Source organism: Pristiophorus japonicus, unplaced genomic scaffold (assembly GCF_044704955.1).
Source record: "Pristiophorus japonicus isolate sPriJap1 unplaced genomic scaffold, sPriJap1.hap1 HAP1_SCAFFOLD_263, whole genome shotgun sequence".
NCBI classification, from domain to species: domain Eukaryota; kingdom Metazoa; phylum Chordata; class Chondrichthyes; family Pristiophoridae; genus Pristiophorus; species Pristiophorus japonicus.
This window is the reverse complement of record NW_027252373.1, coordinates 39511-183689: the sequence shown is the minus strand read 5'-3', so window position 1 is coordinate 183689 and position 144179 is coordinate 39511.

The following is a 144179-nucleotide window of genomic DNA, read 5'->3' as shown; positions in this document are numbered from 1 at the left end:
ATTCCACAGGCGGTCGGTGAGAGGTGGGAGCAGTGGGGTGAGATCTATAAAGGCCCAGGTGGTGTTCCACAGTCGGTGAGAGGCGGGAGCAGTGGGGTGAGGCCTATAAAGGCCCAGCCGGTGTTCCACAGTCGGTGAGAGGCGGGAGCAGCGTGGTAAGGCCTACAAAGGCCCAGCTGGTGTTCCACAGACGGTGAGAGGCGGGAGCATAGTGGTGAGGCCTATAAAGGCGGGGCTAGTGCAGCTCCAGCTGGGAGAAAAAGCAGAAAAGAAGTAGAAAGGAAATAAAAGTTGACATCACAGCCAAAGTGGTAAGTGATTGACTGGTGATTGGTGAGTAGTTTTTCTTTTTCTTTTTTATATCACTAAGTAAGCTGTTAACATTGTTGTCACCAATTTATGGGTACCTAAGGGTTAAGTCATGGCCGGAGAGCTCCGTCACGTGATATGCTCCTCCTGTACCATGTGGGAACTCAGGGACACTTCCGGTGTCCCTGACGACTACATGTGTGCGAAGTGTGTCCGCCTCCAGCTCCTGAAGGACCGCGTTGCAGATTTGGAGCTGAGGGTGGATTCACTCTGGAGCATCCACGATGCTGAGAATGACGTGAGTATCATGTGTAGTGAGTTGGTCTTACCGCAGGGAAAGGGTCCACAGCCAGATAGGGAATGGAAGACCAGCAGGAAGAGTAGTGCAAGGAAGGTAGTGCAGGGTTCCCCTGCGGTCAGCCCCCTGCAAAACAGATACACTGCTTTGAGTACTGTTGAGGGGAATGACTCATCAGGGGACGGCAGCAGCAGCCAAGTTCATGGCACCATGGCTGGCTCTGATGCACAGGAGGGAAGGAAAAAGTGTGGGCGAGCGATAGTGATAGGGGATTCAATTGTGAGGGGAATAGATAGGCGTTTCTGCGGCCGCAACCGAGACTCCAGGATGGTATGTTGCCTCCATGGTGCAAGTGTCAAGGATGTCTCGGAGTGGGTGCAGGACATTTTGAAAAGGGAGGGTGAACAGCCAGTTGTCGTGGTGCACATTGGTACCAACGACATAGGTAAAAATTGGATGAGGTCCTACGAAACGAATTTAAGAAGCTAGGAGCTAAATTAAAAAGTAGGACCTCAAAAGTAGTAATCTCGGGATTGCTTCCAGTGCCACATGCTAGTCAGAGTAGGAATCGCAGGATAGCGCAGATGAATACGTGGCTTGAGCAGTGGTGCAGCATGGAGGGATTCAAATTCCTGGGGCATTGGAACCGGTTCTGGGGGAGGTGGGACCAGTACAAACCGGACGGACTACACCTGGGCAGGAACAGAAACAATGTCCTAGCGGGAGTGTTTGCTCGTGCTGTTGGGGAGGTGTTAAACTAATATGGCAGGGGGATGGGAACCAATACAAGGAGACATAGGGAAACAAAAAGGAGACAAAAGCAAAAGACAGAAAGGAGATGAGGAAAAGTGGAGGGCAGAGAAACACAAGGCAAAGAACAAAAAGGGCCACTGCACAGCAAAATTCTAAAAGGACAAAGGGTGTTAAAAAAACAAGCCTGAAGGCTTTGTGTCTTAATGCAAGGAGTATCCGTAATAAGGCGGATGAATTAACTTTGCAAATAGATCTTAACAAATATGATGTGATTGGGATTACGGAGACGTGGCTCCAGGATGATCAGGGCTGGGAACTCCACATCAAGGGGTATTCAACATTCAGGAAGAATAAAATAAAAGGAAAATAAGGTGGGGTAGCATTGCTGGTTAAATAGGAGATTAATGCAATAGTTAGGAAGGACATTAGCTTGGATGATGTGGAATCTATATGGTAGAGCTGCAGAACACCAAAGGGCAAAAAACGTTCGTGAGAGTTGTGTACAGACCTCCAAACAGTAGTAGTGAGGTTGTGGAGGGCATCAAACAGGAAATTAGAGGTGCATGCTATAAAGGTGCAGCAGTTATAATGGGTGACTTTAATATGCACACAGATTGGGCTAAGCAAACTGGAAGAAACATGATGGAGGAGGATTTGTTGGACTGCATAACGGATCGTTTTCTATCCCAATATGTCGAGGAACCAACTCGGGGGGAGGCCATCTTAGACTGGGTGTTGTATAATGAGAGAGGATGCATTAGCAATCTCGTTGTGCGAGGCTCCTTGGGGAAGAATGACCATAATATGGTGCAATTCTGCATTAGGATGGAGAATGAAACAGTTAATTCAGAGACTATGGTCCAGAACTTAAAGAAGGGTGACTTTAAAGGTATGAGGCTTGAATTGGCTAGGATTGATTGGCGAATGATACTTAAGGGGTTGACTGTGGATGGGCAATGGCAGACATTTAGAGACCGCAATGATAAACTACAACAATTGTGCATTCCTGTCTGGCGTAAAAATAAAAAGGGGAAGGTGGCTCAACCGTGGCTATCAAGGGAAATCAGGGATAGTATTAAAGCCAAGGAAGTGGCAAACATATTGAGCAGAAATAGCAGCGAACACGGGGACTGGGAGAAATTTAGAACTCTGAAGAGGAGGACAAAGGGTTTGATGAGGGCAGGGAAAATGTAGTACGAGAAGAAGCTTGCAGGGAACATTAAGACGGATTGCAAAAATTTCGATAGATATGTAAAGACAAAATGGTTAGTAAAGACAAACGTAGGTCCCCTGCAGTCAGAATCAGGGGAAGTCATAACGGGGAACAAAGAAATGGCAGACCAATTGAACAAGTACTTTGCTTCGGTATTCACTAAGGAGTACACAAACAAACTTCAGGATATAAAATGGGTCAAAGGGTCTAGTAAGGAGGAGGAACTGAAGGAAATCCTTATTCGTCGGGAAATTGTGTTGGGGAAATTGATGGGATTGAAGGCCGATAAATCCTTAGGGCCTGCTGGACTGCATCCCAAAGTACTTCAGGAGGTGGTCTTGGAAATAGCGGATGCATTGACAGTCATTTTCCAACATTCCATTGACTCTGGATCAGTTCCTATCGAGTGGAGGGTAGCCAATGTAACCCCATTTTAAAAAAAAAAGAGAGAGAAAACAGGGAATTGTAGACCGGTCAGCCTGACCTCAGTAGTGGGTAAAATGATGGAATCAATTATTAAGGATGTCATAGCAGCTCATTTGGAAAGAGGTGACATGATAGGTCCAAGTCAGCATGGATTTGTGAAAGAGAAATCATGCTTGACAAGTCTTCTGGAATATTTGGAGGATGTTTCCAGTAGAGTGAACAAGGGAGAACCAGTTGATGTGGTATATTTCGACTTCAGAAGGCTTTCGACAAGGTCCCACACAAGAGATTAAAGTGCAATGTTAAAGCGCATGGGATTGTGGGTAGTGTGCTGACATGGATTGAGAACTGGTTGACAGACAAGAAGCAAAGTGTAGGAGTAAATAGGTACTTTTCAGAATGGCAGGCAGTGACTAATCGGGTACCGCAAGGTTCATTGCTGGGGCCCCAGCTGTTTACACTGTACATTAATAATTTAGACGAGGGGATTAAATGTAGTATCTCCAAATTTGCGGATGACACTAAGTTGGGTGGCAGTGTGAGCTGCGAGGAGGATGCTATGAGGCTGCAGAGTGACTCGGATAGGTTAGGTGAGTGGGCAAATGCATGGCAGATGTAGTGTAATGTGGATAAATGTGAGGTTATCCACTTTGGTGGTAAAAACAGAGAGACAGACTATTATCTGAATGGTGACAGATTAGGAAAAGGGGAGGTGCAACGAGACCTGGGTGTCATGGTACATCAGTCATTGAAGGTTGGCATGCAGGGACAGCAGGCGGTTAAGAAAGCAAACGGCATGTTGGCCTTCATAGCGAGGGAATTTGAGTACAGGGCCAGGGAGGTGTTGCTATAGTTGTACAGGGCCTTGGTGAGGCCACACCTGGAGTATTGTGGACAGTTTTGGTCTCCTAACTTGAGGAAGTATATTGTTGCTATTGGGGGAGTGCAGCGAAGGTTTACCAGACTGATACCCGGGATGGCGGGACTGACATATCAAGAAAGATTGGATCAACTGGGCTTGTATTCACTGATGTTCAGAAGAATGAGAGGTGACCTCATAGAAACGTTTAAAATTCTGATTGGTTCACACAGGTTAGATGCAGGAAGAATGTTCCCAATGTTGGTGAAGTTCAGAACCAGGGGTCACAATCTAAGGATAAGGGGTAAGCCATTTCGGACCGAGATGAGGAGAAACTTCTTCACCCAGAGAGTGGTGAACCTGTGGAATTCTCTACCACAGAAAGTTGTTGAGGCCAATTCACTAAATATATTCAAAAAGGAGTTAGATGTAGTCCTTACTACTCGGGGGATCAAGGGGTATGGCGAGAAAGCACGAATGGGACACTGAAGTTGCATGTTCAGCCATGAACTCATTGAATGGTGGTACAGGCTAGAAGGGCCGAATGGCCTAGTCCTGCACATATTATCTATGTTTCTATGTTTCTATGTAACACACTGTCTGATCTCACTGGGCCCTCGGGTTACACACTGTCTGATCTCACTGGGCCCACCCCCGGGTTAGACACTGTCTGATCTCACTGGGCCCACCCCCGGGTTAGACGCTGGCTGATCTCACTGGACCCATCCTCCCTTGGTTACACACTGTCTGATCTCACTGGCCCCCGAGTTACACACTGTTCGATCTCGCTGGGCCCTCGGATTACAAACTGTCTGATCTTACTGGTCACCTGGGTTACACACTGCCTGATCTCACTGGGCCCCCGGTTTACACACCCTTTGATCTCACTGGATTCCCGGGTTATACACTCTCTGATCTCACTGGGCCCCCTGGTTACACACTGTCTGATCTCACTGGGCCACCGGGTTACACACTATTTGATCTCACTCGGCCCCCGTGTTACACACAGTCTGATCTCAATGTGCCCCCGTTTTCCATTCTGTCTGATCTCACTGGCCCCTGGGTTACACACTGTCTGATCTCACTGGGCCCCCGTGTTACACACTGTCTGATCTCACTGGACGCACCGACGGGTTACACACTGTCTGATCTCTCTGTGCCTCCGGGTTACACATTCTCTGGTCTCACTGGGCACCCGCGTTACATATTGTCTGATCTCCTTGGGCCCCGGGGTTACACACGGTCTGTCCTCACTGGGTCCCCGGGTTACACACCTTCTGATCTCACTGGGCCCCCGGGTTACACACTGTCTGATCTCACTAGGCCCCCGGGTTACACAATGTCTGATCTTACCGGACTCGCGGGTTACAAACTGTGTGATCTCACTGGATCCCGCGTTACAAACTGTCTGATCTCACTGGGCCCACGGGTTATCGCTGTCTGATCTCACTGGGCACCCAGGTTACACACCGTCTGATCTCACTGGGCCCTAGGTTTACACACTGTCTGATCTCACTGGGCTCCCTGGTAAACACTGTCTGATCCCTCTGGGCCCCGGGGTTACACACTGTCTGATCCCTCTGGGCCCCGGTGTTACACACTGTCTGATCTCTCTGGGCCCCGGGGTTACAGACTGTCTGATCTTTCTGCGTTCAAGGGTTACACACAGTCTGTCCTGACTGGACCCCCGGGTTACACACTCTCTGATCTCACTGGGCCCCCGGGTTACACACTGTCTGATCTCACAGGGCCCATCCAATCTGGGGAACACACTGTCTGATCCCACTGAGCCCCCGGATTACACTCTGTCTGATCCCACTGAGCCCCCGGGTTTCACACTGTCTGATCTCACTGGGCCACGGGTTACACACTGTTTGATCTTGCTGCGCCCACGGCTTACACTCTGTCTGATCTCACAGTGCCCATCCCATCTGGTTTACACATTGTCTGATCTCAGCGGACCCCAGGGTTACACACTGACTGATCTCAATTGACCAACGGTTTACAAACTCGTTGATCTCACTGGGCCCCTGGGTTGCACACTGTCTGATATCACTGGCCCCCGTATTACACACTGTCTGATCTCACTGTGCCCCCGGGTAACACACTGTTCGATCTCACTGGGCCCCCGGGTTACATAATTTTTGATCTCACTCGGCTCACCGGGTTACACACTGTCTGATCTCAATGAGCCTCCGGGTTACACACTGTCTGATCTTAATGTGCTTACTGGTTACACACTGTCTGGTCTCGGTGCGTCCCCTGGTTACACTCAGTCTGATCTCACTGGGCACCCGTGTTACACACTGTCAGATCTCACTGGCACCCGGCTTACACTGTGTCTGATCTCACTTGTCCCCCGGGTTAAACAGTGTCTGATCTCACTGGGCACTCGGGTTACACAGTGTCTGATCTCACTGGCCCCCGCTTTACACCCAAATGACCTCACTGGCCCGCAGGTTACACACTGTCTGATCTCACTGGGCCCCCGGTTACACACTGTCTGATCTCACTGGGCCCAGCCCCGGGTTACACACTGTCTGATCTCACTGGGCACCCGGGTTACACAGTGTCTGATCTCACTGGCCCCCGCTTTACACCCTGTCTGACCTCACTGGCCCGCGGGTTACACACTGTCTGATCTCACTGGTCCCCCGGGTTACACACTGTCTGATCTCACTGGGCCCCTGGGTTGCACAATGTCTGTTCTCACTGGGCCCATCCCGGGTTACACACTGTCTGATCTCACTGGACTCCCAGGTAACACACTGTCTGATCTCAATGGTTCCCCCGGGTAACACACTGTCGGATCTCACTGGGCCCCCGAATTTCATACTGTCAAATCTTACTGGGCCCCTGGGGTACACACTGTCAAATCTCACTGGGCCCCCGAGTTACACACTTTCTGATCGCGCTGGACCCATATGCCCGGGTTACACACTGTCCGTTCTCAGTGGGCCCCCGGGTTACAAACTGTCTGATCTCATTGGGCCTCCGGGTTACACACTGTCTGATCTCACTGTGCACCCGGTTTACACACATTCTGATCTCACTGGACCCCCGGGTTACACACTGTCTGATCTCACTGGGTCTCCCGGTTCCGCACTCTCTGATCTCACTGGGCTCCCGGAGTACACACTGTCTGATCTCACTGGGCCACTGGCTTACATACGGTCTCAACTCACTGGGCCCCCGGGTTACACACAATCTGATCTCACTGGGCCCCTGGGTTACACACTGTCTGTTCTCACTGGGCCCCCGGTTTACACACTGTCTGATCTCACTGGGCCCCCGGGTTACACACTGTCTGTTCTAACTGGGCCCCCGGTTCCGCACTGTCTGATCTCACTGGGCTCCCGGGTTACACAGTGTCCGATCTCACTGGGCCACTGGCTTATATACGGTCTCAAATCACTGGGCCCCCGGGTTACACACAGTCTGATCTCACTGGGCCCCCGGGTTACACACTGTCTGATTTCATTGGGCCCCCGGTTTACACACATTCCGATCTCACTGGACCCCCGGGTTACACACTGTCTGATCTCACTGTGCCCCCGGGTTACACACTGTCTGATCTCACATGGCCCCCGAGTTTCATACTGTATGATCTTACTGGGCCCCTGGGATACACACTGTCAAATCTCACTTGGCCACCGTGTTACACACTTTCTGATCGCGCTGGACCCATATGCGCGGGTTACGCACTGTCCGTTCTCAGTGGGCCCCCGGGTTACAAACTGTCTGATCTCATTGGGCCCCCGGGTTACACACTGTCTGATCTCACTGTGCACCCGGTTTACACACTGTCTGATCTCACTGGGCCTCCCGGTTCCGCACTGTCTGATCTCACTGGGCTCCCGGGTATCACACTGTCTGATCTCACTGGGCCACTGGCTTACATACGGTCTCAACTCACTGGGCCCCCGGGTTACACACAATCTGATCTCACTGGGCCCCCGGGTTACACACTGTCTGTTGTCACTGGGCCCCCGGTTTACACACTGTCTGATCTCACTGGGCACCCGGGTTACACGCTGTCTGTTCTCACTGGGCCCCCGGTTCCGCACTGTCTGATCTCACTGGGATCTCGGGTTACACACTGTCTGATCTCACTGGGCCACTGGCTTACATACGGTCTCAACTCACTGGGCCCCCGGGTTACACACAGTCTGATCTCACTGGGCCCCCGGGTTACACACTGTCTGATCTCATTGGGCCCCCGGTTTACACACAGTCCGGTCTCACTGGGCCCCCGGGTTACACACTGTCTGATCTCACTGGGCCCCCGGGTTACACACTGTCTGATCTCACTGGGCCCCCGGGTTACACACTTTCTGATCTCACTGGGCCTGACGTGTTACACACTGTCTGATCTCACTGGGCCCCCAGGTTACACACTTTCAGATCTCACTGGGACCCCGGGTGACACATTGTCTGATCTTACTGGGCCCCTGGGATACACACTGCGAAATCTCACTGGGCCCCCGATTTACACACTTTCTGATTTCACTGTGCCCCCGGGTTACACACTGTCTGATCTCTTTGGGGCTCCGGGTTACACACTGTCTGATCTCACAGGAACCCCGGGTTACACACTGTCTGATCTCTTTGGGGCTCCGGGTTACACACTGTCTGATCTCACCGGACTCCCGGGTTACACACCGCCTGATCCAACTGGTCCGACGGGTTACACACAATCTGATCTGACTGGGCCCCCGGGTTACACATTGTGTGATCTCGCTGGGCCACCGGGTTACACACTGTCTGATCTCACTGGACCCAGGGTTACACACAGTCGGATCTCACTGGGTCGCTGGGTCACACACTGTCTGATCTCCCTGGGCCCCCGGGTTACACACAGTCCGATCTCATTGGGCCCGCGAGTTACACACTGTCTGATCACGCTGGGTCCATCCTGCCCGGGTTACACACTGTCCGATCTCATTGGGCCCCCGGGTTACACACTGTCTGATCTCACTGGGTCCATCCTACCCGGGTTACACACTGTCTGATCACGCTGGGTCCATCCTACCCGGGTCACACACTGTCCGATCTCATTGGGCCCCCGGGTTACACACAGTCCGATCTCATTGGGCCCGCGAGTTACACACTGTCTGATCACGCTGGGTCCATCCTCCCGGTTTACACGCAGTCTGATCTCACTGGGCCCCCGGGTTACACACTGTCTGATCTCACTGGGCCCCTGGGTAACACACTGTCTGATCTCGCTGGGTCCATCCTGCCCGGGTTACACACTGTCTGCTCTCACTGGGCCCCCGGGTTGCACACTGTCTGACCTCACCGGGCCTCCGGGTTGCACACTGTCTGATCTCAGTGAGCTCCCGTGTAACACACTGTCTGATCTCACTGGGCCCCCGGGTTACACACTGTTTGATCTCACTGGGCGCCTGGTTACACACTCTCTGATCTCACTGGGCGCCTGGTTACACACTGTTTGATCTCACTGGGTCCCGGGATACTCACTTTCTGATCTCGATTGCCTCGCGTTTACCCAATGACTGATCTCATTGGGCCAACTGGTTACACACTGTCGGAGCTCACTGGGCCCCCGGGTTACACACTGTCTGATTTCACTGTGTCCACACCCTGGCTACACCATGTCTGATTTCACTGGGCCCACACCCTGGTTACACACTGTCTGATCTCCCTGGGCCAACGGGTTTCACACTGTCTGATCTCACTTTGCCCAGTCCCGGGTTCCACACTGTTTGATCTCGCTGGGCTCCCGGGTGACACACTGTCTGATCTGCATGGGGCCCGGGTTACACACTGTCTGATCTCACTGGGCCCCCGGGTTACACACACTCTGATTTCACTTGGTCCAATTGTTACACAGTGTCTGATCTCACTTGGCCCCCACGTTAATCACTGTTTGATCTCACTTGGACACCGGGTTACACATTCTCGGATCTCACTGGGCCCCCGGGTTACACACTGTCTGATCTCACTGGCCCCCGGGTTACACATCGTCTGATCTCACTGGCCCCCAGCTGACACACTGTCTGATCTCACTGGCCCCCGAGTTACACTCAGCCTGATCGCATTGATCTCCAGGGTTACTCACTCTCTGATATCACTGGGCCCCCGAGTTACACACTGTCTGAACTCACTTGGCACCCGAGTTCAATCAGCCTGATCTCAAAAGGGCCCTCGGGATACACAGTGTCTGATCTCACTGGACCCCCTGGTTAGCCGCTGTCTGATCTCACTGGGCCCCCGTGTTGCACACTGTCTGATCTCACTGGGCCCCCTGGTTACTCACTATCTGACCTCACTGAGCCCCCCTGTTACACACTGTCTTGATCTCAGTGGGCCCCCGGGTTACACACTGTCTGATCTCATTGGGCCCATCAGATTTGGGTTACACACTGTCTTATCGTACTGGGTCTCCGGTTTACACACTGCTGATCTCACTGGGCCCCCGGGTTACACACTGTCTGATCTCACTGGGCCCCCGGATTGCACAATGTCTGATCTCACTGGACCCCGGGTTACACACACTCTGATTTCACTGGGTCCAATGGTTACACACTGTCTGATCTCACTTGGCCCCGCGCGTTAATCACTGTTTGATCTCACTTGGACACCGGGTTACACAGATTCTGATCTCACTGGGCCCCCGGGTTACACACTGTCTGATCTCACTGGGCCCCCGGGTTACACACTGTCTGATCTCACTGGGCCCCCGGGTTACACACTGTCTGATCTCACTGGGCCCCCGGGTTACACACTGTCTGATCTCACTAGGCACCCGAGTTACAAACTGTCTGATGTCTCTGGGCCTGCCCCGGGGTTACGCACTGTCTGATCTCTCTGGATCCCCGGGTAACAAACTGTCTGTCCTCACTGGGCACCCGGTTGATACACTGTCTGATCTCACTGAGCCCCCAGGGTTATAAACTGTCGGATCTCACTGGGTTGCTGGGTTACACACTGTCTGCACTCACTGGGCACCCGGTTGACACACTGTCTGATCTCAATGAGCCCGCAGGGTTACACCCTGTCTGATCTCACTGGGCCCCCACGTTACACACTGTCTGATCTCACTAAGCCCCCGCTTTGCAAACACTCTGATATCACTGGCCCCCGGTTACACACAGTCTGATCTCGCTGGCTCCCGTGTTATACATTGCCTAAACTTAACTGACCTCCGGGTTACACACTGTCTGACCTCCCTAGGCCCCCGGGTTACACTGTCACACATCACTGGACATCGGGTTTCACACAGACTGATCTCAAGGGAACCAAGTTTACACACTGTCGGATCTCACTGGGTCGCTGGGTCACACACTGTCTGATCTCTCTGGGGCCCCGCGTTACACACAGTCCGATCTCATTGGGCCCGCGGGTTACACACTGTCTGATCTCGCTGGGTCCATCCTGCCCGGGTTACACACTGTATGCTCTCACTGGGCCCCCGGGTTACACACTGTCTGATCTCACTGGGCCTCCCGGTTACACACTGTCTGATCTCAGTGAGCTCCCGGGTAACACACTGTCTGATCTCACAGGGCCCGCGGGTTGCACACTGTCTGATCTCACTGGGCGCCTGGTTACACACTGTCTGATCTCACTGGGTCCCGGGATACTCACTTTCTGATCTCGCTTGCCTCGCGGTTACCCAATGACTGATCTCATTGGGCCAACTGGTTATACACTGTCGGAGCTCACTGGGCCCCCGGGTTACACACAGTCTGATTTCACTGGATCCACACCCTGGTTACACCATGTCTGATTTCACTGGGCCCACACCCTGGTTACACACTGTCTGATCTCGCTGGGCCAACGGGTTTGACACGGTCAGATATCACGTGGCCCAGTCCCGGGTTCCACATTGTTTGATCTCGCTTGGCTCCCGGGTTACTCACTGTCTGATCTGCATGGGCCCCGGGTTACACATTCTCTTATCTCATTGTACCCCCGGGTTACACACTCTCTGATCTCACTGGGCCCCCGGGTTACACATTTTCTGATCACACTGGGCAGCCCGGTTACACATTGTCTGATCTCACTTGGCCCCGGGTTACACACTGTCTGATCTCAGTGAGCTCCCGCGTAACACACTGTCTGATCTCACAGGGCCCGCGGGTTACACACTGTCTGATCTCACTGGGCCCCCGGGTTACACACTGTCTGATCTCACTTGCCCCCGGGTTACACACTGTCTGATCTCACTGGGCCTCCCGGTTACACACTGTCTGATCTCAGTGAGCTCCCGGGTAACACACTGGCTGATCTCACTGTGCCCCCGGGTTGCACACTATCTGATCTCACTGGGCGCCTGGTTACACACTGTTTGATCTCACTGATCCCGGGATACACACTTTCTGATCTCGATTGCCTCGCGGTTACCCAATTACTGATCTCATTGGGCCAACTGGTTACACACTGTCGGAGCTCACTGGGCCCCCGGGTTACACACTGTCTGATTTCACTGTGTCCACACCCTGGCTACACCATATCTGATTTCACTGGGCCCACACCCTGGTTACACACTGTCTGATCTCCCTGGGCCAACGGGTTTCTCACTGTCTGATCTCACTTGGCCCAGTCCCGGGTTCCACACTGTTTGATCTCGCTGGGCTCCCGGGTTACACACTGTCTGATCTGCATGGGCCCCGGGTTACACACTGTCTCATCTGCATGGGCCCCGGGTTACACATTCTCTTATCTCATTGTACCCCCGGGTTACGCACTCTCTGATCTCACTGGGCACCCGGGTTACACATTTTCTGATCTCACTGGGCAGCCCGGTTACACACTGTCTGATCTCACTGTGCCCATCCTCCACGGGTTACACCCTGTCTGATCTCGCTGCGCCCATGGGTGACATACTGTCTGATCTCACTGGGCCCCCGGTTTAAACAATGTCTGCTCTCACTGGGCCCCCAGGGTTACACACTGTCTACCCTCACTGGGCACCCGGTTGACACACTGTCTGATCTCACTGAGCCCCCGGGGTTATAAACTGTCGGATCTCACTGGCTTGCTGGGTTACACACTGTCTGATCTCTCTGGGCCCCCGGTTGACACACTGTCTGATCTCACAGAGCCGCCAGGGTTACATACTGTCGGATCTATCAAGAAAGACTCGATCAACTGGGCTTGTATTCACTGGAGTTCAGAAGAATGAGAGGGGACCTCATAGAAACGTTAAAGATTCTGAAGGGGTTAGACAGGTTGGATGCAGGAAGAATGTTCCCAATGTTGGGGAAGTCCAGAACCAGGGGACACAGTCTAAGGATAAGGGGTAAGCCATTTATGACCGAGATGAGGAGGAACTTCTTCACCCAGAGAGTGGTGAACCTGTGGAATTCTCTGCCACAGAAAGTTGTTGAGGCCAATTCACTAAATATATTCAAAAAGGAGTTAGATGTAGTCCTTACTAGTAGGGGGATCAAGGGGTATGGCGAGAAAGCAGGAATGTGGTACTGAAGTTGCATGTTCAGCCATGAACTCATTGAATGGCGGTGCAGGCTAGAAGGGCCGAATGGCCTACTCCTGCACCTATTTCTATGTTTCTATCTATCTCACTGGGTCGCTGGGTCACACACTGTCTGATCTCTCTGGGCCCTCGGATTGCACACAGTCTGATCTCACTGTGCCCCCGGGATACACACTGTCTGATCTCACTGGGACCATCCAATCTGTGATATATACTGTCTGATCTCAATGTCCCCGGGTTACACACTGTCTGATCTCACAGGGCCCATCCAATCTGGGTTCCACACTGTCTGATCTCACTGTGCCCCCGAGTTACACACAGTCTGATCTCACTTGGCTCCCGGGGAACAAATTTTCTGACTCACTGGGCCCCTGCTTTGCACACTGTCTGATCTCACTGGGTCGCTGGGTTACACACTGTCTGCCCTCACTGGGCACCCGGTTGACACACTGTCTGATCTCAATGAGCCCCCAGGGTTACACCCTGTCTGATCTCACTGGGCCCCCACGTTACACACTGTCTGATCTCACTAAGCCCCCGCTTTGCAAACACTCTGATATCACTGGCCCCCGGTTACACACAGTCTGATCTCGCTGGCTCCCGTGTTATACATTGCCTAAACTTAACTGACCTCCGGGTTACACACTGTCTGACCTCCCTAGGCCCCCGGGTTACACTGTCACACATCACTGGACATCGGGTTTCACACAGACTGATCTCACTGGAACCAAGTTTACACACTGTCGGATCTCACTGGGTCGCTGGGTCACACACTGTCTGATCTCTCTGGGCCCCCGGGTTACACACAGTCCGATCTCATTGGGCCCGCGGGTTACACACTGTCTGATCTCGCTGGGTCCATCCTGCCCGGGTTACACACTGTATGCTCTCACTGTGCCCCCGGGTTACACACTGTCTGATCTCACTGGGCCTCCCGGTTACACACTGTCTGATCTCAGTGAGCTCCCGGGTAACACACTGTCTGATCTCACAGGGCCCGCGGGTTGCACACTGTCGGATCTCACTGGGTCGCTGGGTCACACACTGTCTGATCTCTCTGGGCCCCCGCGTTACACACAGTCCGATCTCATTGGGCCCGCGGGTTACACACTGTCTGATCTCGCTGGGTCCATCCTGCCCGGGTTACACACTGTATGCTCTCACTGGGCCCCCGGGTTACACACTGTCTGATCTCACTGGGCCTCCCGGTTACACACTGTCTGATCTCAGTGAGCTCCCGGGTAACACACTGTCTGATCTCACAGGGCCCGCGGGTTGCACACTGTCTGATCTCACTGGGCGCCTGGTTACACACTGTCTGATCTCACTGGGTCCCGGGATACTCACTTTCTGATCTCGCTTGCCTCGCGGTTACCCAATGACTGATCTCATTGGGCCAACTGGTTATACACTGTCGGAGCTCACTGGGCCCCCGGGTTACACACAGTCTGATTTCACTGGATCCACACCCTGGTTACACCATGTCTGATTTCCCTGGGCCCACACCCTGGTTACACACTGTCTGATCTCCCTGGGCCAACGGGTTTGACACTGTCAGATATCACTTGGCCCAGTCCCGGGTTCCACATTGTTTGATCTCGCTTGGCTCCCGGGTTACACACTGTCTGATCTGCATGGGCCCCGGCTTACACACTGTCTCATCTGCATGGGCCCCGGGTTACACATTCTCTTATCTCATTGTACCCCCGGGTTACACACTCTCTGATCTCACTGGGCCCCCGGGTTACACATTTTCTGATCACACTGGGCAGCCCGGTTACACATTGTCTGATGTCACTTGGCCCCGGGTTACACACTGTCTGATCTCACTGGGCCCCCGGGTTACACACTGTCTGATCTCACTGGGCCCATCCTCCACGGGTTACACACTGTCTGATCTCGCTGCGCCCATGGGTGGCATACTGTCTGATCTCACTGGGCCCCCGGTTTAATCAATGTCTGAACTCACTGGGCTCCCGGGTTACACACTGTCTGATCTCACTTGCCCCCGGGTTACACACTGTCTGATCTCACTGGGCCTCCCGGTTACACACTGTCTGATCTCAGTGAGCTCCCGGGTAACACACTGGCTGATCTCACTGTGCCCCCGGGTTGCACACTATCTGATCTCACTGGGCGCCTGGTTACACACTGTTTGATCTCACTGATCCCGGGATACACACTTTCTGATCTCGATTGCCTCGCGGTTACCCAATTACTGATCTCATTGGGCCAACTGGTTACACACTGTCGGAGCTCACTGGGCCCCCGGGTTACACACTGTCTGATTTCACTGTGTCCACACCCTGGCTACACCATATCTGATTTCACTGGGCCCACACCCTGGTTACACACTGTCTGATCTCCCTGGGCCAACGGGTTTCTCACTGTCTGATCTCACTTGGCCCAGTCCCGGGTTCCACACTGTTTGATCTCGCTGGGCTCCCGGGTTACACACTGTCTGATCTGCATGGGCCCCGGGTTACACACTATCTCATCTGCATGGGCCCCGGGTTACACATTATCTTATCTCATTGTACCCCCGGGTTACGCACTCTCTGATCTCACTGGGCACCCGGGTTACACATTTTCTGATCTCACTGGGCAGCCCGGTTACACACTGCCTGATCTCACTGTGCCCATCCTCCACGGGTTACACCCTGTCTGATCTCGCTGCGCCCATGGGTGACATACTGTCTGATCTCACTGGGCCCCCGGTTTAAACAATGTCTGATCTCACTGGGCCCCCAGGGTTACACACTGTCTACCCTCACTGGGCACCCGGTTGACACACTGTCTGATCTCACTGAGCCCCCAGGGTTACACACTGTCTGATCTCACTGGGCCCCCACGTTACACACTGTCTGATCTCACTAAGCCCCCGCTTTGCAAACACTCTGATATCACTGACCCCCGGTTACACACAGTATGATCTCGCTGGCCCCGGGGTTATACACTGCCTAATCTTAACTGACCCCCGGGTTACACACTGTCTGATCACCCTAGGCCCCCGGGTTACACTGTCACACATCACTGGATACATGGTTTCACTCAGTCTGATCTCACTGGGCCCAGGGTTACACACTGTTTGATCTCATTCGGCACCCAGTTTACAAACGGTCTGATCTCACTGTGCCCCCGGGTTACACACAGTCCGATGTCATTGGACCTCCGGGTTACACACTGTCTGATCTCGCTGGGTCCATCCTACCCGGGTTACACGCAGTCTGATCTCGCTGGGTCCATCCTGCCCGGACTACACACTGTCTGATCTCACTGGTCCCCCGGGTTGCACACTATCTGATCTCACTGGGCGCCTGGTTACACACTGTTTGATCTCACTGATCCCGGGATACTCACTTTCTGATCTCGCTTGCCTCGCGGTTACCCAATGACTGATCTCATTGGGCCAACTGGTTACACACTGTCGGAGCTCACTGGGCCCCCGGGTTACACACAGTCTGATTTCACTGGATCCACACCCTGGTTACACCATGTCTGATTTCACTGGGCCCACACCCTGGTTACACACTGTCTAATCTCCCTGGGCCAACGGGTTTCACACTGTCTGATCTCACTTGGCCCAGTCCCGGGCTACACACTGTTTGATCTCGCTGGGCCCCCGGGTTATACACTGTCTGATCTGCATGGGCCCCTTGTTACACACTGTCTGATCTGCATTGGCCCCGGGTTACACATTCTCTTATCTCATTGTACCCCCGGCTTACACACTCTCTGATCTCACTGGGCCCCCGGGTTACACATTTTCTGATCTCACTGGGCAGCCCGGTTACACACTGTCTGATCTCACTGGGCCCATCCTCCACGGGTTACACACTGTCTGATCTCGTTGCGCCCATGGGTGACACACTGTCTGATCTCACTGGGCCCCCGGTTTAAACACTGTCTGATCTCACTGGGCCCCCGAGTTACACACTGTCTGATCTCACTGGGTCCCCGGTTTACACTTTGTCTGATCTCTCTGGACCCTCGGCTTCACACTGTCTGATTTCACGGAGCCCCCGGGTTACACATCGTCTGATCTCACTGGCCCCCGGGTTACACACTGTCTGATCTCACTGGCCCACGAGTTACACTCAGCCTGATCTCATTGATTCCCAGGGTTACTCACTCTCTGATATCACTGGGCCCCCGAGTTACACACTGTCTGAACTCACTTGCCCCCGGGTTACACACTGTCTGATCTCACTGGGCACCCGAGTTACATTCAGCCTGATCTCAAAAGGTCCCCGGGATACACACTATCTAATCTCACTGGGCCCCCGGGATACACACTATATAATCTCACTGGGCTCCCGGGTTGCACACTGTCTGATCTCACTGGGACCCCGGGTTACATACTGTTCGCTTTCACTGAGCCCCCTTGTTGCACACTGTCTGATCTCACCGGTCCCGCGGGTTACACACTGTCTGATGTCACTGGGCCCATCCCATCCGGCTTAAACACCGTCTGATGTCACTTGGCTCCCGGGTTACACAATGTATGATCTCACTTGGCCCTTCCTCCCCGGATTACATACTGTCTGATCTCACTGCGCCCATGTGTTACAGACTGTCTGATCTCACTTGACCGCAGGGTTACACAACATCTGACCTCACTGCGCCAATCCTCCCCGTTTTAAAACTTGTTTGGTCTCACTGGGCACCCGGGTTACAAATTGTCTGATCTTACCTAGCCCCTGGGTTACACACTGTCTGATCTAACCTAGCTCCCGGTTACACAATTGTCTCATCTCTCTGGGCCCCCGTGTTACACACTGTCTGACCTCACTGAGCCCCCGGGTTACACACTGTCTGATCTCACTGGCCCCCGGGTTATACACTGTCTGATCTCACTGGGCCCCCGGATTACACAGTGACTGATCTCACTGGGCCCCCGGTTTACACACTCTCTGATTTCACTGGGTCCAATGTTTACACACTGTTTGATCTCACTTGGCCCCCGCGTTAATCACTGTTTGATCTCACTTGTACCCAGGGTTACACATTCTCGGATTTCACTGGGCCCCCGGGTTACACACTGTCTGATCTCACTGGGCCCCAGGATTACTCTGTGTCTGATCACACAGGGCGCAAGGGTTAATGTCATTGGGCTCCAAGGTTACGCACTGTCTGATATCACTGGGCCCAACCGGGTTTGCACACTGTCTGATCTCTCTGGGACCCCGGGTTACACACTTTCTAATCTCACTGGGCCTCCCGGTTACACATTGTCTGATATCACAGGTCTCCCGGGTTACTCACTTTCTAATCTCACTGGGCGTCCAGGTTACACACTGTTTGAACTCACTGGGCTCCCAGGTTACACACTGTCTGATCTCACTGGGCCCACCGGGGTTACACACTGTCTGATCTCACTGGGCCCCCAGGTTACACATTCTCTGATCTCACTGGGCCCCTGGGTTACACACTGTCTGATCTCACTGAGCCCCCGGGGTACACACTTTATGATCTCACTGGGGCCACGGGTTACACACTGTTTGATCTCGCTGCGTCCCCGGGTTAAACACTGTCTGATCTCATTGGGCCCACATCCGGGTTACATAATGTCTGATCTCAGTGAGCTCCCGGGTTGCACACTGTCTTATCTCACTGGACCCATCCTCCGCGGGTTACAAAATGTCTGATCTCACTGGGCCCCCGGGTTACACACTGTCTGATCGCACTGGGCCCCCGGGTTACACATTGTCTGATCTCATTGGGCCCCCGGGTTACACACTGTCTGATCTTACTGGGCCCCCGGGTTACATAATGTCTGATCTCACTGGGCCTCCAGGTTACACACTGTCTGATCTCACAGGGCCCCCGGGTTACACAGTTTCAGATCTCACGGGCTCTCAGTTTACACACTATTTAATGTCATTGCGCGACCTGGTCTCACACTGTCAGATCTCACTTGGCCTATTCCACGCAGGTTACACACTGTCTGATCTCACTGGACCCCCGGGTTACACACTGTCTTATCTCACTGGGCCCCCGAGTTACACACTGTCTGATCTTACTGGGCACCTGAGTTACAATCAGCCTGATCTCAAAAGGGCCCCCGGGATACACAGTGTCTGTTCTCTCTGCGCCCGCCGGTGTTCCACAGGCCGTCGGTGAGAGGCGGGAGTAGTGGGATGAGACCTATAAAGGCGCTGCGGGTGTTCCACTGTCGGTGAGAGGCTGGAGCAGTGGGGTGAGGCATATTAAGGCCCAGCCGTTGTTCCACAGGCAGTCGGTGAGAGGCGGGAGTAGTGGGGTGAGGCCTATAAAAGCCCAGCCGTTGTTCCACAGGCAGTCGGTGAGAGGCGGGAGCAGTGGGGTGAGGCCTATAAAGGCCCAGTGGGTGTTCCACAGTCGGTGAGAGGCGGGAGCAGTGGGGTGAGGCCTATAAATGCCCGGCCGGTGTTCCACAGTCAATGAGAGGCGGGAGCAGCAGGGTGAGGCCTATAAAGTCCCAGTGGGTGTTCCACTGTCGGTGAGAGGCGGGAGCAGTGGGGTGAGGCCTACAAAGGCCCAGCCAGTGTTTCACAGGCCGTCGGTGAGAGGCGGGAGTAGTGGGATGAGGCCTATAAAGGCGCTGCGGGTGTTCCACTGTCGGTGAGAAGCTGGAGCAGTGGGGTGAGGCCTATTAAGCCCCTGCCGTTGTTCCACAGGCAGTCGGTGAGAGGCGGGAGCAGTGGGGTGAGGCCTATAGAGGCCCAGTGGGTGTTCCACAGTCGGTGAGAGGCGGGAGCAGTGTGGTGAGGCCTATAAAGGCCCAGCCGGTGTTCCACAGTCGGTGAGAGGCGGGAGCGGTGGGATGAGGCCTATAAAGGCCCAGTGGGTGTTCCACAGTCGGTGAGAGGCGGGAGTAGTGGGGTGAGTCCTATAAAGACCCAGCGGGTGTTCCACTGTCGGTGAGAGGCTGGAGCAGTGGGGTGAGGCCTATAAAAGCCCAGCCGTTGTTCCACATGCAGTCGTTGAGATGCGGGAGCAGTGGGGTGAGGCCTATAAAGGCCCAGCGGGTGTTCCACAGTCGGTGAGAGGCGGAAGCAGTGGGGTGATCCTATTAAGGGCCAGCGAAGTTCCACAGTCGTTGAGAGGCGGGCACAGTAGGGTGAGGCCTATAAAAGCACAGCGGGTGTTCCACAGTCGGTGAGATGCGGGAGCAGTGGGGTGAGGCCTATAAAGGCACAGTGGATGCTCCACAGTCGGTGAGAGGCGGGAGCAGTGGGGTTAGGCCTATAAAGGCCCAGTGGGTGTTCCACTGTCGGTGAGAGGCAGGAGAAGTGGGGTGAGGTCTATAAAGGCCCAGCGGGTGTTCCACAGTCGTTGAGAGGCGGGCACAGTGGGGAGAGGCCTATAAAAGCCCAGCCAGTGTTCCACAGTCGGTGAGAGGCGGGAGAAGTGGGGTGAGGCCTATAAAGGCCCAGCGGGTATTCCACAGGCGGTCGGTGAGAGGTGGGAGCAGTGGGGTGAGATCTATAAAGGCCCAGGTGGTGTTCCACAGTCGGTGAGAGGCGGGAGCAGTGGGGTGAGGCCTATAAAGGCCCAGCCGGTGTTCCACAGTCGGTGAGAGGCGGGAGCAGCGTGGTAAGGCCTACAAAGGCCCAGCTGGTGTTCCACAGACGGTGAGAGGCGGGAGCAGAGTGGTGAGGCCTATAAAGGCGGGGCTTGTGCAGCTCCAGCTGGGAGAAAAAGCAGAAAAGAAGTAGAAAGGAAATAAAAGTTGACATCACAGCCAAAGTGGTAAGTGATTGGCTGGTGATTGGTGAGTAGTTTTTCTTTTTCTTTTTTATATCACTAAGGAAGCTGTTAACATTGTTGTCACCAATTTAAGGGTACCTAAGGGTTAAGTCATGGCCAGAGAGCTCCGTCACGTGATATGCTCCTCCTGTACCATGTGGGAACTCAGGGACACTTCCGGTGTCCCTGACGACTACATGTGTGCGAAGTGTGTCCGCCTCCAGCTCCTGAAGGACCGCGTTGCAGAATTGGAGCTGAGGGTGGATTCACTCTGGAGCATCCACGATGCTGAGAATGACGTGAGTATCATGTGTAGTGAGTTGGTCTTACCGCAGGGAAAGGGTCCACAGCCAGATAGGGAATGGAAGACCAGCAGGAAGAGTAGTGCAAGGAAGGTAGTGCAGGGTTCCCCTGCGGTCAGCCCCCTGCAAAACAGATACACTGCTTTGAGTACTGTTGAGGGGAATGACTCATCAGGGGAGGGCAGCAGCAGCCAAGTTCATGGCACCATGGCTGGCTCTGTTGCACAGGAGGGAAGGAAAAAGTGTGGGCGAGCGATAGTGATAGTGGATTCAATTGTGAGGGGAATAGATAGGCGTTTCTGCGGCCGCAACCGAGACTCCAGGATGGTATGTTGCCTCCATGGTGCAAGTGTCAAGGATGTCTCGGAGTGGGTGCAGGACATTTTGAAAAGGGAGGGTGAACAGCCAGTTGTCGTGGTGCACATTGGTACCAACGACATAGGTAAAAATTGGATGAGGCCCTACGAAACGAATTTAAGAAGCTAGGAGCTAAATTAAAAAGTAGGACTTCAAAAGTAGTAATCTCGGGATTGCTTCCAGTGCCACGTGCTAGTCAGAGTAGGAATCGCAGGATAGCGCAGATGAATACGTGGCTTGAGCAGTGGTGCATCATGGAGGGATTCAAATTCCTGGGGCATTGGAACCGGTTCTGGGGGAGGTGGGACCAGTACAAACCGGACGGTCTACACCTGGGCAGGAACAGAAACAATGTCCTAGCGGGAGTGTTTGCTCGTGCTGCTGGGGAGGAGTTAAACTAATATGGCAGGGGGATGGGAACCAATACAAGGAGACATAGGGAAACAAAAAGGAGACAAAAGCAAAAGACAGAAAGGAGATGAGGAAAAGTGGAGGGCAGAGAAACACAAGGCAAAGAACAAAAAGGGCCACTGCACAGCAAAATTCTAAAAGGAGAAAGGGTGTTAAAAAAACAAGCCTGAAGGCTTTGTGTCTTAATGCAAGGAGTATCCGTAATAAGGCGGATGAATTAACTTTGCAAATAGATCTTAACAAATATGATGTGATTGGGATTACGGAGACGTGGCTCCAGGATGATCAGGGCTGGGAACTCCACATCCAGGGGTATTCAACATTCAGGAAGGATAAAATAAAAGGAAAATAAGGTGGGGTAGCATTGCTGGTTAAATAGGAGATTAATGCAATAGTTAGGAAGGACATTAGCTTGGATGATGTGGAATCTATATGGTAGAGCTGCAGAACACCAAAGGGCAAAAAACGTTCGTGAGAGTTGTGTACAGACCTCCAAACAGTAGTAGTGAGGTTGTGGAGGGCATCAAACAGGAAATTAGAGGTGCATGCTATAAAGGTGCAGCAGTTATAATGGGTGACTTTAATATGCACACAGATTGGGCTAAGCAAACTGGAAGCAACATGATGGAGGAGGATTTGTTGGACTGCATAACGGATCGTTTTCTATCCCAATATGTCGAGGAACCAACTCGGGGGGAGGCCATCTTAGACTGGGTGTTGTATAATGAGAGAGGATGCATTAGCAATCTCGTTGTGCGAGGCTCCTTGGAGAAGAATGACCATAATATGGTGGAATTCTGCATTAGGATGGAGAATGAAACAGTTAATTCAGAGACTATGGTCCAGAACTTAAAGAAGGGTGACTTTAAAGGTATGAGGCGTGAATTGGCTAGGATTGATTGGCGAATGATACTTAAGGGGTTGACTGTGGATGGGCAATGGCAGACATTTAGAGACCGCAATGATAAACTACAACAATTGTGCATTCCTGTCTGGCGTAAAAATAAAAAGGGGAAGGTGGCTCAACCGTGGCTATCAAAGGAAATCAGGGATAGTATTAAAGCCAAGGAAGTGGCAAACATATTGAGCAGAAATAGCAGCGAACACGGGGACTGGGAGAAATTTAGAACTCTGCAGAGGAGGACAAAGGGTTTGATGAGGGCAGGGAAAATGTAGTACGAGAAGAAGCTTGCAGGGAACATTAAGACGGATTGCAAAAATTTCGATAGACATGTAAAGACAAAAAGGTTAGTAAAGACAAACGTAGGTCCCCTGCAGTCAGAATCAGGGGAAGTCATAACGGGGAACAAAGAAATGGCAGACCAATTGTACAAGTACTTTGCTTCGGTATTCACTAAGGAGTACACAAACAAACTTCAGGATATAAAATGGGTCAAAGGGTCTAGTAAGGAGGAGGAACTGAAGGAAATCCTTATTCGTCGGGAAATTGTGTTGGGGAAATTGATGGGATTGAAGGCCGATAAATCCTTAGGGCCTGATGGACTGCATCCCAAAGTACTTCAGGAGGTGGTCTTGGAAATAGCGGATGCATTGACAGTCATTTTCCAACATTCCATTGACTCTGGATCAGTTCCTATCGAGTGGAGGGTAGCCAATGTAACACCACTTTTAAAAAAAAAGAGAGAGAAGACAGGGAATTGTAGACCGGTCAGCCTGACCTCAGTAGTGGGTAAAATGATGGAATCAATTATTAAGGATGTCATAGCAGCTCATTTGGAAAGAGGTGACATGATAGGTCCAAGTCAGCATGGATTTGTGAAAGGGAAATCATGCTTGACAAGTCTTCTGGAATATTTGGAGGATGTTTCCAGTAGAGTGAACAAGGGAGAACCAGTTGATGTGGTATATTTCGACTTCAGAAGGCTTTCGACAAGGACCCACACAAGAGATTAAAGTGCAATGTTAAAGCGCATGGGATTGTGGGTAGTGTACTGACATGGATTGAGAACTGGTTGTCAGACAAGAAGCAAAGTGTAGGAGTAAATAGGTACTTTTCAGAATGGCAGGCAGTGACTATTCGGGTACCGCAAGGTTCATTGCTGGGGCCCCAGCTGTTTACACTGTACATTAATGATTTAGACGAGGGGATTAAATGTAGTATCTCCAAATTTGCGGATGACACTAAGTTGGGTGGCAGTGTGAGCTGCGAGGAGGATGCTATGAGGCTGCAGAGTGACTCGGATAGGTTAGGTGAGTGGGCAAATGCATGGCAGATGTAGTGTAATGTGGATAAATGTGAGGTTATCCACTTTGGTGGTAAAAACAGAGAGACAGACTATTATCTGAAAGGTGACAGATTAGGAAAAGGGGAGGTGCAACGAGACCTGGGTGTCATGGTACATCAGTCATTGAAGGTTGGCATGCAGGTACAGCAGGCGGTTAAGAAAGCAAACGGCATATTGGCCTTCATAGCGAGGGAATTTGAGTACAGGGCCAGGGAGGTGTTGCTATAGTTGTACAGGGCCTTGGTGAGGCCACACCTGGAGTATTGTGGACAGTTTTGGTCTCCTAACTTGAGGAAGGATATTGTTGCTATTGGGGGAGTGCAGCGAAGGTTCACCAGACTGATACCCGGGATGGCGGGACTGACATATCAAGAAAGATTGGATCAACTGGGCTTGTATTCACTGGAGTTCAGAAGAATGAGAGGTGACCTCATAGAAACGTTTAAAATTCTGATTGGTTCACACAGGTTAGATGCAGGAAGAATGTTCCCAATGTTGGTGAAGTCCAGAACCAGGGTTCACAATCTAAGGATAAGGGGTAAGCCATTTCGGACCGAGATGAGGAGAAACTTCTTCACCCAGAGAGTGGTGAACCTGTGGAATTCTCTACCACAGAAAGTTGTTGAGGCCAATTCACTAAATATATTCAAAAAGGAGTTAGATGTAGTCCTTACTACTCGGGGGATCAAGGGGTATGGCGAGAAAGCAGGAATGGGACACTGAAGTTGCATGTTCAGCCATGAACTCATTGAATGGTGGTACAGGCTAGAAGGGCCGAATGGCCTAGTCCTGCACATATTATCTATGTTTCTATGTAACACACTGTCTGATCTCACTGGGCCCTCGGGTTACACACTGTCTGATCTCACTGGGCCCACCCCCGGGTTAGACACTGTCTGATCTCACTGGGCCCACCCCCGGGTTAGACGCTGGCTGATCTCACTGGACCCATCCTCCCTTGGTTACACACTGTCTGATCTCACTGGCCCCCGAGTTACACACTGTTCGATCTCGCTGGGCCCTCGGATTACAAACTGTCTGATCTTACTGGTCACCTGGGTTACACACTGCCTGATCTCACTGGGCCCCCGGTTTACACACCCTTTGATCTCACTGGATTCCCGGGTTATACACTCTCTGATCTCACTGGGCCCCCTGGTTACACACTGTCTGATCTCACTGGGCCACCGGGTTACACACTATTTGATCTCACTCGGCCCCCGTGTTACACACAGTCTGATCTTAATGTGCCCCCGTTTTCCATTCTGTCTGATCTCACTGGCCCCTGGGTTACACACTGTCTGATCTCACTGGGCCCCCGTGTTACACACTGTCTGGTCTCACTGGGCCCCCGTGTTACACACTGTCTGACCTCACTGGCCCCCGGGTTACATAATGTCTTATCTCACTGTGCCCCCGGGTTATACACTGTCTGATCTCACTGGACGCACCGACGGGTTACACACTGTCTGATCTCTCTGGGCCTCCGGGTTACACATTCTCTGGTCTCACTGGGCACCCGCGTTACATATTGTCTGATCTCCCTGGGCCCCGGGGTTACACACGGTCTGTCCTCACTGGGTCCCCGGGTTACACACCTTCTGATCTCACTGGGCCCCCGGGTTACACACTGTCTGATCTCACTAGGCCCCCGGGTTACACACTGTCTGATCTTACCGGACTCGCGGGTTACAAACTGTGTGATCTCACTGGATCCCGCGTTACAAACTGTCTGATCTCACTGGGCCCACGGGTTATCGCTGTCTGATCTCACTGGGCACCCAGGTTACACACCGTCTGATCTCACTGGGCCCTAGGTTTACACACTGTCTGATCTCACTGGGCTCCCTGGTAAACACTGTCTGATCCCTCTGGGCCCCGGGGTTACACACTGTCTGATCCCTCTGGGCCCCGGTGTTACACACTGTCTGATCTCTCTGAGCCCCGGGGTTACAGACTGTCTGATCTTTCTGCGTTCAAGGGTTACACACAGTCTGTCCTGACTGGACGCCCGGGTTACACACTCTCTGATCTCACTGGGCCCCCGGGTTACACACTGTCTGATCTCACAGGGCCCATCCAATCTGGGGAACACACTGTCTGATCCCACTGAGCCCCCGGATTACACTCTGTCTGATCCCACTGAGCCCCCGGGTTTCACACTGTCTGATCTCACTGGGCCACGGGTTACACACTGTTTGATCTTGCTGCGCCCACGGCTTACACTCTGTCTGATCTCACAGTGCCCATCACATCTGGTTTACACATTGTCTGATCTCAGCGGACCCCAGGGTTACACACTGACTGATCTCAATTGACCAACGGTTTACAAACTCGTTGATCTCACTGGGCCCCTGGGTTGCACACTGTCTGATCTCACTGTGCCCCCGGGTAACACACTGTTCGATCTCACTGGGCCCCCGGGTTACATAATTTTTGATCTCACTCGGCTCACCGGGTTACACACTGTCTGATCTCAATGAGCCTCCGGGTTACACACTGTCTGATCTTAATGTGCTTACTGGTTACACACTGTCTGATCTCTGTGCATCCCCTGGTTACACTCAGTCTGATCTCACTGGGCCCCCGTGTTACACACTGTCAGATCTCACTGGCACCCGGCTTACACTGTGTCTGATCTCACTTGTCCCCCGGGTTAAACAGTGTCTGATCTCACTGGGCACTCGGGTTACACAGTGTCTGATCTCACTGGCCCCCGCTTTACACCCAAATGACCTCACTGGCCCGCAGGTTACACACTGTCTGATCTCACTGGGCCCCCGGTTACACACTGTCTGATCTCACTGGGCCCAGCCCCGGGTTACACACTGTCTGATCTCACTGGGCACCCGGGTTACACAGTGTCTGATCTCACTGGCCCCCGCTTTACACCCTGTCTGACCTCCCTGGCCCGCGGGTTACACACTGTCTGATCTCACTGGTCCCCCGGGTTACACACTGTCTGATCTCACTGGGCCCCCGGGTTGCACAATGTCTGTTCTCACTGGGCCCATCCCGGGTTACACACTGTCTGATCTCACTGGACTCCCAGGTTACACACTGTCTGATCTCAAAGGTTCCCCCGGGTAACACACTGTCCGATCTCACTGGGCCCCCGAGTTTCATACTGTCTGATCTTACTGGGCCCCTGGGATACACACTGTCAAATCTCACTGGGCCCCCGAGTTACACACTTTCTGATCGCGCTGGACCCATATGCCCGGGTTACACACTGTCCGTTCTCAGTGGGCCCCCGGTTTACAAACTGTCTGATCTCATTGGGCCTCCGGGTTACACACTGTCTGATCTCACTGTGCACCCGGTTTACACACATTCTGATCTCACTGGACCCCCGGGTTACACACTGTCTGATCTCACTGGGCCTCCCGGTTCCGCACTGTCTGATCTCACTGGGCTCCCGGAGTACACACTGTCTGATCTCACTGGGCCACTGGCTTACATACGGTCTCAACTCACTGGGCCCCCGGGTTACACACAATCTGATCTCACTGGGCCCCTGGGTTACACACTGTCTGTTCTCACTGGGCCCCCGGTTTACACACTGTCTGATCTCACTGGGCCCCCGGGTTACACACTGTCTGATCTCACTGTGCCCCCGGGTTACACACTGTCTGATCTCACTGGGCCCTCGAGTTTCATACTGTCTGATCTTACTGGGCCCCTGGGATACACACTGTCAAATCTCACTGGGCCACCGAGATACACACTTTCTGATCGCGCTGGACCCATATGCGCGGGTTACGCACTGTCCGTTCTCAGTGGACCCCCGGGTTACAAACTGTCTGATCTCATTGGGCCCCAGGGTTACACACTGTCTGATCTCACTGTGCACCCGGTTTACACACTGTCTGATCTCACTGGGACTCCCGGTTCCGCACTGTCTAATCTCACTGGGCTCCCGGGTATCACACTGTCTGATCTCACTGGGCCACTGGCTTACATAACGGTCTCAACTCACTGGGCCCCCGGGTTACACACAATCTGATCTCACTGGGCCCCCGGGTTACACACTGTCTGTTCTCACTGGGCCCCCGGTTTACACACTGTCTGATCTCACTGGGCCACTGGCTTACATACGGTCTCAACTCACTGGGCCCCCGGGTTACACACAGTCTGATCTCACTGGGCCCCCGGGTTACACACTGTCTGATCTCATTGGGCCCCCGGTTTACACACAGTCCGGTCTCACTGGGCCACCGAGATACACACTTTCTGATCGCGCTGGACCCATATGCGCGGGTTACGCACTGTCCGTTCTCAGTGGACCCCCGGGTTACAAACTGTCTGATCTCATTGGGCCCCAGGGTTACACACTTTCTGATCTCACTGGGACCCCGGGTGACACATTGTCTGATCTTACTGGGCCCCTGGGATACACACTGCCAAATCTCACTGGCCCCCGATTTACACACTTACTGATTTCACTGTGCCCCCGGGTTACACACTGTCTTATCTCTTTGGGGCTCCGGGTTACACACTGTCTGATCTCACAGGACCCCCGGGTTACACACTGTCTGATCTCTTTGGGGCTCCGGGTTACACACTGTCTGATCTCACCGGACCCCCGGGTTACACACCGCCTGATCCAACTGGGCCGACGGGTTACATACAATCTGATCTCACTGGGCCCCCTGGTTACACATTGTGTGATCTCGCTGGGCCACCGGGTTACACACTGTCTGATCTCACTGGACCCAGGGTTACACACAGTCGAATCTCACTGGGTCGCTGGGTCACACACTGTCTGATCTCCCTGGGCCCCCGGGTTACACACAGTCCGATCTCATTGGGCCCGCGAGTTACACACTGTCTGATCACGCTGGGTCCATCCTCCCGGTTTACACGCAGTCTGATCTCACTGGGCCCCCGGGTTACACACTGTCTGATCTCACTGGGTCCATCCTACCCGGGTTACACACAGTCCGATCTCACTGGGCCCCTGGGTAACACACTGTCTGATCTCGCTGGGTCCATCCTGCCCGAATTACACACTGTCTGCTCTCACTGGGCCCCCGGGTTGCACACTGTCTGACCTCACCGGGCCTCCGGGTTGCACACTGTCTGATCACAGTGAGCTCCCGTGTAACACACTGTCTGATCTCACTGGGCCCCCGGGTTGCACACTGCCTGATCTCACTGGGCGCCTGGTTACAGACTGTTTGATCTCACTGGGTCCCGGGATACTCACTTTCTGATCGCGATTGCCTCGCGTTTACCCAATGACTGATCTCATTGGGCCAACTGGTTACACACTGTCGGAGCTCACTGGGCCCCCGGGTTACACACTGTCTGATTTCACTGTGTCCCCACCCTGGCTACACCATGTCTGATTTCACTGGGCCCACACCCTGGTTACACACTGTCTGATCTCCCTGGGCCAACGGGTTTCACACTGTCTGATCTCACTTGGCCCAGTCCCGGGTTCCACACTGTTTGATCTCGCTGGGCTCCCGGGTTACACACTGTCTGATCTGCATGGGGCCCGGGTTACACACTGTCTGATCTCACTGGGCCCCCGGGTTACACACACTCTGATTTCACTTGGTCCAATGGTTACACAGTGTCTGATCTCACTTGGCCCCCGCTTTAATCACTGTTTGATCTCACTTGGACACCGGGTTACACATTCTCGGATCTCACTGGGCCCCCGGGTTACACACTGTCTGATCTCACTGGCCCCCGGGTTACACATCGTCTGATCTCACTGGCCCCCAGCTGACACACTGTCTGATCTCACTGGCCCCCGAATTACACTCAGCCTGATCGCATTGATCTCCAGGGTTACTCACTCTCTGATATCACTGGGCCCCCGAGTTACACACTGTCTGAACTCACTTGGCACCCGAGTTCAATCAGCCTGATCTCAAAAGGGCCCCCGGGATACACAGTGTCTGATCTCACTGGACCCCCTGGTTAGCCGCTGTCTGATCTCACTGGGCCTCCCGGTTCTGCACTGTCTGATCTCACTGAGTCCCCCTGTTACACACTGTCTTGATCTCAGTGGGCCCCCGGGTTACACACTGTCTGATCTCATTGGGCCCACCAGATTTGGGTTACACACTGTCTTATCCTACTGGGCCTCCGGTTTACACACTGCTGATCTCACTGGGCCCCCGGGTTACACACTGTCTGATCTCACTGGGCCCCCGGATTGCACAATGTCTGATCTCACTGGACCCCGGGTTACACACACTCTGATTTCACTGGGTCCAATGGTTACACACTGTCTGATCTCACTTGGCCCCGCGCGTTAATCACTGTTTGATCTCACTTGGACACCGGGTTACACAGATTCTGATCTCACTGGGCCCCCGGGTTACACACTGTCTTATCCTACTGGGCCCCCGGGTTACACACTGTCTGTTCTCTCTGAGCCCGCGGGTTAAACACTGTCTGATCTCACTGGTTCCCCAGTTTACACATTGTCTGATCTCTCTGGGCCCCCGGATTTCAAACTGTCTGATCTCACTGGGCCCCCGGGTTACACACTGTCTGATCTCACTGGGCCCCCGGGTTACAACTGTCTGATCTCACTAGGCACCTTAGTTACAAACTGTCTGATGTCTCTGGGCCTGCCCCGGGGTTACGCACTGTCTGATCTCTCTGGATCCCCGGGTAACAAACTGTCTGTCCTCACTGGGCTCCCGGTTGATACACTGTCTGATCTCACTGAGCCCCCAGGGTTATAAACTGTCGGATCTCACTGGGTTGCTGGGTTACACACTGTCTGATCTCTCTGGGCCCCCGGTTGACACACTGTTTGATCTCACAGAGCCCCCAGGGTTACATACTGTCGGATCTATCAAGAAAGACTGGATCAACTGGGCTTGTATTCACTGGAGTTCAGAAGAATGAGAGGGGACCTCATAGAAACGTTAAAGATTCTGAAGGGGTTAGACAGGTTGGATGCAGGAAGAATGTTCCCAATGTTGGGGAAGTCCAGAACCAGGGGACACAGTCTAAGGATAAGGGGTAAGCCATTTATGACCGAGATGAGGAGGAACTTCTTCACCCAGAGAGTGGTGAACCTGTGGAATTCTCTGCCACAGAAAGTTGTTGAGGCCAATTCACTAAATATATTCAAAAAGGAGTTAGATGTAGTCCTTACTAGTAGGGGGATCAAGGGGTATGGCGAGAAAGCAGGAATGTGGTACTGAAGTTGCATGTTCAGCCATGAACTCATTGAATGGCGGTGCAGGCTAGAAGGGCCGAATGGCCTACTCCTGCACCTATTTTCTATGTTTCTATCTATCTCACTGGGTCGCTGGGTCACACACTGTCTGATCTCTCTGGGCCCTCGGATTGCACACAGTCTGATCTCACTGGGCCCCCGGGTTACACACTGTCTGATCTCACTGGGACCATCCAATCTGTGATATATACTGTCTGAAATCAATGTCCCCCGGGTTACACACTGTCTGATCTCACAGGGCCCATCCAATCTGGGTTCCACACTGTCTGATCTCACTGTGCCCCCGAGTTACACACAGTCTGATCTCACTGGGCTCCCGGGGAACAAATTTTCTGACTCACTGGGCCCCTGCTTTGCACACTGTCTGATCTCACTGGGTCGCTGGGTTACACACTGTCTGCCCTCACTGGGCACCCGGTTGACACACTGTCTGATCTCAATGAGCCCCCAGGGTTACACCCTGTCTGATCTCACTGGGCCCCCACGTTACACACTGTCTGATCTCACTAAGCCCCCGCTTTGCAAACACTCTGATATCACTGGCCCCCGGTTACACACAGTCTGATCTCGCTGGCTCCCGTGTTATACATTGCCTAAACTTAACTGACCTCCGGGTTACACACTGTCTGACCTCCCTAGGCCCCCGGGTTACACTGTCACACATCACTGGACATCGGGTTTCACACAGACTGATCTCACTGGAACCAGGTTTACACACTGTCGGATCTCGCTGGGTCACACACTGTCTGATCTCAGTGAGCTCCCGGGTAACACACTGTCTGATCTCACAGGGCCCGCGGGTTGCACACTGTCGGATCTCACTGGGTCGCTGGGTCACACACTGTCTGATCTCTCTGGGCCCCCGGGTTACACACAGTCCGATCTCATTGGGCCCGCGGGTTACATACTGTCTGATCTCGCTGGGTCCATCCTGCCCGGGTTACACACTGTATGCTCTCACTGGGCCCCCGGGTTACACACTGTCTGATCTCACTGGGCCTCCCGGTTACACACTGTCTGATCTCAGTGAGCTCCCGGGTAACACACTGTCTGATCTCACAGGGCCCGCGGGTTGCACACTGTCTGATCTCACTGGGCGCCTGGTTACACACTGTCTGATCTCACTGGGTCCCGGGATACTCACTTTCTGATCTCGCTTGCCTCGCGGTTACCCAATGACTGATCTCATTGGGCCACGGGTTACACCCTGTCTGATCTCGCTGCGCCCATGGGTGACATACTGTCTGATCTCACTGGGCCCCCGGTTTAAACAATGTCTGATCTCACTGGGCCTCCAGGGTTACACACTGTCTACCCTCACTGGGCACCCGGTTGACACACTGTCTGATCTCACTGAGCCCCCAGGGTTACACACTGTCTGATCTCACTGGGCCCCCACGTTACACACTGTCTGATCTCACTAAGCCCCCGCTTTGCAAACACTCTGATATCACTGACCCCCGGTTACACACAGTCTGATCTCGCTGGCCCCCGTGTTATACACTGCCTAATCTTAACTGACCCCCGGGTTACACACTGTCTGATCACCCTAGGCCCCCGGGTTACACTGTCACACATCACTGGATACATGGTTTCACACAGTCTGATCTCACTGGGCCCAGGGTTACACACTGTTTGATCTCATTCGGCACCCAGTTTACAAACGGTCTGATCTCACTGTGCCCCCGGGTTACACACAGTCCGATTTCATTGGACCTCCGGGTTACACACTGTCTGATCTCGCTGGGTCCATCCTACCCGGGTTACACGCAGTCTGATCTCGCTGGGTCCATCCTGCCCGGACTACACACTGTCTGCTCTCATTGGTCCCCCGGGTTGCACACTATCTGATCTCACTGGTCCCCCGGGTTACACACTGTTTGATCTCACTGATCCCGGGATACTCACTTTCTGATCTCGATTGCCTCGCGGTTACCCAATGACTGATCTCATTGGGCCAACTGGTTACACACTGTCGGAGCTCACTGGGCCCCCGGGTTACACACAGTCTGATTTCACTGGATCCACACCCTGGTTACACCATGTCTGATTTCACTGGGCCCACACCCTGGTTACACACTGTCTGATCTCCCTGGGCCAACGGGTTTGACACTGTCAGATATCACTTGGCCCAGTCCCGGGTTCCACATTGTTTGATCTCGCTTGGCTCCCGGGTTACACACTGTCTGATCTGCATGGGCCCCGGCTTACACACTGTCTCATCTGCATGGGCCCCGGGTTACACATTCTCTTATCTCATTGTACCCCCGGGTTACACACTCTCTGATCTCACTGGGCCCCCGGGTTACACATTTTCTGATCACACTGGGCAGCCCGGTTACACATTGTCTGATCTCACTTGGCCCATCCTCCACGGGTTACACACTGTCTGATCTCGCTGCGCCCATGGGTGGCATACTGTCTGATCTCACTGGGCCCCCGGTTTAATCAATGTCTGATCTCACTGGGCCCCGGGTTACACACTGTCTGATCTCACTGGGCCCCCGGGTTACACACTGTCTGATCTCAGTGAGCTCCCGGGTAACACACTGGCTGATCTCACTGTGCCCCGGGTTGCACACTATCTGATCTCACTGGGCGCCTGGTTACACACTGTTTGATCTCACTGATCCCGGGATACTCACTTTCTGATCTCGATTGCCTCGCGGTTACCCAATGACTGATCTCATTGGGCCAACTGGTTATACACTGTCGGAGCTCACTGGGCCCCCGGGTTACACACAGTCTGATTTCACTGGATCCACACCCTGGTTACACCATGTCTGATTTCACTGGGCCCACACCCTGGTTACACACTGTCTGATCTCGCTGAGCCAACGGGTTTGACACTGTCAGATATCACTTGGCCCAGTCCCGGGTTCCACATTGTTTGATCTCGCTTGGCTCCCGGGTTACACACTGTCTGATCTGCATGTGCCCCGGCTTACACACTGTCTCATCTGCATGGGCCCCGGGTTACACATTCTCTTATCTCATTGTACCCCCGGGTTACACACTCTCTGATCTCACTGGGCCCCCGGGTTACACATTTTCTGTAAACACTGGGCAGCCCGGTTACACATTGTCTGATCTCACTTGGCCCATCCTCCACGGGTTACACACTGTCTGATCTCGCTGCGCACATGGGTGGCATACTGTCTGATCTCACTGGGCCCCCGGTTTAATCAATGTCTGATCTCACTGGGCCCCCGGGTTACACACTGTCTGATCTCACTGGGCCTCCCGGTTACACACTGTCTGATCTCAGTGAGCTCCCGGGTAACACACTGGCTGATCTCACTGTGCCCCCGGGTTGCACACTATCTGATCTCACTGGGCGCCTGGTTACACACTGTTTGATCTCACTGATCCCGGGATACACACTTTCTGATCTCGATTGCCTCGCGGTTACCCAATTACTGATCTCATTGGGCCAACTGGTTACACACTGTCGGAGCTCACTGGGCCCCCGGGTTACACACTGTCTGATTTCACTGTGTCCACACCCTGGCTACACCATATCTGATTTCACTGGGCCCACACCCTGGTTACACACTGTCTGATCTCCCTGGGCCAACGGGTTTCCCACTGTCTGATCTCACTTGGCCCAGTCCCGGGCTCCACACTTTTTGATCTCGCTGGGCTCCCGGGTTACACACTGTCTGATCTGCATGGGCCCCGGGTTACACACTGTCTCATCTGCATGGGCCCCGGGTTACACATTCTCTTATCTCATTGTACCCCCGGCTTACACACTCTCTGATCTCACTGGGCCTCCGGGTTACACATTTTCTGATCTCACTGGGCAGCCCGGTTACACACTGTCTGATCTCACTGGGCCCATCCTCCACGGGTTACACACTGTCTGATCTCGTTGCGCCCATGGGTGACACACTGTCTGATCTCACTGGGCCCCCGGTTTAAACACTGTCTAATCTCACTGGGCCCCCGGGTTACACACTGTCTGATCTCACTGGGTCCCCGGTTTACACTTTGTCTGATCTCTCTGGACCCTCGGCTTCACACTGTCTGATTTCACGGAGCCCCCGGGTTACACATCGTCTGATCTCACTGGCCCCCGGGTTACACACTGTCTGATCTCACTGGCCCACGAGTTACACTCAGCCTGATCTCATTGATTCCCAGGGTTACTCACTCTCTGATATCACTGGGCCCCCGAGTTACACACTGTCTGAACTCACTTGCCCCCGGGTTACACACTGTCTGATCTCACTGGGCACCCGAGTTAAATTCAGCCTGATCTCAAAAGGGCCCCCGGGATACACACTATCTAATCTCACTGGGCCCCCGGGATACACACTATATAATCTCACTGGGCTCCCGGGTTGCACACTGTCTGATCTCACTGGGACCCCGGGTTACATACTGTTCGCTTTCACTGAGCCCCCTTGTTGCACACTGTCTGATCTCACCGGTCCCGCGGGTTACACACTGTCTGATGTCACTGGGCCCATCCTATCCGGCTTAAACACCGTCTGATGTCACTTGGCTCCCGGGTTACACAATGTATGATCTCACTTGGCCCTTCCTCCCCGGATTACATACTGTCTGATCTCACTGCGCCCATGTGTTACAGACTGTCTGATCTCACTTGACCGCAGGGTTACACAACATCTGACCTCACTGCGCCAATCCTCCCCGTTTTAAAACGTGTTTGGTCTCACTGGGCACCCGGGTGACAAACTGTCTGATCTCACCTAGCCCCTGGGTTACACACTGTCTGATCTAACCTAGCTCCCGGTTAAACAATTGTCTCATCTCTCTGGGCCCCCGTGTTACACACTGTCTGACCTCACTGAGCCCCCGGGTTACACACTGTCTGATCTCACTGGCCCCCGGGTTATACACTGTCTGATCTCACTGGGCCCCCGGATTACACAGTGACTGATTCACTGGGCCCCCGGTTTACACACTCTCTGATTTCACTGGGTCCAATGTTTACACACTGTTTGATCTCACTTGGCCCCCGCGTTAATCACTGTTTGATCTCACTTGGACCCAGGGTTACACATTCTCGGATTTCACTGGGCCCCCGGGTTACACACTGTCTGATCTCACTGGGCCCCAGGATTACTCTGTGTCTGATCACACAGGGCGCAAGGGTTAATGTCATTGGGCTCCAAGGTTACGCACTGTCTGATATCACTGGGCCCAACCGGGTTTGCACACTGTCTGATCTCTCTGGGACCCCGGGTTACACACTTTCTAATCTCACTGGGCCTCCCTAGTTACACATTGTCTGATATCACAGGGCTCCCGGGGTTACACACTGTCTGATCTCACTGGGCCCCCAGGTTACACATTCTCTGATCTCACTGGGCCCCCGGGTTACACACTGTCTGATGTCACTGAGCCCCCGGGGTACACACTTTATGATCTCACTGGGGCCACGGGTTACACACGGTTTGATCTCGCTGCGCCCCCGGGTTAAACACTGTCTGATCTCACTGGGCCCACATCCGGGTTACATAATGTCTGATCTCAGTGAGCTCCCGGGTTACACACTGTCTTATCTCACTGGACCCATCCTCCGCGGGTTACAAAATGTCTGATCTCACTGGGCCCCCGGGTTACACACTGTCTGATCGCACTGGGCCCCCGGGTTACACATTGTCTGATCTCATTGGGCCCCCGGGTTACACACTGTCTGATCTTACTGGGCCCCCGGGTTACATAATGTCTGATCTCACTGGGCCTCCAGGTTACACACTGTCTGATCTCACAGGGCCCCCGGGTTACACAGTTTCAGATCTCACGGGCTCTCAGGTTACACACTATTTAATGTCATTGCGCGACCTGGTCTCACACTGTCAGATCTCACTTGGCCTATTCCACGCAGGTTACACACTGTCTGATCTCACTGGACCCCCGAGTTACACACTGTCTGATCTTACTGGGCACCTGAGTTACAATCAGCCTGATCTCAAAAGGGCCCCCGGGATACACAGTGTCTGTTCTCTCTGCGCCCGCGGGTTACACACTGTCTGACCTCATTGGGTCCCCGGTTTACACATTGTCCGATCTCTCTGGGCCCCCTGGTTATACATCGTCTGATCTCACTGGCCACCCAGTTACACATTGTCTGATCTCTCTGGGCCTGCCCCGGGGTTACACACTGTTTGATCTCTCTGGGCCCCCTGGTTATACATCGTCTGATCTCACTGGCCACCCAGTGACACATTATCTGATCTCTCTGGGCCTGCCCCGGGGTTACACACTGTTTGATCTCTCTGGGTCCCCGGGTAACAAACTGTCTGCCCTCACTGGACACCCTGTTGACACACTGTCTGATCTCACCGAGCCACCAGTGTTACACACTGTCGGATCTCACGGGATCGCTGGGTTACACACTGCCTGATCTCTCTGGGCCCCCGGGTTACGCACTGTCTGATCTCACTGGGTCGCTGGGTTACACACTGTCTTATCTCTCTGGGCCCCCGAGTTACACACTGTCTGATCTGAATGGGCCCCTGGGTTACACACTGTCTGATCTTTCTGGGTCCCCGGGTAACAAACTGTCTGTCCTCACTGGGCACCCGGATGACACATTGTCTGATCTCACTGGGTCCACCCGCGGGTTACACACTCTCTTATCTCATTGGGCCCCCAGGTTACACACTATCTGATCTCACTGCGCCCCCGGGTTACACACATTCTGACCTCAGTGGGCCTCCAGGTTACAAATTGTCTGATCTCGCAGGGCCCCCGGGTTACAAACTGTCTAATCTCACTGGACCCGGGTTGCACAATGTCTGATCTCACTGGCTCCCCGGGTTACACACTGTCTGATCTCACTGGGCACCCGGGTTACACACTGTCTGATCTCACTGGATCGCCGGGTCACACACTCTCTGATCTCACTGGGCACCCGGATTACACACTGTCTGATCTCACTGGCCCCACGGGTGAGCCGCTGTCTGATCTCACTGGGCCTCCCGGTTCCGCACTGTCTGATCTCACTGGGCTCCCGGGTATCACACTGTCTGATCTCACTGGGCCACTGGCTTACATACGGTATCAACTCACTGGGCCCCCGGGTTACACACTGTCTGATCTCACTGGGCCCCCTGGTTACTCACTATCTGACCTCTCTGAGCCCCCCCGTTACACACTGTCTGATCTCACTGGGCACCCGGGTTACACACTGTCTGATCTCACTGGACCGCCGGGTCACACACTCTCTGATCTCACTGGGCACCCGGTTTACACACTGTCTGATCTCACTGGCCCCACGGGTTAGCCGCTGTCTGATCTCACTGGGCCTCCCGGTTCCGCACTGTCTGATCTCACTGGGCTCCCGGGTTACACACTGTCTGATCTCACTGGGCCACTGGCTTACATACGGTATCAACTCACTGGGCCCCCGGGTTACAAACTGACTGATCTCACTGGGCCCCCTGGTTACTCACTATCTGACCTCACTGAGCCCCCCTGTTACACACTGTCTGATCTCACTGGGCCCCCGGGTTACACACTGTCTAATCTCACTGGGCCCATCAGATTTGGGTTACACACTGTCTTATCTCTCTGGGCCCCCGAGTTAAACACTGTCTGATCTGAATGGGCCCCTGGGTTACACACTGTCTGATCTCTCTGGGTCACGGGGAACAAACTGTCTGTCCTCACTGGGCACTCGGATGACACATTGTCTGATCTCACTGGGTCCACCCGCGGGTTACACACTCTCTTATCTCATTGAGCCCCCGGGTTACACACTATCTGATCCCACTGCGCCCCCAGGTTACACACATTCTGACCTCAGTGGGCCTCCAGGTTACAAATTGTCTGATCTCGCAGAGCCCCCGGGTTACACACTGTCTAATCTCACTGGACCCGGGTTGCACACTGTCTGACCTCACTGGCTCCCCGGGTTACACACTGTCTGATGTCACTGGGCACCCGGGTTACACACTGTCTGATCTCACTGGACCGCCGGGTCACACACTCTCTGATCTCACTGGGCACCCGGTTTACACACTGTCTGATCTCACTGGCCCCACGGGTGAGCCGCTGTCTGATCTCACTGGGCCTCCCGGTTCCGCACTGTCTGATCTCACTGGGCTCCCGGGTATCACACTGTCTAATCTCACTGGGCCACTGGCTTACATACGGTATCAACTCACTGGGCCCCCGGGTTACACACTGTCTGATCTCACTGGGCCCCCTGGTTACTCACTATCTGACCTCACTGAGCCCCCCTGTTACACACTGTCTGATCTCACTGGGCCCCCGGGTTACACACTGGCTAATCTCACTGGGCCCATCAGATTTGGGTTACACACTGTCTTATCTCTCTGGGCCCCCGAGTTACACACTGTCTGATCTGAATGGGCCCCAGGGTTACACACTGTCTGATCTCTCTGGGTCCCCGTGTTACACACATTCTGACCTCAGTGGGCCTCCAGGTTACAAATTGTCTGATCTCGCAGGGCCCCTGGGTTAAACACTGTCTAATCTCACTGGACCCCCCGGGTTGCACACTGTCTGATCTCACTGGCTCCCCGGGTTACACACTGTCTGATCTCACTGGGCACCGGGTTACACACTGTCTGATCTCACTGGACCGCCGGGTCACACACTCTCTGATCTCACTGGGCACCCGGTTTACACACTGTCTGATCTCACTGGCCCCACGGGTTAGCCGCTGTCTGATCTCACTGGGCCTCCCGGTTCCGCACTGTCTGATCTCACTGGGCTCCCGGGTTACACACTGTCTGATCTCACTGGGCCACTGGCTTACATACAGTATCAACTCACTGGGCCCCCGGGCTACACACTGTCTAATCTCACTCGGCACATCAGATTTGGGTTAAACACTGTCTTATCCTACTGGGCCTCCGGTTTACACACTGTCTGATCTCACTCGGTCCCCGGGTTACACACTGTCTCATCTCACTTGGCTCCCGGATTGCACAGTGTCTGATCTCACTGGGCCCACGTGTTACACACAATGTGATTTCATTGGGTCCAATGGTTACACACTGTCTGATCTCACTTGGCCCCCGCGTTAATCACTGTTTCATCTCACTTGGACACCGGGTTACACAGACTCGGATCTCACTGGGCCCCCGGGTTAACACTGTCTGATATCACTGGCCCCCGAGTTACACTCAGCCTGATCTCATTGATCTCCAGGGTTACTCACTCTCTGATATCACTGGGCCCCCGAGTTACACACTGTCTGTAATCACTTGACACCCGAGTTACAATCAGCCTGATCTCAAAAGGGCCCCCGGGATACACAGTGTCTGTTCTTTCTGAGCCCGCGGGTTACACACTGTCTGATCTTACTGGGCACGCGGTTTACACACTGTCTGATCTCACTGGACCTACGGGTTAGCCGCTGTCTGATCTCACTGGGACTCCCGGTTCCGCACTATCTGATCTCACTGGGCTCCCGGGTTAGACACTGTCTGATCTCACTGGGCCACTGGCTTACAGATTGTCTGGTCTCACTGGCCCCCAGCTTACACACTGTCTGATCTCACTGGCCCCCGAGTTACACTCAGCCTGATCTCATTGATCTCCAGGGTTACTCACTCTCTGATATCACCGGGCGCCCGAGTGACACACTGTCTGAACTCACTTGACACCCGAGTTACAATCAGCCTGCTCTCAAAAGGGCCCCCGGGATACACAGTGTCTGTTCTCTCTGAGCCCGCGGGTTACACACTGTCTGATCTCACTGGGTCCCCGGTTTACACATTGTCTGATCTCTCTGGGCCCCCGGGTTTCACACTGTCTGATCTCACAGTGCCCCCGGGTTACACACTGTCTGATCTCACTGTCACCCGAGTTACAAACTGTCTGATGTCTCTGGGCCTGCCCCGGGGTTACACACTGTCTGATCTCTCTGGGTCCCCGGGTAACAAACTGTCTGTCCTCACTGGGCACCCGGTTGATACACTGTCTGATCTCACTGAGCCCCCAGGGTTATAAACTGTCGGATCTCACTGGGTCGCTGGGTTACACACTGTCTGATTTCTCTGGGCCCCCGGTTGACACTCTGTCTGATCTCACTGAGCCCCCAGAGTTACATGCTGTCGGATCTCACTGGGTCGCTGTGTCACACACCGTCTGCTCTCTCTTGGCCCCCGGGTTACACAGTCTGATCTCACTGGGCCCCCGGGTTACACACTGTCTGATCTCACTGGGACCATCCAATCTGTGATATATACTGTCTGATCTCAATGTCCCCCGGGTTACACACTGTCTGATCTCACAGGGCCCATCCCATCTGCGTTCCACACTGTCTGATCTCACTGACCCCCCGAGTTACACACAGTCTGATCTCACTGGGCTCCCGGAGAACCCACTTTCTGACTCACTGGGCCCCTGCTTTGCACACTGTCTGATCTCACTGGGTCGCTGGGTTACACACTGTCTGCCCTCACTGGGCACCCGGTTGACACACTGTCTGATCTCACTGAGCCCCCAGGATTACACACTGTCTGATCTCACTGGGCCCCCACGTTACACATTATCTGGTCTCACTAAGCCCCCGCTTTGCAAACACTCTGATATCACTGGCCCCCGGTTACACACAGTCTGATCTCGCTGGCCCCAGTGTTATACACTGCCTAATCTTAACTGACCCCCGGGTTACACACTGTCTGATCTCCCTAGGCTCCCGGGTTACACTGTCACACATCACTGGACACCGGGTTTCACATTGTCTGATCTCACTGGGCCCAGGGTTACACACAGTCTGATCTCTCTGGGCCCCCGGGTTACACACAGTCCGATCTCTTTGGGACCGCGGGTTACACACTGTCTGATCTCGCTGGGTCCATCCTCCCGGTTTACACGCAGTCTGATCTCACTGGGCCCCCGGGTTACACACTGTCTGATCTCACTGGGTCCATCCTGCCCGGTTTACACACTGTCTGCTCTCACTGGGCCCCCGGGTTACAAACTGTCTGATCTCGCTGGCCCTCCCGGTTACACACTGTCTGATCTCAGTGAGCTCCCGGGTTGCACACTGTCTGATCTCACTGGCCCTTCCGGGTAACACACTGTCTGATCTCACTGGGCCCCCGGGTAACACACTGTCTGATCTCACTGGGCCCCCGGGTTGCACACTGTCTGATCTCACTGGGCGCCTGGTTACACACTGTCTGATCTCACTGGGTCCCGGGATACTCATTTCTGATCTCGATTGCCTCGCGGTTACCCAATGACTGATCTCATTGGGCCAACTGGTTACACACTGTCGGAGCTCACTGGGCCCCCGGGTTACACACTGTCTGATTTCACTGTGTCCACACCCTGGCTACACCATGTCTGATTTCACTGGGCCCACACCCTGGTTACACACTGTCTGATCTCCCTGGGCCAACGGATTTCACACTGTCTGATCTCACTTGGCCCAGTCCCGGGTTCCACACTGTTTGATCTCGCTGGGCTCCCGGGTTACACACTTTCTCATCTGCATGGGCCCCGGGTTACACATTCTCTTATCTCATTGTTCCCCCGGGTTACACACTCTCTAATCTCACTGGGCCCCCGGGTTACACATTTTCTGATTTCACTGGGCAGCCCGGTTACACACTGTCTGATCTCACTGGGCCCATCCTCCACGGGTTACACACTGTCTGATCTCGCTGCTCCCATGGGTGACATACTGTCTGATCTCACTGGGCCCCCGGTTTAAACAATGTCTGATCTCACTGGGCCCCCAGTTTACACACTGTCTATTCTCACTGGGTCCCCGGTTTACACTTTGTCTGATCTCACTGGCCACCGTGTTACACACTGTCTGATCTCACTTGCCCCCGGGTTACACACTGTCTGATCACACTGGGCACCCGAGTTACAAACTGTCTGATGTCTCTGGGCCTGCCCCGGGGTTACACACTGTCTGATCTCTCTGGGTCCCCGGGTAACAAACTGTCTGTCCTCACTGGGCACCCGGTTGATACACTGTCTGATCTCACTGAGCCCCCAGGGTTACACACTGTCGGATCTCACTGGGTCGCAGGGTCACTCACTGTCTGATCTCTCTGGGCCCCCGGGTTACACACAGTCTGATCTCACTGGGCTCCCGGGGAACAAACTTTTTGACTCACTGGGCCCCCGCGTTTCACACTGTCTGATGTTACTGGGTCCATCCTGCCCGGGTTACCCACAGTCCGATCTCACTGGGCCCCCGGGTTGCACACTGTCTGATCTCACTGGGCTCCCGGGTAACACACTTTCTGATCTCACTGGGCCTCCCGGTTACAAACTGTCTGATCTCAGTGAGCTCCCGGGTTACACACTGTATGATCTCACTGGGACCCCGGGTTGCAAAACTGTCTGATCTCACTGGGCCCCCGGGTTACACACTGTCTGATCTCACTGGGCGCCTGGTTACACACTGTCTGATCGCCCTGGGTCCCGGGATACTCACTTTCTGATCTTCTTGCCTCGCGGTTACCCAATGACTGATCTCATTGGGCCAACTTGTTACACACTGTCGGAGCTCACTGGGCCCCCGGTTTACACACTGTCTGATTTCACTGGATCCACACCCTGGTTACACCATATCTGATTTCACTGGGCCCACACCCTGGTTACACACTGTCTGATCTCCCTGGGCCAACGGGTTTCACACTGTCTGATCTCACTGCGCCCATCCTCCACGGGTTACACACTGTCTGATCTCGCTGCGCCCATGGGTGACACACTGTCTGATCTCACTGGGCCCCCGGTTTAAACACTGTCTGATCTCACTGGGCCCCCGGGTTACACACTGTCTGACCTCAGTGGGCCCCCGGGTTACACACTGTCGGATCTCCATTGGCCCCGGGTTACACACTGTCTGATCTCAATGAGCCCCAGGTTACACACTCTCTTATCTCACTGTACCCCCGGGTAACACATTCTCTGATCTCACTGGGCCCCCGGATTATAAATTTTCTGATCTCACTGGGCATCCCGGTTACAAACTGTCTGATCTCACTTGGCCCCCGGGTTACACACTGTCTGATCTAACTGGGTCCCCGGGTTACATACTGTCTGATCTCACTGGGCCTATCCTCCACGGGTTACACACTGTCTGATCTCACTTGGCCCCCGGATTACACACTCTCTGATCTCACTGGGCCCCCGGGTTACACACTGTCTGATCTCACAGGGCCCATCCAATCTGGGTTACATACTGTATGATCTCATTTGGCCCCCGGGTTACACACTCTCTGATCTCACTGTGCCCCCGGGTTACACACTGTTTGATCTCACTGGGCCCATCCTCCACCGGTTACATTCTGTCTGATCTCGCTGGGCCCATGGGTGACACACTGTCTGATCTCACTGCTTCCCCGGTTTACACATTGTCTGATCTCTCCGGACCCCCGGTTTCACACTGTCTGATCTCACTGGGCCCCCGGGTAACACATCGTCTGATCTCACTGGCCCCCGGGTTACACACTGTCTGATCTCACTGGCCCCCGAGTTACACTCAGCCTGATTTCATTGATCCTCAGGGTTACTCACTTTCTGATATCACTGGGCCCCCGAGATACACACTGTCTGAATTCACTTGCCCCCGTGTTACACACTGTCTGATCTTACTGGGCACCCGAGTTACAATCAGCCTGATCTCAAAAGGGCCCCCGGGATACACAGTGTCTGTTCTCTCTGCGCCCGCGGGTTATACACTGTCTGACCTCACTGGGTCCCCGGTTTACACAATGTCCGATCTCTCTGGGCCCCCGGGTTATACATCGTCTGATCTCACTGGCCACCCAGTTACACATTGTCTGATCTCTCTGGGCCTGCCCCGGGGTTACACACTGTTTGATCTCTCTGGGTCCCCGGGTAACAAACTGTCTGTCTTCACTGGACACCCGGTTGATACACTGTCTGATCTCACCGAGCCACCAGGGTTACACACAGTCGGATCTCACTGGGTCGCTGGGTGACACACTGTCTGATCTCTCTGGGCCCCCGGGTTACGCACTGTCTGATCTCACTGGGTCGCTGGGTTACACACTATCTTATCTCTCTGGGACCCCGATTTACACACTGTCTGATCTGAATGGGCCACAGGGTTACACACTGTCTGATCTCTCTGGGTCCCCGGGTAACAAACTGTCTGTCCTCACTGGGCACCCGGATGACACATTGTCTGATCTCACTGGGTCCACCCGCGGGTTACACACTTTCTTATCTCATTGGGCCCCCGGGTTACACACTATCTGATCTCACTGCGCGCCCGGGTTAAACACATTCTGACCTCAGTGGACCTCCAGGTTACAAATTTTCTGATCTCGCTGGGCCCCCGGGTTACGCACTGTCTGATCTCACTGGGTCGCTGGGTTACACACTGTCTTATCTCTCTGGGCCCCCGATTTACACACTGTCTGATCTGAATGGACCACAGGGTTACACACTGTCTGATCTCTCTGGGTCCCCGGGTAACAAACTGTCTGTCCTCACTGGGCACCCGGATGACACATTGTCTGATCTCACTGCGTCCACCCGCGGGTTACACACTCTCTTATCTCATTGGGCCCCCGGGTTACACACTATCTGATCTCACTGCGCGCCCGGGTTAAACACATTCTGAACTCAGTGGGCCTCCAAGGTTACAAATTGACTGATCTCGCTGGGCCCCCGGGTTACACACTGTCTAATCTCACTGCACCCGGGTTGCACACTGTCTGATCTCAATGGGCCCCGCGTTACACACTGTCTGATCTCACTGGGCGCCGTGTTACGCACTTTCTGATCTCGCTTGCTTCCCGGTTACCCAATGACTGATCTCACTGGGCCAACGGGTTTCACACTGTCTCATCTCACTGGGCCCAGCTGCGGGTTACACACTGTTTGATCTCGCTGGGCCCCGGGGTTACACACTGTCCGATCTCCATGGGCCCCGGGTTACACACTGTCCGATCTCCATGAGCCCCGGGTTACGCACTCTCTTATCTCACTGTACCCCCGGATAATACACTGTCTGATCTCACTGGGCCCCGGGTTACACACTGTCTGATCTCACTTGGTCCCCGGGTTAACACTGTCTGATCTCACTGGGCCCCCGGATTGCACAATGTCTGATCTCACTGGGCCCCCGGGTTACACACACTCTGATTTCACTGGGTCCAATAGTTACACAGTGTCTGATCTCACTTGGCCCCCGCGCTAATCACTGTTTGATCTCACTTGGACACCGGGTTACACATTATCGGATCTCACTGGGCCCCCGGGTTAAACACTGTCTGATCTCACAGCCCCCCGGGTTACACATCGTCTGATCTCACTGGTCCCCAGCTTATACACAGTCTGCTCTCACTGGCCCCCGAGTTACATTCAACCTCATCTCATTGATCTCCAGGGTTACTCACTCTCTGATATCACTGGGCCCCCGAGTTACATACTGTCTGAACTCAGTTGGCACCCGACTTACAATCAGCCTGATCTCAAAAGGGCCCCCGGGATACACAGTGTCTGTTCTCTCTGAGCCCGCAGGTTACACACTGTCTGATCTCACTGGGCCCCCGGGTTACACACTGTCTGATCGCACTGGGTCCCCGGGTTACACACAATCTGATCTCACTGGGCCCTCGGTTACACACAATCTGATCTCACTGGACCGCCGGGTTACACACTGTCTGATCTCACTGGGCACCCGGTTTACACACTGTCTGATCTCACTGGACCCCCGGGTTAGCCGCTGTCTGATCTCACTGGGCCTCCCGGTTCGCACTGTCTGATCTCACTTGGCTCCCGGGTTACACACTGTCTGATCGCACTGGGTCCCCGGGTTACACACAATCTGATCTCACTGGGCCCTCGGTTACACACAATCTGATCTCACTGGACCGCCGGGTTACACACTGTCTGATCTCACTGGGCACCCGGTTTACACACTGTCTGATCTCACTGGACCCCCGGGTTAGCCGCTGTCTGATCTCACTGGGCCTCCCGGTTCGCACTGTCTGATCTCACTTGGCTCCCGGGTTACACACTGTCTGATCTCACTGGGCCACTGGCTTACATACGGTCTCAACTCACTGGGCCCCCGGGTTACACACTGTCTGATCTCACTGGGCCCCCGGGTTACACACTGTCTGATCTCACTGGGCCCGCGGATTGCACAATGTCTGATCTCACTGGGCCCCCGGGATACACACACTCTGATTTCACTGGGTCCAATGGTTACACACTGTCTGATCTCACTTGGCCCCGCGCGTTAATCACTGTTTGATCTCACTTGGACACCGGGTTACACAGACTCGGATCTCACTGGGCCCCCGGGTTACACATTGTCTGATCTCCCTGGTCCCTAGGTTACACACTGTCTGATCTCACTGGCACCCGGTTTACACATCGTCTGATCTCACTGGCCCCCAGCTTACACACTGTCTGATCACACTGGCCCCCGAGTTAGACTCAGTCTGAACTCATTGATCTCCAGTGTTACTCACTCTCTGATATCACTGGCCGCCCGAGTTACACACTGTCTGAACTCACTTGGCACCCGAGTTACAATCAGCCTGATCTCAAAAGGGCCCCCGGGATACACAGTGTCTGTTCTCTCAGAGCCCGCGGGTTACACACTGTCTGATCTCACTGGGTCCCCGGTTTACACACCCTCTTATCTCATTGGGCCCCCGGGTTACACACTATCTGATCTCACTGCGCCCCCGGGTTACACACATTCTGACCTCAGTGGGCCTCCAGGTTACAAATTGTCTGATCTCGCTGGGCCCCCGGGTTACACACTGTCTAATCTTACTGGACCCGGGTTGCACATTGTCTGATCTCACTGGGCCCCAGGTTACACACTGTCTGATCTCACTGGGCGCCGTGTTACACACTTTCTGATCTCGCTTGCCTCCCGGTTACCCAATGACTGATCTCACTGGGCCAACGGGTTTCACACTGTCTCATCTCACTGGGCCCAGCTGTGGGTTACACACTGTTTGATCTCGCTGGGCCCCGGGGTTACACACTGTCTGATCTCCATGGGCCCCGGGTTACACACTGTCTGATCTCCATGAGCCCCTGGTTACACACTGTCTTATCTCACTGTACCCCCGGATAACACACTGTCTGATCTCACTGGGCCCCCGGGTTACACACTGTCTGATCTCACTTGGCCCCCGGGTTACACACTCTCTGATCTCACTGGGCCCCCGGGTTACACACTGTCTGATCTCACAGGGCCCATCCAATCTGGGTTACATACTGTATGATCTCATTTGGCCCCCGGGTTACACACTCTCTGATCTCACTGTGCCCCCGGGTTACACACTGTTTGATCTCACTGGGCCCATCCTCCACGGGTTACATTCTGTCTGATCTCGCTGGGCCCATGGGTGACACACTGTCTGATCTCACTGGTTCCCCGGTTTACACATTGTCTGATCTCTCCGGACCCCCGGTTTCACACTGTCTGATCTCACTGGGCCCCAGGGTAACAATTCGTCTGATCTCACTGGCCCCCGGGTTACACACTCTCTGATCTCACTGGCCCCCGAGTTTCACTCAGCCTGATTTCATTGATCCTCAGGGTTACTCACTTTCTGATATCACTGGGCCCCCGAGATACACACTGTCTGAATTCACTTGCCCCCGTGTTACACACTGTCTGATCTTACTGGGCACCCGAGTTACAATCAGCCTGATCTCAAAAGGGCCCCCGGGATACACAGTGTCTGTTCTCTCTGCGCCCGCGGGTTATACACTGTATGACCTCACTGGGTCCCCGGTTTACACAATGTCCGATCTCACTGGCCACCCAGTTACACATTGTCTGATCTCTCTGGGCCTGCCCCGGGGTTACACACTGTTTGATCTCTCTGGGTCTCCGGGTAACAAACTGCCTGTCTTCACTGGACACCCGGTTGATACACTGCCTGATCTCACCGAGCCACCAGGGTTACACACTGTCGGATCTCACTGGGTCGCTGGGTGACACACTGTCTGATCTCTCTGGGCCCCCGGGTTACGCACTGTCTGACCTCACTGGGTCGCTGGGTTACACACTGTCTTATCTCTCTGGGCCCCCGAATTACACACTGTCTGATCTGAATGGGCCACAGGGTTACACACTGTCTGATCTCTCTGGGTCCCCGGGTAACAAACTGTCTGTCCTCACTGGGCACCCGGATGACACATTGTCTGATCTCACTGGGTCCACCCGCGGGTTACACACTCTCTTATCTCATTGGGCCCCCGGGTTACACACTATCTGATCTCACTGCGCGCCCGGGTTAAACACATTCTGAACTCAGTGGGCCTCCAGGTTACAAATTGTCTGATCTCGCTGGGCCCCCGGGTTACGCACTGTCTGATCTCACTGGGTCGCTGGGTTACACACTGTCTTATCTCTCTGGGCACCCGATTTACACACTGTCTGATCTGAATGGACCACAGGGTTACACACTGTCTGATCTCTCTGGGTCCCCGGGTAACAAACTGTCTGTCCTCACTGGGCACCCGGATGACACATTGTCTGATCTCACTGGGTCCACCCGCGGGTTACACACTCTCTTATCTCATTGGGCCCCCGGGTTACACACTATCTGATCTCACTGCGCGCCCGGGTTAAACACATTCTGAACTCAGTGGGCCTCCAGGTTACAAATTGTCTGATCACGCTGGGCCCCCGGGTTACACACTGTCTAATCTCACTGCACCCGGGTTGCACACTGTCTGATCTCAATGGGCGCCGTGTTACACACTTTCTGATCTCGCTTGCCTCCCGGTTACCCAATGACTGATCTCACTGGGCCAACGGGTTTCACACTGTCTCATCTCACTGGGCCCAGCTGCGGGTTACACACTGTTTGATCTCGCTGGGCCCCGGGGTTACACACTGTCCGATCTCCATGGGCCCCGGGTTACACACTGTCCGATCTCCATGAGCCCCGGGTTACACACTCTCTTATCTCACTGTAACCCCGGATAACACCCTGTCTGATCTCACTGGGCCCCGGGTTACACACTGTCTGATCTCACTTGGTCCCCGGGTTAACACTGTCTGATCTCACTGGGCCCCCGGATTGCACAATGTCTGATCTCACTGGGCCCCCGGGTTACACACACTCTGATTTCACTGGTTCCAATGGTTACACAGTGTCTGTTCTCACTTGGCCCCCGCGCTAATCACTGTTTGATCTCACTTGGACACCGGGTTACACAGACTCGGATCTCACTGGGCCCCCGGGTTAAACACTGTCTGATCTCACAGGTCCCTAGGTTACACACTGTCTGATCTCACTGGCACCCGGGTTACACATCGTCTGATCTCACTGGCCCCCAGCTTACACACTGTCTGATCACACTGGCCCCCGAGTTAGACTCAGTCTGATCTCATTGATCTGCAGTGTTACTCACTCTCTGATATCACTGGCCGCCCGAGATACACACTGTCTGAACTCACTTGGCACCCGAGTTACAATCAGCCTGATCTCAAAAGGGCCCCCGGGATACACAGTGTCTGTTCTCTCTGAGCCCGCGGGTTGCACACTGTCTGATCTCTCTGGGTCCCCGGTTTACATATTGTCTGATCTCTCTGGGCCCCCGGGTTTCACACTGTCTGATCTCACTGGACCCCCGGGTTACACACTGTCTGATCTCACTGGGCACCCGAGTTACAAACTGTCTGATGTCCCTGGGCCTGCCCTGGGGTTACACACTGTCTGATCGCTCTGGGTCCCCGGGTAACAAACTGTCTGTTCTTACTGGGCACCCGGTTGATACACTTTCTGATCTCACTGAGTCCCCATGGTTATAAGCTGTCGGATCTCACTGGGTTGCTGTGTTACACACTGGCTGATCTCTCTGGGCCGCCAGTTGACACACTGTCTGATCTCACTGAGCCCCCAGGGTTAGATACTGTCGGATCTCACTGGGTCGCTGGGTCACACACTTTCTGATCTCTCTGGGCCCCCGGGTTACACACAGTCTGATCTCACTGGGCCCCCGGGTTACACACTGTCTGATCTCACTGCGACCATCCAATCTGTGATATATACTGTCTGATCTCAATGTCCCCCGGGTAACAAACTGTCTGATCTCACAGGGCCCATCCCATGTGGGTTCAACAATGTTTGATTTCACTGTGCCCCCGAGTTACACACAGTCTGATCTCACTGGGCCCCCGGGGAACACACTTTCTGACTCACTGGTCCCTGCTTTGCACACTGTCTGATCTCACTGGGTCGCTGCGTTACACACTGTCTGCCCTCACGGGGCACCGGTTGACACACTGTCTGATCTCACTGAGCACCCACGGTTACACACTGTCTGATCTCACTGGGCCCCCACGTTACACACGGTCTGATCTCACTAAGCCCCCGCTTTGCAAACACTCTGATATCACTGGCCCCGGGTTATACACAGTCTGATCTCGCTGGCCCCCGTGTTATACACTGCCTAATCTTAACTGACCTCCGGGTTACACACTGTCTGATCTCCCGAGGCCCCCGTGTTACACTGTCACACATCACTGGACACCGGGTTTCACACAGTCTGATCTCACTGGACCCAGGGTTACACACAGTCGGATCTCACTGGGTCGCTGGGTCACACACTCTCTGATCTCACTGGGTCAATCCTACCCGGGTTACACACAGTCCGATCTCACTTTGCCCCCGGGTTACACACTGTCTGATCTCGCTCGGTCCATCCTGCCCGGGTTACGCACTGTCTGATCTCAGTGAGCTCCCGGGTAACACACTGTCTGATATCACTGGGCCCCCGGGTTGCACACTGTCTGATCTCACTGGGCGCCTGGTTACACACTGTCTGATCTCACTGGGTCCCGGGATACTCACTTTCTGATCTTGCTCGCCTCGCGTTTACTCAATGACTGATCTCATTGGGCCAACTGGTTACACACTGTCGGTGCTGATTGGGCCCCCGGGTTCCACACTGTCTGATTTCACTGTTTCCACACCCTGGCTGCACCATATCTGATTTCACTGGGCTCACACCCTGGTTACACACTGTCTGATCTCCCTGGGCCAACGGGTTTCACACTCTCTGATCTCACTTGGCTCAGTCCCGGGTTCCACACTGTTTGATCTCGCTGGGCTTGCGTGTTACACTCTGTCTGATCTGCATGGGCCCCGGGTTACACACTGTCTCATCTGCATGGGCACCGGGTGACAAATTCTCTTATCTTATTGGGCCCCCGGGTTACACACTATCTGATCTCACTGCGCCCCCGGGTTACACACATTCTGACCTCAGTGGGCCTCCAGGTTACAAATTGTCTGATCTCGCTGGGCCCCCGGGTTACACACTGTCTAATCTTACTGGACCCGGGTTGCACATTGTCTGATCTCACTGGGCCCCAGGTTACACACTGTCTGATCTCACTGGGCGCCGTGTTACACACTTTCTGATCTCGCTTGCCTCCCGGTTACCCAATGACTGATCTCACTGGGCCAACGGGTTTCACACTGTCTCATCTCACTGGGCCCAGCTGTGGGTTACACACTGTTTGATCTCGCTGGGCCCCGGGGTTACACACTGTCTGATCTCCATGGGCCCCGGGTTACACACTGTCTGATCTCCATGAGCCCCTGGTTACACACTGTCTTATCTCACTGTACCCCCGGATAACACACTGTCTGATCTCACTGGGCCCCCGGGTTACACACTGTCTGATCTCACTTGGCCCCCGGGTTACACACTCTCTGATCTCACTGGGCCCCCGGGTTACACACTGTCTGATCTCACAGGGCCCATCCAATCTGGGTTACATACTGTATGATCTCATTTGGCCCCCGGGTTACACACTCTCTGATCTCACTGTGCCCCCGGGTTACACACTGTTTGATCTCACTGGGCCCATCCTCCACGGGTTACATTCTGTCTGATCTCGCTGGGCCCATGGGTGACACACTGTCTGATCTCACTGGTTCCCCGGTTTACACATTGTCTGATCTCTCCGGACCCCCGGTTTCACACTGTCTGATCTCACTGGGCCCCAGGGTAACAATTCGTCTGATCTCACTGGCCCCCGGGTTACACACTCTCTGATCTCACTGGCCCCCGAGTTTCACTCAGCCTGATTTCATTGATCCTCAGGGTTACTCACTTTCTGATATCACTGGGCCCCCGAGATACACACTGTCTGAATTCACTTGCCCCCGTGTTACACACTGTCTGATCTTACTGGGCACCCGAGTTACAATCAGCCTGATCTCAAAAGGGCCCCCGGGATACACAGTGTCTGTTCTCTCTGCGCCCGCGGGTTATACACTGTATGACCTCACTGGGTCCCCGGTTTACACAATGTCCGATCTCACTGGCCACCCAGTTACACATTGTCTGATCTCTCTGGGCCTGCCCCGGGGTTACACACTGTTTGATCTCTCTGGGTCTCCGGGTAACAAACTGCCTGTCTTCACTGGACACCCGGTTGATACACTGCCTGATCTCACCGAGCCACCAGGGTTACACACTGTCGGATCTCACTGGGTCGCTGGGTGACACACTGTCTGATCTCTCTGGGCCCCCGGGTTACGCACTGTCTGACCTCACTGGGTCGCTGGGTTACACACTGTCTTATCTCTCTGGGCCCCCGAATTACACACTGTCTGATCTGAATGGGCCACAGGGTTACACACTGTCTGATCTCTCTGGGTCCCCGGGTAACAAACTGTCTGTCCTCACTGGGCACCCGGATGACACATTGTCTGATCTCACTGGGTCCACCCGCGGGTTACACACTCTCTTATCTCATTGGGCCCCCGGGTTACACACTATCTGATCTCACTGCGCGCCCGGGTTAAACACATTCTGACCTCAGTGGGCCTCTAGGTTACAAATTGTCTGATCTCGCTGGGCCCCCGGGTTACGCACTGTCTGATCTCACTGGGTCGCTGGGTTACACACTGTCTTATCTCTCTGGGCCCCCGATTTACACACTGTCTGATCTGAATGGACCACAGGGTTACACACTGTCTGATCTCTCTGGGTCCCCGGGTAACAAACTGTCTGTCCTCACTGGGCACCCGGATGACACATTGTCTGATCTCACTGGGTCCACCCGCGGGTTACACACTCTCTTATCTCATTGGGCCCCCGGGTTACACACTATCTGATCTCACTGCGCGCCCGGGTTAAACACATTCTGAACTCAGTGGGCCTCCAGGTTACAAATTGTCTGATCACGCTGGGCCCCCGGGTTACACACTGTCTAATCTCACTGGACCCGGGTTGCACACTGTCTGATCTCACTGGGCGCCGTGTTACACACTTTCTGATCTCGCTTGCCTCCCGGTTACCCAATGACTGATCTCACTGGGCCAACGGGTTTCACACTGTCTCATCTCACTGGGCCCAGCTGCGGGTTACACACTGTTTGATCTCGCTGGGCCCCGGGGTTACACACTGTCCGATCTCCATGGGCCCCGGGTTACACACTGTCCGATCTCCATGAGCCCCGGGTTACACACTCTCTTATCTCACTGTAACCCCGGATAACACCCTGTCTGATCTCACTGGGCCCCGGATTACACACTGTCTGATCTCACTTGGTCCCCGGGTTAACACTGTCTGATCTCACTGGGCCCCCGGATTGCACAATGTCTGATCTCACTGGGCCCCCGGGTTACACACACTCTGATTTCACTGGGTCCAATGGTTACACAGTGTCTGTTCTCACTTGGCCCCCGCGCTAATCACTGTTTGATCTCACTTGGACACCGGGTTACACAGACTCGGATCTCACTGGGCCCCCGGGTTAAACACTGTCTGATCTCACAGGTCCCTAGGTTACACACTGTCTGATCTCACTGGCACCCGGGTTACACATCGTCTGATCTCACTGGCCCCCAGCTTACACACTGTCTGATCACACTGGCCCCCGAGTTAGACTCAGTCTGATCTCATTGATCTGCAGTGTTACTCACTCTCTGATATCACTGGCCGCCCGAGATACACACTGTCTGAACTCACTTGGCACCCGAGTTACAATCAGCCTGATCTCAAAAGGGCCCCCGGGATACACAGTGTCTGTTCTCTCTGAGCCCGCGGGTTGCACACTGTCTGATCTCTCTGGGTCCCCGGTTTACATATTGTCTGATCTCTCTGGGCCCCCGGGTTTCACACTGTCTGATCTCACTGGACCCCCGGGTTACACACTGTCTGATCTCACTGGGCACCCGAGTTACAAACTGTCTGATGTCCCTGGGCCTGCCCTGGGGTTACACACTGTCTGATCGCTCTGGGTCCCCGGGTAACAAACTGTCTGTTCTTACTGGGCACCCGGTTGATACACTTTCTGATCTCACTGAGTCCCCATGGTTATAAGCTGTCGGATCTCACTGGGTTGCTGTGTTACACACTGGCTGATCTCTCTGGGCCGCCAGTTGACACACTGTCTGATCTCACTGAGCCCCCAGGGTTAGATACTGTCGGATCTCACTGGGTCGCTGGGTCACACACTTTCTGATCTCTCTGGGCCCCCGGGTTACACACAGTCTGATCTCACTGGGCCCCCGGGTTACACACTGTCTGATCTCACTGCGACCATCCAATCTGTGATATATACTGTCTGATCTCAATGTCCCCCGGGTAACAAACTGTCTGATCTCACAGGGCCCATCCCATGTGGGTTCAACAATGTTTGATTTCACTGTGCCCCCGAGTTACACACAGTCTGATCTCACTGGGCCCCCGGGGAACACACTTTCTGACTCACTGGTCCCTGCTTTGCACACTGTCTGATCTCACTGGGTCGCTGCGTTACACACTGTCTGCCCTCACGGGGCACCGGTTGACACACTGTCTGATCTCACTGAGCACCCAGGGTTACACACTGTCTGATCTCACTGGGCCCCCACGTTACACACGGTCTGATCTCACTAAGCCCCCGCTTTGCAAACACTCTGATATCACTGGCCCCGGGTTATACACAGTCTGATCTCGCTGGCCCCCGTGTTATACACTGCCTAATCTTAACTGACCTCCGGGTTACACACTGTCTGATCTCCCGAGGCCCCCGTGTTACACTGTCACACATCACTGGACACCGGGTTTCACACAGTCTGATCTCACTGGACCCAGGGTTACACACAGTCGGATCTCACTGGGTCGCTGGGTCACACACTCTCTGATCTCACTGGGTCAATCCTACCCGGGTTACACACAGTCCGATCTCACTTTGCCCCCGGGTTACACACTGTCTGATCTCGCTCGGTCCATCCTGCCCGGGTTACGCACTGTCTGATCTCAGTGAGCTCCCGGGTAACACACTGTCTGATATCACTGGGCCCCCGGGTTGCACACTGTCTGATCTCACTGGGCGCCTGGTTACACACTGTCTGATCTCACTGGGTCCCGGGATACTCACTTTCTGATCTTGCTCGCCTCGCGGTTACTCAATGACTGATCTCATTGGGCCAACTGGTTACACACTGTCGGTGCTGATTGGGCCCCCGGGTTCCACACTGTCTGATTTCACTGTTTCCACACCCTGGCTGCACCATATCTGATTTCACTGGGCTCACACCCTGGTTACACACTGTCTGATCTCCCTGGGCCAACGGGTTTCACACTCTCTGATCTCACTTGGCTCAGTCCCGGGTTCCACACTGTTTGATCTCGCTGGGCTTGCGTGTTACACTCTGTCTGATCTGCATGGGCCCCGGGTTACACACTGTCTCATCTGCATGGGCACCGGGTGACAAATTCTCTTATCTTATTGTACCCCCGGGTTACACACTCTCTGATCTCACTGGGCCCCCGGGTTACACATTATCTGATCTCACTGGGCAGCCCGGTTACACACTGTCTGATCTCACTGGGCCCATCCTCCACGGGTTACACACTGTCTGATCTCGCTTCGCCCATGGGTGACATACTGTCTGATCTCACTGGGCCCCCGGTTTAAACAATGTCTGATCTCACTGGGCCCCCGGGTTACACACTGTCTGATCTCACTGGGTCCCCGGTTTACACTTTGTCTGATTTCACTGGCCACCTGTGTTACACACTGTCTGATCTCATTTGCCCCCGGGTTACACACTTTCTGATCTCACTTGCCCCCGGGATACAAACTGTCTGATCTCACTGGGCACCCGAGTTACAAACTGTCTGATGTCTCTGGACCTGCACCGGGGTTACCCACTGTCTGATCCCTCTGGGCACCCGGTTGATACACTGTCTGATCTCACTGAGCACCCAGGGTTACACACAGTCTGATTTCACTGGGCTCCCGGGTTACACACAGTCTGATCTCACTGGGCTCCCGGGGAACACACTTTCTGACTCACTGGGGCCCGCATTACACACTGTCTGACCTTACTGGGTCGCTGGGTTACACACTGTATGCCCTCACTGGGCACCCGGTTGACACACTGTCTGATCTCACTGAGCCCCCAGGGTTACACACTGTTTGATCTCACTGGGCCCCCACGTTACACACTGTCTGATCTCACTAAGCACCCGCTTTGCAAACACTCTGATATCACTGGACAGCGGTTACACACAGTCTGATCTCGCTGGCCCCTGTATTATACACTGCCTAATCTTAACTGACCCCCGGGTTACACACTGTCTGATCACCCTAGGCCCCCGGGTTACACTGTCACACATCACTGGACACCGGGTTTCACACAGTCTGATCTCACTGGACCCAGGATTACACACTGTTTGATCTCATTCGGCACCCAGGTTACAAACGGTCTGATCTCACTGTGCCCCCGGGTTACACACAGTCCGATCTCATTGGCCCCACTGGTTACACACTGTCTGATCTCGCTGGGTCCATCCTACCCGGGTTACACGCAGTCTGATCTCACTGGGCCCCCGGGTTACACACTGTCTGATCTTACTGGGTCCATCCTACCCGGGTTACACACAGTCCGATCTCACTGGGCCCTCGGGTTACACACTGCCTGATCTCGCTGGGTCCATCGTGCCCGGGCTACACACTGTCTGATCGCACTGGGTCCCCGGGTTACACACAATCTGATCTCACTGGGCCCCCGGGTTACACACTGTCTGATCTCACTGGACCGCCGGGTTACACACTGTCTGATCTCACTGGGCACCCGGTTTACACAATGTCTGATCTCACTGGACCCCCGGGTTAGTCGCTGTCTGATCTCACTGGGCCTCCCGGTTCGCACTGTCTGATCTCACTGGGCCCCCGGGTTACACACTGTCTGATCTCACTGGGCCCATCAGATTTGGGTTGCACACTGTCTTATCCTACTGGGCCTCCGGTTTACACACTGTCTGATTTCACTGGGCCGCCGGGTTGCACACTGCCTGATCTCACTGGGCCCCCGGATTGCACAATGTCTGATCTCACTGGGCCCACGTGTTACACACACTCTGATTTCACTGGGTCCAATGGTTACACACTGTCTGATCTCACTTGGCCCCCGCGTTAATCACTGTTTGATCTCACTTGGACACCGGGTTACACAGACTCGGATCTCACTGGGCCCCCGGCTTACACACTGTCTGATCTCACTGGCCCCCGGGTTACACATCGTCTGATCTCACTGGCCCCCAGCTTACACACTGTCTGATCTCACTGGCCCCCGAGTTACACTCAGCCTGATCTCATTGATCTCCAGGGTTACTCACTCTCTGATATCACTGGGCGCCGGAGTTACACACTGTCTGAACTCACTTGGCACCCGAGTTACAATCAGCCTGATCTCAAAAGGGCACCCGGGATACACAGTGTCTGTTCTCTATGAGCCCGCGGGTTACACACTGTCTGATCTCAATGGGTCCCCAGTTTACACATTGTCTGATCTCTCTGGGCCCCCGGGTTTCACACTGTCGTATCTCACTGGGCCCCCGGTTTACACACTGTCTGATCTCACTGGGCACCCGAGTTACAAACTGCGTGATGTCTCTGGGCCTGCCCCGGGGTTACACACTGTCTGATCTCTCTGGGTCCCCGGGTAACAAACTGTCTCTCCTCACTGGGCACCTGGTTGATACACTGTCTGATCTCACTGGAGCCCCCAGGGTTATAAACTGTCGGATCTCACTGGGTTGCTGGGTTACACACTGTCTGATCTCTCTGGGCCCCGGTTGACTCACTGTCTGATCTCACTGAGCCCCCAAGGTTACATACTGTCGGATCTCACTGGGTCGCTGGGTCACACACTGTCTGATCTCTCTGGACCCCCGGGTTACACACAGTGTGATCTCACTGGGCCCCCGGGTTACACACTGTCTGATCTCACTGCGACCATGCAATCTGTGATATATACTGTCTGATCTCAATGTCCCCCGGGTTACACACTGTCTGATCTCGCTGGGTCCATCCTACCCGGGTTACATGCTGTCTGATCTCACTGTGCCCCCCGGTTACACACTGTCTGATCTTACTGGGTTCATCCTACCCGGGTTACAAACAGTCCGATCTCACTGGGCCCCCGGGTTACACACTGTCTGATCTCGCTGGGTCCATCCTGCCCGGACTAAACACTGTCTGCTCTCACTGGGCCCCCGGGTTGCATACTGTGTGATCTCACTGGGCTCCCGGGTTACAGACTTTCTGATCTCACTGTGCCTCCCGGTTACACACTGTCTGATCTCAGTGAGCTCCCGGGTTACACACGGTCTGATCTCACTGGGCCCCCGGGTTGCAAAACTGTCTGGCCTCACTGGGCGCCTGGTTACACACTGTCTGATCTCACTGGGACCCCGGGTTACACACTGTCTGATCTCACTGGGCAGCCCGGTTACACACTGTCTGATCTCACTGGGCCCATCCTCCACGGGTTACACACTGTCTGATCTCGCTTCCCCCAATGGATGACACACTGTCTGATCTCACTGGGCCCCCGGTTTAAACACTGTCTGATCTCACTGGGCCCCCGGGTTACACACTGTCTGATCTCACTGGATCCCCGGTTTAAACTTTGTCTGATCTCTCTGGACCCTCGGCTTCACACTGTCTGATTTCACGGGGCCCCCGAGTTACACATCGTCTGATCTCACTGGCTCCCGGGTTACACACTGTCTGATCTCACTGGCCCACGAGTTACACTCAGCCTGATCTCATTGATTCCCAGGGTTACTCATTCTCTGATATCACTGGGACCCCGAGTTACACACTGTCTGAATTCACTTGCCCCCGGGTTACACACTGTCTGATCTCACAGGGCACCCGAGTTACATTCAGCCTGATCTCAAAAGGGCCCCCGGGATACACACTATCTAATCTCACTGGGCCCCCGCGATACAAACTATCTAATCTCACTGGGCTCCCGGGTTACATACTGTCTGATCTCACTGGGACCCCGGGTTACACACTGTCTGATCTCACTGGGCCCCCGGGTTACACACTGTCTGCAGACAATGGGCCTGCCACGGGGTTACACACTGTGTGATCTCACTGGCACCTGGATTAGAAACTGTCTGCTCTCACTGGGCCCCCGGGTGACACAATGTCTGATCTCACTGAGCCCCCGGGATACAAACTATCTAATGTCACTGGGCCCCCGGGATATACACTATCTAATCTCACTGGGCTCCCGGGTTACACACTGTCGGATCTCAATGGACCCAAGGGTTACATACTGTTCGCTTTCACTGGGCCCCCTTGTTGCACACTGTCTGATCTCACCGGTCCCGCGGGTTACACACTGTCTGATCTCACTGGGCCCATCCCATCCGGCTAAAACACCGTCTGATCTCACTTGGCTCCCGGGTTACACAATGTATGATCTCACTTGGCCCTTCCTCCCCGGATTACATACTGTCTGATCTCACTGCGCCCATGTGTTACAGACTGTCTGATCTCACTTGACCGCAGGGTTACACAACATCTGACCTCACAGCGCCAATCCTCCCCGTGTTAAAACTTGTTTGGTCTCACTGGACACCCGGGTTACAAACTGTCTGATCTCACCTAGCCCCCGGGATACACACTGTATGATCTCACTGGGCCCACAGGGTACAAACTGTCTGATCTCACTGGGCCCATCAGATTTGGGTTAAACACTGTCTTATCCTACTGGGCCTCCGGTTTACAGACTGTCTGATCTCACTGGGTCCCCGGGTTATACACTGTCTGATCTCAGTGCGCCCCCGGATTGCACAGTGACTGATCTCACTGGGCCCCCGGTTTACACACTCTCTTATCTCACTGGGTCCAATGGTTACACACTGTCTGATCTCACTTGGCCCCCGCGTTAATCACTGTTTGATCTCACTTGGACCCAGGGTTACACATTCTCGGATTTCACTGGGCCCCCGGGTTACACACTGTCTGATCTCACTTGGCCCCCGGATTACACAGTGTCTGATCACAAAGGGTGCAAGGGTTACACACGCTCTGCTCTCACTGGGCCCCCGGTTTACACACTGCCTGATCTCACTTGACCTCCGGGTTACACATTGTCTGATCACACTGGCCCCCTGGTTACACACTTTCTAATCTCACTGGGCCTCCCGGTTACACATTGTCTGATATCAGAGGGCTCCCGGGTTACTCATTTTCTAATCTCACTGGGCTTCCCGGTTACACACTGTCTGATTTCACTGCGCCCCCGGCTAACACACTGTCTAATGTCATTGTGCTCCCAGGTTACACACTGTCTGATCTCACTGGGACCCCGGGTTACACACTTTCTAATCTCACTGGGCCTCGCGGTTGCACATTGCCTGATATCACAGGGCTCCCGGGTTACACACTTTCTAATCTCACTGGGCTCCCAGGTTACACACTGTCTGATCTCACTGGGCCCCCAGGTTACACATTCTCTGATCTCATTGAGCCCCCGGGGTACACACTTTATGATCTCACTTGGGCCACGGGTTGCACACTGTTTGATCTCGCTGCGCCCCCGGGTTAAACACTGTCTGATCTCACTGGGCCCACACCCGGGTTACATAATGTCTCATCTCAGTGAGCTCCCGGGTTACACACTGTCTTATCTCACTGGGCCCATCCTCCGCGGGTTACAAACTGTCTGATCTCACTGGGCCCCCGGGTTACACACTGTCTGATCGCACTGGGCCCCCGGGTTACACATAGTCTGATCTCATTGGGCCCCCGGGTTACACACTGTCTGATCGCACTGGGCCCCCAGGTTACACATAGTCTGATCTCACTGGGCCTCCAGGTTACACACTGTCTGATCTCACAGGGCCCCCGTGTTACATAGTTTCAGATCTCACTGGGCTCTCGGGTTACACACTATTTAATGTCATTGCGCTACCTGGTATCACACTGTCAGATCTCACTCGGCCTATTCCACGCGGGTTACACACTGTCGGATCTCACTGGACCCCCGGGTTACACACTGTCTGATCTCACTGGGCCCCCAGGTTACAACCGTCTGATCTCAATGAGGTTCCGGGTTACACACTGCCTGACGTAAATGAGTCCCCGGATTAAATACTGTCTGACGTAAATGAGTCCCCGGGTTACACACTGTCTGATCTCATTGGGCTCCCAGGTTACATACTGTCTGATCTCACTGTGCCCCCGGGTTACACACTGTCTTATCTCACTGGGCCCCTGGGTTACACACTTTCTGATCTCACTGGGCCTCCCGGTTACACACTGTCTGATCTCACTGGGCCCCTGGGTTACACACTTTCTGATCGCACTGGGCCTCCCGGTTACACACTGTCTGATCTCATTGGGCCTCCGGGTTACACATTGTCTGAGCTCACTGGGTCCCGGCTTACACAATATTTGATCTCACTGGACCCCCGGGTTACACATTTTCTAATCTCACTGGGCCTCCCGGTTACACTCTGTCTGCTCTCACTGGGCCCCCGGGTTACACACTGTCTGATCTCACTCGCCCCAACATCCGCGGGTTACACACTGTCTGATCTCACTGGGCCCCCAGGTTACACACTGTCTAATCTCACTGAGCTCCCAGATTACACACTTAAGGATCTCACTGGGCTCCCAGGTAACACACTGCCTGATCACACTGGGCCGACCCGGGGTTCCGCACTGTCTGATCTCACTGGGCCTTAGGAATAAACACACTGCCTGATCTCACTGTGCCCCCGCGTAACACACTGTCTGATCTCAATGGCCCCATCCTCCGCGGGTTACACACTTTCTGATCTCACTGGGTCCCCGTGTTACAAACTGTCTGATCTCACTGTGCGCCAGGGTTACACATTGTCTGAACATTCTGCGCCCCGGGGTTACACACTGTCTGATCACACTGGGCCCACCCGGGGTGACACATTGTCTGTCCTTACTGGGCACCAGTTTTTACACACTGTCTGATCTCACTGAGCATCCAGGGTTAGACATTGACTGAACATTCTGGGTCGCTGGGTTACACACTGTCTGATCTCTCTGGGTCCCCGGTATACACATTGTCTGTCCTCACAAGGCCGATCCCATTTCGGTTACACACTGTATGATCTCACTGGGCCCCCTTGTTACACACTGTCTGATCTCACTGGGCCCCCGGGTGAGACACTGTCTGATCCCACTGGGCCCCCGGGTGAGACACTGTCTGATCTCACTGGGCCCCCGGGTTACACACTTTCAGAACTCACTGGCCCACAGGGTTACACACTGTCTGATCTCACTGTGCCCCCGGATTACACCCTGTCTGATCACACTGGGCCCCCGTGTTACAAACTGTCTGATCTCAAAGGGCCCATGCCACCTGGGTAAAACACGGTCGGATCCCACTGAGCCCCGGTTAACAACATGTCTGATCTCACTGGGCCCCCGGGTGAGACACTGTCTGATCCCACTGTGCCCCCGGATTACACCCTGTCTGATCACACTGGGCCCCCGTGTTACAAACCGTCTGATCTCAAAGGGCCCATCCCACCTGGGTAAAACACGGTCTGATCCCACTGAGCCCCGGTTAACACCATGTCTGATCTCACTGGGCCCCAGGGTTACAACCTGTTTGATCTCACTGTGCACCAGGTTACACACTGTCTGATCTCACTGGGACCTCGGGTACACACTGTGTGATCTCACTGGGCCGAACCGGGCTTAGACACTGTCTAATCTCACTGTGCCCCTAGGTTACACACTGTCTGATCTCACTGGGCCCCCAGGTGACACACTGTCTGATCGCAATGGGCTCCCGGGTTACACATTGTCTTATCTCACTGGGCGCTCGGGTTACACACTGGGCACCCGTGTTACATACTGTCTGATTGCACTGGGCCCCCGGGTTACACACTTTCTGATCTCACTGCGCCCCCGGGTAATACACTGTCTGATCTAACTGGGTCCCTCGGTTACGCACTGTCTGCTCTCACTGGGCCCCCGGGTTACACACTGTCTGATCTCACTGGGCCCAACATCCGCGGGTTACACACTGTCTGATCTCACTGGGCCCCCAAGTTACACACTGTCTGATCTCAATGAGTCTCCGGGTTACACACTGTCTGACGTAAATGAGCCCCCGGGTTACACACAGTCTGATCTCACTTGGCCCCCGGTTTACACACTGTCTGATCTCACTGTGCTCCCGGGTTATACGTTGTTTGATCGCTCTTGGCCCCTGGGTTACACACTGTCTGATCTCACTGGGTGCCCGGGTAACACACTGTCTGATCTCACTGGGCCCCCGTGTTATACATTGTCTGATCTCACTGGGCGCCGGTTTGCACACTTTCTGATCTCACTGCGTTCAGTGTGTACACCGTGGCCCAGTGAGATCAGACAGTGTGTAAACCGGGGGCCCAGTGAGATCAGACAGTGTGGAACACAGGGGCCCAGTGAGAACAGAACGTTTGTAACCCGGGTGCCCAGTGAGTTCATACAGTGATCTGGGTAAAACACTGTCTGTTCTCACTGGGCCCCTGGTTTACACACTGTCTGATCTCACTGGTCCCCCGGGTAACACATTGTCAGACCTCACTGGCCCCCAGGTTACACACTGTCCGATCTCACTGGGCCCATCCTCCGCGGGTTACACACTGTCTGATCTCACTGGGCCCCGGGTTACAAACTGTCTGATGTTACTGTGCTCCCGGTTAAACACTGTCTCATTTCACTGGGCCCCTGATGTTCCACACTGTGTGATATCACTGGGCATCCGAGTTACACATTGTCTGATCTCACTGGGCTCTCGGGTTACACACTATCTAATCTCACTGCATGACCTGGTATCACACTGTCAGATCTCACTTGGCCTATCCCACGCGGGTTACATACTGTCTGATCTCAATGGGCCCCCGGGTTACACACTGTCTGATCACACTGGGCCCACCCGGCGTGACACACTGTCTGTCCTCACTGGGCACCCGTTTTACACACTGTCTGGTCTCACTGAGCACCCAGGGTTACATATTGTCGGAACTCACTGGGTCGCTGGGTTACACACTGTATGATCCCACTGGGCCCCCTTATTACACACTGTCTGATCTCACTGGGCCCCCAGGTTACACACTGTCTGATCTCAATGAGGCTCCGGGTTACACACTGTCTGACGTAAATGAGCCCCCGGGTTACACACAGTCTGATCTCACTTGGCCCCCGGTTTACACACTGTCTGATCTCACTGTGCTCCCGGGTTATACGTTGTTTGATCGCTCTTGGCCCCTGGGTTACACACTGTCTGATCTCACTGGGTGCCCTGGTAACACACTGTCTGATCTCACTGGGCCCCCGTGTTATACATTGTCTGATCTCACTGGGCGCCGGTTTGCACACTGTCTGATCTCACTGCGTTCAGTGTGTACACCGTGGCCCAGTGAGATCAGACAGTATGTAAACCGGGGGCCCAGTGAGATCAGACAGTGTGGAACACAGGGGCCCAGTGAGAACAGAACGTTTGTAACCCGGGTGCCCAGTGAGTTCATACAGTGATCTGGGTAAAACACTGTCTGTTCTCACTGGGCCCCTGGTTTACACACTGTCTGATCTCACTGGTCCCCCGGGTAACACATTGTCAGACCTCACTGGCCCCCAGGTTACACACTGTCCGATCTCACTGGGCCCATCCTCCGCGGGTTACACACTGTCTGATCTCACTGGGCCCCGGGTTACAAACTGTCTGATGTTACTGTGCTCCCGGTTAAACACTGTCTCATTTCACTGGGCCCCTGATGTTCCACACAGCGTGATATCACTGGGCATCCGAGTTACACATTGTCTGATCTCACTGGGCTCTCGGGTTACACACTATCTAATCTCACTGCATGACCTGGTATCACACTGTCAGATCTCACTTGGCCTATCCCACGCGGGTTACATACTGTCTGATCTCAATGGGCCCCCGGGTTATACACTGTCTGATCACACTGGGCCCACCCGGCGTGACACACTGTCTGTCCTCACTGGGCACCCGATTTACACACTGTCTGGTCTCACTGAGCACCCAGGGTTACATATTGTCGGAACTCACTGGGTCGCTGGGTTACACACTGTATGATCCCACTGGGCCCCCTTATTACACACTGTCAGATCTCACTGGGCCCATCCCATCTGGGTTACACACTGTCTGATCTCACTGGGGCCCAGGGTTACATACAGTCTTATCTCACTGGGCGCTCGGGTTACACACTGGGCACCCGTGTTACATACTGTCTGATTGCACTGGGCCCCCGGGTTACACACTTTCTGATCTCACTGCGCCCCCGGGTAATACACTGTCTGATCTAACTGGGTCCCTCGGTTACGCACTGTCTGCTCTCACTGGGCCCCCGGGTTACACACTGTCTGATCTCACTGGGCCCAACATCCGCGGGTTACACACTGTCTGATCTCACTGTGCCCCCAAGTTACACACTGTCTGATCTCAATGAGTCTCCGGGTTACACACTGTCTGACGTAAATGAGCCCCCGGGTTACACACAGTCTGATCTCACTTGGCCCCCGGTTTACACACTGTCTGATCTCACTGTGCTCCCGGGTTATACGTTGTTTGATCGCTCTTGGCCCCTGGGTTACACACTGTCTGATCTCACTGGGTGCCCGGGTAACACACTGTCTGATCTCACTGGGCCCCCGTGTTATACATTGTCTGATCTCACTGGGCGCCGGTTTGCACACTTTCTGATCTCACTGCGTTCAGTGTGTACACCGTGGCCCAGTGAGATCAGACAGTGTGTAAACCGGGGGCCCAGTGAGATCAGACAGTGTGGAACACAGGGGCCCAGTGAGAACAGAACGTTTGTAACCCGGGTGCCCAGTGAGTTCATACAGTGATCTGGGTAAAACACTGTCTGTTCTCACTGGGCCCCTGGTTTACACACTGTCTGATCTCACTGGTCCCCCGGGTAACACATTGTCAGACCTCACTGGCCCCCAGGTTACACACTGTCCGATCTCACTGGGCCCATCCTCCGCGGGTTACACACTGTCTGATCTCACTGGGCCCCGGGTTACAAACTGTCTGATGTTACTGTGCTCCCGGTTAAACACTGTCTCATTTCACTGGGCCCCTGATGTTCCACACTGTGTGATATCACTGGGCATCCGAGTTACACATTGTCTGATCTCACTGGGCTCTCGGGTTACACACTATCTAATCTCACTGCATGACCTGGTATCACACTGTCAGATCTCACTTGGCCTATCCCACGCGGGTTACATACTGTCTGATCTCAATGGGCCCCCGGGTTACACACTGTCTGATCACACTGGGCCCACCCGGCGTGACACACTGTCTGTCCTCACTGGGCACCCGTTTTACACACTGTCTGGTCTCACTGAGCACCCAGGGTTACATATTGTCGGAACTCACTGGGTCGCTGGGTTACACACTGTATGATCCCACTGGGCCCCCTTATTACACACTGTCTGATCTCACTGGGCCCCCAGGTTACACACTGTCTGATCTCAATGAGGCTCCGGGTTACACACTGTCTGACGTAAATGAGCCCCCGGGTTACACACAGTCTGATCTCACTTGGCCCCCGGTTTACACACTGTCTGATCTCACTGTGCTCCCGGGTTATACGTTGTTTGATCGCTCTTGGCCCCTGGGTTACACACTGTCTGATCTCACTGGGTGCCCTGGTAACACACTGTCTGATCTCACTGGGCCCCCGTGTTATACATTGTCTGATCTCACTGGGCGCCGGTTTGCACACTGTCTGATCTCACTGCGTTCAGTGTGTACACCGTGGCCCAGTGAGATCAGACAGTATGTAAACCGGGGACCCAGTGAGATCAGACAGTGTGGAACACAGGGGCCCAGTGAGAACAGAACGTTTGTAACCCGGGTGCCCAGTGAGTTCATACAGTGATCTGGGTAAAACACTGTCTGTTCTCACTGGGCCCCTGGTTTACACACTGTCTGATCTCACTGGTCCCCCGGGTAACACATTGTCAGACCTCACTGGCCCCCAGGTTACACACTGTCCGATCTCACTGGGCCCATCCTCCGCGGGTTACACACTGTCTGATCTCACTGGGCCCCGGGTTACAAACTGTCTGATGTTACTGTGCTCCCGGTTAAACACTGTCTCATTTCACTGGGCCCCTGATGTTCCACACAGCGTGATATCACTGGGCATCCGAGTTACACATTGTCTGATCTCACTGGGCTCTCGGGTTACACACTATCTAATCTCACTGCATGACCTGGTATCACACTGTCAGATCTCACTTGGCCTATCCCACGCGGGTTACATACTGTCTGATCTCAATGGGCCCCCGGGTTATACACTGTCTGATCACACTGGGCCCACCCGGCGTGACACACTGTCTGTCCTCACTGGGCACCCGATTTACACACTGTCTGGTCTCACTGAGCACCCAGGGTTACATATTGTCGGAACTCACTGGGTTGCTGGGTTACACACTGTATGATCCCACTGGGCCCCCTTATTACACACTGTCAGATCTCACTGGGCCCATCCCATCTGGGTTACACACTGTCTGATCTCACTGGGGCCCAGGGTTACATACAGTCTGATCTCACTGGGACCCCGGGTTACACATCGTTTGATCTTGCTGCGCCCCCGGGTTACACACTGCCTGATCTCACAGGGGCCATCCCATCTGGGTTACACACTATCTGATCTCACCGGGCACCCGGGTTACACACTGTCTGATCTCACCCGGCATCCGGGTTACACACTGTCTGATCTCACCGGGCACGCGGGTATACACAGTCTGATCTCACTGGGCCCCCGGGTTACATACTGTATGATCTCACTCGCCTCCGGATTACACACTGTCTAATCCCACTGGACTCCCGGGTTACACACTGTCAGACCTCACTGGCCTACGGGTTACACACTGTCTAATCTCACTGGCCCCCGGGTTACACACTGTCAGACCTCACTGGCCCCCGGGATACACACTGTCAGACATCACTGGCCCCCGGGTTACACACTGTCTGATCTTACTGGGACCCCGGGTTACAAACTGTCTGATCTCACTGGGCCCACGGGTTACACATTGTCTGATCACACTGGGCCTCCCGGTTACACGCTGTCTGATCACACTGGGCCCCATGGACACACAATTTCTGATGTCACTGGGCCTGCAGGTACACATCGTCAGATCTCACTGGGCCCTAGAAATAAACACACTGCCTGATCTCACTGTGCCCCCGTGTTACACACTGTATGATCTCACTGGGCCCATCCTCCGTGCGTTACACACTGTCTGATCTCACTGGGTCCCCGTTTTTACACACTGTCTGATCTCACTGAGTCCCCAGGTTTAAACACTTTCGGATCTCACTGGTTCGCTGGGTTACACACTGTCTGATCTCTCTGGGTCCCCGGTATACACATTGTCTGTACTCACAAGGCCGACCACATTTGGGTTACCCACTGTATGATCTTACTGGGCCCCCTTGTTACACATTGTCTGATCCCACTGGGCCCCCGGGGCTGCACACAGTCTGATCTCACTGGGGCCCATGGTTATACTCAGCCTGATCTCACTGGGTCCCGGGTTACACACTGTCTGATCTCACTGGGTCACGGTTTACACACTGTCTTAAACTACTGGGCCCCCGGGTTAAATACTGTCGGATCTCACTGGGCCTCCCAGTTACACACTGCCTGATCTCACTGAGTTCTCGGGTTACACACTTGCTGATCTCGCTTGGCTCCCGGTTACACACTGTCTGATCTCATTGGGCCCACTGGTTACACACTGTCTGATCTCACTGGGCCTACCCACGGGTTACACATTGTCTGATCTCCCTGGTCCAACGGGTTTCACACTGTCTGATCTCACTGGGCCCAGACCCGGTTTACACAAAATTTGATCTCGCTGGGCCCCAGGTTACACACTGTCTGATCTCCAGGTGCCCCGGGTTACACACTGTCAGGCCTCACTGGCCCCCTGGTTACACATTGTCTGATCTCACTGGGCCCCCGGGTTACGCACTGTTAGATCTCACTGGGCCCCCGGGTTACACATTTGCTGATTTCACTGGGCATCTCGGTTACACACTGTCTGATCTTACTGGTCCCCCAGGTTACACTCTGTCTGATCTCACTGGGCCCATCCGGGGTGACACACTGTCTGTGCTCACTGGGCACCCGTTTTACACACTGTCTGGTCTCACTGAGCCCCCAGGGTTACACACTGTCGGAACTCACTGGTCGCTGGGTTACACACTGTCTGATCTCACAGGGCCCTCGGGTTACAAACTGTCTTAGCTCACTGTCCTCCCGGTTACACACTGTCTGATTTCACTGTGCACAGGGTTACACACTGTCCGATCTCACTGGGCCCCTGATGTTTCACACTGTGAGATATCACTGGGCACCCGGTTTACCAACTGTCTGATCTCAATGAGGCTCCGGTTTACAAACTGTCTGATGTAAATGATCCCCCGGGTCACACACTGTCTGATCTCACTGGGACCGGGGGTTACACCTTTTTTGATCGCTCTTGGCCCCTGGGTTACACACTGTTTGATCTCACTGGGTGCGCGGGTTACACACTGTCTGATCTCACTGGGCCCCCGTGTTACACACTGTCTGATCTCACTGGGTCCCCAGGTTACACACGCTCTGATCTCACTGTGCCCCCGGGTTACACACGGTCTGATCTCACAGGGCCCCCGGGTTACACACTGTCTGATTACACTGGGCCCCCGGGTTGCACAATTTCAGATCTCACTGGGCTCTCGGGTTACACACTGTCTGATCTCACTGCGCTACCTGGTATCACACTGTCAGATCTCACTTGGCCTATCCCACGCTGGTTACACACTGTCCGATCTCACTGGGACCCTGGATTACACACTGTCTAATCTCATTGGGCACCCGTGTAAGATACGGTCTGATCTCACTGGGCCCCCCTGTTATACACTGTCTGACCTCACTGGGCCCCCGTGTTACACACTGTCTGACGTAAATGAGCCCCCGGGTTACACACTGTCTGATCTCACTGGGCCCCCGGGTTACACACTGTCTGATCTCACTGGGACCCCGGGTTACACATTTTTTGATCGCTCTTGGCCACTGGGTTACACACTGTTTTATCTCACTGGGTGCCCGAGTTACACACTGTTTTATCTCACTGGGTGCCCGGGTTACACACTGTCTGATCTCACTGGGCCCCCGTGTTATACACTGTCAGATCTCACTGGGTCCCCGGGTAACACACTGTCTGATCTCACTGTGCCCCCGGGTTACACACGGTCTGATCCCGCAGGGCCCCTGGGTTACACACTTTCTGATCTCACTGGGCCTCCAGGTTACACACTGTCTGATCTCACGGCGCTACCTGGTATCACACTGTCAGATCTCACTTGGCCTATCCCACGCTGGTTACACACTGTCCGATCTCACTGCGACCCTGGATTACACACTGTCTAATCTCACTGGGCACCCGTGTTATACACTGTCTGATCTCACTGGGCCTCACTGTTATACACTGTCTGATCTCACTGGGCCGCTGGGTAACGCTCAGCCTGATCTCACTGGGCCCCAGTGTTACACATTGTCTGATCTCACTGGGCGCCGGTTTACAGAATGCCTGATCTCACTGCGTCCATATTGCAAACCGTGGCCCAGTGAGATCAGCCAGTGTGTAAACCGGGGGCCCAGTGAGATCAGACACTGTGTAAACCGGGGGCTCAGTTAGATCAGATAGTGTGGAACCCGGGGGCCCAGTGAGAACAGAACGTTTGTAAACCGGGGGCCCAGTGAAATCAGACATTGATCTGGGTAAAGAACTATATGTTCTCACTGGGCCCCCGGGTTACACACTGTCTGATCTCACTTGGGCCACGGGTTACACACTGTCTGATCTCACTGGGGCCGCGGGTTAGACACTCTCAGACCTCACTGGTCCCCGGGTTACACACTGTCTGGTCTCACTGGACCCACACCCGGGTTACACAATGTCTCATCTCAGTGAGCTCCCGGGTTACACACTGTCCGATCTCACTGGGCCCCCGGATTACACACTGTCTGATCTCACGTAGCCCTCCCCCGGGTTACACACTGTCTGATCTCACTGGACCCCGGGTTACACACTGTCTGATCTCACTGGGCCCACCCCCGGGTTACACACTGTCTGATCTCACTGGGCCCACCCCCGGGTTACACACTGTCTGATCTCACTGGGCCCACCCCCGGGTTACACACTGTCTGATCTCACTGGGCCCAGCCCCGGATTACACACTGTCTGATCGCACTGGGCCTACCCCCGGGTTACACACTGTCTGATCTCACTGGGCCCACCCCCGGGTTACACACTGTCTGATCTCACTGGGCCCATCCCCGGGTTACACACTGTCTGATCTCACTGGGCCCACCCCCGGGTTACACACGGTCTGATCTCACTGGGCCCACCCTCGGATAACACACTGTCTGATCTCACTGGGCCCACCCCCGGGTTACACACTGTCTGATCTCACTGGGCCCACCCCCGGGTTACACACTGTCTGATCTCACTGGGCCCACCCCCGGGTTACACACTGTCTGATCTCACTGGGCCCACCCCCGGGTTACACACTGTCTGATCTCACTGGGCCCACCCCCGGGTTACAAACTTTCTGATCTCACTGGGCCCACCCCCGGGTTACACACTGTCCGATCTCACTGGGCCCACCCCCGGGTTACACACTGTCTGATCTCACTTAGCACTCCCCCGGGTTACACACTGTCTGATCTCACTGGGCCCCCGGGTTACACGCTGTCTGATCTCACTGGTCCCACCCACGGGTTACACACTGTTTGATCTCACTGGGCCCACCCCGGGTTACACACTGTCTGATCTCACTGGGCCCACCCCCGGGTTACACACTGTCTGATCTCACTGTGCCCACCCCCGGGTTCCACACTGTCTGATCGCACTGGGCCTACCCCCGGGTTACACGCTGTCTGATCTCACTGGGCCCACCCCCGGGTTACACACTGTCTGATCTCACTGGGCCCACCCCCGGGTTACACGCTGTCTGATCTCACTGGTCCCACCCACGGGTTACACACTGCCTGATCTCACAGGGGCCATCCCATCTGGGTTACACACTATCTGATCTCACCGGGCACCCGGGTTACACACTGTCTGATCTCACCCGGCATCCGGGTTACACACTGTCTGATCTCACCGGGCACGCGGGTTATACACAGTCTGATCTCACTGGGCCCCCGGGTTACATACTGTATGATCTCACTCGCCTCCGGATTACACACTGTCTAATCCCACTGGACTCCCGGGTTACACACTGTCAGACCTCACTGGCCTACGGGTTACACACTGTCTAATCTCACTGGCCCCCGGGTTACACACTGTCAGACCTCACTGGCCCCCGGGATACACACTGTCAGACATCACTGGCCCCCGGGTTACACACTGTCTGATCTTACTGGGACCCCGGGTTACAAACTGTCTGATCTCACTGGGCCCACGGGTTACACATTGTCTGATCACACTGGGCCTCCCGGTTACACGCTGTCTGATCACACTGGGCCCCATGGACACACAATTTCTGATGTCACTGGGCCTGCAGGTACACATCGTCAGATCTCACTGGGCCCTAGAAATAAACACACTGCCTGATCTCACTGTGCCCCCGTGTTACACACTGTATGATCTCACTGGGCCCATCCTCCGTGCGTTACACACTGTCTGATCTCACTGGGTCCCCGTTTTTACACACTGTCTGATCTCACTGAGTCCCCAGGTTTAAACACTTTCGGATCTCACTGGTTCGCTGGGTTACACACTGTCTGATCTCTCTGGGTCCCCGGTATACACATTGTCTGTACTCACAAGGCCGACCACATTTGGGTTACCCACTGTATGATCTTACTGGGCCCCCTTGTTACACATTGTCTGATCCCACTGGGCCCCCGGGGCTGCACACAGTCTGATCTCACTGGGGCCCATGGTTATACTCAGCCTGATCTCACTGGGTCCCGGGTTACACACTGTCTGATCTCACTGGGTCACGGTTTACACACTGTCTTAAACTACTGGGCCCCCGGGTTAAATACTGTCGGATCTCACTGGGCCTCCCAGTTACACACTGCCTGATCTCACTGAGTTCTCGGGTTACACACTTGCTGATCTCGCTTGGCTCCCGGTTACACACTGTCTGATCTCATTGGGCCCACTGGTTACACACTGTCTGATCTCACTGGGCCTACCCACGGGTTACACATTGTCTGATCTCCCTGGTCCAACGGGTTTCACACTGTCTGATCTCACTGGGCCCAGACCCGGTTTACACAAAATTTGATCTCGCTGGGCCCCAGGTTACACACTGTCTGATCTCCAGGTGCCCCGGGTTACACACTGTCAGGCCTCACTGGCCCCCTGGTTACACATTGTCTGATCTCACTGGGCCCCCGGGTTACGCACTGTTAGATCTCACTGGGCCCCCGGGTTACACATTTGCTGATTTCACTGGGCATCTCGGTTACACACTGTCTGATCTTACTGGTCCCCCAGGTTACACTCTGTCTGATCTCACTGGGCCCATCCGGGGTGACACACTGTCTGTGCTCACTGGGCACCCGTTTTACACACTGTCTGGTCTCACTGAGCCCCCAGGGTTACACACTGTCGGAACTCACTGGTCGCTGGGTTACACACTGTCTGATCTCACAGGGCCCTCGGGTTACAAACTGTCTTAGCTCACTGTCCTCCCGGTTACACACTGTCTGATTTCACTGTGCACAGGGTTACACACTGTCCGATCTCACTGGGCCCCTGATGTTTCACACTGTGAGATATCACTGGGCACCCGGTTTACCAACTGTCTGATCTCAATGAGGCTCCGGTTTACAAACTGTCTGATGTAAATGATCCCCCGGGTCACACACTGTCTGATCTCACTGGGACCGGGGGTTACACCTTTTTTGATCGCTCTTGGCCCCTGGGTTACACACTGTTTGATCTCACTGGGTGCGCGGGTTACACACTGTCTGATCTCACTGGGCCCCCGTGTTACACACTGTCTGATCTCACTGGGTCCCCAGGTTACACACGCTCTGATCTCACTGTGCCCCCGGGTTACACACGGTCTGATCTCACAGGGCCCCCGGGTTACACACTGTCTGATTACACTGGGCCCCCGGGTTGCACAATTTCAGATCTCACTGGGCTCTCGGGTTACACACTGTCTGATCTCACTGCGCTACCTGGTATCACACTGTCAGATCTCACTTGGCCTATCCCACGCTGGTTACACACTGTCCGATCTCACTGGGACCCTGGATTACACACTGTCTAATCTCATTGGGCACCCGTGTAAGATACGGTCTGATCTCACTGGGCCCCCCTGTTATACACTGTCTGACCTCACTGGGCCCCCGTGTTACACACTGTCTGACGTAAATGAGCCCCCGGGTTACACACTGTCTGATCTCACTGGGCCCCCGGGTTACACACTGTCTGATCTCACTGGGACCCCGGGTTACACATTTTTTGATCGCTCTTGGCCACTGGGTTACACACTGTTTTATCTCACTGGGTGCCCGAGTTACACACTGTTTTATCTCACTGGGTGCCCGGGTTACACACTGTCTGATCTCACTGGGCCCCCGTGTTATACACTGTCAGATCTCACTGGGTCCCCGGGTAACACACTGTCTGATCTCACTGTGCCCCCGGGTTACACACGGTCTGATCCCGCAGGGCCCCTGGGTTACACACTTTCTGATCTCACTGGGCCTCCAGGTTACACACTGTCTGATCTCACGGCGCTACCTGGTATCACACTGTCAGATCTCACTTGGCCTATCCCACGCTGGTTACACACTGTCCGATCTCACTGCGACCCTGGATTACACACTGTCTAATCTCACTGGGCACCCGTGTTATACACTGTCTGATCTCACTGGGCCTCACTGTTATACACTGTCTGATCTCACTGGGCCGCTGGGTTACACTCAGCCTGATCTCACTGGGCCCCAGTGTTACACATTGTCTGATCTCACTGGGCGCCGGTTTACAGAATGCCTGATCTCACTGCGTCCATATTGCAAACCGTGGCCCAGTGAGATCAGCCAGTGTGTAAACCGGGGGCCCAGTGAGATCAGACACTGTGTAAACCGGGGGCTCAGTTAGATCAGATAGTGTGGAACCCGGGGGCCCAGTGAGAACAGAACGTTTGTAAACCGGGGGCCCAGTGAAATCAGACATTGATCTGGGTAAAGAACTATATGTTCTCACTGGGCCCCCGGGTTACACACTGTCTGATCTCACTTGGGCCACGGGTTACACACTGTCTGATCTCACTGGGGCCGCGGGTTAGACACTCTCAGACCTCACTGGTCCCCGGGTTACACACTGTCTGGTCTCACTGGACCCACACCCGGGTTACACAATGTCTCATCTCAGTGAGCTCCCGGGTTACACACTGTCCGATCTCACTGGGCCCCCGGATTACACACTGTCTGATCTCACGTAGCCCTCCCCCGGGTTACACACTGTCTGATCTCACTGGACCCCGGGTTACACACTGTCTGATCTCACTGGGCCCACCCCCGGGTTACACACTGTCTGATCTCACTGGGCCCACCCCCGGGTTACACACTGTCTGATCTCACTGGGCCCACCCCCGGGTTACACACTGTCTGATCTCACTGGGCCCAGCCCCGGATTACACACTGTCTGATCGCACTGGGCCTACCCCCGGGTTACACACTGTCTGATCTCACTGGGCCCACCCCCGGGTTACACACTGTCTGATCTCACTGGGCCCATCCCCGGGTTACACACTGTCTGATCTCACTGGGCCCACCCCCGGGTTACACACGGTCTGATCTCACTGGGCCCACCCTCGGATAACACACTGTCTGATCTCACTGGGCCCACCCCCGGGTTACACACTGTCTGATCTCACTGGGCCCACCCCCGGGTTACACACTGTCTGATCTCACTGGGCCCACCCCCGGGTTACACACTGTCTGATCTCACTGGGCCCACCCCCGGGTTACACACTGTCTGATCTCACTGGGCCCACCCCCGGGTTACAAACTTTCTGATCTCACTGGGCCCACCCCCGGGTTACACACTGTCCGATCTCACTGGGCCCACCCCCGGGTTACACACTGTCTGATCTCACTTAGCACTCCCCCGGGTTACACACTGTCTGATCTCACTGGGCCCCCGGGTTACACGCTGTCTGATCTCACTGGTCCCACCCACGGGTTACACACTGTTTGATCTCACTGGGCCCACCCCGGGTTACACACTGTCTGATCTCACTGGGCCCACCCCCGGGTTACACACTGTCTGATCTCACTGTGCCCACCCCCGGGTTCCACACTGTCTGATCGCACTGGGCCTACCCCCGGGTTACACGCTGTCTGATCTCACTGGGCCCACCCCCGGGTTACACACTGTCTGATCTCACTGGGCCCACCCCCGGGTTACACGCTGTCTGATCTCACTGGTCCCACCCACGGGTTACACACTGTCTGATCTCACTGTGCCCACCCCCGGGTTCCACACTGCCTGATCTCACTGTGCCCTCCCCCCGGGTTACACACTGTCTGATCTCATTGGGCCCAACTCGGGTTACACACTGTCTGATCTCACTGGGCCCACCTCCGGGTTAGACACTGTCTGATCGCACTGGGCCCACCCCCGGGTTACACACTGTCTGATCTCACTGGGCCCACCCCCGAGTTACACACTGTCTGATCTCACTGGGCCCTCTGGTTACACACTGTCTGATCTCACTGGGCCCCCTGGTTACACACTATCTGATCTCACTGGGCACACCCCCTGGTTACACACTGACTGATCTCACTGGGCCCATCCCCGGGTTACACACTGTCTGATCTCACTGGGTCCACCCCCGGGTTACACACCGTCTGATCTCACTGGGCCCACCTCCGGGTTACACACTGTCTGATCTCACTGGGCCCACACCCGGGTTACACACTATCTGATCTCACTGGGCCCACCCCCGGGTTATACACTGTCTGATCTCACTGGGCCCATCTCCGGGTTACACACTGTCCGACCTCACTGGTCCCACGGTTACACATTGTCTGATCTCCCTGGGCACCAGATTTCCACACTCTATGATCTCACTGTGCCCCCGGGTTACACACTGTCAGTTCTCAATGTACCCTGGGGTTACACGTTGTCTGATCTCACTGGGACCCCGAGTTACACACTGTCCGATCTCACTGTGCACCAGGTTTTCACACTTTCTGATCTCACTGGGCCCACGCCCGGGTTACACACTGTCTGATCTCACTGGACCCAACCCCGGGTTACACACTGTCTGATCTCACTGGGCGCATCCCACCTGGGTGCACACTGTCTGATCAAACTGGGCCACCTCTTTACACACTGTCTGATCGGCCTGTGCCCCCGGGTTACACACTGTCTGATCTCACTGGGCCCCGGGTTACACACTGTCTGATCTCACTGGGCCCAACCCCGGATTACACACTGTCTGATCTGACTGGGCCCACCCCCGGGTTACTCATTGTCTGATCTCATTGGGCCCAACCCGGGTTACACACTGTCTGATCTCACTGGACCCAACCCCGGGTTATACACTGTCTCATCTCTTTGGGCCCCCGGGTTACACACTGTCTGATCTCACAGGGCCCCCGGGTTACACACTGTCTGATCTCACTGGGCCCCCGGGTTACACACTGTCTGATCTCTCTGGACCCACCCCCGGGTTACACACTGTCTGATCTCTCTGGGCCCCCGGGTTACACACTGTCTGATCTCTCTGGGCCCCCGGGTTACACACCGTCTGATCTCACTGGGCCGCCGGGTTACACACTGTCTGATCTCACTGGGCCCACCCCCGGGTTACACGCTGTCTTATCTCACTGGGCCCACCCCCGGTTTAAACACTGTCTGATCTCACTGGGCCCCAAGTTTACACACTGCCTGATCTCACTGTGCCCTCCCCCCGGGTTACACACTGTCTGATCTCATTGGGCCCAACTCGGGTTGCACACTGTCTGATCTCACTGGGCCCACCCACGGGTTACACACTGTCTGATCTCACTGGACCCACCCCCGGGTTACACACTGTCTGATCTCACTGGGCCCCAGGGTTAAACACTGTCTGATCTCACTGGGCCCCAGTGTTACACACTGTCTAATCACACTGGGCCCCAGTGTTACACACTGTCTGATTTCACTGGGCCTAACCGGGTTACACACTGTCTGATCTCACTGGGCCCCCAGGTTGCACACTGTCTGATCTCACTAGGACCTCGGGTTATACACTGTCTGATCGCACAGGGTCCCCTGTTTACACACAGTCTGATCTCAGTGTAGCCCCGGGTTACACACTGTCTGATCTCACTGGATCCCCGGGTTACACACTGTCGGATCTCACTGGGCCCGCGGGTTATACACTGTCTGATCTCAGTGGACCACCGGGTAGACACTGTCTGATCTCACTGGGCCCATTCATTCTCCCCGTGTTACACACTATCTGATCTCACTGGGCCCCCCGGGTACACACTGTCTGATCTCACTAGGCCCAGCCCCGCGTTACACACTGTCTGATCTCACTGGGTTCACCCCCAGATTACACACTGTATGATCTCACTGGGCGCGGAGATACAAACTGTCTGATCTCACTGGGCCCCTGGAACACACACTGTCTGATCTCACTGGGCCCCTGGGTTTCACACTGTCTGATCTCACTGGGACCACCCCCGGGTTACACACTGTCTGATCTCACTGGGCCCCCGGGATACACATCGTCTGATCTCACTGGGCCCCTGGGTTTCACACTGTCTGATCTCACTGGGCACACCCCCGGGTTAACCACTGTCTGATCTCACTGGGCCCACCCCCAGATTACTCACTGTATGATCTCACTGGGCGCTGAGATACACACTGCCTGATCTCACTGGGCCCCTGGAACATATACTGTCTGATCTCACTGGGCCCCTGGGTTTCACACTGTCTGATCTCACTGGGCCGACCCCCGGGTTACACACTGTCTGATCTCACTGGGCCCACCTTCGTGTTACACACTGTCTGATCTCACTGGGTCCACAGGTTACACACTCTCTGATCTCACTGTGCCGCCGGGTTACACACGGTCTGATCTCACAGGGCCCCCGGGTTACACACTGTCTGATTACACTGGGCCCCCGGGTTGCACAATTTCAGATCTCACTGGGCTCTCGGATTACACACTGTCTGATCTCACTGCGCTACCTGGTATCACACTGTCAGATCTCACTTGGCCTATCCCACGCTGGTTACACACTGTCCGATCTCACTGGGACCCTGGATTACACACTGTCTAATCTCACTGGGCACCCGTGTTAGATACGGTCTGATCTCACTGGGCCCCCCCTGTTATACACTGTCTGATCTCACCGGGCCTCACTGTTATACACTCTCTGATCTCACTGGGCCGCTGGATTACACTCAGCCTGATCTCACTGGGCCCCAGTGTTACACATTGTCTGATCTCACTGGGCGCCGGTTTACAGAATGCCTGATCTCACTGCGTCCATATTGCAAACCGTGGCCCAGTGAGATCAGCCAGTGTGTAAACCGGGGGCCCCGTGAGATCAGACACTGTGTAAACCGGGGGCTCAGTTAGATCAGACAGTGTTATACCCGGGGGCCCAGTGAGTACAGAACGTTTGTAAACCGGGGGCCCAGTGAGATCAGACATTGATCTGGGTAAAGCACTATATGTTCCCACTGGGCCCCCGGGTTACACACTTTCAGACCTCACTGGTCCCCGGGTTACACACTATCTGATCTTCTTGGGCCACGGGTTACACACTGTCTGATCTCACTGGGCCCCCGGGTTAGACACTCTCAGACCTCACTGTTCCCCGGGTTACACATTGTCTGGTCTCACTGGACCCACACCCGGTTTACACAATGTCTCATCTCAGTGAGCTCCCGGGTTACACACTGTCCGATCTCACTGGGCCCCCGTGTTACACACTGTCTGATCTCACTGGGCCCCCGGGTTACACACTGTCTGATCTCACTGGGCTCACCCCCGGGTTACACACTGTCCGATCTCACTGGGCCCACCCCCGGATACACACTGTCTGATCTCATTTAGCCCTCCCCCGGGTTACACACTCTCTGATCTCACTGGGCCCCCGGATTACACACTGTCTGATCTCTCTGGGCCCACCCCCGGGTTACACACTGTCTGATCTCACTGGGTCCAACCCTGGGTTACACACTGTCTGATCGCACTGGGCCTACCCCCGGGTTACACACTGTCTGATCTCACTGGGCCCACGCCCGGGTGACACACTGTCTGATCTCACTGGGCCCCAAGTTAACACACTGCCTGATCTCAGTGTGCCCTCCCCCCGGGTTACACACTGTCTGATCTCGTTGGGCCCAACTCGGGTTACACACTGTCTGATCTCACTGGGCCCACCTCCGGGTTAGACACTGTCTGATCTCACTGGACCCACCCCCGGGTTACACACTGTCCGATCTCACTGGGCCCACCCCCGGGTTACACACTGTCTGATCTCACTGGGCCCACCCCCGGGTTACACACTGTCCGATATCACTGGGCCCACCCCCGGATACACACTGTCTGATCTCATTTGGCCCTCCCCCGGGTTACACACTCTCTGATCTCACTGGGCCCAACCCTGGGTTACACACTGTCTGATCGCACTGGGCCTACCCCCGGGTTACACACTGTCTGATCTCACTGGGCCCACGCCCGGGTGACACACTGTCTGATCTCACTGGGCCCACCCCCGGGTTACACACTGTCCGATATCACTGGGCCCACCCCCGGATACACACTGTCTGATCTCATTTAGCCCTCCCCCGGGTTACACACTCTCTGATCTCACTGGGCCCCCGGGTTACACACTGTCTGATCTCTCTGGGCCCACCCCCGGGTTACACACTGTCTGATCTCACTGGGCCCACCCCTGGGTTACACACTGTCTGAACGCACTGGGCCTACCCCCGGGTTACACACTGTCTGATCTCACTGGGCCCCAGGGTTAAACACTGTCTGATCTCACTGGGCCCCAGTGTTACACACTGTCTAATCACACTGGGCCCCAGTGTTACACACTGTCTGATTTCACTGGGCCTAACCGGGTTACACACTGTCTGATCTCACTGGGCCCCCAGGTTGCACACTGTCTGATCTCACTAGGACCTCGGGTTATACACTGTCTGATCGCACAGGGTCCCTTGTTTACACACAGTCTGATCTCAGTGTAGCCCCGGGTTACACACTGTCTGATCTCACTGGATCCCCGGGTTACACACTGTCGGATCTCACTGGGCCCGCGGGTTATACACTGTCTGATCTCAGTGGACCACCGGGTAGACACTGTCTGATCTCACTGGGCCCATTCATTCTCCCCGTGTTACACACTGTCTGATCTCACTGGGCCCCCCGGGTACACACTGTCTGATCTCACTAGGCCCAGCCCCGCGTTACACACTGTCTGATCTCACTGGGTTCACCCCCAGATTACACACTGTATGATCTCACTGGGCGCGGAGATACAAACTGTCTGATCTCACTGGGCCCCTGGAACACACACTGTCTGATCTCACTGGGCCCCTGGGTTTCACACTGTCTGATCTCACTGGGACCACCCCCGGGTTACACACTGTCTGATCTCACTGGGCCCCCGGGATACACATCGTCTGATCTCACTGGGCCCCTGGGTTTCACACTGTCTGATCTCACTGGGCACACCTCCGGGTTAACCACTGTCTGATCTCACTGGGCCCACACCCAGATTACTCACTGTATGATCTCACTGGGCGCTGAGATACACACTGCCTGATCTCACTGGGCCCCTGGAACATATACTGTCTGATCTCACTGGGCCCCTGGGTTTCACACTGTCTGATCTCACTGGGCCGACCCCCGGGTTACACACAGTCTGATCTCACTGGGCCCACCTTCGTGTTACACACTGTCTGATCTCACTGGGTCCACAGGTTACACACTCTCTGATCTCACTGTGCCGCCGGGTTACACACGGTCTGATCTCACAGGGCCCCCGGGTTACACACTGTCTGATTACACTGGGCCCCCGGGTTGCACAATTTCAGATCTCACTGGGCTGTCGGATTACACACTGTCTGATCTCACTGCGCTACCTGGTATCACACTGTCAGATCTCACTTGGCCTATCCCACGCTGGTTACACACTGTCCGATCTCACTGGGACCCTGGATTACACACTGTCTAATCTCACTGGGCACCTGTGTTAGATACGGTCTGATCTCACTGGGCCCCCCCTGTTATACACTGTCTGATCTCACCGGGCCTCACTGTTATACACTCTCTGATCTCACTGGGCCGCTGGATTACACTCAGCCTGATCTCACTGGGCCCCAGTGTTACACATTGTCTGATCTCACTGGGCGCCGGTTTACAGAATGCCTGATCTCACTGCGTCCATATTGCAAACCGTGGCCCAGTGAGATCAGCCAGTGTGTAAACCGGGGGCCCAGTGAGATCAGACACTGTGTAAACCGGGGGCTCAGTTAGATCAGACAGTGTTATACCCGGGGGCCCAGTGAGAACAGAACGTTTGTAAACCGGGGGCCCAGTGAGATCAGACATTGATCTGGGTAAAGCACTATATGTTCCCACTGGGCCCCCGGGTTACACACTTTCAGACCTCACTGGTCCCCGGGTTACACACTATCTGATCTTCTTGGGCCACGGGTTACACACTGTCTGATCTCACTGGGCCCCCGGGTTAGACACTCTCAGACGTCACTGTTCCACGGATTACACATTGTCTGGTCTCACTGGACCCACACCCGGTTTACACAATGTCTCATCTCAGTGAGCTCCCGGGTTACACACTGTCCGATCTCACTGGGCCCCCGTGTTACACACTGTCTGATCTCACTGGGCCCCCGGGTTACACACTGTCTGATCTCACTGGGCTCACCCCCGGGTTACACACTGTCCGATCTCACTGGGCCCACCCCCGGGTTACACACTGTCTGATCTCATTTAGCCCTCCCCCGGGTTACACACTCTCTGATCTCACTGGGCCCCCGGATTACACACTGTCTGATCTCTCTGGGCCCACCCCCGGGTTACACACTGTCTGATCTCACTGGGCCCAACCCTGGGTTACACACTGTCTGATCGCACTGGGCCTACCCCCGGGTTACACACTGTCTGATCTCACTGGGCCCACGCCCGGGTGACACACTGTCTGATCTCACTGGGCCCCAAGTTTACACACTGCCTGATCTCAGTGTGCCCTCCCCCCGGGTTACACACTGTCTGATCTCATTGGGCCCAACTCGGGTTACACACTGTCTGATCTCACTGGGCCCACCTCCGGGTTAGACACTGTCTGATCTCACTGGACCCACCCCCGGGTTACACACTGTCCGATCTCACTGGGCCCACCCCCGGGTTACACACTGTCTGATCTCACTGGGCCCACCCCCGGGTTACACACTGTCCGATATCACTGGGCCCACCCCCGGATACACACTGTCTGATCTCATTTGGCCCTCCCCCGGGTTACACACTCTCTGATCTCACTGGGCCCAACCCTGGGTTACACACTGTCTGATCGCACTGGGCCTACCCCCGGGTTACACACTGTCTGATCTCACTGGGCCCACGCCCGGGTGACACACTGTCTGATCTCACTGGGCCCACCCCCGGGTTACACACTGTCCGATATCACTGGGCCCACCCCCGGATACACACTGTCTGATCTCATTTAGCCCTCCCCCGGGTTACACACTCTCTGATCTCACTGGGCCCCCGGGTTACACACTGTCTGATCTCTCTGGGCCCACCCCCGGGTTACACACTGTCTGATCTCACTGTGCCCACCCCTGGGTTACACACTGTCTGAACGCACTGGGCCTACCCCCGGGTTACACACTGTCTGATCTCACTGGGCCCCAGGGTTAAACACTGTCTGATCTCACTGGGCCCCAGTGTTACACACTGTCTAATCACACTGGGCCCCAGTGTTACACACTGTCTGATTTTACTGGGCCTAACCGGGTTACACACTGTCTGATCTCACTGGGCCCCCAGGTTGCACACTGTCTGATCTCACTAGGACCTCGGGTTATACACTGTCTGATCGCACAGGTTCCCCTGTTTACACACAGTCTGATCTCAGTGTAGCCCCGGGTTACACACTGTCTGATCTCACTGGATCCCCGGGTTACACACTGTCGGATCTCACTGGGCCCGCGGGTTATACACTGTCTGATCTCAGTGGACCACCGGGTAGACACTGTCTGATCTCACTGGGCCCATTCATTCTCCCCGTGTTACACACTGTCTGATCTCACTGGGCCCCCCGGGTACACACTGTCTGATCTCACTAGGCCCAGCCCCGCGTTACACACTGTCTGATCTCACTGGGTTCACCCCCAGATTACACACTGTATGATCTCACTGGGCGCGGAGATACAAACTGTCTGATCTCACTGGGCCCCTGGAACACACACAGTCTGATCTCACTGGGCCCCTGGGTTTCACACTGTCTGATCTCACTGGGAACACCCCCGGGTTACACACTGTCTGATCTCACTGGGCCCCCGGGATACACATCGTCTGATCTCACTGGGCCCCTGGGTTTCACACTGTCTGATCTCACTGGGCACACCTCCGGGTTAACCACTGTCTGATCTCACTGGGCCCACACTCAGATTACTCACTGTATGATCTCACTGGGCGCTGAGATACACACTGCCTGATCTCACTGGGCCCCTGGAACATATACTGTCTGATCTCACTGGGCCCCTGGGTTTCACACTGTCTGATCTCACTGGGCCGACCCCCGGGTTACACACTGTCTGATCTCACTGGGCCCACCTTCGTGTTACACACTGTCTGATCTCACTGGGTCCACAGGTTACACACTCTCTGATCTCACTGTGCCGCCGGGTTACACACGGTCTGATCTCACAGGGCCCCCGGGTTACACACTGTCTGATTACACTGGGCCCCCGGGTTGCACAATTTCAGATCTCACTGGGCTCTCGGATTACACACTGTCTGATCTCACTGCGCTACCTGGTATCACACTGTCAGATCTCACTTGGCCTATCCCACGCTGGTTACACACTGTCCGATCTCACTGGGACCCTGGATTACACACTGCCTAATCTCACTGGGCACCTGTGTTAGATACGGTCTGATCTCACTGGGCCCCCCCTGTTATACACTGTCTGATCTCACCGGGCCTCACTGTTATACACTCTCTGATCTCACTGGGCCGCTGGATTACACTCAGCCTGATCTCACTGGGCCCCAGTGTTACACATTGTCTGATCTCACTGGGCGCCGGTTTACAGAATGCCTGATCTCACTGCGTCCATATTGCAAACCGTGGCCCAGTGAGATCAGCCAGTGTGTAAACCGGGGGCCCCGTGAGATCAGACACTGTGTAAACCGGGGGCTCAGTTAGATCAGACAGTGTTATACCCGGGGGCCCAGTGAGTACAGAACGTTTGTAAACCGGGGGCCCAGTGAGATCAGACATTGATCTGGGTAAAGCACTATATGTTCCCACTGGGCCCCCGGGTTACACACTTTCAGACCTCACTGGTCCCCGGGTTACACACTATCTGATCTTCTTGGGCCACGGGTTACACACTGTCTGATCTCACTGGGCCCCCGGGTTAGACACTCTCAGACCTCACTGTTCCCCGGGTTACACATTGTCTGGTCTCACTGGACCCACACCCGGTTTACACAATGTCTCATCTCAGTGAGCTCCCGGGTTACACACTGTCCGATCTCACTGGGCCCCCGTGTTACACACTGTCTGATCTCACTGGGCCCCCGGGTTACACACTGTCTGATCTCACTGGGCTCACCCCCGGGTTACACACTGTCCGATCTCACTGGGCCCACCCCCGGATACACACTGTCTGATCTCATTTAGCCCTCCCCCGGGTTACACACTCTCTGATCTCACTGGGCCCCCGGATTACACACTGTCTGATCTCTCTGGGCCCACCCCCGGGTTACACACTGTCTGATCTCACTGGGCCCAACCCTGGGTTACACACTGTCTGATCTCACTGGGCCTACCCCCGGGTTACACACTGTCTGATCTCACTGGGCCCACGCCCGGGTGACACACTGTCTGATCTCACTGGGCCCCAAGTTTACACACTGCCTGATCTCAGTGTGCCCTCCCCCCGGGTTACACACTGTCTGATCTCATTGGGCCCAACTCGGGTTACACACTGTCTGATCTCACTGGGCCCACGTCCGGGTTAGACACTGTCTGATCTCACTGGACCCACCCCCGGGTTACACACTGTCCGATCTCACTGGGCCCACCCCCGGGTTACACACTGTCTGATCTCACTGGGCCCACCCCCGGGTTACACACTGTCCGATATCACTGGGCCCACCCCCGGATACACACTGTCTGATCTCATTTGGCCCTCCCCCGGGTTACACACTCTCTGATCTCACTGGGCCCAACCCTGGGTTACACACTGTCTGATCGCACTGGGCCTACCCCCGGGTTACACACTGTCTGATCTCACTGGGCCCACGCCCGGGTGACACACTGTCTGATCTCACTGGGCCCACCCCCGGGTTACACACTGTCCGATATCACTGGGCCCACCCCCGGATACACACTGTCTGATCTCATTTAGCCCTCCCCCGGGTTACACACTCTCTGATCTCACTGGGCCCCCGGGTTACACACTGTCTGATCTCTCTGGGCCCACCCCCGTGTTACACACTGTCTGATCTCACTGGGCCCACCCCTGGGTTACACACTGTCTGAACGCACTGGGCCTACCCCCGGGTTACACACTGTCTGATCTCACTGGGCCCCAGGGTTAAACACTGTCTGATCTCACTGGGCCCCAGTGTTACACACTGTCTAATCACACTGGGCCCCAGTGTTACACACTGTCTGATTTCACTGGGCCTAACCGGGTTACACACTGTCTGATCTCACTGGGCCCCCAGGTTGCACACTGTCTGATCTCACTAGGACCTCGGGTTATACACTGTCTGATCGCACAGGGTCCCCTGTTTACACACAGTCTGATCTCAGTGTAGCCCCGGGTTACACACTGTCTGATCTCACTGGATCCCCGGGTTACACACTGTCGGATCTCACTGGGCCCGCGGGTTATACACTGTCTGATCTCAGTGGACCACCGGGTAGACACTGTCTGATCTCACTGGGCCCATTCATTCTCCCCGTGTTACACACTGTCTGATCTCACTGGGCCCCCCGGGTACACACTGTCTGATCTCACTAGGCCCAGCCCCGCGTTACACACTGTGTGATCTCACTGGGTTCACCCCCAGATTACACACTGTATGATCTCACTGGGCGCGGAGATACAAACTGTCTGATCTCACTGGGCCCGTGGAACACACACTGTCTGATCTCACTGGGCCCCTGGGTTTCACACTGTCTGATCTCACTGGGACCACCCCCGGGTTACACACTGTCTGATCTCACTGGGCCCCCGGGATACACATCGTCTGATCTCACTGGGCCCCTGGGTTTCACACTGTCTGATCTCACTGGGCACACCTCCGGGTTAACCACTGTCTGATCTCACTGGGCCCACACCCAGATTACTCACTGTATGATCTCACTGGGCGCTGAGATACACACTGCCTGATCTCACTGGGCCCCTGGAACATATACTGTCTGATCTCACTGGGCCCCTGGGTTTCACACTGTCTGATCTCACTGGGCCGACCCCCGGGTTACACACTGTCTGATCTCACTGGGCCCACCTTCGTGTTACACACTGTCTGATCTCACTGGGTCCACAGGTTACACACTCTCTGATCTCACTGTGCCGCCGGGTTACACACGGTCTGATCTCACAGGGCCCCCGGGTTACACACTGTCTGATTACACTGGGCCCCCGGGTTGCACAATTTCAGATCTCACTGGGCTCTCGGATTACACACTGTCTGATCTCACTGCGCTACCTGGTATCACACTGTCAGATCTCACTTGGCCTATCCCACGCTGGTTACACACTGTCCGATCTCACTGGGACCCTGGATTACACACTGTCTAATCTCACTGGGCACCTGTGTTAGATACGGTCTGCTCTCACTGGGCCCCCCCTGTTATACTCTGTCTGATCTCACCGGGCCTCACTGTTATACACTCTCTGATCTCACTGGGCCGCTGGATTACACTCAGCCTGATCTCACTGTGCCCCAGTGTTACACATTGTCTGATCTCACTGGGCGCCGGTTTACAGAATGCCTGATCTCACTGCGTCCATATTGCAAACCGTGGCCCAGTGAGATCAGCCAGTGTGTAAACCGGGGGCCCAGTGAGATCAGACACTGTGTAAACCGGGGGCTCAGTTAGATCAGACAGTGTTATACCCGGGGGCCCAGTGAGAACAGAACGTTTGTAAACCGGGGGCCCAGTGAGATCAGACATTGATCTGGGTAAAGCACTATATGTTCCCACTGGGCCCCCGGGTTACACACTTTCAGACCTCACTGGTCCCCGGGTTACACACTATCTGATCTTCTTGGGCCACGGGTTACACACTGTCTGATCTCACTGGGCCCCCGGGTTAGACACTCTCAGACCTCACTGTTCCCCGCGTTACACATTGTCTGGTCTCACTGGACCCACACCCGGTTTACACAATGTCTCATCTCAGTGAGCTCCCGGGTTACACACTGTCCGATCTCACTGGGCCCCCGTGTTACACACTGTCTGATCTCACTGGGCCCCCGGGTTACACACTGTCTGATCTCACTGGGCTCACCCCCGGGTTACACACTGTCCGATCTCACTGGGCCCACCCCCGGGTTACACACTGTCTGATCTCACTGGGCCCACCCCCGGATTACACACTGTCCGATATCACTGGGCCCACCCCCGGATACACACTGTCTGATCTCATTTAGCCCTCCCCCGAGTTACACACTCTCTGATCTCACTGGGCCCCCGGGTTACACACTGTCTGATCTCTCTGGGCCCACCCCCGGGTTACACACTGTCTGATCTCACTGGGCCCAACCCTGGGTTACACACTGTCTGATCGCACTGGGCCTACCCCCGGGTTACACACTGTCTGATCTCACTGGGCCCACGCCCGGGTGACACACTGTCTGATCTCACTGGGCCCCAAGTTTACACACTGCCTGATCTCAGTGTGCCCTCCCCCCGGGTTACACACTGTCTGATCTCATTGGGCCCAACTCGGGTTACACACTGTCTGATCTCACTGGGCCCACCTCCGGGTTAGACACTGTCTGATCTCACTGGACCCACCCCCGGGTTACACACTGTCCGATCTCACTGGGCCCACCCCCGGGTTACACACTGTCTGATCTCACTGGGCCCACCCCCGGGTTACACACTGTCCGATATCACTGGGCCCACCCCCGGATACAGACTGTCTGATCTCATTTAGCCCTCCCCCGGGTTACACACTCTCTGATCTCACTGGGCCCCCGGGTTACACACTGTCTGATCTCTCTGGGCCCACCCCCGGGTTACACACTGTCTGATCTCACTGGGCCCACCCCTGGGTTACACACTGTCTGAACGCACTGGGCCTACCCCCGGGTTACACACTGTCTGATCTCACTGGGCCCACCCCCGGGTGACACACTGTCTGATCTCACTGGGCCCACCCCCGGGTTACACACTGTCTGATCTCACTGGGCCCACCCCCCGGTTACACACTGTCTGATCTCACTGGGCCCACCCCCGGGTTACACACTGTCTGATCTCACTGGACCCACCCCCGGGTTACACACTGTCTGATCTCACTCTGCCCACCCCCGGGTTACACACTGTCCGACCTCACTGGTCCCACAGTTACACATTGTCTGATCTCCCTGCGCACCAGGTTTCCACACTCTATGATCTCACTGTGCCCCCGGGTTACACACTATCAGATCTCAATGTACCCCGGGGTTACACGTTGTCTGATCTCACTGGGACCCCGAGTTACACACTGTCCGATCTCACTATGCACCAGGTTTTCACACTTTCTGATCTCACTGGGCCCACCCCCGGGTTACACACTGTCTGATCTCACTGGACCCACCGCCGAGTTACACACTGTCTGATCTCACTGGGCCCATCCCACCTGGGTTGCACACTGTCTGATCAAACTGCGCCACGTCTTTACACACTGTCTGATCGGCCTGTGCCCCCGGGTTACACACTGTCTGATCTCACTAGGCCCCTGGGTTACACACTGCCTGATCTCACTGGGCCCCGGGTTACACACTGTCTGATCTCACTGGGCCCACCCCCGGGTTCCACACTGTCTGATCTGACTGGGCCCACCCCCGGGTTACACACTGTCTGATCTCACTGGGCCCACCCCCGGGTTACACACTGTCTGATCTCATTGGGCCCACCCCCGGGTTACACACTGTCTGATCTCACTGGACCCACCCCCGGGTTACACACTGTCTGATCTCTTTGGGCCCCCGGGTTACACACTGTCTGATCTCACTGGGCCCACGGGTTAAACACTGTCTGATCTCACTGGGCCCCCGGGTTACACACTGTCTGATCTCATTGGACCCACCCCCGGGTTACACACTGTCAGATCTCTCTGGGCCCTCGGGTTACACACTGTCTGATCTCTCTGGGCCACCGGGATACACACTCTCTGATCTCACTGGGCCGCCGGGTTACACACTGTCTGATCTCACTGGGCCCACCCCCGGGTTACACGCTGTCTGATCTCACTGGGCCCACCCCCGGGTTACACTCTGTCTGATCTCACTGGGCCCCAAGATTACACACTGCCTGATCTCACTGTGCCCCCCCCGGGTTACACACTGTCTGATCTCTCTGGGCCCCCGGGTTACACACTGTCTGATCTCTCTGGGCCCCCGGGATACACACTCTCTGATCTCACTGGGCCGCCGGGTTACACACTGTCTGATCTCACTGGGCCCACCCCCGGGTTACACGCTGTCTGATCTCACTGGGCCCACCCCCGGGTTACACACTGTCTGATCTCACTGGGCCCCAAGGTTACACACTGCCTGATCTCACTGTGCCCCCCCCCGGGTTACACACTGTCTGATCTCATTGGGCCCAACCCGGTTTACACACTGTCTGATCTCACTGGGCCCACCCCCGGGTTACACACTGTCTGATCTCATTGGGCCCAACCCGGTTTACACACTGTCTGATCTCACTGGGCCCACCCCCGGGTTACACACTGGTCCCACGGTTACACATTGTCTGATCTCCCTGGGCACCAGATTTCCACACTCTATGATCTCACTGTGCCCCCGGGTTACACACTGTCAGATCTCAATGTACCCTGGGGTTACACGTTGTCTGATCTCACTGGGCCCCGGGTTACACACTGTCTGATCTCACTGGGCCCAACCCCGGATTACACACTGTCTGATCTGACTGGGCCCACCCCCGGGTTACTCATTGTCTGATCTCACTGGACCCACCCCCGGGTTATACACTGTCTCATCTCTTTGGGCCCCCGGGTTACACACTGTCTGATCTCACAGGGCCCCCGGGTTACACACTGTCTGATCTCACTGGACCCACCCCCGGGTTACACACTGTCTGATCTCTCTGGGCCCCCGGGTTACACACTGTCTGATCTCTCTGGGCCCCCGGGTTACACACCGTCTGATCTCACTGGGCCGCCGGGTTACACACTGTCTGATCTCACTGGGCCCACCCCCGGGTTACACGCTGTCTGATCTCACTGGGCCCACCCCCGGGTTACACACTGTGTGATCTCACTGGACCCACCCCCGGGTTACACGCTGTCTGATCTCACTGGGCCCACCCCCGGGTTACACACTGTGTGATCTCACTGGACCCACCCCCGGGTTACACACTGCCTGATCTCACTGTGCCCTCCCCCCGGGTTACACACTGACTGATCTCATTGGGCACAACTCGGGTTACACACTCTCTGATCTCACTGGGCCCACCCACGGGTTACACACTGTCTGATCTCACAGGACCCACCCCCGGGTTACACACTGTCTGATCTCACTGGGCCCCAGGGTTAAACACTGTCTGATCTCACTGGGCCCCAGTGTTACACACTGTCTAATCACACTGGGCCCCAGTGTTACACACTGTCTGATTTCACTGGGCCTAACCGGGTTACACACGGTCTGATCTCAATGGGCACACCCCCGGGTTACACACTGTCTGATCTCACTGGGCCCACGGGTTACACAGTGTCTGATCTCACTGAGCCCCCGGGTTACACACTGTCTGATCTCACTGAGCCCCCGGGTTACTCACTGTCTGATCTCACAGGGTCCCCTGTTTACACACAGTCTGATCTCAGTGTAGCCCCGGGTTACACACTGTCGGATCTCACTGGGCCCCCGGGTTATACACTGTCTGATCTCACTGGACCACGGGGTAGACACTGTCTGATCTCACTGGGCCCATTCATTCTCCCCGTGTTTCACACTGTCTGATCTCACTGGGCCCCCCGGGTACACACTGTCTGATCTCACTAGGCCCAGCACCGCGTTACACACTGTCTGATCTCACTGGGCTCAACCCCAGATTACACACTGTATGATCTCACTGGGCGCGGAGATACAAACTGTCTGATCTCACTGGGCCCCTGGAACACACACTGTCTGATCTCACTGGGCCCCTGGGTTTCACACTGTCTGATCTCACTGGGCCCACCCCCGGGTTACACACTGTCTGATCTCACTGGGCCCCCGGGATACACATCGTCTGATCTCACTGGGCCCCTGGGTTTCACACTGTCTGATCTCACTGGGCACACCCCCGGGTTACACACTGTCTGATCTCACCGGGCCCCCGGGTTACACACTGTCTGATCTCACTGGGACCCTGGGTTCCACACTGTCTGATCTCACTGGGCACACCCCCGGGTTAACCACTGTCTGATCTCACTGGGCCCACACCCAGATTACTCACTGTATGATCTCACTGGGCGCTGAGATACACACTGCCTGATCTCACTGGGCCCCTGGAACACATACTGTCTGATCTCACTGGGCCCCTGGGTTTCACACTGTCTGATCTCACTGGGCCGACCCCCGGGTTACACACTGTCTGATCTCACTGGGCCCACCATCGTGTTACACACTGTCTGATCTCACTGGGTCCACAGGTTACACACTCTCTGATCTCACTGTGCCGCCGGGTTACACATGGTCTGATCTCACAGGGCCCCCGGGTTACACACTGTCTGATTACACTGGGCCCCCGGGTTGCACAATTTCAGATCTCACTGGGCTCTCGGATTACACACTGTCTGATCTCACTACGCTACCTGGTATCACACTGTCAGATCTCACTTGGCCTATCCCACGCTGGTTACACACTGTCCGATCTCACTGGGACCCTGGATTACACACTGACTAATCTCACTGGGCACCCGTGTTAGATACGGTCTGATCTCACTGGGCCCCCCTGTTATACACTGTCTGATCTCACTGGGCCTCACTGTTATACACTCTCTGATCTCACTGGGCCGCTGGATTACACTCAGCCTGATCTCACTGGGCCCCAGTGTTACACATTGTCTGATCTCACTGGGCGCCGGTTTACAGAATGCCTGATCTCACTGCGTCCATATTGCAAACCGTGGCCCAGTGAGATCAGCCAGTTTGTAAACCGGGGGCCCAGTGAGATCAGACACTGTGTAAACCGGGGGCTCAGTTAGATCAGACAGTGTTATACCCGGGGGCCCAGTGAGAACAGAACGTTTGTAAACCGGGGGCCCAGTGAGATCAGACATTGATCTGGGTAAAGCACTATATGTTCCCACTGGGCCCGCGGGTTACACACTTTCAGACCTCACTGGCCCCCGGGTTACACACTGTCTGATCTCACTTGGGCCACGGGTTACACACTGTCTGATCTCACTGGGCCCCCGGGTTAGACACTCTCAGACCTCACTGGTCCCCGGGTTACACACTGTCTGGTCTCACTGGACCCACACCCGGGTTACACAATGTCTCATCTCAGTGAGCTCCCGGGTTACACACTGTCCGATCTCACTGGGCCCCCGTGTTACACACTGTCTGATCTCACTGGGCCCCCGGGTTACACACTGTCTGATCTCACTGGGCTCACCCCCGGGTTACACACTGTCCGATCTCACTGGGCCCACCCCCGGGTTACACACTGTCTGATCTCACTGTGCCCACCCCCGGGTTACACACTGTCCGATATCACTGGGCCCACCCCCGGATACACACTGTCTGATCTCATTTAGCCCTCCCCCGGGTTACACACTCTCTGATCTCACTGGGCCCCCGGGTTACACACTGTCTGATCTCTCTGGGCCCACCCCCGTGTTACACACTGTCTGATCTCACTGGGCCCACCCCTGGGTTACACACTGTCTGATCGCACTGGGCCTACCCCCGGGTTACACACTGTCTGATCTCACTGGGCCCACCCCCGGGTGACACACTGTCTGATCTCACTGGGCCCACCCCCGGGTTACACACTGTCTGATCTCACTGGGCCCACCCCCGGGTTACACACTGTCTGATCTCACTGGGCCCACCCCCGGGTTACACACTGTCTGATCTCACTGGGCCCACCCCCGGGTTACACACTGTCTGATATCACTGGGCCCACCCCCGGGTTACACACTGTCCGACCTCACTGGTCCCACGGTTACACATTGTCTGATCTCCCTGGGCACCAGGTTTCCACACTCTATGATCTCACTGTGCCCCCGGGTTACACACTGTCAGATCTCAATGTACCCCGTGGTTACACGTTGTCTGATCTCACTGGGACCCCGAGTTACACACTGTCCGATCTCACTGTGCACCAGGTTTTCACACTTTCTGATCTCACTGGGCCCACCCCCGGGTTACACACTGTCTGATCTCACTGGACCCACCGCCGAGTTACACACTGTCTGATCTCACTGGGCCCATCCCACCTGGGTTAAACACTGTCTGATCAAACTGGGCCACGTCTTTACACACTGTCTGATCGGCCTGTGCCCCCGGGTTACACACTGTCTGATCTCACTGGGCCCCTGGGTTACACACTGCCAGATCTTACTGGGCCCCGGGTTACACACTGTCTCATCTCACTGGGCCCACCCCCGGGTTCCACACTGTCTGATCTGACTGGGCCCACCCCCGTGTTACACACTGTCTGATCTCACTGGGCCCAACCCGGGATACACACTGTCTGATCTCATTGGGCCCAACCCGGGTTACACACTGTCTGATCTCACTGGACCCACCCCCGGGTTACACACTGTCTGATCTCTTTGGGCCCCCGGGTTACACACTGTCTGATCTCACTGGGCCCACGGGTTACACACTGTCTGATCTCACTGGGCCCCCGGGTTGCACACTGTCTGATCTCATTGGACCCACCCCCGGGTTACACACTGTCAGATCTCTCTGGGCCCTCGGGTTACACACTGTCTGATCTCTCTGGGCCCCCGGGTTACACACTGTCTGATCTCTCTGGGCACCCGGGATACACACTCTCTGATCTCACTGGGCCGCCGGGTTACACACTGTCTGATCTCACTGGGCCCACCCCCGGGTTACACGCTGTCTGATCTCACTGGGCCCACCCCCGGGTTACACACTGTCTGATCTCACTGGGCCCCAAGGTTACACACTGCCTGATCTCACTGTGCCCCCCCCCGGGTTACACACTGTCTGATCTCATTGGGCCCAACCCGGTTTACACACTGTCTGATCTCACTGGGCCCACCCCCGGGTTACACACTGTGTGATCTCACTGGACCCACCCCCGGGTTACACACTGTCTGATCTCACTGGGCCCCAGGGTTACACACTGTCTGATCTCACTGGGCCCCAGTGTTACACACTTTCTGATCACACTGGGCCCCAGTGTTACACACTGTCTGATTTCACTGGGACCTCGGGTTACGCACTGTGTGGTCTCACTGGGCCTAACCGGGGTTAGACACTGTCTAATCTCACTGTGCCCCCAGGTTACACGCTGTCTTATCTCACTGGGCCCCCAGGTTACACACTGTCTGATCTCACTGGGCCCCCAGGTTACACACTGTCTGATCTCACTGGGACCTCGGGTTACACATTGTCTGATCGCACAGGGTCCCCGGTTTACACACTGTCTGATTTCACTGGGACCTCGGGTTACACACTGTCGGATCTCACTGGGCCCCCGGGTTATACACTGTCTGATCTCACTGGGCCACCGGGTTACACACTGTCTGATCTCACTGGGCCCCCGGGTTATACACTGTCTGATCTCACTGGGCCCCCGGGTTATACACTGTCTGATCTCACTGGGCCACCGGGTAACACACTGTCTGATCTCACTGGGACACCGGGTTATACACTGTCTGATCTCACTTGCCACCGGGTTACACACTGTCTGATCTCACTGGGCCACCGGTTTATACACTGTCTGATCTCACTGGCCCCCAGGTTACACACTGTCTGATCTCACTGCGCCTCCGGGTTATACACTGTCTGATCTCACTGGGCCCCCGGTTTATACATTGTCTGATCTCACTGGGCCACCGGGTTACACACTGTCTGATCTCACTGGGACACCGGGTTATACACTGTCTGATCTCACTGGGCCACCGGGTTACACACTGTCTGATCTCACTGGGCCCCTGGAACTCACACTGTCTGATCTCACTGGGCCCCTGGGTTTCACATTGTCTGATCTCACTGGGCGACCCCCGGGTTACACACTGTCTGATCTCACTGGGCCCACCCCGAGATTACACACTGTATGCGATCACTGTGCCCTGGGATCTACACTGTCTGATCTCACTGGGATCCCGGGTTACACACTGTCTGGTCTCACTGTGCCCTGGGATATACACTGTCGGATCTCACTGGGCCACCGGGTTATACACTGTCTGATCTCACTGGGCCACCGGGTTACACACTGTCTGATCTCACTGGGCCCCCGGGTTATACACTGTCTGATCTCACTGGGCCCCCGGGTTATACACTGTCTGATCTCACTGGGCCACCGGGTAACACACTGTCTGATCTCACTTGCCACCGGGTTACACACTGTCTGATCTCACTGGGCCACCGGTTTATACACTGTCTGATCTCACTGGGCCCCCAGGTTACACACTGTCTGATCTCACTGCGCCTCCGGGTTATACACTGTCTGATCTCACTGGGCCCCCGGTTTATACATTGTCTGATCTCACTGGGCCACCGGGTTACACACTGTCTGATCTCACTGGGACACCGGGTTATACACTGTCTGATCTCACTGGGCCACCGGGTTACACACTGTCTGAACTCACTGGGCCCACCCCCAGATTACACACTGTATGATCTCACTGGGCGCTGAGATACACACTGTCTGATCTCACTGGGCCCCTGGGTTTCACACTGTCTGAACTCACTGGGCCCCTGCGTTTCACATTGTCTGATCTCACTGGGCGACCCCCGGGTTACACACTGTCTGATCTCACTGGGCCCACCCCGAGATTACACACTGTATGCGATCACTGTGCCCTGGGATCTACACTGTCTGATCTCACTGGGATCCCGGGTTACACACTGTCTGGTCTCACTGTGCCCTGGGATATACACTGTCTGATCTCACTGGGACCCCGGGTTACTCACTGTCTGATCTCACTGGGCCCACCGCCAGATTACACACTGTCTGATCTCACCGGGCCCCCGGGTTACACACTGTCTGATCTCGCCGGGCCCCCGGGTTACACACTGTCTGATCTCACTGGGCCCCTGGTTTACACACTGTCTGATCTCACTGGGCCCCCGTGTTACACACTGTCTGATCTCACTGGACCCCTGGGTTACACACTGTCTGATCTCACTGGGTCCCGGGTTAAACACTGTCTGATCTCACTGGGCCCACCCCCGGGTTACACACTGTCTGATATCACTGGGCCCACCCCCGGGTTACACACTGTCCGACCTCACTGGTCCCACGGTTACACATTGTCTGATCTCCCTGGGCACCAGGTTTCCACACTCTATGATCTCACTGTGCCCCCGGGTTACACACTGTCAGATCTCAATGTACCCCGTGGTTACACGTTGTCTGATCTCACTGGGACCCCGAGTTACACACTGTCCGATCTCACTGTGCACCAGGTTTTCACACTTTCTGATCTCACTGGGCCCACCCCCGGGTTACACACTGTCTGATCTCACTGGACCCACCGCCGAGTTACACACTGTCTGATCTCACTGGGCCCATCCCACCTGGGTTAAACACTGTCTGATCAAACTGGGCCACGTCTTTACACACTGTCTGATCGGCCTGTGCCCCCGGGTTACACACTGTCTGATCTCACTGGGCCCCTGGGTTACACACTGCCAGATCTTACTGGGCCCCGGGTTACACACTGTCTCATCTCACTGGGCCCACCCCCGGGTTCCACACTGTCTGATCTGACTGGGCCCACCCCCGTGTTACACACTGTCTGATCTCACTGGGCCCAACCCGGGATACACACTGTCTGATCTCATTGGGCCCAACCCGGGTTACACACTGTCTGATCTCACTGGACCCACCCCCGGGTTACACACTGTCTGATCTCTTTGGGCCCCCGGGTTACACACTGTCTGATCTCACTGGGCCCACGGGTTACACACTGTCTGATCTCACTGGGCCCCCGGGTTACACACTGTCTGATCTCATTGGACCCACCCCCGGGTTACACACTGTCAGATCTCTCTGGGCCCTCGGGTTACACACTGTCTGATCTCTCTGGGCCCCCGGGTTACACACTGTCTGATCTCTCTGGGCACCCGGGATACACACTCTCTGATCTCACTGGGCCGCCGGGTTACACACTGTCTGATCTCACTGGGCCCACCCCCGGGTTACACGCTGTCTGATCTCACTGGGCCCACCCCCGGGTTACACACTGTCTGATCTCACTGGGCCCCAAGGTTACACACTGCCTGATCTCACTGTGCCCCCCCCCGGGTTACACACTGTCTGATCTCATTGGGCCCAACCCGGTTTACACACTGTCTGATCTCACTGGGCCCACCCCCGGGTTACACACTGTGTGATCTCACTGGACCCACCCCCGGGTTACACACTGTCTGATCTCACTGGGCCCCAGGGTTACACACTGTCTGATCTCACTGGGCCCCAGTGTTACACACTTTCTGATCACACTGGGCCCCAGTGTTACACACTGTCTGATTTCACTGGGACCTCGGGTTACGCACTGTGTGGTCTCACTGGGCCTAACCGGGGTTAGACACTGTCTAATCTCACTGTGCCCCCAGGTTACACGCTGTCTTATCTCACTGGGCCCCCAGGTTACACACTGTCTGATCTCACTGGGCCCCCAGGTTACACACTGTCTGATCTCACTGGGACCTCGGGTTACACATTGTCTGATCGCACAGGGTCCCCGGTTTACACACTGTCTGATTTCACTGGGACCTCGGGTTACACACTGTCGGATCTCACTGGGCCCCCGGGTTATACACTGTCTGATCTCACTGGGCCACCGGGTTACACACTGTCTGATCTCACTGGGCCCCCGGGTTATACACTGTCTGATCTCACTGGGCCCCCGGGTTATACACTGTCTGATCTCACTGGGCCACCGGGTAACACACTGTCTGATCTCACTGGGACACCGGGTTATACACTGTCTGATCTCACTTGCCACCGGGTTACACACTGTCTGATCTCACTGGGCCACCGGTTTATACACTGTCTGATCTCACTGGCCCCCAGGTTACACACTGTCTGATCTCACTGCGCCTCCGGGTTATACACTGTCTGATCTCACTGGGCCCCCGGTTTATACATTGTCTGATCTCACTGGGCCACCGGGTTACACACTGTCTGATCTCACTGGGACACCGGGTTATACACTGTCTGATCTCACTGGGCCACCGGGTTACACACTGTCTGATCTCACTGGGCCCCTGGAACTCACACTGTCTGATCTCACTGGGCCCCTGGGTTTCACATTGTCTGATCTCACTGGGCGACCCCCGGGTTACACACTGTCTGATCTCACTGGGCCCACCCCGAGATTACACACTGTATGCGATCACTGTGCCCTGGGATCTACACTGTCTGATCTCACTGGGATCCCGGGTTACACACTGTCTGGTCTCACTGTGCCCTGGGATATACACTGTCGGATCTCACTGGGCCACCGGGTTATACACTGTCTGATCTCACTGGGCCACCGGGTTACACACTGTCTGATCTCACTGGGCCCCCGGGTTATACACTGTCTGATCTCACTGGGCCCCCGGGTTATACACTGTCTGATCTCACTGGGCCACCGGGTAACACACTGTCTGATCTCACTTGCCACCGGGTTACACACTGTCTGATCTCACTGGGCCACCGGTTTATACACTGTCTGATCTCACTGGGCCCCCAGGTTACACACTGTCTGATCTCACTGCGCCTCCGGGTTATACACTGTCTGATCTCACTGGGCCCCCGGTTTATACATTGTCTGATCTCACTGGGCCACCGGGTTACACACTGTCTGATCTCACTGGGACACCGGGTTATACACTGTCTGATCTCACTGGGCCACCGGGTTACACACTGTCTGAACTCACTGGGCCCACCCCCAGATTACACACTGTATGATCTCACTGGGCGCTGAGATACACACTGTCTGATCTCACTGGGCCCCTGGGTTTCACACTGTCTGAACTCACTGGGCCCCTGCGTTTCACATTGTCTGATCTCACTGGGCGACCCCCGGGTTACACACTGTCTGATCTCACTGGGCCCACCCCGAGATTACACACTGTATGCGATCACTGTGCCCTGGGATCTACACTGTCTGATCTCACTGGGATCCCGGGTTACACACTGTCTGGTCTCACTGTGCCCTGGGATATACACTGTCTGATCTCACTTGGGACCCCGGGTTACTCACTGTCTGATCTCACTGGGCCCACCGCCAGATTACACACTGTCTGATCTCACCGGGCCCCCGGGTTACACACTGTCTGATCTCGCCGGGCCCCCGGGTTACACACTGTCTGATCTCACTGGGCCCCTGGTTTACACACTGTCTGATCTCACTGGGCCCCCGTGTTACACACTGTCTGATCTCACTGGACCCCTGGGTTACACACTGTCTGATCTCACTGGGTCCCGGGTTAAACACTGTCTGGTCTCACTGGGCCCCCGGGTTACACACTGTCTGATCTCACTGGGCCCCCGGGTTACACACTGTCTGATCTCACTGGGCCCCAGGGTTACTCACTGTCTGATCTCACTGGGCCCCCGGGTTACACACGGTCTGATCTCAATGGGCACACCCCCGGGTTACACACTGTCTGATCTCACTGGGCCCACGGGTTACACACTGTCTGATCTCACTGGGCCCACGTCTTACACACTGTCTGATCTCACTGAGCCCCCGGGTTACACACTGTCTGATCTCACTGAGCCCCCGGGTTACTCACTGTCTGATCTCACTGGGCCCCCGGGTTACACACGGTCTGATCTCAATGGGCACACCTCCGGGTTACACACTGTCTGATCTCACTGGGCCCACGAGTTACACACTGTCTGATCTCACTGGGCCCACGTCTTACACACTGTCTGATCTCACTGAGCCCCCGGGTTACACACTGTCTGATCTCACTGAGCCCCCGGGTTACACACTGTCTGATTTATCTGGGCCCACGGGTTACACACTGTCTGATCTCACTGGGCCCTAGGTTTACACACTGTCTGATCTCACTGAGCCCCCGGGTTACACACTGTCTGATCTCACTGGGCCCCCGGGTTACACACTGTCTAATCTCACTGTGTCCCCGGGTTGCACACTGTCTGATCTCACTGAGCCCCCGGGTTACACAGTGTCTGATCTCACTGGGCCCAGCCCCGGGTTACACACTGTCTGATCTCACTGGGCCACCGGGTTGCACACAGTCTGATCTCACTGGGCCCCTGGGTGACACACTGTCTGATCTCACTGAGCCCCCGGCTTACACACTGTCTGATCTCACTGGGCCCCCGGGATGCACAGTGTCTGATCTCACTGGGCCCCCGGGTTACACACTGTCTGATCTCACTGGACCCCCGGGTTACACACTGTCTGATCTCACTGGGCCCACGGGTTACACACTGTCTGATCTCACTGGACCCCGGGGTTGCAAACTGTTTGATCTCACTGGGCCCCCGGGTTACACACTGTCCGATCTCATTGGCCCCCAGGTTACACACTGTCTGATCTCACTGGGCCCATCCCATCTGGGTTGTAAACTGTCTGATCAAACTGTGCCCCCGCTTTACACACTGTCTCATGGGCCTGTGCCCCTGGGTTACACACTGTCCGATCTCACTGGGCCCCCAATTTACACACTGTCTGATCTCACTGGACCCACCCCCGGGTTACACACTGTCTGATCTCACTGGGGCCACCCCTGGCTTAAACACTGACTGATTTCACTGGGCTCATCCCCGGGTTACACACTCTCTGATCACACTGGGCCCCAGGATTACACACTGTCTGATCTCACTGTGCCCCAGTGTAACACACTGACTGATCTCACTGGGCCCCCAGGTTACACACTTTCTGATCTCACTGGGCCCCCAGGTTACACACTGTCTGATCTCACTGAGCCCCCGGTTTACACACTGTCTGATCTCACTGGGCCCCAGAGTAACACACTGTCTGATCAAACTGGGCCGCCGCTTTACACACTTTCTGATCTCACTGGGCCCACCCCCGGGTTACACAATGTCTGATCTCACTGGCCTCACCCCCGGGTTACACACTGTCTGATCTCACTGGGCCCCCGGGTTACACAGTGTCTGATGTCACTGGCCTCACCCCCGGGTTACACACTGTCTGATCTCACTGGGCCCCCGCTTTACACACTTTCTGATCACACTGTATCCACCCCCGGGTTACACAATGTCTGCTCTCACTGGGCACCAGTGTTACAAACTGTCTGATCTCACTGTGCACCGGGTTACACACTTCCTGATCTCAGTCTACCCCCGGGTTACACACTGTCTGATCTCACTGAGCCCCTGGGTTACTCACTGTCTGATCTCACTGGGACCCCGGGTTACACACTGTCTGATCACACTGGGCCACCGGGTTATACACTGTGTGATCTCACTGGGCTCCCGGGTTACACACTGTCAGATTCAGTGTACCCCGGGGTTACACATTGTCTGATCTCACTGGGCCCCCTGGTTACACACTGTCTCATCTCACTGGGCCCCCTGGTTACACACTGTCTGATCTCACTGGGCACACCCCCTGGTTACACACTGACTGATCTCACTGGGCCCATCCCCGGGTTACGCACTGTCTGATCTCACTGGGCCCACCCCCGGGTTACACACTGTCTGATCTAACTGGGCCCACCTCCGGGTTACACACTGTCTGATCTCACTGGGCCCACGGGTTACACACTGTCTGATCTCACTGGGCCCACGTCTTACACACTGTCTGATCTCACTGAGCCCCCGGGTTACGCACTGTCTGATCTCACTGAGCCCCCGGGTTACACACTGTCTGATTTATCTGGGCCCACGGGTTACACACTGTCTGATCTTACTGGGCCCTAGGTTTACACACTGTCTGATCTCACTGAACCCCCGGGTTACACACTGTCTGATCTCACTGGGCCCCCGGGTTACACACTGTCTGATCTCACTGGGTCCCCGGGTTACACAGGGTCTGATCTCACTGAGCCCCCGGGTTACACAGTGTCTGATCTCACTGGGCCCAGCCCCGGGTTACACACTGTCTGATCTCACTGGGCCACCGGGTTGCACACAGTCTGATCTCACTGAACCCCAGGGTGACACACTGTCTGATCTCACTGAGCCCCCGGGTTACACACTGTCTGATCTCACTGGGCCCCCGGGATGCACAGTGTCTGATCTCACTGGGCCCCCGGGTTACACACTGTCTGATCTCACTGGACCCCCGGGTTACACACTGTCTGATCTCACTGGGCAAACCTCCGCGTTACACACTGTCAGATCTCACTGGGTTCTGCGTTACACACTGTCTGACCTCACTGGTCCCACGGTTACACATTGTCTGATCTCCCTGGGCACCATGTTTCCACACTCTATGATCTCACTGTGCCCCCGGGTTACACACTGTCAGATCTCAATGTACCCCGGGGTTACACGTTGTCTGATCACACTGGGACCCCGAGTTACACACTGTCCGATCTCACTGTGCACCAGGTTTTCACACTTTCTGATCTCACTGGGCCCACCCCCGGGTTACACACTGTCTGATATCACTGGACCCACCCCCGAGTTACACACTGTCTGATCTCACTGGGCCCATCCCACCTGGGTTGCACACTGTCTGATCAAACTGGGCCACCTCTTTACACACTGTCTGATCGGCCTGTGCCCCCGGGTTACACACTGTCTAATCTCACTGGGCCCCAGGGTTACACACTGCCTGATCTCACTGGGCCCCGGGTTACACACTGTCTGATCTCACTGGGCCCGTCCCGGGTTACACACTGTCTGATCTCATTGGGCCCAACCCGGGTTACACACTGTCTGATCTCACTGGACCCACCCCCAGGTTACACACTGTCTGATCTCTTTGGGCCCCCGGGTAACACACTGTCTGATCTCACTGGGCCCACGGGTTACACACTGTCTGATCTCACTGGGCCCCCGGGTTACACACTGTCTGATCTCACTGGACCCACCCCCGGGTTACACACTGTCTGATCTCTCTGGGCCCTCGGGTTACACACTGTCTGATCTCTCTGGGCCCCCGGGTTACACACTGTCTGATCTCTCTGGGCCCCCGGGATACACACTGTCTGATCTCACTGGGCCGCCGGGTTACCCACTGTCTGATCTCACTGGGCCCACCCCCGGGTTACACGCTGTCTGATCTCACTGGGCCCACCCCCGGGTTACACACTGTCTGATCTCACTGGGCCCCAAGGTTACACACTGCCTGATCTCACTGTGCCCCCCCCCCCGGGTTACACACTGTCTGATCTCATTGGGCCCAACCCGGTTTACACACTGTCTGATCTCACTGGGCCCACCCCCGGGTTACACACTGTCTGATCTCACTGGACCCACTCCCGGGTTACACACTGTCTGATCTCACTGGGCCCCAGGGTTACACACTGTCTGATCTCACTGGGCCCCAGTGTTACACACTGTCTGATCACACTGGGCCCCAGTGTTATACAGTGTCTGATTTCACTGGGCCTAACCGGGGTTAGACACTGTCTAATCTCACTGGGCACCCAGGTTTCACACTGTCTGATCTCACTGGGCCCCCACGTTACACACTGTCTGATCTCACTGGGACCTCGGGTTACGCACTGTGTGATCTCACTGGGCCTAACCGGGGTTAGACACTGTCTAATCTCACTGTGCCCCCAGGTTACACACTGTCTGATCTCACTGAGACCTCGGGTTACACATTGTCTGATCGCACAGCGTCCCCGGTTTACACACTGTCTGATCTCACTGGGACCTCGGGTTACACACTGTCGGATCTCACTGGGCCCCCGGGTTATACACTGCCTGATCTCACTGGGCCACCGGGTTACACACTGTCTGATCTCACTGGGCCCCCGGTTTATACACTGTCTGATCTCACTGGGCCCCCGGGTTATACACTGTCTGATCTCACTGGGCCACCGGGTAACACACTGTCTGATCTCACTGGGCCACCGGGTGATACACTGTCTGATCTCACCGGGCCCCCGGGTTACACACTGTCTGATCTCGCCGGGCCCCCGGGTTACACACTGTCTGATCTCACTGGGCCCCATGGTTACACACTGTCTGATCTCACTGGGCCCCCGGGTTACACACTGTCTGATCTCACTGGGCCCCTGGGTTACACACTGTCTGATCTCACTGGGCCCCGGGTTAAACACTGTCTGATCTCACTGGGCCCCCGGGTTACACACTGTCTGATCTCACTGGGCCCCCGGGTTACACACTTTCTGATCTCACTGGGCCCCAGGGTTACTCACTGTCTGATCTCACTGGGCCCCCGGGTTACACACGGTCTGATCTCAATGGGCACACCCCCGGGTTACACACTGTCTGATCTCACTGGGCCCACGGGTTACACACTGTCTGATCTCACTGGCCCCACGTCTTACACACTGTCTGATCTCACTGAGCCCCTGGGTTACGCACTGTCTGATCTCACTGAGCCCCCGGGTTACACACTGTCTGATTTATCTGGCCCCACGGGTTACACACTGTCTGATCTCACTGGGCCCTAGGTTTACACACTGTCTGATCTCACTGAGCCCCCGGGTTACACACTGTCTGATCTCACTGGGCCCCCGGGTTACACACTGTCTGATCTCACTGGGTCCCCGGGTTACACACTGTCTGATCTCTCTGAGCCCCCGGGTTACACAGTGTCTGATCCCACTGGGCCCAGCCCCGGGTTACACACTGTCTGATCTCACTGGGCCACCGGGTTGCACATTGTCTGATCTCACTGGGCCCCTGGGTGACACAGTGTCTGATCTCACTGGGCTCCCGGCTTACACATTGTCTGATCTCACTGGACCCCCGGGTTACACACTGTCTGATCTCACTGGGCCCCTGGGTTACACACTGTCTGATCTCACTGGGCCCCGGGTTAAACACTGTCTGATCTCACTGGGCCCCCGGGTTACACACTGTCTGATCTCACTGGGCCCCCGGGTTACACACTTTCTGATCTCACTGGGCCCCAGGGTTACTCACTGTCTGATCTTACTGGGCCCCCGGGTTACACACGGTCTGATCTCAATGGGCACACCCCCGGCTTACACACTGTCTGATCTCACTGGGCCCACGGGTTACACACTGTCTGATCTCACTGAGCCCACGTCTTACACACTGTCTGATCTCACTGAGCCCCCGGGTTACGCACTGTCTGATCTCACTGAGCCCCCGGGTTACACACTGTCTGATTTATCTGGGCCCACGGGTTACACACTGTCTGATCTTACTGGGCCCTAGGTTTACACACTGTCTGATCTCACTGAGCCCCCGGGTTACACACTGTCTGATCTCACTGGGCCCCCGGGTTACACACTGTCTGATCTCACTGGGTCCCCGGGTTATACACTGTCTGATCTCACTGAGCCCCCGGGTTACACAGTGTCTGATCTCACTGGGCCCAGCCCCGCGTTACACACTGTCTGATCTCACTGGGCCACCGGGTTGCACACAGTCTGATCTCACTGGATCCCAGGGTGACACACTGTCTGATCTCACTGAGCCCCCGGGTTACACACTGTCTGATCTCACTGGGCCCCCGGGATGCACAGTGTCTGATCTCACTGGGCCCCCGGGTTACACACTGTCTGATCTCACTGGGCCCATCCCCGGGTTACACACTGATAGATCTCACTGGGCTCCCGGGTTACACTGTGTCTGATGTCACAGGGCCCACCCCCAGGTTACACACTGTCTGATCTCACTGGGATCCCGGGTTTCACATTTTCTGATCTCTCTATGCCCCCGGGTTACACACTGTCTGATCTCACTGGGCCCCCGCTTTTCACACTTTCTGATCACACTGTGTCCACCCCCGGTTTACACAATGTCTGCTCTCACTGGGCACCAGTGTTACAAACTGTCTGATCTCACTGTGCACCGGGTTACACACTTCCTGATCTCAGTCTACCCCCGGGTTACACACTGTCTGATCTCACTGAGCCCCTGGGTTATACACTGTGTGATCTCACTGGGCTCCCGGGTTACACACTGTCAGATTCAGTGTACCCCGGGGTTACACATTGTCTGATCTCACTGGGACCCCGAGTTACACACTGTCCGATCTCACTGTGCACCAGGTTTCCACACATTCTGATCTCACAGGGCCCAACCCCGGGTTACACACTGTCTGATCTAAATGGGCCCATCCCACCTGGTTTGCACACTGTCTGATCAAACTGGGCCACCTCTTTACACACTGTCTGATCTCTCTGGGCCCCCGGGTTAGACACTGTCTAATCTCACTGGGCCCCCAGGTTACACACTGTCTGATGTCACTGGGCCCCCTGGTTACCCACTGTCTGATCTCACTGGGCCCCCAGGTTACACACTGTCTGATCTCACTGGGACCTCGGTAAACACATTGTCTGATCGCACAGGGTCCCCGGTTTACACACTGTCGGATCTCACTGGGCCCCCGGGTTATACACTGTCTGATCTCACTCGGCCACCGGGTTACACACTGTCTGATCTCACTGGGCCCCCGGGTTACACACTGTCTGATCTCTCTGGGCCCCCGGGTTATACACTGTCTGATCTCACTGGGTCACCGGGTTACACACTGACTGATCTCACTGGGCCATCGGGTTATACACTGTCTGATCTCACTGGGCCCCCAGGTTACACATTGTCTGATCTCACTGGGCCCCCGGGTTATTCACTGTCTGATCTCACTGGGCACCTGGGTTATACACTGTCTGATCTCACTGGGCCCCCAGGTTACACACTGTCTGATCTTACTGGGCCCCCGGGTTACACACTGTCGGATCTCACTGGTCCCCCGGGTTATACACTGTCTGATCTCACTGGGCCACCGGGTTACACACTGACTGATCTCACTGGGCCTAACCGGGGTTAGACACTGTCTAATCTCACTGGGCGCCCAGGTTACACACTGTCTGATCTCACTCGGCACCCAGGTTACACACTGACTGATCTCACTTGGCCTCCAGGTTACACACTGTCTGATCTCACTGGGACCTCGGGTTACAGATTGTCTGATCGCACAGGGTCCCCGGTTTACACACTGTCGGATCTCACTGGGCCACAGGGTTATACACTGTCTGATCTCACTGGGCCACCGGGTTACATACTGTCTGATCTCACTGGGCCCCCGGGTTATACACTGTCTAATCTCACTGGGACCCCGGGTTGTACACTGTCTGATCTCACTGGGCCACCGGGTTACACACTGTCTGATCTCATTGGGCCACCGGGTTTAACACTGACTGATCTCACTGGGCCACCGGGTTCTACACTGTCTGATCTCACTGGGCCCCCAGGTTACACACTGTCTGATCTCACTGGGCCCCCGGGTTATACACTGTCTGATCGCACTGGGCCACGGGTTACACACTGTCTGATCTCACTGGGCCACCGGGTTACACACTGTCTGATCTCACTGGGCCACCGGGTTATACACTGTCTGATCTCATTGGGCCCCCAGGTTACACACTGTCTGATCTCACTGGGACCTCGGGTTATACACTGTCTGATCGCACAGGGTCCCAGGTTTACACACAGTCTGATCTCAGTGTACCCCAAGGTTATACACTGTCTGATCTCACTGGGCCCAGCCCCGCGTTACAGACTGTCTGATCTCACTGGGCCCATCCCCAGATTACACACTGTATGATCTCACTTGGCCGCTGGAACACACACTGTCTGATCTCACTGGGCCCCTGGGTTTCACACTGTCTGATCTCACTGGGCCCACCCCCGGGTTATACACTGTCTGATCTCACTGGGCCCCCGGGATACACACTGTCTGATCTCACTGGGCCCTGGGTTTCATACTGTATGATCTCACTGGGCACACCCCCGGATTACACACTGTCTGATCTCACTGGGCCCACCAACAGATTACACACTGTGTGATCTCACTGGGCGCTGATATACACACTGTCTGATCTCACTGGGCCCTTGGTACACACACTGTCTGATCTCACTAGGCCCCTGTGTTTCACACTGTCTGATCTTACTGGGCCCACCCCCGGGTTACACACTGTCTGATCTCACTGGGCCCACCTTCGTGTTACACACTGTCTGATCTCACTGGGCCCACCTCCAGATTACACACTGTATGCCATCACTGTGCCCTGGGATATACACTGTCTGATCTCACCGGGCCCTCAGGTTACACACTGTCTGATCTCACTGGCCCCACCCCCGGGTTACACACTGTCTGATCTCACTGGGCCCCCGGGTTACAAAGTGTCTGATGTCACTGGGCCCACCCCCAGGTTACACACTGTCTGATCTCACTGGGGTCCCGGGTTTCACATTTTCTGATCTCTCTGTGCCCCCGGGTTATACACTGTCTGATCTCACTGGGCACCTGCTTTACACACTTTCTGATCACACTGTATCCACCCCCGGGTTACACAATGTGTGATCTCACTGGGCCCCAGTGTTACAAACTGTCTGATCTCACTGTGCACCGGGTTACACACTTCCTGATCTCAGTCTACCCCCGGGTTACACACTGTCTGATCTCACTGTGCCCCTGGGTTACACACTGTCTGATCTCACTGGGACCCCGGGTTACATACTGTCTAATCACACTGGGCCCCCGGGTTATACACTGTGTGATCTCACTTGGCTCCCGGGTTACACACTGTCTGATTTCACTGGGTCCCCGGGTTACACACTGTCAGATCTCAGTGTACCCCGGGGTTACACATTGTCTGATCTCACTGGGACCCCGAGGTGCACACTCTCCGATCTCACTGTGCACCAGGTTTCCACACTTTCTGATCTCACTGGGACCACCACCGGGTTGCACACTGTCTGATCTCACTGGACCCACCACCGGGTTACACACTGTCTGATCTCACTGGGCCCATCCCACCTGGGTTGCACACTGTCTGATCAAACTGGGCCACCTCTTTACACACTGTCTGATCGGCGTGTGCCTCCGGGTTACACACTGTCTGATCTCCCTGGGCCCCAGGGTTACAAACTGTCTGATCTCACTGGGCCCCGGATTACACACTGTCTGATCTCACTGGGCCCACCCCCGGGTTACACACTGTCTGATCTCATTGGGCCCAACCCGGGTTACATACTGTCTGATCTCACTGGACCCAGCCCCGGGTTACACACTGTCTGATCTCTCTGGGCCCCCGGGTTACACACTGTCTGATCTCACTGGGCCCCCGGGTTACACACTGTCTGATCTCACTGGGCCCACCCCCGGGTTACACACTCTCTGATCTCACTGGACCCACCCCCGGGTTACACACTGTCTGATCTCACTGAGCCCACCCCCGGGTTACACACTGTCTGATCTCACTGGAACCACCCCAGGGTTATACACTGTCTGACCTCACTGGGCCTCAGGGTTACACATTGTCTGATCTCACTGGGCCCCAGTGTTACACACTGTCTGATCACACTGGGCCCCCAGGTTACACACTGTCTGATCTCACTGGGCCCCCAGGTTACACACTGACTGATCTCACTGGGCCCCCAGGTTACACAGTGTCTGATCTCACTGGGACCTCGGGTTACACACTGTGTGATCTCACTGGGCCAAACCGGGGTTAGACACTGTCTAATCTCACAGGGTCCCCGGTTTACACACTGTCGGATCTCACTGGGCCCCCGCGTTATACACTGTCTGATCTCACTGGGCCACCGGGTTACTCACTGTCTTGTCTCACTGGGCCCCCGGGTTATACACTGTCTGATCTCACTGGGCCACCGGGTTACCCACTGTCTGATCTCACTGGGCCACCGGGTTATACACTGACTGATCTCACTGGGCCACCGGGTTATACACTGTCTGATCTCACTGGGCCCCCAGGTTACACATTGTCTGATCTCACTGGGCCCCCGTGTTATACACTGTCTGATCTCACTGGGCACCCAGGTTATGCACTGTCTGATCTCACTGGGCCCCCAGGTTACACACTGTCTGATCTCACTGGCCCCCCGGGTTATACACTGTCTGATCTCACTGGGCCCCCGGGTTATACACTGTCTGATCTCACTGGGCCACCGGGTTACAAACTGTCTGATCTCACTGGGCCACCGGGTTATACACTGTCTGATCTCACTGGGCCACCGGGTTACACACTGTCTGATGTCACTGGGCCCACGTCCAGATTACACACTGTATGCCATCACTGTTCCCTGGGATATACACTGTCTGATCTCACCGGGCCCCCGGGTTATACACTGTTGATCTCACTGGGTCCACACCCAGGTTACACACTGTCTGATCTCACTGGACCCACCACCGGGTTACACACTGTCTGATCTCACTGGGCCCTCTGGTTACACAGTGTCTGATGTCACTGGGCCCACCCCCAGGTTACACACTGTCTGATCTCACTGGGGTCCCGGGTTTCACATTTTCTGATCTCTCTGTGCCCCCGGGTTATACACTGTCTGATCTCACTGGGCCCCCGCTTTACACACTTTCTGATCACACTGTGTCCATCCCCGGGTTACACAATGTCTGATCTCACTGGGCCCCAGTGTTACAAACTGTCTGATCTCACTGTGCACCGGGTTACACACTTCCTGATCTCAGTCTACCCCCGGGTTACACACTGTCTGATCTCACTGAGCCCCTGGGTTACACACTGTCTGATCTCACTGGGACCCCGGGTTACACACTGTCTGATCACACTGGGCACCCGGGTTATACACTGTGTGATCTCACTGGGCTCGCGGGTTACACACTGTCTGATCTCACTGGGTCCCCGGGTTACACACTGTCAGATCTCAGTGTACCCCGGGGTTACACATTGTCTGATCTCACTGGGACCCCGAGTTACACACTGTCCGATCTCACTGTGCACCAGGTTTCCACATTTTCTGATCTCACTGGGCCCACCCCCGGGTTGCACACTGTCTGATCTCACTGGACCCACCCCCGGGTTAAACACTGTCTGATCAAACTGGGCCCCAGGGTTACACACTGTCTGATCTTACTGGGCCCCGGGTTACACACTGTCTGATCGCACTGGGCCCACCCCCGGGTTACACACTGTCTGATCTCATTGGGCCCAACCCGGGTTACACACTGCCTGATCTCACTGGACCCACCCCCGGGTTAGACACTGTCTGATCTCCCTGGGCTCCCGGGTTACACACTGTCTGATCTCACTGGGCCCCCGGGTTACACACTGTCTGATCTCACTGGGCCCACCTTCGGGTTACACAGTGGCTGATCTCAGTGGGCCCACCCACGGGTTACACGCTGTCTGATCTCACTGGGCCCACCCCCGGGTTACACACTGTCTGATCTCACTGGACACACCCCCGAGTTACACACTGTCTGATCTCACTGGGCCCACCCCCGGGTTACACACTGTCTGATCTCACTGGAAACACCCCCGGGTTACACACTGTCTGATCTCACTGGGCCCCAGGGTTACACACTGTCTGATCTCACTGGACCCCAGTGTTACACACTGTCTGATCACACTGGGCCCCAGTGTTACACACTGTCTGATCTCACTGGGCCCCCAGGTTACACACTGACTGATCTCACTGGGCCCCCAGGTTACACACTGTCCGATCTCACTGGGACCTCGGATTGCACACTGTGTGATCTCACTGGGTATAACCGGGGTTAGACACTGTCTAATCTCACTGGGCCCCCAGGTTACACACTGTCTGATCTCACTGGGCCCCCAGGTTACACACTGTCTGATCTCACTGGGCCCCCAGGTTACACACTGTCTGATCTCACTAGCCTCCCGGGTTATACACTGTCTGATCTCACTGGGCCCCCGGGTTATACACTGTCTGATCTCACTGGGCCACCGGGTTACACACTGTCTGATCTCACTGGGCCACCGGGTTATACACTGTCTGATCTCACTGGGCCACCGGGTTCCACACTGTCTGATGTCACTGGGCCCACCTCCAGATTACACACTGTATGCCATCACTGTGCCCTGGGATATACACTGTCTGATCTCACCGGGCCCCCGGGTTATACACTGTTGATCTCACTGGGTCCACACCCAGGTTACACACTGTCTGATCTCACTGGTCCCACCCCCGGGTTACACACTGTCTGATCTCACTGGGCCCCCTGGTTACACTGTGTCTGATGTCACTGGGCCCACCCCCAGGTTACACACTGTCTGATCTCACTGGGGTCCCGGTTTTCACATTTTCTGATCTCTCTGTGCCCCCGGGTCATACACTGTCTGATCTCACTGGGCCCAAGTGTTACAAACTGCCTGATCTCACTGTGCACCGGGTTACACACTTCCTGATCTCAGTCTTCCCCCGGGTTACACACTGTCTGATCTCACTGAGCCCCTGGGTTACACACTGTCTGATCTCACTGGGACCCCGGGTTACACACTGTCTGATCACACTGGGACCCCGGGTTATACACTGTGTGATCTCACTGGGCTCCCGGGTTACACACGGTCTGAACTCACTGGGTCCCCGGGTTACACACTGTCAGATCTCAGTGTACCCCGGGGTTACACATTGTCTGATCTCATTGGGACCCCGAGTTACACACTGTCCGATCTCACTGTGCACCAGGTTTCCACATTTTCTGATCACACTGGGCCCACCCCCGGGTTGCACACTGTCTGATTTCACTGGGCCCATCCCACCTGGCTTGCACACTGTCTAATCAAACTGGGCCACCTCCTTACACACTGTCTGATCGGCCTGTGCCCCCGGGTTACACACTGTCTGATCTCACTGGGCCCCCAGGTTACACACTGTCTGATCACACTGGGCCCACCCCCGGGTTACACACTGTCTGATCTCACTGGAAACACCCCCGGGTTACACACTGTCTGATCTCACTGGGCCCCAGGGTTACACACTGTCTGATCTCACTGGACCCCAGTGTTACACACTGTCTGATCACACTGGGCCCCAGTGTTACACACTGTCTGATCTCACTGGGCCCCCAGGTTACACACTGACTGATCTCACTGGGCCCCCAGGTTACACACTGTCCGATCTCACTGGGACCTCGGATTGCACACTGTGTGATCTCACTGGGTATAACCGGGGTTAGACACTGTCTAATCTCACTGGGCCCCCAGGTTACACACTGTCTGATCTCACTGGGCCCCCAGGTTACACACTGTCTGATCTCACTGGGCCCCCAGGTTACACACTGTCTGATCTCACTAGCCTCCCGGGTTATACACTGTCTGATCTCACTGGGCCCCCGGGTTATACACTGTCTGATCTCACTGGGCCACCGGGTTACACACTGTCTGATCTCACTGGGCCACCGGGTTATACACTGTCTGATCTCACTGGGCCACCGGGTTCCACACTGTCTGATGTCACTGGGCCCACCTCCAGATTACACACTGTATGCCATCACTGTGCCCTGGGATATACACTGTCTGATCTCACCGGGCCCCCGGGTTATACACTGTTGATCTCACTGGGTCCACACCCAGGTTACACACTGTCTGATCTCACTGGTCCCACCCCCGGGTTACACACTGTCTGATCTCACTGGGCCCCCTGGTTACACAGTGTCTGATGTCACTGGGCCCACCCCCAGGTTACACACTGTCTGATCTCACTGGGGTCCCGGTTTTCACATTTTCTGATCTCTCTGTGCCCCCGGGTTATACACTGTCTGATCTCACTGGGCCCAAGTGTTACAAACTGCCTGATCTCACTGTGCACCGGGTTACACACTTCCTGATCTCAGTCTTCCCCCGGGTTACACACTGTCTGATCTCACTGAGCCCCTGGGTTACACACTGTCTGATCTCACTGGGACCCCGGGTTACACACTGTCTGATCGCACTGGGACCCCGGGTTATACACTGTGTGATCTCACTGGGCTCCCGGGTTACACACGGTCTGAACTCACTGGGTCCCCGGGTTACACACTGTCAGATCTCAGTGTACCCCGGGGTTACACATTGTCTGATCTCACTGGGACCCCGAGTTACACACTGTCCGATCTCACTGTGCACCAGGTTTCCACATTTTCTGATCACACTGGGCCCACCCCCGGGTTGCACATTGTCTGATTTCACTGGGCCCATCCCACCTGGCTTGCACACTGTCTAATCAAACTGGGCCACCTCCTTACACACTGTCTGATCGGCCTGTGCCCCCGGGTTACACACTGTCTGATCTCACTGGGCCCCCAGGTTACACACTGTCTGATCTCACTAGCCCCCCGGGTTATACACTGTCTGATCTCACTGGGCCCCCGGGTTATACACTGTCTGATCTCACTGGGCCACCGGGTTACACACTGACTGATCTCACTGGGCCACCGGGTTATACACTGTCTGATCTCACTGAGCCACCGGGTTCCACACTGTCTGATGTCACTGGGCCCACCTCCAGATTACACACTGTATGCCATCACTGTGCCCTGGGATATACACTGTCTGATCTCACCGGGCCCCCGGGTTATACACTGTTGATCTCACTGGGTCCACACCCAGGTTACACACTGTCTGATCTCACTGGTCCCACCCCCGGGTTACACACTGTCTGATCTCACTGGGCCCCCTGGTTACACAGTGTCTGATGTCACTGGGCCCACCCCCAGGTTACACACTGTCTGATCTCACTGGGGTCCCGGTTTTCACATTTTCTGATCTCTCTGTGCCCCCGGGTTATACACTGTCTGATCTCACTGGGCCCAAGTGTTACAAACTGCCTGATCTCACTGTGCACCGGGTTACACACTTCCTGATCTCAGTCTTCCCCCGGGTTACACACTGTCTGATCTCACTGAGCCCCTGGGTTACACACTGTCTGATCTCACTGGGACCCCGGGTTACACACTGTCTGATCACACTGGGCCCCCGGGTTATACACTGTGTGATCTCACTGGGCTCCCGGGTTACACACGGTCTGAACTCACTGGGTCCCCGGGTTACACACTGTCAGATCTCAGTGTACCCCGGGGTTACACATTGTCTGATCTCACTGGGACCCCGAGTTACACACTGTCCGATCTCACTGTGCACCAGGTTTCCACATTTTCTGATCACACTGGGCCCACCCCCGGGTTGCACACTGTCTGATTTCACTGGGCCCATCCCACCTGGCTTGCACACTGTCTAATCAAACTGGGCCACCTCCTTACACACTGTCTGATCGGCCTGTGCCCCCGGGTTACACACTGTCTGATCTCACTGGGCCCCAGGGTTACACACGTCTGATCTTACTGGGCCCCGGGTTACACACTGTCTGATCTCACTGGGCCCACCCCCGGGTTACACACTGTCTGATCTCATTGGGCCCAACCCGGGTTACACACTGTCTGATCTCACTGGACCCACCCCCGGGTTACACACTGGCTGATCTCCCTGGGCCCCCGGGTTACACACTGTCTGATCTAACTGGGCCCACCTTCGGGTTACACAATGTCTGATCTCAGTGGGCCCACCCACGGGTTACACGCTGTCTGATCTCACTGGGCCCACCCCCGGGTTACACACTGTCAGATCTCACTGGACACACCCCCGAGTTACACACTGTCTGATCTCACTGGGCCCACCCCCGGTTTACACACTGTCTGATCTCACTGGAACCACCCCCGGGTTACACACTGTCTGATCTCACTGGGCCCCAGGGTTACACACTGTCTGATCTCACTGGACCCCAGTGTTACACACTGTCTGATCACACTGGGCCCCAGTGTTACACACTGTCTGGTCTCACTGGGCCTAACCGGGGTTAGCCACTGTCTAATCTCACTGGGCCCCCAGGTTACACACTGACTGATCTCACTGGGCCCCCAGGTTACACACTGTCTGATCTCACTGGGACCTCGGAAAGCACACTGTGTGATCTCACTGGCCATAACCGGGGTTAGACACTGTCTAATCTCACTGGGCCCCAGGTTACACACTGTCTGATCTCACTGGGCCCCCAGGTTACACACTGTCTGATTTCACTGGGCCCCCAGGTTACACACTGTCTGATCTCACTGGGACCTCGGATTACACATTGTCTGATCTCACTGGGCCACCGGGTTACACACTGTCTGATCTCATGGGCCACCGGGTTATACACTGACTGATCTCACTGGGCCACCGGGTTATACACTGTCTGATCTCACTGGGCCCCAAGGTTACACACTGTCTGATCTCACTGGGCCCCCGGCTTATACACTGTCTGATCTCCCTGGGCACCCGGGTTATACAGTGTCTGATCTCACTGGGCCCCCAGGTTACACACTGTCTGATCTCACTGGCCCCCCGGGTTATACACTGTCTGCTCTCACTGGGCCCCTGGGTTTCACAGTGTCTGATCTCACTGGGCACACCCCCGGGTTACACACTGTCTGATCTCACTGGGCGTTGAGATACACACTGTCTGATCTCACTGGGCCCCTGGAACACACACTGTCTGATCTCACTGGCCCCTGGGTTTCACACTGTCTGATCTCATGGGCCCACCCACGGGTTACGCACTGTCTGATCTCACTGGGCCCCCAGGTTACACACTGTCTGATCTCACTGGGACCTCGGGTTACACATTGTCTGATCTCACTGGGCCACCGGGTTACACACTGTCTGATCTCACTGGGCCATCGGGTTATACACTGACTGATCTCACTTGGCCACCGGGTTATACACTGTCTGATCTCACTGGGCCTCCAGGTTACACACTGTCTGATCTCACTGGGCCCCCGGGTTATACACTGTCTGATATCACTGGGCACCCGGGTTACACACTGTCTGATCTCACTGGCCCCCCGGGTTATACACTGTCTGATCTCACTGGGCCCCCGGGTTATACACTGTCTGATCTCACTGGGCCACATGGTTACACACTGTCTGATCTCACTGGGCCACCGGGTTATACACTGTCTGATCTCACTGGGCCACCGGGTTACACACTGTCTGATCTCACTGGGACACCTGGTTATACACTGTCTGATCTCACTGGGCACCCAGGTTACACACTGTCTGATCTCACTGGGACCTCGGGTTATACACTGTCTGTTCACACAGGGTCCCCGGTTTACACACAGTCTCATCTCAGTGTACCCCCGAGTTACACACTGTCTGATCTCACTGGGCCCCTGGGTTTCACACTGTCTGATCTCACTGGACCCAACCCCGGGTTACACACTGTCTGATCTCACTTGGCCCCCGGAATACACACTGTCTGATCTCACTGGGCCCCTGGGTTTCACAGTGTCTGATCTCACTGGGCACACCCCCGGGTTACACACTGTCTGATCTCACTGGGCGTTGAGATACACACTGTCTGATCTCACTGGGCCCCTGGAACACACACTGTCTGATCTCACTGGCCCCTGGGTTTCACACTGTCTGATCTCACTGGGCCCACCCCCGGGTTACGCACTGTCTGATCTCACTGGGCCCACGTTCGTGTTACACACTGTCTGATCTCAATGGGCCCATCCCCAGATTACACACTGTATGCCATCACTGTGCCCTGGGATATACACTGTCTGATCTCACCGGGCCCCCGTGTTATACACTGTTGATATCACTGGGTCCACCCCCAGGTTACACACTGTCTGATCTCACTGGGCCCACCCCTGGGTTACACACTGTCTGATCTCACTTGGCCCACGGGTTACACACTGTCTGATCTCACTGGGCCCACCCCCGGGTTACACACTGTCTGATCTCACTGGGTCCACTCCCGGGTTACACACTGTCTGATCTCACTGGGCACACCCCCGGGTAACACACTGTCTGATCTCACTGGGCCCCCGGGTTACACACTGTCTGATCTCACTGGGCCCCTGGTTTACACACTGTCTGATCTCCCTGGGCCCCCGGGTTACACACTGTCTGATCTTACTGGGCCCGCGGTTTACACACTGTCTGATCACACTGGGACCCCGGGTTATACACTGTGTGATCTCACTGGGCTCCCGGGTTACACACGGTCTGAACTCACTGGGTCCCCGGGTTACACACTGTCAGATCTCAGTGTACCCCGGGGTTACACATTGTCTGATCTCACTGGGACCCCGAGTTACACACTGTCCGATCTCACTGTGCACCAGGTTTCCACATTTTCTGATCACACTGGGCCCACCCCCGGGTTGCACATTGTCTGATTTCACTGGGCCCATCCCACCTGGCTTGCACACTGTCTAATCAAACTGGGCCACCTCCTTACACACTGTCTGATCGGCCTGTGCCCCCGGGTTACACACTGTCTGATCTCACTGGGCCCCCAGGTTACACACTGTCTGATCTCACTAGCCCCCCGGGTTATACACTGTCTGATCTCACTGGGCCCCCGGGTTATACACTGTCTGATCTCACTGGGCCACCGGGTTACACACTGACTGATCTCACTGGGCCACCGGGTTATACACTGTCTGATCTCACTGGGCCACCGGGTTCCACACTGTCTGATGTCACTGGGCCCACCTCCAGATTACACACTGTATGCCATCACTGTGCCCTGGGATATACACTGTCTGATCTCACCGGGCCCCCGGGTTATACACTGTTGATCTCACTGGGTCCACACCCAGGTTACACACTGTCTGATCTCACTGGTCCCACCCCCGGGTTACACACTGTCTGATCTCACTGGGCCCCCTGGTTACACAGTGTCTGATGTCACTGGGCCCACCCCCAGGTTACACACTGTCTGATCTCACTGGGGTCCCGGTTTTCACATTTTCTGATCTCTCTGTGCCCCCGGGTTATACACTGTCTGATCTCACTGGGCCCAAGTGTTACAAACTGCCTGATCTCACTGTGCACCGGGTTACACACTTCCTGATCTCAGTCTTCCCCCGGGTTACACACTGTCTGATCTCACTGAGCCCCTGGGTTACACACTGTCTGATCTCACTGGGACCCCGGGTTACACACTGTCTGATCACACTGGGCCCCCGGGTTATACACTGTGTGATCTCACTGGGCTCCCGGGTTACACACGGTCTGAACTCACTGGGTCCCCGGGTTACACACTGTCAGATCTCAGTGTACCCCGGGGTTACACATTGTCTGATCTCACTGGGACCCCGAGTTACACAATGTCCGATCTCACTGTGCACCAGGTTTCCACATTTTCTGATCACACTGGGCCCACCCCCGGGTTGCACACTGTCTGATTTCACTGGGCCCATCCCACCTGGCTTGCACACTGTCTAATCAAACTGGGCCACCTCCTTACACACTGTCTGATCGGCCTGTGCCCCCGGGTTACACACTGTCTGATCTCACTGGGCCCCAGGGTTACACACGTCTGATCTTACTGGGCCCCGGGTTACACACTGTCTGATCTCACTGGGCCCACCCCCGGGTTACACACTGTCTGATCTCATTGGGCCCAACCCGGGTTACACACTGTCTGATCTCACTGGACCCACCCCCGGGTTACACACTGGCTGATCTCCCTGGGCCCCCGGGTTACACACTGTCTGATCTCACTGGGCCCACCTTCGGGTTACACAATGTCTGATCTCAGTGGGCCCACCCACGGGTTACACGCTGTCTGATCTCACTGGGCCCACCCCCGGGTTACACACTGTCAGATCTCACTGGACACACCCCCGAGTTACACACTGTCTGATCTCACTGGGCCCACCCCCGGTTTACACACTGTCTGATCTCACTGGAACCACCCCCGGGTTACACACTGTCTGATCTCACTGGGCCCCAGGGTTACACACTGTATGATCTCACTGGACCCCAGTGTTACACACTGTCTGATCACACTGGGCCCCAGTGTTACACACTGTCTGGTCTCACTGGGCCTAACCGGGGTTAGCCACTGTCTAATCTCACTGGGCCCCCAGGTTACACACTGACTGATCTCACTGGGCCCCCAGGTTACACACTGTCTGATCTCACTGGGACCTCGGATTGCACACTGTGTGATCTCACTGGCCATAACCGGGGTTAGACACTGTCTAATCTCACTGGGCCCCCAGGTTACACACTGTCTGATCTCACTGGGCCCCCAGGTTACACACTGTCTGATTTCACTGGGCCCCCAGGTTACACACTGTCTGATCTCACTGGGACCTCGGATTACACATTGTCTGATCTCACTGGGCCACCGGGTTACACACTGTCTGATCTCATGGGCCACCGGGTTATACACTGACTGATCTCACAGGGCCACCGGGTTATACACTGTCTGATCTCACTGGGCCCCAAGGTTACACACTGTCTGATCTCACTGGGCCCCCGGCTTATACACTGTCTGATCTCACTGGGCACCCGGGTTATACAGTGTCTGATCTCACTGGGCCCCCAGGTTACACACTGTCTGATCTCACTGGCCCCCCGGGTTATACACTGTCTGCTCTCACTGGGCCCCTGGGTTTCACAGTGTCTGATCTCACTGGGCACACCCCCGGGTTACACACTGTCTGATCTCACTGGGCGTTGAGATACACACTGTCTGATCTCACTGGGCCCCTGGAACACACACTGTCTGATCTCACTGGCCCCTGGGTTTCACACTGTCTGATCTCATGGGCCCACCCACGGGTTACGCACTGTCTGATCTCACTGGGCCCCCAGGTTACACACTGTCTGATCTCACTGGGACCTCGGGTTACAAATTGTCTGATCTCACTGGGCCACCGGGTTACACACTGTCTGATCTCACTGGGCCATCGGGTTATACACTGACTGATCTCACTGGGCCACCGGGTTATACACTGTCTGATCTCACTGGGCCTCCAGGTTACACACTGTCTGATCTCACTGGGCCCCCGGGTTATACACTGTCTGATATCACTGAGCACCCGGGTTACACACTGTCTGATCTCACTGGCCCCCCGGGTTATACACTGTCTGATCTCACTGGGCCCCCGGGTTATACACTGTCTGATCTCACTGGGCCACATGGTTACACACTGTCTGATCTCACTGGGCCACCGGGTTATACACTGTCTGATCTCACTGGGCCACCGGGTTACACACTGTCTGATCTCACTGGGACACCTGGTTATACACTGTCTGATCTCACTGGGCACCCAGGTTACACACTGTCTGATCTCACTGGGACCTCGGGTTATACACTGTCTGTTCACACAGGGTCCCCGGTTTACACACAGTCTCATCTCAGTGTACCCCCGAGTTACACACTGTCTGATCTCACTGGGCCCCTGGGTTTCACACTGTCTGATCTCACTGGGCCCCTGGGTTTCACAGTGTCTGATCTCACTGGGCACACCCCCGGGTTACACACTGTCTGATCTCACTGGGCGTTGAGATACACACTGTCTGATCTCACTGGGCCCCTGGAACACACACTGTCTGATCTCACTGGCCCCTGGGTTTCACACTGTCTGATCTCACTGGGCCCACCCCCGGGTTACGCACTGTCTGATCTCACTGGGCCCACGTTCGTGTTACACACTGTCTGATCTCACTGGGCCCATCCCCAGATTACACACTGTATGCCATCACTGTGCCCTGGGATATACACTGTCTGATCTCACCGGGCCCCCGTGTTATACACTGTTGATATCACTGGGTCCACCCCCAGGTTACACACTGTCTGATCTCACTGGGCCCACCCCTGGGTTACACACTGTCTGATCTCACTTGGCCCACGGGTTACACACTGTCTGATCTCACTGGGCCCACCCCCGGGTTACACACTGTCTGATCTCACTGGGTCCACTCCCGGGTTACACACTGTCTGATCTCACTGGGCACACCCCCGGGTAACACACTGTCTGATCTCACTGGGCCCCCGGGTTACACACTGTCTGATCTCACTGGGCCCCTGGTTTACACACTGTCTGATCTCCCTGGGCCCCCGGGTTACACACTGTCTGATCTTACTGGGCCCGCGGTTTACACACTGTCTGATCTCAGTGGGCCCACGGGTTACACACTGTCTGATCTCACTGAGCCCCCGAGTTACACAGTGTCTGATCTCACTGGGCCCCCGGGTTACACACTGTCTGATCTCACTGGGCCCAGCCCCGGATGACACACTGTCTGATCTCACTGGGCCCCCAGGTTACACATTGTATGATCTCACTGAGCCCCCGGGTTACACACTGTCTGATCTCACTGGGCCCCCGGGTTACATACTTTCTTATCTCACTGGGACCCCGGGTTACACACTGCCTGATCTCACTGGGCCCCCGGATTACACACTGTCTGATCTCACTGGGCCCCCAGGTTACACACTGTCTGATCTCACTGGGCGTTGAGATACACACTGTCTGATCTCACTGGCCCCTGGGTTTCACACTGTCTGATCTCATGGGCCCACCCACGGGTTACGCACTGTCTGATCTCACTGGGCCCCCAGGTTACACACTGTCTGATCTCACTGGGACCTCGGGTTACACATTGTCTGATCTCACTGGGCCACCGGGTTACACACTGTCTGATCTCACTGGGCCATCGGGTTATACACTGACTGATCTCACTGGGCCACCGGGTTATACACTGTCTGATCTCACTGGGCCTCCAGGTTACACACTGTCTGATCTCACTGGGCCCCCGGGTTATACACTGTCTGATATCACTGGGCACCCGGGTTACACACTGTCTGATCTCACTGGCCCCCCGGGTTATACACTGTCTGATCTCACTGGGCCCCCGGGTTATACACTGTCTGATCTCACTGGGCCACATGGTTACACACTGTCTGATCTCACTGGGCCACCGGGTTATACACTGTCTGATCTCACTGGGCCACCGGGTTACACACTGTCTGATCTCACTGGGACACCTGGTTATACACTGTCTGATCTCACTGGGCACCCAGGTTACACACTGTCTGATCTCACTGGGACCTCGGGTTATACACTGTCTGTTCACACAGGGTCCCCGGTTTACACACAGTCTCATCTCAGTGTACCCCCGAGTTACACACTGTCTGATCTCACTGGGCCCCTGGGTTTCACACTGTCTGATCTCACTGGACCCAACCCCGGGTTACACACTGTCTGATCTCACTGGGCCCCCGGAATACACACTGTCTGATCTCACTGGGCCCCTGGGTTTCACAGTGTCTGATCTCACTGGGCACACCCCCGGGTTACACACTGTCTGATCTCACTGGGCGTTGAGATACACACTGTCTGATCTCACTGGGCCCCTGGAACACACACTGTCTGATCTCACTGGCCCCTGGGTTTCACACTGTCTGATCTCACTGGGCCCACCCCCGGGTTACGCACTGTCTGATCTCACTGGGCCCACGTTCGTGTTACACACTGTCTGATCTCAATGGGCCCATCCCCAGATTACACACTGTATGCCATCACTGTGCCCTGGGATATACACTGTCTGATCTCACCGGGCCCCCGTGTTATACACTGTTGATATCACTGGGTCCACCCCCAGGTTACACACTGTCTGATCTCACTGGGCCCACCCCTGGGTTACACACTGTCTGATCTCACTTGGCCCACGGGTTACACACTGTCTGATCTCACTGGGCCCACCTCCGGGTTACACACTGTCTGATCTCACTGGGTCCACTCCCGGGTTACACACTGTCTGATCTCACTGGGCACACCCCCGGGTAACACACTGTCTGATCTCACTGGGCCCCCGGGTTACACACTGTCTGATCTCACTGGGCCCCTGGTTTACACACTGTCTGATCTCCCTGGGCCCCCGGGTTACACACTGTCTGATCTTACTGGGCCCGCGGTTTACACACTGTCTGATCTCAGTGGGCCCACGGGTTACACACTGTCTGATCTCACTGAGCCCCCGAGTTACACAGTGTCTGATCTCACTGGGCCCCCGGGTTACACACTGTCTGATCTCACTGGGCCCAGCCCCGGATGACACACTGTCTGATCTCACTGGGCCCCCAGGTTACACATTGTATGATCTCACTGAGCCCCCGGGTTACACACTGTCTGATCTCACTGGGCCCCCGGGTTACATACTTTCTTATCTCACTGGGACCCCGGGTTACACACTGCCTGATCTCACTGGGCCCCCGGATTACACACTGTCTGATCTCACTGGGCCCCCAGGTTACACACTGTCTGATCTCACTGGGCCCACCCCCGGGTTACACACTGTCTGATCTCACTGGGCCCAGCCCCGGGTTACACAATGTCTGAGCTCACGGGTCCCCGGGTTACACACTGTCTGATCTCACTGGGCACCCGGGTTATACACTGTCTGATCTCACTGGGCCACCGGGTTTTACACTGACTGATCTCACTGGGCCACCGGGTTATACACTGTCTGATCTCACTGGGCCCCCAGGTTACACACTGTCTGATCTCACTGGGCCCGCGGGTTATACACTGTCTGATATCACTGGGCACCCGGGTTATACAGTGTCTGATCTCACTGGGCCGCCAGGTTACACACTGTCTGATCTCACTGGCCCCCCGGGTTATACACTGTCTGATCTCACTGGGCCCCCGGGTTATAGACTGTCTGATCTCACTGGGCCACATGGTTACACACTGTCTGATCTCACTGGGCCACCGGGTTATACACTGTCTGATCTCACTGGGCCACCGGGTTACACACTGTCTGATCTCACTGGGACACCTGGTTATACACTGTCTGATCTCACTGGGCACCCAGGTTACACACTGTCTGATCTCACTGGGACCTCGGGTTATACACTGTCTGTTCACACAGGGTCCCCGGTTTACACACAGTCTCATCTCAGTGTACCCCCGAGTTACACACTGTCTGATCTCACTGGGCCCCTGGGTTTCTCACTGTCTGATCTCACTGGACCCAACCCCGGGTTACACACTGTCTGATCTCACTGGGCCCCCGGGATACACACTGTCTGATCTCACTGGACCCCTGGGTTTCACAGTGTCTGATCTCACTGGGCACACCCCCGGGTAACACACTGTCTGATCTCACTGGGCGTTGAGATACACACTGTCTGATCTCACTGGGCCCCTGGAACACACACTGTCTGATCTCACTGGCCCCTGGGTTTCACACTGTCTGATCTCACTGGGCCCACCCCCGGGTTACGCACTGTCTGATCTCACTGGGCCCACGTTCGTGTTACACACTGTCTGATCTCAATGGGCCAACCCCCAGATTACACACTGTATGCCATCACTGTGCCCTGGGATATACACTGTCTGATCTCACCGGGCCCCCGTGTTATACACTGTTGATATCACTGGGTCCACCCCCAGGTTACACACTGTCTGATCTCACTGGGCCCACCCCTGGGTTACACACTGTCTGATCTCACTTGGCCCACGGGTTACACACTGTCTGATCTCACTGGGCCCACCCCCGGGTTACACACTGTCTGATCTCACTGGGTCCACTCCCGGGTTACACACTGTCTGATCTCACTGGGCACACCCCCGGGTAACACACTGTCTGATCTCACTGGGCCCCCGGGTTACACACTGTCTGATCTCACTGGGCGCCTGGTTTACACACTGTCTGATCTCAGTGGGCCCACGGGTTACACACTGTCTGATCTCACTGAGCCCCCGGGTTACACAGCGTCTGATCTCACTGGGCCCCCGGGTTACACACTGTCTGATCTCACTGGGCCCAGCCCCGGGTGACACACTGTCTGATCTCACTGGGCCCCCAGGTTACACACTGTATGATCTCACTGAGCCCCCGGGTTACACACTGTCTGATCTCACTGGGCCCCCGGGTTACATACTTTCTTATCTCACTGGGACCCCGGGTTACACACTGCCTGATCTCACTGGGCCCCCGGATTACACACTGTCTGATCTCACTGGGCCCCCAGGTTACACACTGTCTGATCTCACTGGGCCCACCCCCGGGTTACACACTGTCTGATCTCACTGGGCCCCCAGGTTACACACTGTCTGATCTCACTGGGCCCCCGGGTTATACACTGTCTGATCTCACTGGGCACCCGGGTTATACACTGTCTGATCTCACTGGGCCCCCAGGTTACACACTGTCTGATCTCACTGGGCCCCCGGGTTATACACTGTCTGATCTCACTGGGCACCCGGGTTATACACTGTCTGATCTCACTGGGCCCCCAGGTTACACACTGTCTGATCTCACTGGCCCCCCGGGTTATACACTATCTGATCTCACTGGGCCCAGCCCCGGGTTACACAATGTCTGAGCTCACTGTGTCCCCGGGTTACACACTGTCTGATCTCACTGGGCACCCGGGTTATACACTGTCTGATCTCACTGGGCCCCCAGGTTACACACTGTCTGATCTCACTGGGCCCCCGGGTTATACACTGTCTGATCTCACTGGGCACCCGGGTTATACACTGTCTGATCTCACTGGGCCCCCAGGTTACACACTGTCTGATCTCACTGGCCCCCCGGGTTATACACTATCTGATCTCACTGGGCCCCCGGGTTATACACTGTCTGATCTCACTGGGCCACCGGGTTACACACTGTCTGATCTCACTGGGCCAACGGGTTATACACTGTCTGATCTCACTGGGCCACCGGGATACACACTGTCTGATCTCACTGGGCCCAGCCCCGCGTTACACACTGTCTGATCTCACTGGGCCCATCCCCCGATTACACACTGTATGATCTCACTGGGCGCTGAGATTCACACTGTCTGATCTCACTGGGCCCCTGGAACACACACTGTCTGATCTCACTGGGCCCCTGGGTTTCACACTGTGTAACTCACTGGGCCCACCCCCGGGTTACACACTGTCTGACCTCACTGGGCCCCCGGGATATACACTGTCTGATCACACTGGGTCCCTGGGTTTCACAGTGTCTGATCTCACTGGGCACATCCCCGGGTTACACACTGTCTGATCTCATTGGGCGCTGAGATACACACTGTCTGATCTCACTGGGCCCCTGGAACACACACTGTCTGATCTCACTGGCCCCTGGGTTTCACACTGTCTGATCTCACTGGGCCCACGCCCGGGTTACATACTGTCTGATCTCACTGGGCCCACGTTCGTGTTACACACTGTCTGATCTCACTGGGCCCGCCCCCAGATTACACATGTATGCCATCACTGTGCCCTGGGATATACACTGTCTGATCTCACCGGGCCCCCGTGTTATACACTGTTGATCTCACTTTGTCCACTCCCAGGTTACACACTGTCTGATCTCACTGGGCCCACCCCTGGGTTACACACTGTCTGATCTCACTGGGCCCACGGGTTACACACTGTCTGATCTCACTGGGCCCACCCCCGGGTTACACACTGTCTGATCTCAGTGGGTCCACCCCCGGGTTACACACTGTCTGATCTCACTGGGCCCGCCCCCGGGTTACACACTGTCAGATCTCACTGGGCCCCCGGGTTACACACTGTCTCATCTCACTGGGCCCAGCCCCGGGAGTCACACTGTCTGATCTCACTGGGCCCTCAGGTTACACACTGTCTGATCTCACTGATCCCCCGGGTTACACACTGTCTGATCTCACTGGGCCCCCGGGTTACACACTTTCTGATCTCACTGGCACCCCGGGTTACACACTGTCTGATCTCACTGAGCCCCCGGGTTACACACTGTCCGATCTCACTGGGCCCCCGGATTACCCACTGTCTGATCTCACTGGGCCCCCGGGTTACACACTGTCAGATCTCACTGGGCCCCCAGGTTACACACTGTCTGATCTCACTGGGCCCACCCCCGGGTTACACACTGTCTGATCTCGCTGGGCCCAGCCCCGGGTTACACAATGTCTGAGCTCACTGGGCCCCCGGGTTACACACTGTCTGTTCTCACTGAGCCCTCGGGTTACACACAGTCTGATCTCACTGGGCCCCCGGATTACACACTGTCTGACCGGCCTGTGCCCCCGAGTTACACACTCTCTTATCTTACTGGGCCCCCGGGTTACACACTGTCTGATCTCACTGGGCCCACCCCCGGGTTACACACTGTCTGATCTCACTGGGCCCACGGGTTACACACTGTCTGATCTCACTGAGCCCCCGGGTTACACACTGTCTGATCTCACTGGGCCCCCGGGTTACACACTGTCTGATCTCAATGGACCCACCCCCGGTTACACACTCTCTGATCTCACTGGGCCCACGGGTTAAACACTGTCTGATCTCACTGGGCCCACGGGTTACACACTGTCTGATCTCACTGGGCCCCCAGGTTACACACTGTCATGATTTCCCTGGACCCCGGGGTTACACACTGTCTGATCGGCCTGTGCCCCCGGGTTACACACTCTCTTATCTTACTGGGCCCCCGGGTTACACACTGTCTGATCTCACTGGGCCCACCCCCGGGTTACACACTGTCTGATCTCACTGGGCCCCCGGGATACACACTGTCTGATCTCACTGGGCCCCTGGGTTTCACAGTGTCTGATCTCACTGGGCACACCCCCGGGTTACACACTGTCTGATCTCACTGGGCGTTGAGATACACACTGTCTGATCTCACTGGGCCCCTGGAACACAAACTGTCTGATCTCACTGGCCCCTGGGTTTCACACTGTCTGATCTCACTGGGCCCACCCACGGGTTACGCACTGTCTGATCTCACTGGGCCTCCAGGTTACACACTGTCTGATCTCACTGGGACCTCGGGTTACACATTGTCTGATCTCACTGGGCCACCGGGTTACACACTGTCTGATCTCACTGGGCCACCGGGTTTTACACTGACTGATCTCACTGGGCCACCGGGTTATACACTGTCTGATCTCACTGGGACCCCAGGTTACACACTTTCTGATCTCACTGGGCCCCCGGGTTATACACTGTCTGATCTCACTGGGCACCCGGGTTATACACTGTCTGATCTCACTGGGCCACATGGTTACACACTGTCTGATCTCACTGGGCCACCGGGTTATACACTGTCTGATCTCACTGGGCCACCGGGTTACACACTGTCTGATCTCACTGGGACACCTGGTTATACACTGTCTGATCTCACTGGGCACCCAGGTTACACACTGTCTGATCTCACTGGGACCTCGGGTTATACACTGTCTGTTCACACAGGGTCCCCGGTTTACACACCGTCTCATCTCAGTGTACCCCCGAGTTACACACTGTCTGATCTCACTGGGCCCCTGGGTTTCACACTGTCTGATCTCACTGGACCCAACCCCGGTTTACACACTGTCTGATCTCACTGGGCCCCCGGGATACACACTGTCTGATCTCACTGGGCCCCTGGGTTTCACAGTGTCTGATCTCACTGGGCACACCCCCGGGTTACACACTGTCTGATCTCACTGGGCGTTGAGATAAACACTGTCTGATCTCACTGGGCCCCTGGAACACACACTGTCTGATCTCACTGGCCCCTGGGTTTCACACTGTCTGATCTCACTGGGCCCACCCCCGGGTTACGCACTGTCTGATCTCACTGGGCCCACGTTCGTGTTACACACTGTCTGATCTCAATGGGCCCACCCCCAGATTACACACTGTATGCCATCACTGTGCCCTGGGATACACACTGTCGGATCTCACCGGGCCCCCGTGTTATACACTGTTGATATCACTGGGTCCACCCCCAGGTTACACACTGTCTGATCTCACTGGGCCCACCCCTGGGTTACACACTGTCTGATCTCACTTGGCCCACGGGTTACACACTGTCTGATCTCACTGGGCCCACCCCCGGGTTATACACTGTCTGATCTCACTGGGTCCACTCCCGGGTTACACACTGTCTGATCTCACTGGGCACACCCCCGGGTAACACACTGTCTGATCTCACTGGGCCCCCGGGTTACACACTGTCTGATCTCACTGGGCCCCTGGGTTACACACTGTCTGATCTCCCTGGGCCCCCGGGTTACACACTGTCTGATCTTACTGGGCCCGCGGTTTACACACTGTCTGATCTCAGTGGGCCCACGGGTTACACACTGTCTGATCTCACTGAGCCCCCGGGTTACACAGTGTCTGATCTCACTGGGCCCCCGGGTTACACACTGTCTGATCTCACTGGGCCCAGCCCCGGGTGACACACTGTCTGATCTCACTGGGCCCCCAGGTTACACACTGTATGATCTCACTGAGCCCCCGGGTTACACACTGTCTGATCTCACTGGGCCCCCGGGTTACATACTTTCTTATCTCACTGGGACCCCGGGTTACACACTGCCTGATCTCACTGGGCCCCCAGATTACACACTGTCTGATCTCACTGGGCCCCCAGGTTACACACTGTCTGATCTCACTGGGCCCACCCCCGGGTTACACACTGTCTGATCTCACTGGGCCCAGCCCCGGGTTACACAATGTCTGAGCTCACTGGGTCCCCGGGTTACACACTGTCTGATCTCACTGGGCACCCGGGTTATACACTGTCTGATCTCACTGGGCCCCCAGGTTACACACTGTCTGATCTCACTGGGCCCCCGGGTTATACACTGTCTGATCACACTGGGCACCCGGGTTATACACTGTCTGATCTCACTGGGCCCCCAGGTTACACACTGTCTGATCTCACTGGCCCCCCGGGTTATACACTATCTGATCTCACTGGGCCCAGCCCCGGGTTACACAATGTCTGAGCTCACTGGGTCCCCGGGTTACACACTGTCTGATCTCACTGGGCACCCGGGTTTTTCACTGTCTGATCTCACTGGGCCCCCAGGTTACACACTGTCTGATCTCACTGGGCCCCCGGGTTATACACTGTGTGATCTCACTGGGCACCCGGGTTATACACTGTCTGATCTCACTGGGTCCCCAGGTTACACACTGTCTGATCTCACTGGCCCCCCGGGTTATACACTATCTGATCTCACTGGGCCCCCGGGTTATACACTGTCTGATCTCACTGGGCCACCGGGTTACACACTGTCTGATCTCACTGGGCCAACGGGTTATACACTGTCTGATCTCACTGGGCAACCGGGATACACACTGTCTGATCTCACTGGGCCCAGCCCCGCGTTACACACTGTCTGATCTCACTGGGCCCATCCCCAGATTACACATTGTATGATCTCACTGGGCGCTGAGATTCACACTGTCTGATCTCACTGGGCCCCTGGAACACACACTGTCTGATCTCACTGGGCCCCTGGGTTTCACACTGTGTAACTCACTGGGCCCACCCCCGGGTTACACACTGTCTGACCTCACTGGGCCCCCGGGATATACACTGTCTGATCACACTGGGTCCCTGGGTTTCACAGTGTCTGATCTCACTGGGCACATCCCCGGGTTACACACTGTCTGATCTCATTGGGCGCTGAGATACACACTGTCTGATCTCACTGGGCCCCTGGAACACACACTGTCTGATCTCACTGGCCCCTGGGTTTCACACTGTCTGATCTCACTGGGCCCACGCCCGGGTTACATACTGTCTGATCTCACTGGGCCCACGTTCGTGTTACACACTGTCTGATCTCACTGGGCCCACCCCCAGATTACACATGTATGCCATCACTGTGCCCTGGGATATACACTGTCTGATCTCACCGGGCCCCCGTGTTATACACTGTTGATCTCACTTTGTCCACTCCCAGGTTACACACTGTCTGATCTCACTGGGCCCACCACTGGGTTACACACTGTCTGATCTCACTGGGACCCCGGGTTACACACTGCCTGATCTCACTGGGACCCCGGGTTACACACTGTCTGATCTCACTGGGCCCACCCCCGGTTTACACACTGTCTGATCTCACTGGGACCCCGGGTTACACACTGCCTGATCTCACTGGGACCCCGGGTTACACACTGTCTGATCTCACTGGGCCCATCCCACCTGGGTTGCACACTGTCTGATCTCATTGGGCCTCCGGTTTACACGCTGTCTGATCTCACTGGGGTCCCGGGTTTCACATTTTCTGATCTCTCTGGGCCCCCGGGTTACACACTGTCTAATCTCACTGGGCCGCAGTGTTACAAACTGGACGATCTCACTGTGCACCGGGTTACAGACTGTTTGATCGGCCTGTGCACCTGGGTAACACACTGTCTGGTCTCATTCGACACCCGGTTACACACTGTCTGATCTAACTGGGCCCACCACCGGGTTAGACACTGTCTGATCTCACTGGGCCTACCCCTGGGTTACACAGTGTCTGATCTCACTGGGCCCACCACCGGGTTACACATTGTCTGATCTCACTGGGCCCAGCCCTGGTTTACACACTGTCTGAGCTCACTGGGCCCCCGGATTACACACTGTCGGATCTCACTGGGCCACCGGGTTATACACTGTCTGATATCACAGGGCCACCGGGTTACACACTGTCTGATCTCACTGGGCCCATTCATTCTCCCCGGGTTACACACTGTCTGATCTCACTGGGCCCTGGGGTACACACTGTCTGATCTCACTGGGTCCCCTGTTTACACACAGTCTGATCTCAGTGTACCCCCGGGTTACACACTGTCTGGTCTCACTGGGCCCACCGACGGGTTACACACTGTCTGATCTCACTGGACCCACCCCCGGGTTACACACTGTCTGATCTCACTGGGCCCCAGGGTTACACACTGTCTGATCTCACTGGGCCCCAGTGTTACACACTGTCTGATCACACTGGTCCCCAGTGTTACACACTGTCTGATTTCACTGGGCCTAACCGGGGTTCGACACTGTCTAATCTCACTGGGCCCCCAGGTTACACACTGTCTGATCTCACTGGGACCTCGGGTTACACACTGTGTGACCTCACTGGACCTAACCGGGGTTAGACACTGTCTAATCTCACTGTGCACCCAGGTTACACACTGTCTGATCTCACTGGGCCCCCAGGTTACACACTGTCTGATCTCACAGGGCCCCCGGGTTACACACTGTCTGATTCCACTGGGCCCCCGGGTTGCACAATTTCAGATCTCACTGGGCTCTCGGATTACACACTGTCTCATATCACTGCGCTACCTGGTATCACACTGTCAGATCTCACTTGGCCTATCCCACGCTGGTTACACACTGTCCGATCTCACTGGGACCCTGGATTACACACTGTCTAATCTCACTGGGCACCCGTGTTAGATACGGTCTGATCTCACTGGGCCCCCCTTTTATACACTGTCTGATCTCACTGGGCCTCACTGTTATACACTGTCTGATCTCACTGGGCCGCTGGGTTACACTCAGCCTGATCTCACTGGGCCCCTGTGTTACACATTGTCTGATCTCACTGGGCGCCGGTTTACAGAATGCCTGATCTCACTGCGTCCATATTGCAAACCGTGGCCCAGTGAGATCAGCCAGTGTGTAAACCGGGGGCCCAGTGAGATCAGACACTGTGTAAACCGGGGGCACAGTTAGATCAGACAGTGTGGAACCCGGGGGCCCAGTGAGAACAGAACGTTTGTAAACCGGGGGCCCAGTGAGATCAGACATTGATCTGGGTAAAGCACTATATGTTCTCACTGGGCCCCCGGGTTACACACTTTCAGACCTCACTGGTCCGCGGGTTACACACGTCTGATCTCACTTGGGCCACGGGTTACACAATGTCTGATCTCACTGGGCCCCCGGGTTAGACACTGTCAGACCTCACTGGTCCCCGGGTTACACACTGTCTGGTCTCACTGGACCCACACCCGGGTTACACAATGTCTCATCTCAGTGAGCTCCCGGGTTACACACTGTCCGATCTCACTGGGCCCCCGGGTTACACACTGTCTGATCTCACTGGGCCCCCGGGTTACACACTGTCTGATCTCACTGGGATAACCACCGGGTTACACACTGTCCGATCTCACTGGGCCCACCCCCGGGTTACACCCTGTCTGATCTCACTGGGCCCACCCCCGGGTTACACACTGTCCGATAACACTGGGCCCACCCCCGGGTTACACACTGTCTGATCTCACTGGGCCCACCCCCGGGTTACACACTGTCTGATCTCACTGGGCACCCTGGTTGCACACTGTCTGATCTCACTGGGCCCCCTGGTTACACACTGTCTGATCTCACTGGGCACACTCCCTGGTTACACACTGACTAATCTCACTGGGCCCATCCCCGGGTTACACACTGTCTGATATCACTGGGCCCACCCCCGGGTTACACACTGTCTGATCTCACTGGGCCCACCTCCGGTTTACACACTGTCTGATCTCACTGGGCCCACCCTCGGGTTACACACTGTCTGATCTCACTGGGCCCACCCCCGGGTTACATACTGTCTGATCTCACTGGGCCCACCCCCGGGTTACACACTGTCTGATCTCACTGGGCCCACCCCCGGGTTACACACTGTCTGATCTCACTGGGCCCACCTCCGGGGTACACACTGTCTGATCTCACTATGCCCACCCCCGGGTTACACACTGTCTGATCTCACTGGGCCCACCCTCGGGTTACACACTGTCTGATCTCACTGGGCCCACCTTCGTGTTACACACTGTCTGATCTCACTGGGCCCACCCCGAGATTACACACTGTATGCCATCACTGTGCCCTGGGATATACACTGTCTGATCTCACTGTGACCCAGGGTTACACACTGTCTGATCTCACTGAGACCCCGGGTAACACACTGTCTGATCTCACTGGGTCCTCCCCCAGGTTACACACTGTCTGATCTCACTGGGTCCACCCCCAGATTACACACTGTATGCCAGCACTTTGCCCTGGGATATACACTGTCTGATCTCACTGGGACCCCGGGTTACACACTGGCTGTTCTCACTGGGCCCACCCCCAGATTACACACTGTCTGATCTCATCGGGCCCCCGGGTTACACACTGTCTGATCTCACCGGGCCCCCGGGTTACACACTGTCTGATCTCACTGGGCCCCAGGTTTTCACACTGTCTGATCTCACTGGGCCCCCGGGTTACACACTGTCTGATCTCACTGGGCCCCAGTGTTACACACTGTCTGATCACACTGGGCCCCAGTGTTACACACTGTCTGATTTCACTGGGCCTAACCGGGGTTAGACACTGTCTAATCTCACTGGGCCCCCAGGTTACACACTGTCTGATCTCACTGGGACCTCGGGTTACACACTGTGTGACCTCACTGGACCTAACCGGGGTTAGACACTGTCTAATCTCACTGTGCACCCAGGTTACACACTGTCTGATCTCACTGGGCCCCCAGGTTACACACTGTCTGATCTCACAGGGCCCCCGGGTTACACACTGTCTGATTACACTGGGCCCCCGGGTTGCACAATTTCAGATCTCACTGGGCTCTCGGATTACACACTGTCTCATATCACTGCGCTACCTGGTATCACACTGTCAGATCTCACTTGGCCTATCCCACGCTGGTTACACACTGTCCGATCTCACTGGGACCCTGGATTACACACTGTCTAATCTCACTGGGCACCCGTGTTAGATACGGTCTGATCTCACTGGGCCCCCCTTTTATACACTGTCTGATCTCACTGGGCCTCACTGTTATACACTGTCTGATCTCACTGGGCCGCTGGGTTACACTCAGCCTGATCTCACTGGGCCCCTGTGTTACACATTGTCTGATCTCACTGGGCGCCGGTTTACAGAATGCCTGATCTCACTGCGTCCATATTGCAAACCGTGGCCCAGTGAGATCAGCCAGTGTGTAAACCGGGGGCCCAGTGAGATCAGACACTGTGTAAACCGGGGGCACAGTTAGATCAGACAGTGTGGAACCCGGGGGCCCAGTGAGAACAGAACGTTTGTAAACCGGGGGCCCAGTGAGATCAGACATTGATCTGGGTAAAGCACTATATGTTCTCACTGGGCCCCCGGGTTACACACTTTCAGACCTCACTGGTCCGCGGGTTACACACTGTCTGATCTCACTTGGGCCACGGGTTACACAATGTCTGATCTCACTGGGCCCCCGGGTTAGACACTGTCAGACCTCAGTGGTCCCCGGGTTACACACTGTCTGGTCTCACTGGACCCACACCCGGGTTACACAATGTCTCATCTCAGTGAGCTCCCGGGTTACACACTGTCCGATCTCACTGGGCCCCCGGGTTACACACTGTCTGATCTCACTGGGCCCCCGGGTTACACACTGTCTGATCTCACTGGGATAACCACCGGGTTACACACTGTCCGATCTCACTGGGCCCACCCCCGGGTTACACCCTGTCTGATCTCACTGGGCCCACCCCCGGGTTACACACTGTCCGATAACACTGGGCCCACCCCCGGGTTACACACTGTCTGATCTCACTGGGCCCACCCCCGGGTTACACACTGTCTGATCTCACCGGGCACCCTGGTTGCACACTGTCTGATCTCACTGGGCCCCCTGGTTACACACTGTCTGATCTCACTGGGCACACTCCCTGGTGACACACTGACTAATCTCACTGGGCCCATCCCCGGGTTACACACTGTCTGATATCACTGGGCCCACCCCCGGGTTACACACTGTCTGATCTCACTGGGCCCACCTCCGGTTTACACACTGTCTGATCTCACTGGGCCCACCCCCGGGTTACACACTGTCTGATCTCACTGGGCCCACCCCCGGGTTACATACTGTCTGATCTCACTGGGCCCACCCCCGGGTTACACACTGTCTGATCTCACTGGGCCCACCCCCGGGTTACACACTGTCTGATCTCACTGGGCCCATCTCCGGGGTACACACTGTCTGATCTCACTATGCCCACCCCCGGGTTACACACTGTTTGATCTCACTGGGCCCACCCCCGGGTTACACACTGTCTGATCTCACTGGGCCCACCTTCGTGTTACACACTGTCTGATCTCACTGGGCCCACCCCGAGATTACACACTGTATGCCATCACTGTGCCCTGGGATATACACTGTCTCATCTCACTGTGACCCAGGGTTACACACTGTCTGATCTCACTGAGACCCCGGGTTACACACTGTCTGATCTCACTGGGTCCACCCCCAGGTTACACACTGTCTGATCTCACTGGGTCCACCCCCAGATTACACACTGTATGCCAGCACTTTGCCCTGGGATATACACTGTCTGATCTCACTGGGACCCCGGGTTACACACTGGCTGATCTCACTGGGCCCACCCCCAGATTACACACTGTCTGATCTCACCGGGCTCCCGGGTTACACACTGTCTGATCTCACCGGGCCCCCGGGTTACACACTGTCTGATCTCACTGGGCCCCAGGTTTTCACACTGTCTGATCTCACTGGGCCCCCGGGTTACACACTGTCTGATCTCACTGGGCCCCTGGGTTACACACTGTCTGATCTCACTGGGCCCCGGGTTAAACACTGTCTGATCTCACTGGGCCCCCGGGTTACACACTGTCTGATCTCACTGGGCTCCCGGGTTACACACTGTCTGATCTCACTGGGCCCCAGGGTTACTCACTGTCTGATCTCACTGGGACCCCGGGTTACACACGGTCTGATCTCACTGAGCCCCCGGGTTACACACTGTCTGATCTCACTGGGCCCCCGGGTTACACACTGTCAGATCTCACTGGGCCCACGGGTTACACACTGTCTGATCTCACTGGGCCCTAGGTTTACACACTGTCTGATCTCACTGAGCCCCCGGGTTACACTCTGTCTGATCTCACTGGGCCCCAGGGTTACACACTGTCTGATCTCACTGGGTCCCCGGGTTACACACTGTCTGATCTCACTGAGCCCCCGGGTTGCACAGTGTCTGATCTCTCTGGGCCCAGCCCCGGGTTACACACTGTCTGATCTCACTGGGCCACCGGTTTGCACACAGTCTGATCTCACTGGGCCCCTGGGTTACACACTGTCTGATCTCACTGAGCCCCCGGGTTGCACACTGTCTGATCTCACTGGGCCCCCGGGATACACAGTGTCTGATCTCACTGAGCCCCCGGGTTACACACTGTCTGATCTCACTGGGCCCACGGGTTACACACTGTCTGATCTCACTGGACCCCGGGGTTTCAAACTGTTTGATCTCACTGGTCCCCCGGGTTACACACTGTCCGATCTCATTGGCCCCCAGGTTAAACACTGTCTGATCTCACTGGGCCCATCCCATCTGGGTTGTAAACTGTCTGATCAAACTGTGCCCCCGCTTTACACACTGTCTCATGTGCCTGTGCCCCTGGGTTACGCACTGTCCGATCTCACTGGGCCCCCAATTTACACACTGTCTGATCTCACTGTGTCCACCCCCGGGTTACACACTCTCTTATCTCACTGGGCCCCCGGCTTACACAATGTCTGATCTCACTGGGCCCACCCCCGGGTTACACACTCTCTTATCTCACTGGGCCCCCGGATTACACACAGTCTGATCTCTCTGGGCCCCCGGATTACACACTGTCTGATGTCACTGGGCCCCCGGGTTACACACTGTCTGATCTCACTGGGCTCCCGGGTTACACACTGTCTGATCTCACTGGGCCCCAGGGTTACTCACTGTCTGATCTCACTGGGACCCCGGGTTACACACGGTCTGATCTCACTGAGCCCCCGGGTTACACACTGTCTGATATCACTGGGCCCCCGGGTTACACACTGTCAGATCTCACTGGGCCCACGGGTTACACACTGTCTGATCTCACTGGGCCCTAGGTTTACACACTGTCTGATCTCACTGAGCCCCCGGGTTACACTCTGTCTGATCTCACTGGGCCCCAGGGTTACACACTGTCTGATCTCACTGGGTCCCCGGGTTACACACTGTCTGATCTCACTGAGCCCCCGGGTTGCACAGTGTCTGATCTCTCTGGGCCCAGCCCCGGGTTACACACTGTCTGATCTCACTGGGCCACCGGTTTGCACACAGTCTGATCTCACTGGGCCCCTGGGTTACACACTGTCTGATCTCACTGAGCCCCCGGGTTGCACACTGTCTGATCTCACTGGGCCCCCGGGATACACAGTGTCTGATCTCACTGAGCCCCCGGGTTACACACTGTCTGATCTCACTGGGCCCACGGGTTACACACTGTCTGATCTCACTGGACCCCGGGGTTTCAAACTGTTTGATCTCACTGGTCCCCCGGGTTACACACTGTCCGATCTCATTGGCCCCCAGGTTAAACACTGTCTGATCTCACTGGGCCCATCCCATCTGGGTTGTAAACTGTCTGATCAAACTGTGCCCCCGCTTTACACACTGTCTCATGTGCCTGTGCCCCTGGGTTACGCACTGTCCGATCTCACTGGGCCCCCAATTTACACACTGTCTGATCTCACTGTGTCCACCCCCGGGTTACACACTCTCTTATCTCACTGGGCCCCCGGGTTACACAATGTCTGATCTCACTGGGCCCACCCCCGGGTTACACACTCTCTTATCTCACTGGGCCCCCGGATTACACACAGTCTGATCTCTCTGGGCCCCCGGATTACACACTGTCTGATGTCACTGGGCCCCCGGGTTACACACTGTCTGATCTCACTATGCCCACCCCCGGGTTACACACTGTTTGATCTCACTGGGCCCACCCCCGGGTTACACACTGTCTGATCTCACTGGGCCCACCTTCGTGTTACACACTGTCTGATCTCACTGGGCCCACCCCGAGATTACACACTGTATGCCATCACTGTGCCCTGGGATATACACTGTCTGATCTCACTGTGACCCAGGGTTACACACTGTCTGATCTCACTGAGACCCCGGGTTACACACTGTCTGATCTCACTGGGTCCACCCCCAGGTTACACACTGTCTGATCTCACTGGGTCCACCCCCAGATTACACACTGTATGCCAGCACTTTGCCCTGGGATATACACTGTCTGATCTCACTGGGACCCCGGGTTACACACTGGCTGATCTCACTGGGCCCACCCCCAGATTACACACTGTCTGATCTCACCGGGCCCCCGGGTTACACACTGTCTGATCTCACCGGGCCCCCGGGTTACACACTGTCTGATCTCACTGGGCCCCAGGTTTTCACACTGTCTGATCTCACTGGGCCCCCGGGTTACACACTGTCTGATCTCACTGGGCCCCTGGGTTACACACTGTCTGATCTCACTGGGCCCCGGGTTAAACACTGTCTGATCTCACTGGGCCCCCGGGTTACACACTGTCTGATCTCACTGGGCTCCCGGGTTACACACTGTCTGATCTCACTGGGCCCCAGGGTTACTCACTGTCTGATCTCACTGGGACCCCGGGTTACACACGGTCTGATCTCACTGAGCCCCCGGGTTACACACTGTCTGATCTCACTGGGCCCCCGGGTTACACACTGTCAGATCTCACTGGGCCCACGGGTTACACACTGTCTGATCTCACTGGGCCCTAGGTTTACACACTGTCTGATCTCACTGAGCCCCCGGGTTACACTCTGTCTGATCTCACTGGGCCCCAGGGTTACACACTGTCTGATCTCACTGGGTCCCCGGGTTACACACTGTCTGATCTCACTGAGCCCCCGGGTTGCACAGTGTCTGATCTCTCTGGGCCCAGCCCCGGGTTACACACTGTCTGATCTCACTGGGCCACCGGTTTGCACACAGTCTGATCTCACTGGGCCCCTGGGTTACACACTGTCTGATCTCACTGAGCCCCCGGGTTGCACACTGTCTGATCTCACTGGGCCCCCGGGATACACAGTGTCTGATCTCACTGAGCCCCCGGGTTACACACTGTCTGATCTCACTGGGCCCACGGGTTACACACTGTCTGATCTCACTGGACCCCGGGGTTTCAAACTGTTTGATCTCACTGGTCCCCCGGGTTACACACTGTCCGATCTCATTGGCCCCCAGGTTAAACACTGTCTGATCTCACTGGGCCCATCCCATCTGGGTTGTAAACTGTCTGATCAAACTGTGCCCCCGCTTTACACACTGTCTCATGTGCCTGTGCCCCTGGGTTACGCACTGTCCGATCTCACTGGGCCCCCAATTTACACA